Here is a 144179-nt window from a genome sequence, read left to right on the forward strand (position 1 = left end):
GACCTCCTTGCGCAGGCCAGGCCAGACAAACTTAGACGACACCAGCCTCACCGACGCCCGGACTCCCGGATGAGAGAGCGAGTGAACCAAATCGAAAACCCGACGGCGCCAAGCAACCGGCACGACCGGGCGGGGGCGGCCGGTGGAGACGTCACAAAGGAGGGCGGGACCACCTTCCTGCACCACCGCCTCTTCTAACTCGAGACCGGTACCAGCGGACCGAAGTGCAAGAATATCCGGGTCACCAGGCTGATCGGCAGCCATCGCAGAAAAATCGACCCCGAGATGCACAGGACACACCAGCACACGCGACAGGCAATCCGCAACCGGGTTCGCCTTACCCGCCACATGCTGAATGTCCGTCGTGAACTCGGAGATGGCCGCCAGGTGGCGCTGCTGGCGAGCAGACCACGGCTCTGTCACCTTCGCCATTGCAAACGTCAACGGTTTGTGGTCGACATAGGCTGTGAAAGAGCGGCCCTCCAACAGGAAACGGAAATGGCGCGTAGCGAGGTACAACGCAAGCAACTCCCGGTCAAAAACGCTGTACTTGCGCTCGTTGTCCCGTAAACTACGGCTAAAGAACGCGAGGGGCTGCCACGCACCCCCCACACGCTGCTCGACCACCGCCCCCACGGCCACGTCCGACGCATCGGTCGTGAGAGCAATGGACGCCCGAGACACGGGATGCGCCAGGAGCGCCGCGTTGGCTAGGGCAGACTTAGCCCCGTCAAAAGCCCGGATTCGTTCGGCGGTCCAGTCGACCTGGTCGTTGGCCTTCTTCAGTCTCAGGGCCCCGTATAGTGGCTGCAGGAGGTGGGCCGCACGAAACAGGAAACGGTTATAGAAGTTCACCATGCCCAAAAACTCCTGCAGGGACTTGACCGAGACCGGACGAGGAAAGTTCGCCACCGCCTGCACCTTAGACGGCAAAGGAACCGCGCCCTGCGACGAAATGCGATGGCCTAAGAAATCGATCACTGACAGCCCAAACTGACACTTCGCAGTGTTGACAATCAAGCCGTGCTCGTCGAGGCGCCGGAAAACCTGTCTAAGGTGAGACAGGTGCTCACCAGCCGACGGGCTGGCCACCAAAATGTCGTCCAAATAGACAAAGACAAACGCGAGGTCACGTAGCACCGAGTCCATCAGCCGCTGAAATGTCTGTGCCGCGCCCTTCTGGCCGAACGGCATACGCAAGAACTCAAAAAGCCCGAATGGCGTGATCACCGCGGTCTTGGCCACATCGTCTGCGCGCACGGGAACCTGATGATAACCACGCACCAGATCCACCTTAGAGAAAACCGCCATACCAGCAAGGCGAACCGAAAAATCCTGAATGTGCGGAATTGGATAACGGTCATGCGTGGTAATATTATTCAGACGGCGAAAGTCACCGCACGGCCGCCAAGACCCGTCCGACTTGGGCACCATATGCAGCGGCGAGGCCCACGGGCTGTTTGAACGCCTCACGATCCCCAAACGTTCCATGGTAGCGAACTCCTCCTTAGCTGTAGCTAACTTAACCGTGTCGAGGCGCCGCGCGCGTGCAAAAACAGGCGGACCCACGGTAGGAATGAAGTGTTCCACGCCATGCTTGGTAACCGCGGTAGAAAACGCAGGCGTCGTCAGCGACGGGAAATCTGCCAGTAAACGCTGAAACACATCCCCCGACGCTGAGAAGTTAGCATGAGTTAACGGCCCAGAACCCCCCGTCTGACATGGGTAAGTAGCAAAAGACACAGCATCAATCAAACGACGGTTAGCAACATCCACCAGCAAACCATTAGCACACAGAAAATCTGCCCCGATAATGGGGACTGTAATGGAGGCTATCACAAAGTCACATTCAAAACTGCGTCTATTGAAACAAACATTCACAGACCTGGTACCAAATGTCTCGATAGAGGAGCCGTTGGCCGCACTCAACCGTGGGCCACCGCCACGGGCCGACAGGTCTGCCTCAGCCGGAGGGAGGAGGCTCTTCTGTGAGCCGGAGTCCACCAGAAACCGTCTACCTGACAGCGAGTCCTTAACAAACAGCAGCTCCTCTCGTTCGCCAGCGCCCACAGCTGCTACTGAGCGCTGGCACCGCCGTTTCCCGGAGCCTCGAAAGCACACGGAGGGACGCAGCGCCGAGCCTTGCCCCCGAAGCGCTGGTGGAAGAAACACAGGTCCCCCCGCCGTCTTCGGGTGGAGACTCCAGCCGTCAACGCCGAAGCCGCGCACTCCGCCGTCGGCAGCAGGGAATCCGACGCCACACTCTGCACGGAGACACGTCTGGAAGTCAGCAGGACGCGGTCCGCCTCCTCAGCCAAACCGCGGAAATCGCCAGCAGCCAGGCACGGAGAATTTGCCAGGGACGTGCGCACCGGCAGCGGGAGCTGTCGCAGGAAAATATGCGGGAAAAGGAAACCGCCGTCCTCCGAGCCCAGCAAGGACAACATGGCATCCATCAGGTCCACCGCCGAACCATCGCCCAAACCGGGAAGCGAAAGGAGTTTGTCCGCTCTCTCCGCGGTGGACAGGCTGTAGCGCCGGAGAAGAAACTGCTTGAGCGCGGCGTACTTTCCGTGCCGCGGTGGGGCACGCAGGAACTGCATCACACGGCGAGTGGACTGCTGGTCCAGTGCTGCGACCACCAAATAATACCTGGAGTCGTCTGCAGTTATCCCTCGCAGGTGGAAAAGTGCCTCGATGTGCTCAAACCACGGAGCGGGATCGCTCACCCAAAACTCTGGAAGCTTCACCGGCCCCGTGAAGCCGGCCGGTTGCGGGAGTTGGGGCATGGCTGTAAAGGAGGCACGTCCACCAGCTGTCGAAGAGGAGACACTTTCCTCTACTTCTTCGAACATGTTCAAAACGGGGTCACCAATGTGGCAAGACGAGGAATGAAGAGACGCAGGTGAGTTTAACCAGGTTTATTGCCAGAACTGAAAACAGCACATGTACCTGGAAAACAGGGATAACACTTCCTGACCCACAACCCACTGGGTGAGAAGACACACCCCTCAGTGCCCGCCACAATATCTTAATAATATAGTAATAATTACTATATTATTTAATAACTTGCGGTTATTTCTTCACAACATAATCTCAAACTCGGTGATAAATCACTCTTGGACAAAATGTCTGGACATGATTCTTCAAGCATTGCCCACATTTTCCCTTTCACACACGACCAGAGATTATGTGTTCTCGGTAGAGGTGAGAGGTTGCACCTGGGTAGAGCGTAAAGATAAAAATAATCTATCCGGCTACTCACTACCAGGGATTCGGTTTGCCTAAATGAGTGACACACACTCATCCTTTCTTTTCCTTTTTGTTTCCTGCCACCCTCTCCCAACACTGATGTAGTGTGGGTCATCATTTCGCAGAAAACTGCCTTTGTATTACGCAATATCCATTCTAATACCCATCCAATGAGGCCGGTGGCTTAAGAGTTATGTGCAGTGATGTAAATAAAACCCTTGTTTTGTCCCATAACTTAATCCTTCGATTTAATTGTGCCGTTTCCAGTTTAGAGAATGTTTTATACCCCCACCTTAATAATCACCCTTCCTCTCCAGCCCACTTTATTCCTTTCATCCACTGCGTTTATGCTCTCTCTCTCCCTCTCACTTCATTTTCCTTCCGTTTAGTAGCGCAATATACTGTGGCCCCGATCACAAATAATACCTGAATTGAAAGCTAATTAATGCAGACAGATTATGGTCCCTGTGAATAGCCACAGTGGGCTTCTATTCTGTGCCTACATATACTACAAAGAAGCAAACACAAGGGGAACAAACATTGACCCCCTGCAGGAGTATGAAAGACCACAGGAGAGCTTTTGTGCCAACATTTAAACACATGCCCTTGATCGAAAATCATGGCCCCCCTCTCCTCTTGTGTGCTTTCCTTGCTACTGTATTGTGGATCTCAATGCTTATGCTTTCAATGGAGGCAATACTAGGGAAAGGGAAAACAGGAGGTAAACCAACCGTGATTACTCTGAGAGAACATGGCAGGAGGTCAAAGTGAAATGTGTGGCAGAAGGTAAGATGGAGCTAATTGGCTTGCTGAGCAGTGAAACCAGCCCCCATCCATTCCCCTGGCTTTATTTAGACGTGCCCTTCATTAGGGTGAGTACAAAGGGGACACAGCAATGATCACATCTATCCCAGGGAGGTACGTGTGTGTATGAACATGAGCTGATGAGCAGAGCGCCGCGAACGAGAGACGAGGGGGGTGAGACGAATGTGCTTTTGTCTGTTTGTGTGCAGACTTTGTCAAGATCTCAGTGGCACACTGCGTGTGCGCGCAGGCAAACACTCGTAAGTGTTTGCCTGCTGTTTGCGTTCAAACGTCGCTGGCAGTGCACGGCGTAGACGTGATGGATGCACGTACATTCTGATGCACTTTTGTATGCAAAACACTTTCGCACAAAAAGGCAGTAAGCAAAGGCGCCATAATAGCAATATCGATGCATTGACTTCACCATCCGGAGACAGACATTCGTGTAATTGCTGTCAAATATACACACACCAGCTTATAATACAAAAAGAAAAGACAAATAAAAAAGGTCCAAACAGAAGAAACAGCAGAATTGAGTTATTATTTTTCCATCAAAGAAACTGCTGCTGTATGTGGAAATGACAAAAAGAGTGACTAAAAGGCTCATTCAAGTACATTAAAAGCCTTCTAACAAGGTCATTAAGTTCGACTCTTTCTGCAACACTCCACAGTGAACAAGTGTTGATAGTTAATGGCCTCTCCTTCAAGCTTCCTCTGTTATCAAAGGCTCCTCCTATTGACCTTCACTAATCATCTTCACTAAGTGGCAATTTAGAAAATTATCGGCCCCAAATTTCTCTCTTAAAGCGGTGGCTCTCTTAAATAAAGTCGTGGTTTTTCCAGATCAGTGTGCTCACACTCTCCACGGGCAGATTTTCAAAGGTCCAGTCAGAAACTTTGTCTGACCGTAGTCGTTGCTCAGTTGATGGTAATAGTTCAAACGAGGGCATTAGCAGAAGAGCTGACGCGTCAAAGTCAGTGGCAGAAGTCAACAAGTTGTGTGGTGTGTGCGCTTGTGTATACAATGCAGTCTCTTTCTGCAATCTCGCCGAGGTCACTGCACCGTGCTGGGATTAGAGATCGTGTTTGGCAGCGGGCGAGTCCTGTGGGGGTGTGTACCCGGGGGTGGAGGGTTGAGTCCGTCGGCCCTGGGAGAGGGAACGACGGGGATGCTGAGCTTTGGAGCTTTGGTTGGGGGGATTCCGACTAGCGGATTAGGGGAAGCACACCTCTAGGTGCGGACTCAGCCCAGACTAGAGCTGGGAAAGAGAGCTCTTAGGGTGAATTCCAATTCCTTGCTTAACCCTCAATCTCAAAAATGCGCGCTCCCTCTAGTGCAAGAGCTGTCCCGATTCTCAGAAAAAATTAAGTTGAGGGGCAAGTTTAAGGGCTGTATCGCCCTCAATATTGAGATTTTCAAGGGTAGCAAGGGTTACCCAGAATGCATTGCGTGTTTTGACATAACAAAGATGGCACCGAAAGCAGCGAAACGAGTACGCCACAAATTAAGTATTTTCTTTGTAAATAGAGATATAAAAATGATGAAAACCATTGTATTATCGTAGTTTAGGCCCATATTATGGATAACTGACGTCATTGTTGCGTAACATTTATTTTTATTTTACGATTTTTTGTCAATAGCCCGCCGGTGCGGACGAGCGATCGTTTGCTATGGTTTACTTTTCAATAAGCCGTGGTGTGTGGTAACTGTCAGCTGAATATGTCCTTGGTTGTGGTATTTGTATGAGTATCATCTTATAACTAACTGACAACCTAATAACTTGACTGACAAACGGATCGTAATAAATAATGGTGACGTAAATGTGTTCTTCTTCTTCTTTTTTGGAGTTGACAGACTGGACGCAGCTTTCGCGTTATTCTGCCCCCTACAGTCTGAAGACGTATCTCCGCATTTAAGGGGTGTCCCATTTCTAAGTGACAAAATAACCCGCAACACTTGGTTTTGAGGGTCAGTTAAGATTAAGGGTTGAGCTTGAGGGTTAAGATAGGAATTGGTCCTTAATCACATTCTGTTCTGTTAAAATTACCTAAAAATTCAAGGTATTAGCCTATGTTTTGTTGTATTTAAATGTCTTTGAGAAGGCATGTTTGTTCTTTTCTATACATATTGACTGTCATAAAAACGACGTGACTTTATTGACAGATAAGTCGATCCAAGAATACATGAATGCCCGAGTTGAAAACACTGCATATGTCACACAGGTCATCTTTAGTAGTTAGCTGCAGGCAACTGGACTTACTGGAGTTTGAAGATGTTTAAAACTCTCATTGAACTAGTGAAGTTGCATCAAGGGGCACGTCTTTGTGGACTAGTATATGGATGAGTAAATGCTATTGTTGGATGGCGGACAGTGTCCTTTTTGAAGTCGCACTGTTTTAGGATTATTTACTCGGTAAACCTGCTGCCTGAATAAAGAAGTGGTGTCAAGATGAAACACTCAGAGACTTGTAAATCCACAGTATCCCATCTGCAGCCATGGATGCTGTCCTCTGAGACATTTCCTGTCGTGTAACGAGTTTTTGATGGAACTGATCTCAGCTATAGGCTGATGAAACCATGTTCAGGGTAGAAAAGGGTTATATTGAAACGATTAATGAACATTTAAAAAAAAAAAAAAAAAGCAGATCATTTTATTATCATTATCTGTATTGGGTATTAGCATTGGATAATGATGCTTATAAATACTGAGTAATCAAAAGTGCCTCTGTAGTGGCTGATTTAACCGAGACATCATTTTCAACATTACTCAAGTCTTAAAAACACACTACGATGATTGCTTCAGTCTTGTGAACCAGTCCATGTTGTTGGCAAAAACTAAAATATGTTTCATCCATCTGTACTTTAATTACTCTTCCATTTTTCCAACTTTTGTGTGAAGACTGCAAACAATTGCATGATTACAGTCTCTGCAGCGCACAGTAAACATATACCCTTAGCAGTGAGCCAGTGCCCACTCCTGTTCTGCGAGTGGTGCTGCTGAATGCACCTCTACACTTTGGTTAAGTTCCATCCTCCTGAGGGAATATGCTAATTGGCAATTCTCCAAAAAAGAAATCCAGTAATATTTGCAGTTTTATAGAGTTTTATATCAGTGCTGGGCACTGATAATGCTGTGATCAGATGCTGATAATAAATCCACGCCGTGTGATGTTGGCTGGTTGTCATATAATGAACGCTGTGTGTTATGTTATGAATGACACGAGAAGCACTTTAATCTGCAAACATGACTTGATAAGCAGGAGTGCATGTGTGAGCGTGGTCAGCTCTTAAACACACAGTATGCGATTTCTGTCACTATGAGTCTCTCAATCAAACATAAGCAAACCTTTTAACAAAATGTGTAACAATATTTTCTTTTAGTTTTTAACCTATTGTAATGAAGTCACATACAGTATAGTATTTATGTATTTTTTGTATTCCGCAAGATATGAAAAACTACTGTAGGGCTGAATGATTTTGAATATGTAATTGTGATTATTTTGACAGGAATTGCAATTGCAGTCATTTTTTATGTCATTTTCATTTTCATAAAAAAACAAACAAAAACAAATTAAAATGATTACTGTGTGATATTTGTGAGAAACAAAGATGTTTCCTTCAGTCTGTAGAGTAAGATGTGTTTAGATTTACAAATAGAGCACCACAGAAGTAACCGTAGTACAGTAGCAATTGCAGTAATTTCCTCTATCGCCTTAGCATAAAACACATCAGAGAGCACAAAGATTGTATGCAGTTATGTTAAAAGACAAACACACAATTGCACTGCTCCACCACTCACTCAGCTGTGCCTCTTTCTCTCTCTCTCTCTGGAGCACTTACTCATGCTCAAAAAACACTGTGAAACTGTTGAAATTATGAAAGATACTCTGAAAATACCGTGTCATACTGCCCAGTAGTAAGGTCACTTAACAGTTTTGCATTAAAATTTGATAGTACAACACCTGCGTGTGTGCTTGGATGCATGTCCATCTTTTCACCCATTATAGTCTATGAAGGGAAGTAAGTCATTCGGAGAGAACGCTCCTCTTTTCTCTTCCTGTCTGTGATTCCCCTGCTGTAACCCACCATACATTATTGAGCACTGGAGAACATTGTTCCGCAGCCTTAATTTTTCAGCAGCTAGGCCAGGGGGCGGGAGTCCAGGACACAACCCATCCCAAAGCCGCGGGTTAGTCGGGGGCCCTGATGCATAACTGTGTAGTGCAGTGTGCGTGTGTTTGGTCATTTATTACTTCTGACTGCACTTATTTCCTCACAGAGTGCTCATGCTACATCTGAGCAAAACTTTTTTTTTTTTTCATAACTTCGCACGGTATCACATTCTTCACACACGATTTTTAAAATGACCCAATAAGTCTTCACTTGATGTTCGAGAAAAAAGGTCTTCCGACAGAGATTTAAATACACAGCATCGCATTCGCGGTGAAGGTTATCTGCAGGGACGTTTCATGCAGGGTTTTTTTTTTTTTCGCCATATGATACTGACACACGAGAAGCTCCTCTGCTTTATTATGTCCCATAATACAGGAATTGATTTGCCTCCATAAACATAACGGCATAATATGCTCAGTGTGTTGTGCTCGACTCTTGGCCACGAAGGAGATTTTTCTTTCAGGATCTTGAGGGAAATTAAAGCGGTTCGTATCTGAGCAAGCAAACACGCGCGCACACACACCTAAAGACGTACCGTTTGCGTATGTAAAGGAAACAGGCAATTACACAACAGTAACAAGAAGGAAGAAGCGTGTTCTGGCATACATTACATCATATTTTCTTTCATTTTTGTAAAACATAATCTTCCCAGCACCTGGGTGCTGAAGGTTTTTCCTCCGTGTTCAGCTCTGTTTCAATGCATTAGCTGCTTAGTGTAGCTTTGCAAGTCATTACTGGAGGATCGCTGTGGGGTAAGTGATAAAAGTAAGCGTGCAAGCTCGTAGATTTACGACGGCCGTCCCTCTTTGCCCAGGTTGTGTAAAGACGATGACACTTTTAATGTCTGGGCAGCTCTGATTGTGCCCAGACACCTATACCTTATCCATACAGAGCAGATGAGAGATTTCTATACATTCAGATATCGAATCATACAGCAAACCGTTTTTTTTGCTGTTCAAATTTACTTATATAAAACTGATTCACCAGTGGTTCCCAATCTCTGTTAAACGGTCAACAGTTAAAACGAAGGTCAGGAGCCATTATCCTAGAGGGAAAAGAATGAATAAACAAAATTACGATCATCGTATGTCTGCTCTATGTGCATTCTGGACACTGGGAGTGCCATCATTTGTGCCGTGAAAACCAATCAACAAAAAAGATGATGAATGAATCAGTGAGAGTCACTTATGAACCTGTGTCCTTGGCTGGGTCTGTCAGTGTGCCTGGGCTGTTGGAGCTGCAGTGCTGGAACACTGCCAGCTGAAGTAATGTTGTGAAGAGAGAGCAGAACAGGCCAGCAAGAGCGGAGATTAGTGGCCGGCAGCATGGTCTCATGGGAAATGCAGTGCTACAGATGCAGGGAGGGAGGGAGGGAGGGAGGGGGAAGGGAGGGAGGGATTTCTGAGGCATGAATGGAAGAAGAAAAAGGGCCAACAGGAATTATGCCGCACACGTGCCAGGAAAAAGAAAAAGAAGAATATCTGGTTGTCCACATGTACTGTTTGTATGCCTGTGCATGTGTGTCTATGGATGGTGAAAATCAGCAGCTGGCCTTGGTTTGAGTCTCTCTTAGGGATGAGGAAAACATCATTCATCACACGCGCACGCACACACACACACACACCCGCACGTGCACAAACAAACTGCCAAACAGCTCATCCTTAGCACATACTATATACGTATACATGCACACAAAATGTGTTCAGGTCTGTGCTGACATTCGTACACTGGCACAATTTGAAGCTCCACTATTCTCACACACACACACGCAGCAAGCAGGCCACACAAGTGTGCTAAATAAAGACAGACAGTTGAACAGATTTTCACACCCAGCGGGGCCATTAGCTGCTCAGTTAGACCACCAGCAAACTTCCATCCTCATCAGCATCACAAACACACACATCCAGACACCTGCCATCAAGGAAGGACACACATACACACAGACACAAATTATGTAGACATAAACATATCACCCGCTTCCACACATATATATATCTTTACACACAACGCTCATTTCCACCCACACGCTTTCATTACACATCAGTAATTAATGGTCAGTTGACTTTGTGTCAACACCAGGTGTGCGTGTGTGTGTGTGTGTGTGTTTGTGTATCCCTCAGGCTGTAGCTGAAATATGTATGCTGTGCTGAGGATATACAGTAGGTAGGAGTGAGGTTGCTACTCTTGGCTGCAACCGCAGCACCTCAGCCTTCTGGGAGCGGAAAAAAAACAAACCCACCCCCCCCCCCGGTGTGCATCGGCATACAGAGTTTCTCTGTGAAAATCTCAACGATATGTTCCGCATTAGATACGGCCAAAGGCCTCCAAAAGGTGGCATCTCTGCGGCTCTCGAGTGTTCACGGATACTCGGAAGGAAACACGGGAAATGAATATGCATGTGATTGAATTAGCAGGGTTAATTCAACACGTCCAAAGGCCCTGGTGTTACTATTGCAAACCATGCAAACGTTTTTTTGTTTTTGTTTTTTTTGGAATCGCGGTCAAAGACCGCGTTCGGTGCGCATGGACAGCACATGCGCAAACTGAATTGCCACCCCACTGGCAGGTGGAGTGTTAAGCACCGCTCACCAGGCAGAAAATACATTTTGTAGCAGTCGCCAAGGATGGTCATCGGAGCCTCGACCCTGACAGGCCTCTCAGCTGTGAGCTGCTCGGAACTAGATGTGTCAGACTGAGCTGTAGCATTGCTCTCTTCATCTTTGGTAGGAATGCGTCGTATTCCCCGCATCCAGACTTGTACCGCCACCCGATGGTGATACGACGACCCTGGCGCATGACTAAAGGGACACTGCGTAGTATTTATGGGTTTATATGACCCCAAATCCACTTTCCTTTACATATTATGTGCTCCTGCATTGTCTATTCGCTGTGTAATAGTGTTGTTTCATTTTCGTAGTGTTTCAAAAAGTCATGTAAAATAACATGGTCACAGGCCGCTGTTGCATTGTCACTGTTAGCAGCGAGACCTCATGTTTCTACTGGAGCCTGTATAGACAAACGCGAGAGAACAAATCAAGCGTCGCTTTACTTGTAGCGGAAGTCCCGCCTCCTCTCTCTCCGCTTCGTCTGCTACGGCCGCAGTAGCTCGCCCTCTCCCTCGCCACGAAGAGCTGTCCGTCGTCCTCGTCATCGCCCTCTCCCCCTCCCTCTCTTCGTCCGGATAAATACTAGAACCTCATCAGCTGACACGGAGAAAGGACGACATTTGACCGGCTGAGGATACCGTTGCGCTCAGGGAAGGGAGGGGGTGAGCAGAGGAGCAGTTTGTTGTTGTAAATTTCAGCCTCTCCTCTAGATGTCACTATAAACTACTTACTTCACCGTTAAAATTACATGTATAATTGATCGGTGTCTCCTGTAGTTGTACTACATGTGATACGTCCATCCGTGCTAATGCTTGTGTAACATACACACAGACATGAAGGTCGGTGATTTGCGAGCACTAATTTTCTGACTTTTTATAACAGAGTATATGATTAATTGGTTAATGGAAAAATAATTGACTAATGAATCGTTGTTGAAATCATTCAGGCGTTGCAGCCCAAAGCCCTTATGTCAGCAGATGTCCCCACAGTGTTTGTCTCCCACTGCATGCACTGATTCCTCACTAAGATATCACTGATGAGCTCTCATGGACTTTCTAATGAGAGGCACTGGTGGAGATACTCATCAGTAATCATTGTGTTTCTGGCCTCACACCTTCCTGTGGGTGAACGAGTATCCGTGTGTGGGTGACTCCACCATATGCATGCTTTTTTAAAGGTATACCTTTCTCCTTCTCTCTCCTCCGTCAGTTGCTGCCTTTCTTCTCTCTTCGCACGTCTTTTTCATTTTCCGCTTCCCACCTCGTTCTCTTTTATCTCCCCATCGCATATAAAAGCAAAGCGCACATCGCCAGGGAACAATTAGTCTCAGGCATCACAAATCACTATTGAACATCTCAATCTGCCTCATTTTTTATGCCCATCTCCCTCTGTTCCACACAAAGCCTTAACCTACACTGTTTTGGTAGATGTCCAGAGGCTGTAACTCTAAAGGCAGTCCGGTGTCTATTTTATATTTTTATCCCCTAATCGTTTGGTTCATTGTGCATTTGTTTACCTTGGTGACTTTTTGTTTCGGTGTCTTAACAGGAATAATAAAATAGTAGGAAATAATGTGAGTTGAATCGGTCAGCTCAATAACACATGCTGTCTGTGCAGCTTCACTGAGTCTCCTTTGTCTTCTTCATTTTTCACTTTTTAATATTTATTCATGACAACTGGCCCATGAGCTGCCACTGTGCTCAGGTTAACTAAAGTCAAAAGTCAGACGGGCTCATAAATATGCATTGGAGAGGTGCTGGAATTTATGAATATTATCCTGGAGTTATTGAGTGACGCCATTCGCTTTTGAACCACCATAGCGTATTCTTAATATGCTCATAATTCCTCACGATTGTCCTCATGTTGTGTGAAACTACCTTAGATTTGTTTGACTTTTGTGAAAGGAAAAAATAAATAGTGTATATATTTGGACTATATATTTTTACATTTAAAGTGAATGATCCATGGGGTACACTCTTAGAAATAAAAGTGCTCAGTAGAACCATATTAGGTTCTTCAGCTTGTCCTCATAGGAGAACCCTTTTTGGCTCCAGGTAGAACCTTTTTATAAAGGTCATCTGCCTCATCTGATGCAGACAAACGGCCCTTTTATTTCTGCGCACTCTTCTTCTCTCTCTCCTGTGCTCTGCACTTCTGCGTCTCTAAGCGGTCTCTTCCAAGCAGACTGGATAATTTCTCTACGTGTTTTATCCCCACATAAAAATAATGATCTTTATGATGAGGATGGAGTGCAGTCACGATGAAGTGCAGGTGATCCGAGTAGATCTGAGTAAAACGTGGTGACAGACTCTGAAGAGCAGAGCGCACTTTTCATCGTTTTTACTCTGTGGTCTCAATATTTATGTAGAAGACTCTTTAGCGCTGTAATTGAGGGAATAACAGATGCATCAGATGAGCTGATGTCTTTAGTTAACTGCTCAAAGAGAGAGAATGTTCTCTGCTGTGAAGCGAATATCGCAGGTATTCATAAAGTTTCGCTTTAGCGCAGAGTCTTTCCAGCGTTTAATAGTTGCTGTTCCACTTTTTCCCTTTCTTTGGGAAAGGGTTTTTCAGAAGCAAATGGTTCCAACCTCAGCCCTTTGTTCGATGGAACCTTATTATTAAGAGTGTACATCCACTGCTGGTTGGACTAATGTAAATAGTATGTTTTCACTATTAATCCTGCCTTCAATGAATCATTCTTGAATCAGGTCCATAACAGACATATTTTGACAGCTGCTAAGCAGTATATGTAAATGTGAGTCTATTTTTTCCACTCGCTTTACATCACAGACAAAAACATTTTTAAACGACACATTAAAGAAGTAGACATTAAGGATGTTTTATCGTGATAAGATCCTATACCTCATGCTACACTTGTACACGTGCTTGAAGGCTTGTTAATCATCTTTGGTCCCTCTCCCTTTTACGTTCATCTCCTATTTTCCTCATCATTTCTCCACGCTTATCAGTCTGCCGCCAGTGGATTTGTTGAGCCGGAGTAGAAGAACTAAATATCAGCTCTATAGATCATTTTGACAGTTTAATTCCAATGCCTGATTATCAGTCAATTTGATAATTATATTGTCCAACCATCCAATTAATGTGTTCTATATTTACAATGATCATCAAGTAAGCGCTCTCTCTTTGCATCGTTTGTCAAGGGTGAAATATTAGAGCCGCAAGGGACCTTGACAGTTTGTGTTTGAGGCACCTTGATTGAGATATAAAAATTGAAGTGTGTGTGTGTGTGTGTGTGTGTGTGTGTGTGTGTGTGTGTGTGTGTGTGTGTGTGTGTGAGTCACCATGTGTGCATTACCCTGTGGAGAAGTCATCGCTGGTCCTCTACAATTCATTCCTTCACACTCAACAGCGCGTGTTCAAGTAACACAGATAGAGCGAAAGACAGAGCGAAGCCGAGTGGAGGCAAAACGAATGATGAAAAGATTTCATGCTTCCTCCTCCTTGCCTTTACTGCCCTCCTGTCGGCTCTGTCTGGCCGCGAGGAGAGCGGTTACGCTGTGCCAGTGAGTTACTGACACATAAATACACAGAGCAGGACCAATCCTTCGCGACTTGATGCCTCTGCTCCGTCGTTCCTATAAGTGGGCATCTCCACAGCGCTCTCCCGAGCAGGTCAAGATCACCTGCACCAGTGAGATTAGTTTGCTCCAAATTGGGCACGCTCAAATGGGGGTTTTCCATCTGGAGCATGGCAGCGCCGCGTTTTCCTCTGCCAGCAGTGATCAAATACACCAGCGTTAGCTTTGTCTTAGATAAGATCTGCTACAGTCAGTTAAACGTGAGCATTAGGTGCAGTTCACTCACTGTTCATCCCCATCTTTAACATGGTTCCCAGTCGCCTGACAGCTCAACTCTTGCTCATCTTCACCTACTTTCCGAGACAAAAGTGAAGTTATCCTTAAAGCGGGGTCTTTTATTTGTTGCTGTGCACTTCTTCTTTGCCTCCGGGGTAAGGATGTGTGTGGGATTCAGGAGTAGGTGTGTGCTTTTGAGGTATTTTCTGTTTGCTTGGTTCAGTGAAGGGGAAATAAAAAAAAAAAGAACACTTCAATTGTTAAGTATTTTCCTCTCTTCTTCACAGATGACGTGCCTCCGTATTTCAAGACGGAGCCCGTGCGCAGTCAGCTCCACCTGGAACGCAACAGGCTGGTGCTAACCTGCATGGCTGAGGGGAGCTGGCCTCTGGAGTTCAAATGGATCCACAACAGCACGGAGCTAACGCGCTTCTCACTGGAGTACAGGTGAGAGAGTTTAGAGAGCTGCCATATTTGCCCTTGCAGCCTGTACTGCCATTCAAAGTCATTACACAGTGCACATATTATACTGTATGTATTTATATTGTGGAGAAAATGCAGTCTGCTTTGCTTTAACTAGAGAAAGAAAATAGTCAGAGATTGGATTTTTGCATCAATTTCACAATTTTCCAACGTAAAGAAAAATTATTATTTTTCTAGATTTCCCATTATAAGTTTGGTACCACATCAATGATGCAGATGAAATGCCACAAAAAGAAATGTTAGCCCAACTTAGTGGTGTAGCAGTCACTGCCTCTCAAGTATCTGTCTCCAGTGTTTTTTTTTATAGGCATTATTAAAAAAGACATTAAGCGTCATTAAACAGTCATTATACCATATTTATGAATTATGGATTAATTTACTTTACTAGCATGTCGTTATCTTTTAAATTAACAACAAAATTAAAAGGTCATATTTTATTTGTGCATGTGTATTTAATTTTTCTCCGTTCTTCTGTCTCCACATGGGTGACAGTTGTCCATGAATTCCTTCCCATTATGAATGTGATATGTCATCCCTGCCCTGAGGGAATGTCTCCAAATTCGGCACACGCGGATGAACTTATATAACGAAACGCTTTTTCCATAACTCAAGGATTATTGCGTTGATAATGACAAATGAAAAAAGGGTTAAAGGTGTTTAATATCAATTACAAACCACAGTGTCAGCCCCTGAAACGTCTGATTGTTTTTTCCACCATTGTGATTTCTGTGTGGCCTCACCTATTAAGTAAAGAAAAACACTATATTCCACTGTTAGGCTTCTTCCTTTTTTTCCCAACCACTGCCTTCCTTGTGTCCTCTTGTGTTTCTGTGACCTCCATCATTCTCTCTGGAGAGGCAGGGAACAGGCGAAAGGCGTGAACGAGGGTTAGGACAAGAGATAAACTGTCTTTAATAGTAACTGGAAGATCCTAATCGGGTGGAAAATGTTATCTCAGAGAGCAGTGTCTCTGCACCAAGTGTACGTGCATGCATGCATGTATGTGTGTGTGTGTGTGTGCGAAGAGAGTGGTGTATGCATGAAGCTGTAGAGGTTTGCGAGAATGTTCGCTGACACACATTTTGCTCAACTCAACTGTCTGGCCATATTATGTGAAAAAGGGTTTATGTGAAAACAACACAGGGTGAAAATACAAGCAGTATCCTTAGCCTTATTCATGGAGAGCGTGCCTTTCTTCTGACAATCTCTGGAGACGGATAAGATCAGAGTGGAACCAGTGGTAGGAAGAGCAACAGTGACATGTGGATGCTAGAACAATTGATCAGAACGGACTGTACTTGAAAAAAAAAACAGTTGTAGCCTCTGGGCTCCTTTGACTTGATAGAATGAGTGATTAAACAACAGGCACAGACAGGGCTACATAGGAGCCTCTCTCCATGTGTAAGCATAACTCAAGACAGTAATTATCTGGGGGAAAAAAGCTATATTAATGCAGAAATGTGAAAATAAATGAAATTCTTCCATCCATCTTCTACCGGGGAACACCCTGGACAGGTTGCTGGTCCATCACAGGATCACATAGAGACAAACAACCATTCCCTCTCACATTCACAGCTACGGTCAATTTATGTGCGCGTTTTTGAATGAATTTGATGAAATTGGCGAACCCATGCAGAAAGTCCCTTTTTCCGACCGGGTGGCATACCCAGGTCTCTGTGCTACATAGGTAAACTGCATGCATTCAGGCATGCAGTCGTGGTCAAGACAATTTATTCAAGTTCAAACCAAATGCCGGGAAGAAAGTTGACTTAACTGGTCTGCGTAGGTCTGAGAGAATAGTCCAAAAAAGAGAAAATCTCTTTCTCTGGGCAAAAATGCCTTGTTGATCAGAGAGAGACTGGTTTAAAATGATAGAAAAGGCGACAGTAACTAAAGGCTACAACCAAGGTATGCATAAGAAACTTCTCCAAAATCACGCAGTGTAACCTGCCTTTTTTTCCCAACTGTCACTCACCCGCCAACATTTTAACTGCTGGAAATAAGTGAGCGCACAGAATAATCAGTTGTGATATGGAGCACCTCCTGCAGAGAGAGATCTAATCCAAAAACTGTAACAAACAAGACGACATCCTGTGGACCAAATCAGTCTTTGAGTGTATATATGTGCATATATATTTATATATATATATATATATACATATATATATATATATATATATGCATGCATACTTGTCCTCCTTAACGTTCGAGTCAGCCTTTCTCTGTGCCAGGAGAGGAATTTGCACAGACTCGGCCCTCATATTAATGAGGTTATGGTAGAGGTCCCCAGTGCTGAGAGCTGTTTTAAATATTGACACCATGTGACTTGACCTTGTGTCCTCTGGCAACCGATCAATACTGCAAGGTATGTGCGTGCACAGGCATTACTATTCAACATGTCTGTCTCTCACTCTGTGAGTGTACGAGAGGAAAAGAGACAGAATTTGAGAGAGAGAGAGAGAGAGGTGTAGCGCAGTTTCAGTCATGCGTCTGTGAGGATCGCCATTCTTGGATGCAGCAGAACAGGCTCGGCATCTACGACTTGTCTCGGATAACGGCGACATCATTCGGGTGCACCACAAGGCCTCACAGGCATGTGTTCACGCCCTTTGGCGAATTCGGGCTGTTTTTCTTTGTTCCCAAATAATCATTTAAGCATCTTATCTTCACGCAGATTCGACTTAATTAAAATGAAAGATTAAGTCAAAGACAAGGAAGATTTCTAGAGCCATCAGCCACATAATTATTTTCGCACACTATGATTTAGGAGACAAGTTGGTTTATAAATACACAGCATAGCATCACATCTTCCTGTAACATTGCCAACTAAAAAAAAAAAAGAAAGAAAATCAGGGGCAATAAACCTGGCACACCTCCAGTCTGTCTGCCTCACACAATTCTTGTTAATTATTAATCAAACTCAAGAGTCGTATTTGTCTGTCAAGTGGTTCTTGGCTGGTGTGGTGAAGTATGCCCTGGGTTGCCTGTTGGAAGACTTTCCTCCCAAAAGTCGAATAAGGACTTTACAAAGACATAAAAAAAGTGGATGTAATATCATCGGTAGTCACTCCCAGAACCAAAAAAAAAAAAAGAAAAGAAATGGCATTAGTGAGAAGTTCACTCGGAGTGACATATCATCTCTGGCCCTTGTTGTTTGTCAGCTTTGAGGAGTAAACATTTGTTACCCTGACAATGCAATCACAAGTGAAAATGAAATATACATCTTGACAGCTGGCACAATAGGGTGGCACATGTGTTCTCTTCGGTAATGACCACTCTTCTGTGCAAGGTGACAGTGTTTTTAGGAAAAAAGTCAGTAATGTTTTTTTTTGTTGTGTCCGAAAACATGAACTAGGCTGTGTACTATGAAGGGTTAGATTATGCAGCAATTCTCTATTTCCTAAAAAACAGACACAAAACTTGGTAGAAACGTGTCCCAGCACAAGAAGAACAAAACAATAGTCTATTGGTACCATGGGCTCAACTCAACAAGAAGTGGACCATTTTAAATTTGGCGTCCATCTTAGCGATTTGCACGTTCTGTAAATTAACTCATCTGAGCACAATAATCGTACCCAACATAAAAAAAAGCAGTTATCAAAATGTTCTGTAGATTCAAAAGGGCGTGGCCACGGCAACCATCGGTATTTTGGCAAATTTGGACCATTCACCACGAAACAGGAAGTTTCCCCGTAACTTCGCCATAAACAACATTGACCAATTGGCTCGAAACGTCATACCTGACACGAGACACGGAACCTGAACACGTTTAAAAAACATGAACTTCACCCATCAGGAAGTCAGCTATTTTGAATGTAGCTGCCGTTTTTGCCACAAAACAGGAAGTGACCTGTAATTTTGTCGCACATTGAACTGAGTCAAGGTCATAGTGCCGCCTGCTGGCAGCACAGCGGCTCAACCTGCGCAAAAGTGCTCTTGCAGCTTTAATTATTATTTTTAAGATATAATAACAGATATAATTTCATAGTGGCTCCGAATAAATTACCACAAGTTCAATGCAGTGTTACTCCGTGTCTGGAGGGTAAGAGACGACGATGAGCTCATCTTGCTAACAAGATGTGATGAAAGAATAATGGGGTAAAATTAGCAGTTGAGTATGTGCTCATGAGTGCACATGGCTGTTCTTCTGTCTTCGCGATGACTACTTGGACCAGAAGATCCATATCTAGATATAATTAGTCTCCCCGTGTGCGCCTGGGTTTTCTCCGGGTTCTCCAGTTTCCTCCCGCAGTCCAAAAACATGCTATTTGGGCGATTACGTAAATTGGAAACTCTAAATTGACTGTGCGAGAGTGAATGGTTGTTTGTCTCTATGTGGCCTGTGATGGACTGGTAACCTGTCCAGGGTGTACCCCGCCTTTTGCCCTATGTCAGCTGAGATCGGCACAGCACCCCCGAGACCCTCATGTGGACTATAAAGTGTTAAGGATGGATGAATGAATAATGATTAGGACCAAACAGAAAATAATCAACATATTAATTCATTAGGTACATAGTCGTTAGTTGCAGCCCAATATTTGATATTAAGAGGTGGATAAAATATAAATAAAGTGGTGGGCTGCATATGGAATACATTGTGCCAATGACTGTCCTCACTAAGATAAAAGAACATGTGTGTGTTTGTGACGTATGTGTTGTACAAAACTGTTATTTGGATTATGCAATACACCATAAATACATGTTAGTTCTGAATTTAATTTGAACCAGGAGTGGATATTGTTCTGGTAATTGTTTCCTTTTGTTGACTTCATTTTTGTTTGTTTGTTCCATCTCCCGCCACATAATCTCATGAAGAATAGGAGGCAAATTATGCTGAAAACTAAATCCTTCTTTTTCATCCAATTTGGCTGCCAAGAACAGTAATCAGTCATCAACAGTCCCAAACAATAAACAACAAAAAGCACTGTTACAATATCTTCTTACCATAATTATTTTTCTTCTCTTCTTTTTTTATCACTCTATAAAGATCTTAAACATACCGTCAAACCAGTTTATGATACATCCATGGAAAGAAAACTGCAATTGGATTGGAAATTGGATTGCATCATTCGGTTCGACTCGCGTCGCTCACCTCCACAGCCTCACCACCATGTTAAGTTAAATTAAAATCTATTATCCTGTCGAGCCAGTTTGTGACATCTCCTCTCTAATTGAGCTATGCTGCACATTATTCCCTCCACATCTGCTACATTTTCAACGCCCTGCAGTTATTAGAGGAAAAATGTCATAAAATATAGAACATGTACTGTAGGCCCATTACACTGAATGGAATGACAATGTCCTTGAGTATAATAAACTTAGTTTTAATTAAAAAAAACCTTTATGTTTACTAACAACTGTAAGATAACAGACATTCTAATATGTAAGCACAACACACAATTTTTTTCACCATCACTCCTTGTTTTCTATGGTGGAGTTCTTTCTATTTAATTATTTATTAACCTTATTAACCCCAGGTAAATCCCATTGGGATTAAAAAAAAAAAAATAAACATTTTCCAAGGCAGCAAGATAGGCAGCATGAATGACAAATAGATAAACAAGATGGATTACCAAAAAACAAGCATGTGTAATGGAATATGCCTCAAATACTCAACATACTTCATTTGGATTCAAAAGCACTCAACAAAATCAATACTTGTCTTTTTCCAATCATATTGCTGCATGTTCCATGTAAATGGTGCAGAATGGACAAAATGCATTTTACCTATTTCAGTGCATTGATTACCCAATTACCCACATCATGTGCACAGTGAGCGTTGGGTGGACCAGTGGCGAAGCTGGACCAGTTATACCCTATTCTGTATAACTCATAGTGATGGGTCAAAGGTCAAATGTCATATGAAGACATTGAGCAGGGGGGCATCCATGTACAGAAGATCACCTTATTTTTCAAAAAATAAAAGCCCAATGTCAGTTTCATCTTTTTCACAAGACACTCAACATGTGGTTTAAAAGTGAGAGAGTGATCACATACAATACCCATATACGTTAACCACTTCTATATCATTACCCTGTGTACCTTACTAGTAAAAGAAAGAGTGCAATAGAAAGAGTGTGAGGGGGAAAAAAAACACACACTTTCAATAACCACAATTATGAAAAAAACACTTACAGCTTAAGCGCAAGGTCATTTGATTACTGAGAATTAAGCTGTTAAAGTCCTCGTGCTTCGGTGTGTTTCCTTGAACTAAACTAAATCAAACTCCTGAATGTTTAAACACAGCACACTGTGATCTTGTGCACCGTTGATTCTGTAGTTTGATATTGAATGACAGAGTCGTAGTGGCGGCGAGGTCCCCGAACGTTTATTGCTGACTTGCATTACCGTGGTGCAGTCAGTGGTGTTGTCATTCCATATTACACCCACCTAATACTGCAACAAAAATCTGAAAGCCTGCCACCCCTGCGCCGTACAACGATTACGCTACACCACCTAGTAGAGCTCAAAGATTAGGTCATTCACATTCAAATCCAAGTGATTATCACCTTATTTAATTACACACCCACTCATACAGCAGTGGTGGTGATTACATGTCTTGGTTTCAACCATCAAACTGCTTTTTACTGCTGCCACTTGCTCACTATAGGGGCAAATTCAATACCTGCAGCCATTCCTCCCCTAGAAATGACTTAATTATTGATATTAGTAATGTGTGACAGTCAGTGTAATGTTGGCCCCAATCAAATATTGTGTGAACAACAAAAGGGAAATGTATTAAGCAACATAAATTGTCTGCATCAGACAAAGATATGTGGAGGTCGTCGTCCCTCGGCCTGCAGACGAATTACTCAGTATTGATTTCCTGTAGCTTAAGCCAGAAGTCCCCCGTTAGCCGTCATGTGTTGTACGTGACGGGATATCAAGACGAGAGAACAAGATCAGAATGAGGACTCTCGTCCTGTAGGGTTCAGGAGACATCACGTGTGATTCAATACACTCTCAAATGACTCGTATTGTCAAATCATATATATATATATATATATATATATATATATATATATATATATATATATATATATATATATATATATGTGGTATTGACTTTCTCCGGATGATGCGGAGCAGCTTTCACAGACATCACACCTGTAGCTCACTGGAGAACTGCGTTAGCTCAGTTTTCCTTCTTTTCTTTTTTTTGTCCGTATTTCACTTGACTTGTTGCTTTCTAATCTGCGGTGGATATTGAAAGTGGTGATGTGACACACATCGTTCTATTTCAGTATTACCCATATCAACCCTGTGATTGGTTTTGCTCAAGAGAATTAATGAATTACACATATTTACCACAATTAGTGTTGTCATTAACTCAAGTAAGATACTTTACGCCATGACACTGTGGTGGGTGTAACCCTTTAACATCTAAGCCTCAAAATATCGGTCTGGACTTTTTTTTGGCATTATTTTAAAGGGGACATATTATGCAAAATCAACTTTTTAATCATTTAAATCATTATATTTGGGACTCTGGAGGTCCTAACACTCACCAAGGTGTGGAAAAAAGATGACTCACTCATGTTTTTGTGGTCCTCCTCTGTCTAAATACAGGAGTTAAAACATGCGATGTTGACTTCCGCGCTCACTGGGACGTCACAAGACGCTAAATTCCTGGAATTGTTGTCTCCCGGAGCTCCGCTTTGTCCGTAAAACACGCAAGAGTATTGGCGAGGGCAACGGCATCCTGACAACCAGAAGTCGGCGAGAAGTTCTATTCTTGGCTCCACAGTGCAGCACAGAGTCCTACACAAACTTCCAGCCTCAGAGGATTTATCTGTCCAGTGGATACATGTCATATATCACGGCAATGTGCCTGCTAGAGCCTGCAAATGCTAACTGCTGTTAGCTCCCAGGAGCATCTGTGACTTTTAAAATAACATTTGTTTGAATTTTTCCAACTCTTTCCTCTCCGATGACAAAGACTCCAATTCGCCGTCGCGTAATTACGGTAATGCAAAGTGTGCTCGTGCAAATCTGTGACACGCTCGGTGTTAAAGGGGTTAAAAACCACTGTTGTCTGACAATGTAGTGCACAAGACACACACGATTTCTATCAGGTTTGAAATGAACACCGTATTTAGCTGAGCGATAACAGCGACGACCCACAAAGTGATAAAAGTGTTGTTCTCAGATATCAGATTTATGACACATTTTAACGTGTTATGATTCACTTGCATGCAGTTAGGGGGAAAATGATCATTTTTATTGTATAACCAGCAATTTAAGGCAAAATGTTATTGGTGCTGACCTGACCTTGGGGACTTGCGTGTTATAATAGAAACACTCGCCGTTAAGTGCACTACTACAGCCATGTTCAATCAAGGATTATAGTTGTTCCAATCATCCCCTCCCATTGTCCCCTCCCCTTTTGTGTCCGTTGTTCCGTCTTTCTGTTCCTCCATTAAGTCCGCAGTCTCTGCCTTGATCTCTTTCCAACCCACTTCATGCCCAGTTCCTCTTTGTCACATCCCCTCTATCCATCTCCCTGCCACTCCTCCATCTAATCATTTCTCGTGAGTGGGGCTAATTAAAGGGAATCTGACGGAGTGCGCTGACCACGGGAACATCAATCAATCTCAGTCCAACACAGTGAGGCCCCCACTGACTCCCCCCAACCTGCTGCCAACGTGCAGCTCTGCAAAGGTTAATTGTATTCATTATATAAGGGACAGAGCGGGAAAAAAAAGAGGGGAGAGACGGTGTGAGGGAGGATACTGTCTAAAGTCACCGTGAAGATTCTTGGCTTGGCGTTGAATCCTCTGTCCACCTCAGCAGGGTTAATCTTGGAGCACCAACACCACCTGGCAGCTACTTCTCCTTTTAACAGTTGACACAAAAGCACAAAATGTTTTCGGCGTTACAGCGTTCCCTCACACACGCCATCATTTATTCACCCCGTGTTCTTTTCATCTAACACACATACAGTACGTAATCTTATTAATTGAGTAGATGGAACATTTGAAAGGAGACGCAACATCATTAATAGAGCCTCCTGATTAGTTGATTAAGCCTTAAGAGACTTTGCGCTCAAACTCATTTGGTGTTTTGAGTCCAACTGACACTGCTGTTAATGAGATTTAATACTGCATTTTGTGTGTGTGTGTGTGTGTGTGTGCTATAGATATGACGAATGCTCCAACACACCTAATCATTTATTAATATGATACTATTTCTATTTCTCAGCAGCTGCTTCCAAAACAAAGAAGACTTTTATTAACTATATCAAAATAATACAACTAAAAATTGACTTTACTGACTGATACGTTCGCTATCTTAATTTCCCTCAATGGGACAGGAGGTCGGTCAGAATAGTAATACATCTAGCCCTGCCAATATAATTTTACGCTGACATGGAAGCTGATGGACGCAATCATCTTTCCACGGTGAGGGTAACAAACATGCCCGTTAACTGCCGACAATCTGTAAATCTGTGTCGATTTCGGTGGCCGTTTTCTGACATTATCCATTGATTTAACCAGGTAGCCGTGTGGTTATTATGCTCACATTCCTATAATTTATCCATCAGCTTGTTGAGTAGTTTTCTTCCCCTTGGATGAAGAAGAAATATTCCTATAATATCTGCTTTGTGTATCGGTATCGCTCAGTATCGGTATCGCTCCGATATTGGTCAAAATCAATGGATCGGATATCGGACAAATAAAAATGTAAAAATCCTTGCTTGCTTCACTATGCACTGTAAACATTTTATATAAAAATCAGATAAAAGCTTTTTAGCTGAGTCATGTTTGGGCTGTTTTTTCCTTCTTTTTGGGGAGCACAATAATTGTTACACAGTTGTAGAATTATGTCTTTGAAATGACTCGGCACAAATATGTTTGGTACATTCACACATGGTCTAAAAAGACAGCATTGGACTAATCAGTAGATACTCAAGTTTGTGATATTGGTATTAGACACAAAAAAATCAGGACATCCCTAAGGAAAATGAAATGTTCATGTCTTATTTTATGTTGATGCAGCGTTGACTCCTGCAGTGACTCATATACAGTATGCATTTTCAGCAATTTAGCACCTGCAAAGTATATCTGTGATGCAACAGGTGGCTGCTATGAGAGAGTGAGTAAACTTCCACTTTGAAATAAGGCTGCGGGATTATATTTATTCCTTTCTTTCCCCCGAGCCACATCAATGTTAACGACTAATTAAACACAAAACCTGAACTGAGTTGATAAAGGAAACAGATCGATGTGAACGTTTTGGCGGGTTACATTTATCAAAATCAGTTCAAAATCATAAGGACTTCAACAGATTGAGAGGTGTGTTCATTTTTAAATGGCCCCTGTTGTTCGGCGACTGCCTCGCTTTTAGTTATGTCTTTTTCAACTGTACAAACTTTCCTGCAAACACTTTGTTGAAAACTCTTCTGTGTCCTTAATTGCTTTGTACGTGTCTTCCATCCCCATGCACTTGCACACGCCGCGGTAACTGTAGAAACCCATTACAGTAGGTTACCACGGAGACGTTCTGCCGTGACCGTGTGGCCACCTATAGCACATGTCATGGACTGATGTGACTTCAATAGCTATGGCTGCTCTATGTGCAGAATTTCCTACCCCAGCATGTATCCATTCTTAAACACACTAGGTGACACAAAATCCACTATTGAACCAGCCCACGTTCACACCAGTTTAAGAGGAACCAAAGAGGTAACTCTATATGTGTCCTTTAAGGCTGAAACAATTACTCGATTATAATTCGATTACTAAATAAATAGTCAACTTTTTGTTAATCAATTGATCGGTTTTTATTGTTTTTACTCAGCTTCTTAAAATGTGAATATTTTCTGGTTTCTTTGCTCCATATGACAAAGGAAATCATTGAAGGTGCATTATGTAATAAATCTAAAGCAACTGGCCATAAAATCCTCCTAATATGTCACAGAGACTCAGGAATAATGTTCATATAACAAACTGAACTCACCAACAACAACAGTATAGCCAAAATATTTGCATTAAAAAAAAGTATTTTGCAGACTGCAATACATGTTTATGTTTGGAAATCATGTTTCCGCATGTGGCGCCACCTACCGCCGTCTACCAATCACTGCAGTTAGTAGAGTCTCAGCTGCCGAGCAACCACGGGTTGCCAGTTACATCAGCAAAACGAAACCTAAAAGACCTCAGTATTTTGAATTTGAATGTAGTAACCGTTTTTGGCCACATTCTTACATATGACACCTTTAAAACTAAATAATTGTTGGTTTTTGGACAAAACAAGACATTTGAGGACATCGTCGTTTCCAGGTTTGAGAAACAGCGATCAACATTTTCTGACATTTTACAGACCAAAACATTACTCCACGATCAATCGAGAAAATACTCGACGGATTCATCGATTATGAAAACGATCGTTTGTTGCAGGCCGAGCGTCCTCGTGTGACTGCAGACATCTACATTTATCGTAAAAAAAAACATAAATCAGTTCAAAAGAATATACAAAATACGAAGTAAATGAAATAAGGACACGGTAATGGAAATGGTCGTGTTTAAAGCCAGACGTATTCTTGTGTTGTACCGACAACATTAAGAACATTGTGTTAAATGGGGTAGGTTCATATAAGTTTATATTTTCTGCCAACTCCTTTTCAAATGTGACGAGATGGAAACGTGCCGTCTTTGTAAATGCTCCGTCTCTCTACAATGAGCATTTGTATGACTTAATCCTGTTACACCATCACACAAAAGACCTTTAAGGGATTCACTATTCTTGAAAGAAACAACTCATTTATTTGGCCTTGTCCTGTTTGAAACCACTCTCCTGTAGCCACTAACTATGCTTTACTCAACGACGTCTGCATTTCTTTGTGTCGAGAATCGCAAATTAGTCGCACGAATCGGGGGTTTGCGGCAAACTGTTTGTGAACGGGGGCCTCGTGAAAGGCATTTATACCTTCGTACTCTCGGTTATAATAAACGTATTTCTTCTATTCAGACACATTAAATGTGTCTTTTATGATGCAACCTGTCATAGAAGTGGAAAGAAATTGTCAAAGTGTAACTTTGTAGCAGGTTTTACTAAAATATATATATTTTTTCCAACTACACAACTTTATTTTTTTTATAAATATACATTTTGTAATAATATCATCATTGGAGCATAATAAATGGGAGACACTCGTTGCATTCTCACTGGCCTGTCTCACACACAAAGCACTGGTTTCAGTCCGACTTGACACACAGCAGCTGTATAAAAGTGTATGTTATGCTGCCTCCAAATGGCAGGGAGGTGGTACTGCGCCACAGCTGGCCACTAAAATCAAGGTCATAGGGGGAGAGTGTCAACTGATGGAGACGCACACAGCTTCTACCTTCGTCCCGGGGGAGATTTTGTTAATGTGTGCTCGTGTGAGTGTTTATCTTTGCATAGAGGACATTTTAGGCATGTTTGTTGTCTGTTCCCATCTACATCACCGTGTGTGTGTGTGTGTGTGTGTGTGTGTGTGTGTGTGTGTGTGTGTGTGTGTGTGTGTGTGTGTGTGTGTGTGTGTGTGTGTGTGTGTGTGTGTGGCTTGGGGGAGAGCTTTGCAGTGGCAGCTCTGTTAGCCTCTTGAGCATCATTATCACTGGAATAAACAACAGCTAAGCTCCAATGTCCTCTGCGCCCTTGCGCCTTTATTAGATGGTCTTAAGTTTGCGCGTGTGCACCGATGACAAAGTGTCTTTTAAGCTCACGTATATTTGTGTGCAAATTCCCTTTTAATTCAAACTTTTTTTGGTTTTAATTAGTTAACCAGTTTGTTGTCAATGAAGACGATTCCCCGTCTGTATCTAACATGTTTGTGTTTATCAAAGGTACCTAATCCCGTCCCTGGACCGCTCCCACGCCGGCTTCTACCGCTGCATCGTCAGGAATCGTGTCGGGGCTCTTCTACAGAGGCGCACGGAAGTGCAGGTGGCCTGTAAGTATCCACAAGGGACGCAGCTAAAGACCAACCAAATGGATGAATAAATGGATAGGTAATAGATGGGCAGCAGCAGCAGCGAGAGAGAGAGAGAGATTAAGAGAGAAAGAGTGTCTGCGGAGTACACAGCATGCCCACACTCTTTGGTCGCCTTTGTATCAAGGACTGACGAGGGAGGGGACAGATGCTGGCTGGGTGAGAGATATACCTGCGTCTCAGTTGTGGCGTTATCAACGCGGACAGCTGTTCCACTCGGCGTTCTCATTAGATTGATATTGTTGGTTGTTTTTAACTTTGCTTCGTTTTAATAGGACCACGGCTCGTCTCGTTTTTCTCCCTTTTGTCAACAACATCTGTTGTTCCTTGGCGAAAGTGAAACTCGGATGCGGCCGTGTTTCCGAACGTTTTCCGCGGCCAGTTTTCAGGCTGTTCAACCACCACCCCTCCAATCTTGTTAACAAGCGATATCAGAACACTCAGTTGAGGCGTCTGGAGTGTTTGTCACGTTGAATCCACCTCCACACACCCCCAAAGCCAACCTTTACCACGGAGACGTTCTTCCCTTTACTTTCCTCTTTCTCACTTTACTTGTTCTGTCGTCTGGCTACCACTGTTTTCTATTTGTTTCTTGGCTTTCACCCCACTGCTATTCTGTTTTTCTTGATTCCCAGCTCTTACCATCTCCGTACTCCCCCCCCCCCCCCCCCCCCCCCACATCAGTTACTCACAGAGGGGTACCGACACAGGCAAAGTAAACATGAGAATTAAGGACACCTGCAGAAGAAATGAATGAAGTAGAGAGTGTAGAGAGAGAGAGAGAGAGAGGAAGGAAGAGATAGGGAGATGTCTTTTGGAAGCTATGCCATTGACGCACCACAATTAGGATTACGGAAGACACACCTCGGAGAAAGAGAAACATGCTGAGGCATTAGAGATTAGGGAAGGGGAGGAGGACATCACATCGTCAAAAAACTGCAGATCAAAGTCAGGGGATTTGCACACTTCCCAAATTTTCATTTAAGCTAAGCACCAGAGCTGCACTGCAAAGCCAGATTACCTTTTTGTATTCATACATAGTCCATAGTCCAAAAAAAGCCCCTCGATCTGTTTCCAAAGATCTTATTTCTAAACTGTGTTAGAACCTAATTGTGTGTTTGATGAAATATTGAAATGATTTCAACAGTTTTCTGTATTGTTTCGGCTGAATTTATGAGACAAATACTCACCTCGCCTCTCAAAGAGCTTTAAAGAGAGAGAGAGGGGGGGGGGAAGGCATTTAAGTTCCACTTCTTCAAAAGCCAGCCTGCACTTTTTCTTTCCGACAGCACTGGAGGAAGAAAGGACAACACCTACTTGTTACGGCTGTCTTAAAATGGTTCCCATTCAGCAGCAGACAGAACGACTGAATCAGAGAAGTGTGCAGCTCAGATCGAAAGCATCACTTGAAGTTGGGGTCAACTGGTGTAAAGTGCAGCAAGAAAAAAAAAAAAAAAAAAAAAAGCCTTAACTTAGATTTCACTTCAGAACAAAGAGTGAGTGCATTAGCGCTTTTGTCTGAGCTTAGCTTTTAATGTATAACGAGGCAGCAGAGGAGCTGCAGCACTGGCCATCTACTATGCAGAGAAATGCACACATTTAGAGTCTGATCAAGACTGACTGCCCTCCGCGCATCCACACAGGAGGATTCAGCATATAAAAATGAATCAATTCGGTGTCCTGTCTGTGTCCCTGTGTGAGTCATTACATCGTGGTTCCTTCTAGCCTTATTTGATGTACCATGGAAACCATGGCAACAACAAGGCACTGTCCATCAAAGCAGTTGTGTGTAAAATTCCAGAAAAGAAAGAAGTCAAGGGAAGTTTTGCCTGTGACTTTGTTTACCCTCTCCTTTTGTTGGTTTTCTGTTCATGTGTGGAACTGTTTCTTTGTTTTTTTTTTTGTAGTTATGGGCAGTTTCGAGGAAGGTGAACGCACCCAGGCGGTCTCTCAGGGGGAGGGCGCTGTCGTCCCAGCGCCGCGAATTCGCAGCTTCCCACAGCCGCAAGTCACCTGGTTCAGAGACGGGCGCAAGATTCCGCCCAGCAGCCGCATGTAAGTCCCGTTTGAATAGCGTTTCCTTCCCTTGTAGTCTTTGTTTTTGCTTTACTTTGCTTTGTGTCTTGTGTTCTGTGAATATCCTCGGCGGTTTGTTTGATCTTGGAGGGGTTTGAATGCTTAAATTTGAGTGTCTCCTCCTCCTTGTCGTTCGCCATTCATTCGGCTACATTTTGTGGTGAAAGGGACTTTGAATCTCCTCAGCAAATAAGGGGCCAACACCAAAGCAGCTTTGGCACGGTGCAAAATGGAATCCTGCCCTTTGTTCCTCATTTGTATTTCTCGAGAAGACCTAAATCAAACACTTTCATCTCGGCTCATCTTTGTCGCTGTCTCTTTCTTGTTTTCTTCCTCGATGCCGCTCTTCATTTTGGTCTCAAAATTAGAAACGATGGGAGCTGAATGGCTAGGCACAGACCACATGGGAACACTTGCCCTGAGCAGTTTTCAGTTCCTGGCTCTCTTATTCCCAGTCCGACTCCTGACTGGCTGGGCAATTTACTGCGTGTACTGCCTTCAACTGTTTCTTTAAAGTAGAGGCACAATATGACCCAAAAAAAAATCAGATACTTTGTTTTCTGAGCAATTGCTATCCGTATTTTCCAACCAGTGGCAGTGATGTTGGTCCAGCACCGTCAGTGCCCGATAGGGGTATTTGAGCCATGGAGCTGCTGACATGCTCAAGTGGGATTGTTTTTTTTCTTTGCGAATCTGTTCACTTATAAATGGAAGGGTCTAAAAGGAGCAGTGGCCTCGTAAAAGTAGAGTTCTCGCTCTAAATTCCACTCTAAACTAGCAGTGGCTAGTTTCGGTGCTATGGTTGAATGGGTTTTGATCCTGTGTGTGTCCAGCTTTAGAAACACAAAACAAGAGCATGCACTTAATTGACATCTTTGATTTTATACAGTTTATCGACATCTTTGATTTTATACAGTTTATCGAACCTCCGCCAAGGAGGTATATGTTTTTCGCAGGAGTTTGTTTGTATGTATGTCAGACATAAAACTATCCCAGTTCATGCCACAGAAACATTCACTGTCTGAACATGATTGTCATTATTTTATTTTGTTTTACGAAGCAGCTCAGCCATCAACAGCCCGTGTGGAAATGTCATTGTGCTCACCTAGCCTTCAGCCAATTATCTTTTTCTTTTTTTTTTTTTTTTTTATAAAACGGTATTAATATTTCAGCAACTAGGCTACACTGCATCAATAGTCAAGGTAGAGCATTTTCTTTTAAAATAACTGGCTTTTTCTTAAACTGAGCACATGTGCTTCTTCACTCTCTGCATCCGCTGCGTGTACTTTGCTTCTTTCCGTCCTCCCTTCCGTCACTCGAGCTCTAAGAATGCTAATTCTACGCTCACCACCAAGGTCACATCGTGCAAATGAGCACCTTTGAAAACTTATTTTTTTCTTTTTTTTTTCGTAAATTGAAAATAATTGAATTGAATTTGGTTTGTGCCAGTAGCATTGAGTCTCACCAGTGGGGAACACTGAGGAAGTGCCAAAGAGACAGATCCGCACTGAACACAACAAATGTTACTTTGATGAAGGCTTTTTTTCCAAGGACTAGTGCTCTCCAGAGTCAGCTCCAGCTGTGTAGTCTCTCTAAACATCATCACCTAGGCTGTTATGCATAGTGGTTATAGTCACTGTAAGACTGCTAATCAGTGCTGCATGGGCTATGTTGGAATTTAGAATCGCTGTGACAGGAGGGAGAAGAATGAAGTGGGGGAAAAAAACGGTTGGAGACCATTTTCTTTTTCATTTAAATTATCTCTCTGACTTTCATCTGCTTTTTACTTCATTTTTTTCCCCTGTCTCTACACCTTGTCCTCTGCTCCTGCTACATCCCTCCTCAGGTGTCATTACTTTAATTTGCTAGCTCTCCAGGGGTTCGTCGTGCTGCTTCTCTCTGTGTGCGACTTAATCACACCTTGGTAAATTGGGAGGGTAGGTGCATGTGCAGGGTGTGAGCCAGATCAAGAATAACAGTGGTAATCACCTCCAACAAAACTATCGGCTAATTAAATCCACACTTCCTCTGTATGAAGTTCAATTTGTCGGCTGCTGCGTGTCAAAGTGTTTTGGAATAGCTATTTCGTTATCCATGTTGCATCAAAGGAGATGTTCTTGTCTTGATATGCTCTTGTCTGATATCCCATTTAATCTGATCACAATAAGACACTTGTGAGCTGACAAATTATGGGTAAATTCAGATTCAAACATAATGTGGGGAAAAAAGACGATTGATAGAAGTCATTCAAATATCAGATCTATTTATCAAATACAAATTATTTGAATATATTGTTAAAGGTTTATGGAGCAAAAATAAACACTCTGTCCAGATTTCTGATCAGCCACTTCAGTTCCTTGGCAGTTGAAAATAACATTTTTGTCCCTGTTTGCCTGAGCTTTTTTTTTTTTTTTTTCATCTGTTTGCTGGAAAATCAAGAAAACAAACATGAACACTTTGTTATTTCCTGAAGTCGCATTCTCCACGTTTTCAGCTAACGGTTACACCAATTCAAACACCACATTTCCTGTTTTAGGACACCTGCACGTGCAGAAACCTGGGTAATCTTTTGTTTTTTCGTGTCACAGCTCGTGTCTGAAAGAAAAATGGGATAAATATAAGACTTGGATGATTAATTTGTGTGTAACTAGTACAGTCATGCACATTCTAATTGCATTTTTGAATAGATTGTCATGAACTTTTCATGAGGATGATGCCTGCTTATTTTGGTGACACCGACAACATTAGGTTGACATTTGTCATTTTGAGTGAAATGTCTATTATAAGCTAATTTTAATGAAATGTGCAAATATGGACTTTTCCCTCAACTGTAATATGATGGAAAATCTAATGGCATTAGCACACAGTAGTTTGTTTTAGTACAAATGTTCATATTCTATTTACAGTGTAAACTAAGATGGTCATTATGGACGACATCATCATTTTGTAAATTGGCATTATCGCTGAGCCTGTGCAGGCAAAAGCCTTTAAATCAAAGCTTGATAGAGACTCTTGTGAAAATCTTGTTAATTATCCATTACAATAACAAAAAGGCTTTTAGCAGTAATATGGAGGAAAAAAAAAAACGAAGGCCTCAGTTTTGCCAATATGAATACACACTTTGCTCGTTCAAGCAAAGAAAAATAATTGTATGATTTGATTTGAGAGATAGACAGTCATTAAAAAAAAAGAAAGAAAAATAAATTCCATTAATTCGCAGAGGCATCCAGAGCTGAACAGGACTTGTATTGTCAAGTTTTTAAGTGCAAGAACTTTTCCCTCAGGGTCTGAGATGTGTCAAGTCATACACAGAAAAGAGTTAGAACACAACACTCCGTCCACACCCTGAATTTGCCAAGGAAACCCACAGAACACTGTAATGGTTTTGCTTCCCTGCTGCCTCGCTCCTTTCTGGCAAGGCAGCGTCTCACTGTGGGAATCTGAATCTGACTGCGCTCTCTTTGCTGTGTGGCCTGTACGCAGCTGTCATTCTTTGTTTAGGGCAAAGACTCTCATGCTCTCGCTTACCCGTGAAGCTGTGGATTCACTTATTGTTGTGTTTCTCTTTGCTTCATTGTCTGAGTTTAAGAAAATTGTGACTCGGGCTTAAAAATGCGCAGCTCGGCATTGAATGGTAGCAACTCTGTGAATGAATCTGGTTCCATCCATGGTGACTTTGTTGTGTTGTGATGTAGAGCTGACTACAGACAGAAAAAGAACTTATTTAGCGCTAATAGTCGTTATTTGTCCCTTATTGAATGGAAATGCTTTTGGCAGGATCGCTCCCATTTGGCAAGTGTGATTTGTTGTGTTATTTTCGGAGACTTAATGTGGTGTATAATCAGAGGCGCAGCAGTAAATACATTTGCCAGGATTTGTAGGTATATCCTCTCACTATTTCACTCGTGAAACCCAACTTACCACCCACCACCTTCTTTTTCTCTCTCTCCGAAACTTTTCCATTGACACTCTGACATGGATTTATCCGCTTTTCGCTGAAAACAACCTTGTAGAGGTGTCTGTTAAGACAGAACATGGAGGAGCCTGACCTGGAGGAGTTGGTGGGAGGACATCCCTGACACACACCCATTGTAATTGCCTTGAGTAATCTGCAGTAGCTACTGATCAATTAATGGCCCCGGCCTGTGATGCGAGGGTTCTGTCAGTCTGCTATGGATTCCCCATTAGTCACAAGGGCCAGTGACGAGCCAAGCTCTTCCTCGGCATTTCCCTACATCAAACTGCCCACCATTAGTCATGTGCCTAACAATGTGCAGGTAAAACGGGAAGGGGGTGTCAAAGAGAAGCAGCCATGACAGCACAGAATGAAGTCTTTAATTAAGAATTGCTTCTATTTAAGGCTTGCAATTTCAGAACTGAGCATGTAGTTAAGTTATGGTGTTCACATTTGAGCGTTTTGCTTGATAAACCACTCTCAGGAAAATGTGTTTTGTTCAATTGACATTTCCAGCTGTTGTGTTTCATACTGTAGACCCACACGTTGTTTGTATATGCATGTGATTGCTTTAAAGCGGACCTAGAACGGAAGTTCCAATTAACGCTGTTTTTTAAGTGTGTATCTGCGTCATTACCTTGTTTAAGAAGCCCTGAAGGTTCTAAACAAACAGTTCAGCCACTGCTGAGAACGCTGTGTTTTATTGTAATCTCGGGCTCAGCGAGATCTCCGAAAAAAAAACTGGTCCGGTTACGTAAACAGCGGTACTCCGGAACAGCAGATCGTCCTGCTCCAGGCACTAGTTCGGGCACATCCGGTTGCGTACATTGAACCGCAGAAGCAGAAGAACGTCCGTTAGTGGAGGTGTTTCACGAGCGACAGTGTCTTCTGACTCTGGGTCTGACTCCGGGTCAAAGTCATAAAAGGGACTGCGGCGGGGAGTCGTGACGAAGCTATTTTTAAACATTGTTAAAACAATGTTTTGATAATGAATAGCAGTGCATCCACCGTTCCAGAGGGGGGAGCTGCGCTTCTGAGAGCGGGGGTGTGCTGAAAATGTCACTTCCGGGTACTGGCCAATCACATGACTCTGTCTTCTGGGTGTGAGAGTTGAGTCTCAAATCTCGCGGCTGGGAAACACCGTCAGAAAAGAGGATTTCTATCGGCTCGTTTACAGCAACTAGGAGGTTTTTGACCATAAAAACAAGTTAATGTGTGTAAGTAGACCTCCACAACTCACATATATGTGCAACAGGACCACTCTATGTGAGCTTTAAAATGTTTTTTTGGGAGTATTTCACATCATAAACATTTTATGGTAAGGGACACATTCAACCAACCAAGAGCAACAGAGAAGCAGAAAACAGAATAGTGAGCCACAAATCTCTCGCTCATCCCCCTGGTGAGAAAACAAGTGGCTGTTTTCATGAGCGACACTCCCTCACCTCTTCTCATCTCTCTCTCACTTCTCCAGCTCTGCGTCCCCCAGGAGCTGTGGCTTTTTCATCACAGGTCTGTTGAGCAATAGGGCATGCAGCCCCGCTGCTCGCTCTCCCTCTTCTTTCCCCCCCCCCTCCGACTTACTTTCACCATCATCTGTCTCCTGGCTGCGATTTGACTCATTTCTTAGCCAGCCATGTGAGCAGCTTGATGTCTCAGACCTCTCTCCCTCCGTCCTGGGGGAGACCATCAGTCGACCATGGCCATTTGTCTACATGTAATGGAGGTCTGAGGCTGTGGAGCGAGGTTAGTTCCCCTCATGGCCCCGACAGAGAGGGGCAGCGACTACAGATGCCCAAATACCTCTGTGTGTGTATGTGAGCGAGCGAGGTGGATTTACGTGATGAGCAAACAGACTCACAAAGTCAGTAGAATTTGACTCGTGCAGATTTTTTCTAACGATCGGTGCCAATACCGATCGTTAGGAATCATTGTGGTCGAAACATGACGCCAATATTTTGTATGATTTTCACAAAATGTTACACCAAAGTGCTTAATTTAAACATGGTCAGTTTCTCCAAGCTGCATTGTGTATACTCAACTAACTAAATATTACATACATGGAACAGGTCGTCAAAAATTAAACTTTGTCAAAGATTTGGAAAATACACAAAACTAAAACAGTTTTAGTACATTTTTAGAAATATCCAATGGAAATTATTTTAAAAAAGAAAAAAAATCCTTGAGTAATGGCCTCACCCATTAATCTGTCTTCCTTTCGTTACGACATAATTTTTCTTGACTGAGACAGCATGGAGTCCAGGGACGACGAGCGCATAATTAAAGGCGTCAACTCTGAATCATTTTATGTCTAATTTTACTAATGTAAATCATTAGTAATAATTAAAAATGTAAGTCGCAAAACATCTTCCATCTTTTTGTTTCAGTTAATCATAAATCTACAGCAACAACGTTGATTAAAGTGATACTGAATCACGATGAGGCTGACAGACGTTTGAAACTCGCTGTAGATGTTAAATATATAAATGAATTAACCCGAAAGAAAGTAATCGCAAGAGAGACTAAGGGCCAATTCCAATTCCTATCTTAACCCTCAATCTTAACCCTTAATCTTAACTGGCCCTCAAAACCAAGTGTTGAGGGTTATATTGTCACTCAGAAATGGGACACCCCTTAAATGCAGATACGTCTTCAGACTGTGGGGGGCAGAATAACGCGAAAGCTGCGTCCAGTCTGTCAACTCCAAAAAAGAAGAAGAAGAAGAACACATTTACATCACGATTATTTATTACGATCTGTTTGTCAGTCAAGTTATTAGGTTGTCAGTTAGTTATAAGATGATACTCATAGAAATACCACAACCACAGACATATTCAGCTGACAGTTACCACACACCACGACTTATTGAAAAGTAAACCATAGCAAACGATCGCTTGTCCGCACCGGCCGGCTATTGACAAAAGATTGTAAAATAAAAATAAATGTTACGCAACAATGACGTTAGTAATCCATAATATGGGCCTAAACTAAGATAATACAATGGTTTTCATAATTTTTATTATGCATTTATTATAATAATCTCTATTAACAAAGAAAATACCTAATTTGTGGCGTACTTGTTTCGCTGCTTTCGGCGCCATCTTTGTTATATCAAAGCACGCAAAGCATTCTGGGTAGCCCTTGCTCCCAATAGTGGTCTTGGAAAATCTCAATATTGAGGGCGATACAGCCCTTAAACTTGCCCCTCAACTTAATTTTTCTGAGAATCGGGACAGCACTTGCACTAGAGGGAGCGCGCATTTTTGAGATTGAGGGTTAAGCAAGGAATTGGAATTCACCCTAACACTGATCTTTGCTGTGAGGAAAAAGTGGGGTTGGAAAAGAAAGCTGCACAGTTGGCCGAATGTGCCTGAGCAGCTGTCCATCCTTTCTAGAGAATAATAATGGAAAAGGAAATTGGGTTGGAATACTCAAAGAGAAAGTGTTTGAAAAAAAAAGAAAAAAAGAGAGAGACAGGAATAAACATAAAACCCAGACAGAGGCATGTTCATACATAACTGATTTGTCCAAATTTCTCACTTTTGTGTCTTGATAAATTCCGGCGCCGCGTGCGCGCCGCATATGTGGCAAGCCAATGTTACAAGTAATCATCAGACAGCTGCTCGAGACGCCACAAAGACGCCGGGGAGATGATTTACCAAAAACGCACACCGACAGAACGAGGTGAGATAAGAATAAGCAACACTCTAAAACATAGAAATTGCTTCAGGAAGCTACATTGAACAAGTTCATTACCTTTTTTTTTTTTTTTCAAACCAAACTCTCGCCTCCCTGCTGCTCCCTATACATGTAAAGCAATTCTAGATAATTGGCTTACTTTTAATTTCTTCCTCCGTCGTGTGGTCTTTGATCCCTGAAGCCTGGGGAGTATGGGAAAGTGTTAAATCTGCCAAACACATTGTGTAACAAAGTTTGTGTGTGTGTGTGTGTGTGTGTAACCCTCACGGTAGCAACCCTGATTGCAAGCTGAGTGGACAGAACACTCAGTGGGGGGGGGGGGGGGGGGCGGGAATCCTCCTACTCTGACTAACACTGATGAAATCAGTAACTGTTGTGAATGATGGTATGATAACCGTCAAGATTGACGATTGGACTCCCTGGACAGAGTTCCGATGTGAGGTTACAGTAGGAAGAAGGAATAAGGGAAAAAAAAATAGCTTGTATGTTCACCAGTTGCAGTCCTTGTTATTATCACAGACATAATATTCTGCTTCCCCTGGGTCATTGTGAAGTTCTGCCTCTTATAAATTACAAGCCCAGCGCGCTTGCATATTCAATCGTCAAGAGTTTCTTAAACAGCAGGTAAAGTCGTTAAGCCTCACATTGTGTCTCCTTTTATGAGAGGTCCTGGGACAACACCTGGGATTCATCTGGCACGTTGGACACTTCTGTTATGCCCACGTCCCCCCAAAGAAATCCATAATTCATAGCCGTGTGCGTCCCGGATGTCACCACTCCAGCGAGCCGGCATTAAATATTTACCGCAGATCATAAGCCGCAGCCGTTGACGCCTGCCAATCCCTTTAGGAAGACTGTTTTCAGTCCCAGGCATCCACGGGGGAATTCTAAATGAGGCTGGTGACTGGGAGCCGCTTTGAATCATTCCGGTGAAGGATCTCACAAGTCATACATGGGAATGCAAAATGCACAGGTAGCATTATACAGGCCGTACAAAGCACATCGCTCTCTGTGATGTGTCAGTCTCTGGAGCTGCATTAGAGCCGGGAAGGTTTATTTTAATGTGTGTGCTTATCCGTGTATATTTCAAGTGCTTTTTTTTTTTTTTTCCTTTTCCCTATTTCAGTCTCTTTTTCCTCACTTTCTCAGCAGTGCAACTGCTCCCTTACCTCCCACTGACCCGATGGAGGTCAGGGTGGAGGAATTGGTTAATGTTAATGGACAAATGGAGTGGATTAAATTGCTGTTATTATGGATGTATCGCTGCAAATGTCTCTGGGAGTGAAAGCAAAAAAAAAAAATCAAACAGGAACATCACAGAGAACAGAGTAGGTGCCAGCCACAGACGTTTGAACCATTAGTAGTAGTTTTCTGAAAGAGCAAGAGCAACTGTGTATATTTTTTGCTTTATTAGCTCCGCCAAAGAGCAAATTTTTGTAGGCTATGGGCCCAAAAACACCCCAAGTTGTGTTGGCGATAGCCCAAGAACCATTTCTTTTTAGTGGTATTCCACAAAAAAGCAAAGTAGATTGTAGAGCTTTCAACAGTGTTGTCAATAACTGCAAAAATTGCTGTAAATAATCATGCAATTGTACTTCATGTACCTGACATACTGTAGCTCTATGTTGCCGTGTGGATTGGTACTTGACATTGCTTCATAGTTGACGCACGAGTTCATTCTAAAAATGTGTACGACACAAACCTACCGTATGTCACATCGGCTATGCAGCCGGGGATCCGCTGCGGTTTGAGTTTCCATTTGTAAGCCGTGTGTCTGTCAAGGCAGAAGAGCAAATATCTTTGCAGCACTCTGAGCAGCATAGTAGGGAGTAGATGGGGGCAGGAGGGTGGAAGTGGAGGGGGAGGTGGGTGGGTGATGTTGGCGTGGATGGACAGATAAGGCCAGCGGGAAAGATATATGTGGAGGAAGGCAACCAGGCAGAACGCACTATGTACATCCAGATTGTTGAACAGACACAGATAATAACAAAATATTGATTTTGAACATTGTCTTGGGGCCGTAACATCGGGTGGGAAGAAAGAGGATTTCTGTCTCAGTGGTTCGCTACATAAACGAGAGAAAAGTCCAAACAACGGCGTGATGGAGACAACAACGCAGCAGGTATTACCCCCCTATAGGACACCTGTGCTGAGAAATTGATCTGTGTTTATTTGCCAAGACATTGCTTCAGCAGCTGACAAGGAAGACACTAGTGTTGGCTGACAGAATGACGGCCACAGGATTCAAGGTGTAGCCAGTCAAAAGCTCTTAGTTATAATGCAAGACTTTCCCGTTATGGTTAGGGTTAGGGTTTGAACACTTGTCACGGGATTCAAGTCGTAGCCAGTCAAAAGCTCTTAGTTAAATGCGAGGCTTTCACGTTTCAGAGCAGAGCGTCAGTACAAGTATGAACCACGGTGTTACGTCAATATTTCAGCCTTGCTCAGTATGCGCCAACAAATTGTTTACACGCTGTAAATCGATGTACCTAATGCTGCTTGAACAGTGTAATTAAAATGTTAAATGTCCTTCTCAGCCATTGGATCAAGTGTGACGCAACTTAGATTTAACAATAATTCCGGGCAATCCACTGCTTCAGTCGAAGGTTGTAAATGTATTTATTAGTTTTCCTACAAAAGCTTTGTTTTGTACCTCTTGATCTTGGCGCAAGGAACAAGGACGTATCTTGGACACGACTTGACCTCAACTTTGTCTTTAACACCCGCACCCCCCACTCTGTGTCCCTCTATAGTGCCATCACTCTGGACAACACACTGGTCATCCTGTCTACGGTGGCGCCGGATGCCGGCCGCTACTACGTCCAAGCCGTGAACGACAAGAACGGAGAGAACAAGACCAGCCAGCCCATCACCTTGACCGTAGAGAGTGAGTAACCGAATACTTAACCCCAAAACACACAGCATATGATTCTCATAGTTAAAGTAAATGCACCAGTAATGAAAGGAAAAGTAAAATTGTTAATTTTTTTCTTGCTCCTTAACTAAAAGTATTAGTTTAAAAAAAAAAAAAAAGGCCTTTCTGTGTCACACTACTGTGTTCGATTGTACTACTTATTTCAAAGACACAAGACACACACATCAAAACCAATTCAACTGGCTTCAGCTCAGCAGAGTGAAATATAAGAGGAAAGCTGACAGACAGCATCTTATGACACGGTAGACTGGATTTTGCTATAGAAGTGAATACGGAGGGTGAGGGTATGATATTACAGCTGACAACACAAGGGAGCAGAAATAGCCTGTGGCATGTATGGAGAAGAGTGGCAGAGTTGATTATGCTAGTGTTAGAACAGCCACAGCCACACACACACACACACACACATACATGCACGCGTGCAGACAGGTGCACATTTGATAGAAAGCCTAGTGGGAGGTCTAACCCCAGTGGGTCTTATGAAATCACGCCATTGCATTTACATGAACATTCCACACACGGTCTACATATTCACACATAAACACACACACACACACACTCATGTTAATGTTCAGGTTGCTTGGAGACCCAGTCCTGAGGTGCGTGTGTGTGTGTGTGTGTGTGTGTTTGAGCGAGTGCTTGCTTTTTATTGTATCCACATGTGTATCTGCCAGTATCTGAAACAGCAGCTGTTCCCGCAGTGACGCCTCGCATTTCCCATGAGCCCCATGGCTCCGACGGTTACCTGCCTAAGACTTGGCAAGAGCGGAGGACAATGGGAAGTCTAATGAGACCAGTGTTGCTCTTTTTTTTTTTTGTTACAGTTTCCCCACTTGGGGGGGGGGGGGGGGGTGAATTTTCAAATACTTGTTTGCTCTGTTTGATTTGCACTAGAACAAAACTAAACATTTGACTGTTCTGTCAATTGCATCGGTGGAGCTATGAAATGGGTGCTACTTGAAGGAGTTTGACATTTAAGGGAGAGTGACATTTTTTTTCTCTCTTCTATAGTGTCACAGGAATATCATTACTGTGTGCATTTAGCGTCAAACCATAGGCGTCCTTTGTACACTTTGCATCCTGAAGTGTCGACTCAGGGTCATTCAGTATTAATGATATGCGCTGACTGCAGATTAATACGCTTAGACATTAGATTGACGTCAGTGTTCTTGCTGCGTGACACTTTTTTTCCCCTTCAACTGCATACCACCTCTTTCAAGTGCTTTACTGTGGTAGATTTATTGTCATGACAAAGCAGTCAAACCATGCGTTTGGCGTGGGTGTGTACGTTTGTGTGGCGTATGACACCCCCGTGTAGATAATGTGCATCCGACACGTGCAGCCGACAGCACACACCTAGGGCGTGATGGGATTGAAGGATCCCGTAAGAGTTCATCACAGACGTGACACATTTCTGACACATTTCCCCGTTTGTGATCTTCCTGTAGACGTCCTATTATACACAGTCAGTGCACTGCCTCATCCTATTCGGTCCATCTCTCTGTCAGAAGTCAGACGCTGTGTGCACTGGTCAGTTTCAATATTTCACATTGATGAGCGCCCACGCAGCGCACTGGGTGGAAACGGAATATATGGTGACGCCGCAGTCGAGAAACTCGTCACATTTTTGTCTCTCTGAAATCGCTTCTGATTATCTATCAAGGTCATCGTGCTCTGCTTAACTCTCCCTTCATGTGTGATGATCTGTCTAGATGTGGGTGGTCCAGCGGACCCCATCGCTCCCACCATCATCATCCCTCCCAGGAACACAAGCGTGGTCACGGGCACCTCGGAGGTCACGATGGAGTGCGTGGCCAACGCCAGGTAAATGTCCAGAAACGTCCCTCTTATGACCTCAAGATAATGAGATCATTTATCTGGCAGTTATTCAGCCATTTAGGAATTACAGTCCTGGGAAGCCGGCGACTCTTGCGGTGTGATTGGACAGTCGTTCCGCAGAAGTCCCGAGGGCTACAGTAATGACAAGTATACGGGCGCAAAGCTCCGTTTCTCTGCGTTCAGATATCACATCTGTCCGTCTTCTAACGCTTGATGCTCCACATGAGTTTCGCCCGAGGGTGCTGTGCCAATCTCTGCTGACATCTGGTGAAAGGCGGCGGTCACACCCTGGACAGATAGCCAGTCCATAGTTTTTGAATTTTTCTAGAAATCACAAACGGTCTCGGAGTCACCGTAATGAGAAATACGCACGCCAAATCCTGATAATACAATCGGGTTGTGTTGCACAATATGTTTCCAATGAAGAATTGTGGTTCCTTATCAATTCCCCCCCCCCTCCCCCCCACCAGGTGAGGATATAGTATGCAGAGACAGCTGAATGATTCCCTACGACAAAGTTATCGAACACATTTTCTACACTGTATAGTACAAAAATGTAATTCTGCGACGTTTGACTGGCAAATAACAAACAGTTTGGTTGTGTGTCGCGTCTCTAAAGCCACAGATGTCGCCGCGTGCAGAACTGCTGATACGTACGTCGTTCTCGGGGGAATCTGGTGCCTCAGATAGTCTGAGGTAGAGAAATGTCAGCGGGCTTAGTGGGAACCCAAGGTTTGCTGCCAAATGGAGATTAACACAGATATGATGTAGACTGTGTGATATACAAAAGAAGCATATCACACAGGATGATATGAAGTATACGAGGGGCTGCCATCCTTTAACCCACTGAGATTATCTTGAAATTATTTCCTTTTTGCACAAGTTGTAGCACCTTAACCGTTTGTCGAAAATATGAACCGTGACTGATTTTAATGTATTCTGTCTAATTGCAAGGTTTTTGTTGACATCTCAGTACATGCGCTATTAAAGCGATAATGACATCCCTTGATTCATAAAATAGTCAGTTTGAAGTGAAAACAGCTGGCATCCTCTCAGCCCATAGACAATTATGTTGTTGTTGTTTTATTTTACTATTATTTCTATACCTGATTCTCGAGCAGATGAAACAAATTGGAGATTTTTAACACATTGTGTGAGAAATCCAATTTGAGCCAGCGTCGCAGAACAAGAGTATTTTCACCGTGAAGCTTAAAGAAAAGCAAAATTCTTGGAAGACGAGAAGACATTTGACACCTCTACTTTTCCCTCCGTAGACCCCTTATCAAGCTGAGTATCTCTTGGCGTAAGAACGGTGTGTTGGTGATGAGCGGCTTGAGCGATTTCAACCGCAGACTGACCATCCTCAGTCCTGTGGTCGGCGACTCCGGCTACTACGAGTGCGAGGCCATTCTCCGCAGCAGCAGCGTGCCTTCAGTCAGTGCTGGAGCTTATCTGCAAATTCAAGGTAGGAAACATAAGACCACGGCTGACACGTCTTTGCCACAAACATACATATAGACCAGGGCTGTCAAACTCATTTTCACTGAGGGCCACATCAGCATAATGGTGACCCTCAAAGGGCCAGATGTAACTGTCATAGAGAATAAATGTAACTAAAGATAATGTAAAATAAAGGTAACTACTCTAACTAACTTTCTGTATTTATTACTTATTCAATTTCACTCGTCGCATGATGCACATACAATGATACACTGCGATCTAGTGGCGGCGCTGTCACTTTGCGGGTAACACAATCGCTATGCATTGTGGGAAATGTAGTTTATGGTTAACGCATGCCTTAAAGCAGCATAGAACTATTTTAACACAGATTTTTAAGACCAATTAATCACTCGCGGGCCACATCTGGCCCCCGGGCCTTGGGTTTGACACCCCTGATATAGACCTACAGTATTCTTGCAGGTGACATGAAACACGCACATGCACGGACACATTGAAAAAAAAAACAAAAAAAAACACACACAATCTAAGATTTAACAAGTTTTCATTCTTTGAATTGTAGAAGCCAAACATTCAACAAACTGTAATCTGAGCTGGCAAAAATGTAATTATTATAAAAACTAAATGAGAAATAAACAATGAATATATCCTGCTGAATTAACCAGAAATGCATTATGCCAAGTCTGACTACTTTAAATCAGGACTACTTTGCATGCTTATCTCTTGAGTTGAATAAAAAATAGGGAATAAGTATGAAAACACAGAGCACGGTACAAATGTCACGATTCTCAATTTATGTCAGTGTGCGTCGGTGTTTCATTGAAGACGGCGTCTTAGGGCTGTTTTGAATCAGCAGGCGGCGATTCCCGTGTCCGGCGTGCCTGCTAGATTTCCGCAAAAAAATCCCTTATGACCGTTTCACGAGCGGTTTGGAATTTCAACCCTCCATACCCACTCAGAGCTGTCATCAGTGGCACCGCATCGTCCGATTCGACAAATTCGTCCGTCTACATCGGTCACGTGACCACATATGACGCGAGAAAATAAATAATACATTTTTAAAGAGATTTTATATTTTATTTATCATTATATATTTATTTATTATTATATTTTCCCTTGTTGACATGTCTCATAGGTATCGGAAAATATTTAAAACTTATAATAACACTTAATAATACTTATTTTGTTTACACCAGACCTTAGGCATCATCAATTCAAACCTCTTTTTCTTGAGAAGAAAGGCATAAAGTGTGGTGATTATTACTTATTATTATTATCGACTGTCTATACATTACAGCAGTGTGAGTAGTGCTTTTATTCACCCAGCGTCTACTCACACACATCAAGCACATGTATGAGAGTAAATGTAGTGTTTAGGCTTTATTAGAAAGTTCAAATAAGGGAGGTATGGCATGACATTGATATAAATGTCACGTGTCTCACTATATCAATCTGCCAGAGGTCTGTGCGGTGGTAAGGCAGTTAGCGGAAAGTCTAAATGATTTAAAAGGGAGAGAGCTCAGGGCCCTCCAGAAACGGTTTAATAGCATTGCTTGAGTCACTTTCATTTCATCTCGCTGAAACACTTTGATGTTTTTCAAGGTTGTGATGTGATTGAAAGCACAAGGTGTGGGTGAACTTTTTTTTCCCGGGCTGCCGAAGCCGGGTGTTTTCCTCCCATCAAAGCTACGTTTAAAAACCCGTGACACCGCACTAATTACTTATATTGAATCAAACCAACTATATCATCTCATTTTTCACTGTCAAATATAATAACTTGGTCCCCCCCTCAAATCAATACGTATTCAAAACAAAAAAACACCCTGACTTCATTTGCTTTGTATTACCGTGTCTTTATTTATTGGTGGTTTCGTCTTAAACCGCACATCATCATCATCTTTTAATGTAATTAGTTCGGTGATTACATCAATATATCCTCCTGTCTTTGTTTGTTCACGCTGTCCCTCAGAGCCACCGCAGTTTATAAAGGAACCCGACAAACACATTACAGCCGAGATGGAGAAGGTGGTGGATATTCCCTGTCAGGCTCGGGGTGAGCGCCGCATTTGAATATGTTTGCATTTAATAGCGTATTAAGTTTCTTCCCTGTCAGATAATCACGCATGCGATTATACAATTACTGCAGCTAATTTCACTCGGAGTGATGTGTTGTTATGCCGAAAAAAATGCTGCGGTAAATCACTGTCGGTAAATATGGCCTATACGTCTACAGGAGTTCCCCAGCCCGACATCGTGTGGTACAAGGACGCTCTGCCAATCGACCCGGTGAAGACGCCCAGGTACAGGGTGCTGGTGGGAGGCAGCCTGCAGGTCAACGGCCTCCTGCCCGACGACACCGGGATGTTTCAGTGCTTCGCCAGAAACGCAGCAGGAGAGGTTCAGACCAACACGTACCTGGCTGTCACCAGTAAGTCACCCAGGAGCTCGTCATTAAATTACGTTTGACAACGGCACGAAAAGGTTTTTGTCATTCTCAGACTCGCGGTGCGATTGCTTTGAGCAAAAGCGAAAGAACTTTACTTTACATCGAGTACAAAGCAGATTTAGAAGCCCAAAGGTCAAAGTTATTGTATCGCAATTCTTTTATCTTTTTTTTTGCCTCTTGAATAATGCAGGTGACTTTTTCACACTCTCAGACTCTGGTAGTTGGTTGGTGAAAGGTCAAGGTCACTGTGACTTCCACAAAACCCCATAGTCGTAACTCATGAAATAGTTTGGTAATTATGATTAAAAATCCAAACAGAAATGCAGCAAACATGTTCTTAAAATAGACTTTCATGTTTCAGCACCAAACCGTGGGGAAAGATAGTATAATAATATAATACGGATTAGCATTCTATTAGTCACTATGAAGTGTGATTTAATACTTTTAATAGATAAGCAGTTCATCGGGTTTGCATTGATTAAGTTTCTATCACCACAGAAAGGAACTGAATAATTACACGGCGTTTGCTGCTTAACTCCGTCCACTGTGATTTCCGATGCGTTCCGTGTGCACGTGTACGTGACGTGCCTGCGGCAGCGTTGGAAATGACTGGTGATTTTACTCGAGCTGTGCATCTGTTTGAATAGTCTCTGACATACAATTTCCTTCACTTTGTCTCAGCGCCTGCTGCCTTCACTCCACACTGCACCCACGTTATCAGAATTCATGATATCCCCCTCACCAACTCAACCACTTCCATTCCCACCCCACTCTCTTTTCACCAACACCGTCTCCTCTTCTCCTCCTTTGAGATTTAATCTTATCATCTCCCTTTTCCTGAAAACATTAATGTCCCCACTTCTCCTTCTGTCCTACTCCCTCTGTCCTGAGATTAACACTACTCCTATGACAAACTCCCTCCTCCTCCACCTCCTCCGCGTCTCCTCTGGGGAGTGATACAGTTTTCTGTCATCCTATAAAAGCTTTGATTTATTGCATATCAAAGATAGGGATTTTAGTTATCTGCATATTGCCTTTTCTTTCTGGCTTCCTCAGTCATTTTCCTTCCTCCTCTCCTTGTATCCTCTGCCTCTGTGAGTGCAAAAATAGAAGGGGAGAAAAAAAACCAGCCAGTAGCAGACAGTTATTGGCACCGAAGTGAAGCCTGTGTCAATCCAGAAAGAATTAGTGGGACAAAGCATCGACTAAACACTGGGACGCAGCAGACTGTCGCTTACAAGAAATGCACTTGAACTGGGGTTTTTGCCAGACACAATTATTCTCTCATCTAAATAACCCGCTTACCTTTTCTTGTTACTGTGCTGAGCTCTCTTTTGTGTGTGTGTGTGCGCGTTTGTCTTCCCTCAGGCATCGCTCCGAATATCACGGCTGGACCCACCGACAGCACGGTGATTGACGGCATGTCAGTCATCCTGCACTGCGAGACCTCTGGTGCTCCTAGGCCGGCTATCACCTGGCAGAAAGGTCTCCGCTGCACTCACACACCTCGTGGATTTACGATCTCTGTTATCTATCACACGGGACGGTAGTTTGTCGCGGCTTAAACGAATAAAGCCTGATTGGATTTCTTTCCCAGTAGTAACTGGGAATGTTTGCATCCCAATAGCAGATCAAGAAAACACTGTCTTTGTTTTTTACCTTAGCCTGAGCCTCAAAATATCCGCCTGGCCCATTTCGCTTATTGGAGCCATAAAAGGGCCAGTGACAGAGTGCTTTTGCCCATTTTTCCCAGAACACTTTGAACCTTCGATATGTGGCCGTTATTTACAATTTACTGTATGTAAAAAAAAGTGTATTAACAGTTTAAAGTCAGAAAAAAAAACACTGTAGTTGCACATGAATAAGATATTTTTTGCATTTTAATTTTGAAATAGTATAATTGTCCGTCGTTGATCTCAAACGCATCACGAATCCTGGTGGTTTTATCACCCGAAAGGACCGTCTGCACACAAAGGCGCTGATTTGCCGCCTTCCTGCATCGGCGCCAGTGAAAATAACCGTAATCGTAAACCACACACTGGCTTTGAAGTCCAACTTCTTAGCTTTTAGAAACTGTTTGAAATTTTTCCCATAGCACAAACTGTCGCGTAATTACGGTAACGGACAAGCTCTGTTTTACAGCGTTTTTAATAATTCCCCTTTCCCACTGTTTTCTGTCCCCGAATGCAATTTTTGTCCCTCTTCCCTCCACTCTGTCCGCCATCAACTCTATTTTTCCTTTTCTGTTTTTCTTAGGTGAGCGAGTGTTGGCCAGTGGTTCAGTGCAGCTGCCCAGGTTCACCCTGCTCGAGTCCGGCAGTCTACTCATCTCCCCCTCACACATCTCAGATGCTGGGACCTACACCTGCATGGCGAGCAACTCCAGGGGCATCGATGAAGCATCCGCTGACCTCGGGGTCTGGGGTGAGTGTGCAGGACAAGGCCTTTGATATTCTTCTCAAAGCACACACACACACACACACACACACACACACACACACACACACACACACACACACACACACACACACACACACACACCCACACACCCACACACCCACACACACACACACACACACACACACACACACACACACACACACATCAGATGTTATGTGCTGCAAATTCCCAAACACAACCCTTCACAGTTGTTGAAGTTTTATTGAGAGGCAACGTCTGTTTGTCAGAGGTTGGGGAGCGAGATTCTCCCCGTATAATAATGTAGCTGGACTCGATTCCTTAAGATACAGCGGCACTCTTGTGTGCAACTTCAGAGCCTTCATTGGGGGTGTTTCTCTGCAAGAAGCCGTAAAAGGAGCAAAATAAAAGACAGCAGCATGTCATTTCAACTGAAATGAGTTTTCTAAAATACATTTGTCAGTTTGTTTCACTGCATTGTTCTTCTCAGGAAGAGCATTTTTTGGAAGTTGCCTTTCCCTTCAGTCTCTGTCCTCGTCTCTCTCACGTGTCTTTGTCCTCGTCTGCAGCACGCACCCGGATTACCACCCCGCCACAGGACCAGAGCGTCATCAAAGGAACTAAAGCCGTGTTGACTTGCGGAGTCACGCATGACCCCAGCGTAACCGTCAGGTAACGACACGTTCGCAAACAAACCCCAGTTATTAAGTGAATCATTTGTATTTACACTGGCATACTGTATATGCTATATTATGAATATATATATATATATACTATAACCACGACTAACATAAAGTCTAGACATGATGTAAACAAGACACAAAGGAAGGTCTGAATCTCCGAGGAGCTATTCAGATGTCTCATAGAGATTTTTTTTTTTTCTTATTGTCACCAAATGAAAGGATCAAAACTGACGGCATCAATCCAACCCTCAGTGGCATACCACTTTTCACAAACTAATTCATCTTCTTCTTCTTCTTTATCTTTAGTATTTTTGTGTAAACAGTACATTTATTTAGCGACTATTGACTATTTAGGACAGCGCGACAGAATACGAGACCATTCACTGTGTGTAAATGATGGGTTTTGGGTAACAATGAAGCTCTGTGGCACAGGGGAATAAGCCATTCCAGGCATTGGCTACACAGACAAAATGTTTTACTAGGATACATTGGATACATCTATTCATGTGATTTGTATTCTTTTAATAATAATAATAATAATAATAATAATAATAATAATAATAAAAAAAACCTACTTCACTGCCAGACTTATACTTTAAAGGTACCCACAGTGTCCCCAGATCAGAAAGACTTCCAGAGAGTAGGAGCCACATTAGTAGAATCAGTTGAGTGTCAGCCAAGCTTTGATCAGACCACTTGAGGTCACAGAGGCATTTGCTAATGTATATGGGTCCCTGGCCATGCGGGCAAACCCCAGGCTGGTTTTCGTAAGCTGGGAGGAAATCAATGTCTCGCAGATAAAATGATTCTCTAGAAAGGAAAGGTTACTATTGTTCCACAAACAAGACTGATCCATGGTTTGTTTGCACACATTTGCCTGCATTTTGGCACATGGGTTGGCACGTTATTTTTCTTCTGCGGTTCAATGTACGCAGCCGGATGTGCCCGGACTAGTGCCCGGAGCAGGAGGATCTACTGTTCAGGAGAAACGCTGTTTACGTAACCGAAAGGGAGATTACAATAAAACACAGCGTTCTCAGCAATGGCTGAACTGTTTTTTTTCGAAACTTCAGGGCTTCCTAAACGAGGTAATGACGCAGATACACTAAAAAAACAGCGTTAATTGGAACTTCCGGTCTAGGTCCGCTTTAACCCTCTGCGTGCTCGACAATACTGCTGCTTTTTCCTTCACGTGAAAGCTAACGGTATACACATAAACACATGCAAGTACATAAATAATACAAACTGAAAGGTGCGTCTGCACCTTGTACGAAGGCAACCGAGCAATGATTAGGTTGATTGGTGACTTACAAAAAGGTTTGCCTCACACCTCCAGGTCACAACTGAAGTTGCACCACCATCGCAACAGACAAATTGCTGAATTTGCCGGTCGCCAACGTCAGCGGTGATCAATGGACCATTCTGTCCCTTCCTGCTCAAAGGAGAAGGCTACATCTGAAGCTACGTCAGAGCTGTGAGGTTTTGATGAGTGTGAATCCGCTGTTTGATGTGCAGCCGTCAGTTGCTACGATATGCACGCGGAGGCAGCTCTGGTGGCGAGTTTGAAGAGACGGAGAGGAGGGAGATGAAATGCCTCATTAATGACATTCCTCTCAGATTGCGGCGGAACAAAAGATGATGGAAACCCCCGGTTTATTCAGCCTCCATTGTCAAAAATAGGTAGCCTAATGTATCTGAAGCTGAAAGTGTTCGTCATAGTTCATGTTCCAGCTGTCAGGCGGTGACTTTGTTGTGAGCCAGGTTTGGAAATGAATGAATAAGGATTCAGCATGTGTTTTGATACACATTTGTCACATTTTGTATTGCTTGCATGGCGACTGACACAATATACCTCGGCACTTGAATGTGAATATCCTTTACTTTTTAATTGTGCTTTTCTATTTTTCCCCGTGTTTTAATTTGCAAGCACAATTTGAATCTCTATATTATGTACGTCACTGTGTAAAATGCCATCATTAAACTCTGGACTGGAACTGGAAACCTTTTTGTAGCTGCTGCCCTGGCTTTTTCTTACATCATTGGGGGTAATTTACCGATACTTCCTGCCCAAAAGGTCGGAAGAAAAAGCAGACAACCGACGGTCAAAAGCGCCCCGGGGGGGGGTTGAAAATTTAAGTACTTGTGTCAAAACACAGCATGAGCCCGTCTCTATTCGGTTACCGAATGTTCAGACAGAACCGTTTTGTGGACGTCTTGTGGTTTTCTCTCACTTTTAGTGCAAATGAGACTAAATATTTCCGTCTGCACGTGCTGCGGTGTCAGAAAATTAGGTGTCAGAAGACACGGTTCACATGAAGCAACTGTGTCACGGTGATGAATGAGACACTGTTCAAGTGTACTGTGAAGATGAAGTAAAACATTTTTTTTTTTTTTTTTAAATCCTGCAGTAATCTGGTTAATGAGCCATGACTTCATCATTTACATGCAACATATTAATTAATTATTATTTGTTGGATTGGATTTTAGTCACATGTTCCTATTATGGCTACTATTACCATATCCACTATGCACATTTGGAAAAGGGAGGCAAGAATAACATTGGTGGTTATTAAAATACTATATTATTTGTATTTTACGAAGCGATACAGCAAGTAATCACAAGTAAAATGGGTGATAAGTCTCCAATCATCAACTAATAATAATACTAATAGCTATAAATCTCCTGTTTTCCATTTAAAAGTGACACCTTTTGATGACTTTTTCTGTTGCAGGCATGTTTGGGATAAAGATGGCACTGTTATCAATGTCCAGTCCATTCCCCGGATGCGGATGGACGCAGATGGCACCCTCCACATCTCCCAAACCTGGTCCGGTGACATCGGCACATACAACTGCAGAGTGACGTCAGTCGGCGGCAACGATTCCCGGAGTGCACACCTCCGCGTTAGGTAAACCGTGCCTTCCTTTCACCAGGTGCCTGGTGTTTTTTTTCCCCCTTCCCCGTCTTATTTCATATTTCCTCACAATCTCTTCTCCAATATTCCCCCTGTGTAAAGACACAAGGAGAAACATGTTCTCTGAAGCTTGACAGTGTGTACACACAGCACACACACAGACACACACACAGACACACACAATCAAAAGACAGTCAGAAATGTGCTACGGTCCTTTCACAGCCTTTTCTGTTTTTTTCTTATTGACATTTCGGTCTCATTTCCACTTAAATGATGCCTCTCCTTTTTCCCACCGTCTCTGTGGTCTTTTCTCACACAACACACATTAAGCCCCCCTCAAGGGACGCCACCATCCTTCTCTAGTGTGATACTACACACACACAGACATGTATTTATTGTTTTTGTCATCTCAAATCTGCTTTCTTTTCTTCTTTGTACTGTTTTTTGCTCACAGTGAGTCACTGTGGTAAAGGGTCAATATAAAATGAGTGGGATTAAGTTTCTGTTTGACAAACTGTTTTCGCTGTTTTGTCTTTAGTTGCTGGCCGTCTTAGTAGCTGGTTGCCTTTTGACTGATTTACAGTGCGTGTTTGTTCATTGCTGTAAGGTTTATCTATCAATCTGTCAGCACTTATCTGAATTTACGACCCGATGAATTAACGATCCCCAGCTTTGGCCTCGCTCGTTCACGTCCTTGTGCATTTCCTTCCTATCTGTCTCCTTCTGCCTCTCAATCCATTTCCTTCCCCTCCGGTGATATCTATCTTGTTATGTTTGCCCCCGTGTGTCCGTCTTGACAAGGAAGCCATCTTTGTCGCCTTGTCTCGCCGCATTTCATCGCCTATCTAACTGATCTCTCCTCGTTATGAAAGATTCATCTTTACCTCCCCGATTCACACAAAGCGAGACGTCGGGAGAACGACGACGCGCTCTGCAGCGCTCTGGCCCTTGCAGGGGGATTTTGTTGTGATAGAAGGGATTCTTTTATTTATCGAAAGTTGTCACGCTGTTCCCTGCAGGCAGCTGCCCCATGCCCCAGAGAACCCCACAGCTCTGTTGAGCACGTCGGAGAAAAGAGCTATTGACCTGGCCTGGGCCAAGCCTTTCGACGGCAACAGTCCACTCATACGCTACATCCTGGAGGTTTCGGAAAATAGTAAGTCATATCATGCGTCCATCAACTGCACCACCTGACCCATTATTATGTCAGGGTGTTTAAACCCTTTTGAGATCTATTTGCTATTTTTATTAATAGGGAAACAGGGAACTTGGGATCAATGCTGCAGCAATGAGCGTAAAACGCATTTAATGTTGTTTGTTCAGTTTGTTTTCCCCATGTGGCTTAAAAAAAAAAGAATGTAATGGCATAATCAATAGGACTAATTAAAATTGTCCATCACTGCTTTTAATCTGAAGTTAGAAGCGTAAGCCGGCACTATAATTTGTGCCTCCACAGCGCCTCGTGTAACAGGTAAGATGCTCCGAAGAACAGGGCTGGGCTCACTGTGTGCAGCATACTGTGTTCTTACATTCTGTTTTTCCTTGCGTCTCTTTTTTTCTCAGCACGACTTCATGTTTTTTTAATGAATTTTGATCAAACGTGTGACCTGCCATGACAAAGTGGTTGTATTAAAAGCAATAGAGAGAGAGAGAGAGAACCTGTTTTGTATGGCAGTAAAAACAAAACTGCTCACTTACAAATGTTACATTTTAAAGGGTAGTTAAGGGGAATAGTTAGCATGTTAATGAGAATTTTTGTGTGCACATGTGGAACAGGGTGTACATTTTTTTTTAATTTCTTTGTTCTAGATGCTCCCTGGGCCATCCTGCTGGCTAATATTGAGCCGGAGTCTTCGGCAGTGACGGTCAACGGCCTGATTCCGGCACGCTCCTATCAGTTTCGCCTCTGTGCCGTTAATGATGTGGGGAAGGGGCAGTTTAGCAAGGAAACGGAGCGGTAAGCTAAAGACATATATCACACACTCGGTACATTTCCATGCACAGTTAAGTCAAAGCCACAGTTGTGACTCAACGGCACCATCCGATTGGAATGCTGCCCTCGTCCCAGTTTACAAAACACCCACGCTATGCTAAGTGGGCGATACGCTTCCGTTAGTTCTCACTGACAACTTCAAAATGATTAAATTATTTATGCTGACGGTGCATAAATTCTGTCTCGTCGTCAGCCCAACAACTGCACCGGCCTGGATTTTGGCACTTTTTTTGTCTGGTACATTTACATGTTTCTGGGTCAAAGTCCGGGGAGGAAATGTTGGTGCATGCGCAGAACGCCAAGTCCACCTCCAGTCCTACTAACCGTATACATGCAGGAATAATCGGACTATGAATCACATTATCCAGGTATCTTAGTCCGACTAAGACTAGCTCGATTATAGTCGGACTAACATGTTTGCATGATATGAAGAAAACCAAATTATTGTCTTAGTCAGACTAAAAACTGACAACATGCATGGAAACATGTTGACTGGAAACACCCATTCTTCTATGTACTGACTTCCTCCTGTTATTTCTGTAAAAACCGGGGGTGGGAAGTGCGGCGCATGTGCAGAGCCCCCAGGCCAGCACTAGTCCCACTCCGGTCCGACTGAACCCATACATACATACATGTATAGCTTGACTCCCACTCATATTATCCGAGTGTAATAGTACATCAAAGACTTTTGATTTAGTACCAGACTACACCATCCACATTCACTTCATTCATTCCTTTGGTTTCAGAGTCAACCAAAACATCAACACATGTTTTTTTTTTTTTTTTTATGAAATTGGGCATTGCGGTCATGAAAATCTGTTTCCTAGACAGCCAGTTTGACTGATCTCTTCAGTCAAGAGCCAGTGAAGTGGGATGTGCCTGTGCAGCCTTTTAGAGCGTATACATTCCCAAACATGAACATCACGGGAGGGATTTAGGTTTTGAAGTGAGATCAACCTCACACACCTCCCATCACCACCCCGCTTCCACCCTCACCCTCCGCCAGTCATCGGTTACAACACCTCAATGCTGTCAGCTCCTAAGTCACCGGAAAGCCATGGCACCCACAGCGTAAATAATGTTTTTTTATTTTTTATTTTTTTTTAAACAAACAAAAAAAAAAAACATTATCTACGCTTTACTTGTGTACACTGACACAAACAAGCCCCTGTGTGGGATTTTACATGGTGTGATGACATTTTATAATTTGTGGCATTAACATCATGTGATATGCAATAAAAAAAAGTGACTCTACAGCGAAGCCTAGTAAAGACACAACATTTCTAGCTTGACCAGACTGTGTACAAGTGGCTTCTGTGTGTGTTGCAGGGGGTTGGCTACCACAGATCTCACTCCCATCTTTCATACGACCCCTTCTCTTGAGGCACTTGTGTACTCAACATGAAAAGCAGCAACCCCGTTTTTTTATGTTGTGGTTGATTGGTGAATAGTGATAGGCTGGGTCTGCACTCGGGCCCTCATGTTAAGAAATTCGAGCCGCCATACTGCCCGTGTGAGCCCCGTGGCTGTAAAAGCTTGCATCTCACAGCGAAAAATGGACGGCAAAAAATTATATTTCACTCCCATTTCAATGTCTTTATGGGTCACGTGTCACAAACACAACACGCGCTGCTCCTGTTTCAGTTCCCTGAACCCATTGTTTTCAACAAAACAAAAAAAAAATATTTACAGGAGCGACTGCAAATACAGGCATTTAATTTAATACAGGGGAGTATTTCAGTGTTTAAAATATATGAAAAAGCTGATGTGAAACAGCAGACATGCTCACTGTGTCAACAACAGAGTGTGGGTGAGACGCGGCACATCAGCGCGGCTGTCACACTTTGCACTCGCATCGTTTGTGGTTGTATAACCAAGGTGTCTGAGGATTTTTCTCCAATGTGGTATCGGGGTTTTCTGTGTTAAAAAAAAGATTTGTCAAAAGTCCTTTAGCTGAAATAATGGCCATAAAATTTATGAAACTTGAAACGCATACGCCCTCACTTGAGCCGGGTTCTCATCGCTCCTCTTTCTTTTTCAGCGTCACTCTCCCAGAGGAGCCGCCCAGTGCTCCTCCGCAGAACGTCATCGCGAGCGGCCGAACGAACCAGTCCATCATGATCCAGTGGCAGCCTCCACCAGAAAGCCACCAGAACGGCATCCTTAGAGGCTACATTGTCCGGTAAGGTTTTCCCTCCCTGAGCAACTCCTCCTCCTTTTGAAATATGTTGTTTTCTTACATCTTACATTCAAATTTTCATCATCAGATCCCAAAAAAAGCCATACATGAGAAAAAAATGTGTGTCCTTGAAATGTTGAAACTCTCCCTAATAATATAATATGCCCATGCGGCGCATCTACACAACAGTTCATCACTCCAAACACACGCACACACACACACGCCTCTCCACAACCTTTTACACCCATCCATTATCTTATTACAGTGGGCTAACAGATTAAAATCAAACACAGTATTTTTTCACTTAAGAGCCCTCGCAGTGTCACCTCGCACCACCGCAATTAAAAATAATTTTGTTTGACAGCAAACTAAAATGAAACGACTGGTTTGACTTGGGGAAAAAAAAAAAAGTAAACTATTCACTCCAACAGAGTGAGTTGGAAATATGCCACACCGCAGGTAAATCGTGTAAACATGTAATTAGTCTGGTTTTGTGTTACTTTATTTATTTCAGCCCAATTAAACAGCAGGTGTTATCAAGACAACAGTCAGTGCCATCAGGCTTGTAATCACACGTTTGTTTGTTTTTTTTGCCGGTGCTTTGTCTCCCCTAGCAGGAGATGGAGCGTACTGCAAGTCTTCAAAGGAGGATGGGGTGGGGTGGACGGGGGGTGACATCTAAACCTGTTAAACAGAGGGGGTACAAACAAGGGAGGAATCACATTAACCCTCATCCACAACACATGTCTATTTGTTCTTGAAGTCTGTCTGTGCCCCTCAGGTACCGTCTCACCGGGTTGCCCGTGGACTACCAAATCAAGAACATTACCAGCCCAGAAGTGACCAACCTGCTGCTGGAGGATCTCATTATCTGGACCAACTATGAGATTGAGGTGGCTGCCTTCAACGGGGCAGGTTTGGGCACTTTCAGCCACAAGGTCACCGAGTGGACGCTGCAGGGAGGTGAGCTCTCGTATCAGTGTTTGGAATCAGTTGAATGCAAGATAAGCTCTGGGATGTAATATGATATTCTGTATGTGCACTGATTTCATGCATATTTGATCAGTGCTATTCTATTGTCCACCTTTAAAGGTGCATTATGTAATAAATCTAAAGCAACTGGCCATAAAATCCTCCTAATATGTCACAGAGACTCGGGAATAATGTTCATATAACAAACTGAACTCACCAACAACAACAACAGTACAGCCAAAATATCTGCATTAAAAAAAATATTTTGCAGACTGCAAATCATGTTTTGGCATGTGGCGCCACCTACCCCCGTCTACCAATCATTGCAGTCAGTAGAGTCTCAGCTGCCGAGCAACCACGGGTTGCCAGTTACGTAAGAAAACGAAACCTAAAAGAGCTCGGTATTTTGAATTTGAATGTAGTAACCGTTTTTGGCAACATTCTTACATATGGCACCTTTAACACTTCTTTGTAAAAAGGTGGACAATCTGTAAGCAGCTCACACCATCACAAAGATACTGTCACAGAGCCGAGGTATTAGGTGTGTCGTCAAAAAAAAGCGATGGCAGCATCTGCCCAGACCTGTGCCGCAGCAATCAATACTGACATCAGAATAGGTGCTGGCAGACGTCCATCACCTGAAAGACTGTTGTTTTTTTTCACATTCCACTCTCCTTTTTCCTTTTTTCTGCGATTTTGTCTTATTCCTTCCCCTCTCTCCCTGTCCATCCCAGTGCCCACCATCGCCCCCGGCAACGTGCAAGCCGAGTCAGTCAACTCGACAACTATCCGCTTTACATGGACAGCCCCTAACCCTCAGTTCATCAACGGCATCAACCAGGGCTACAAGGTCAGTAGTTGCCGCGCGGCCATCACTGCCAGCCATCACTTCCATTGACAGAACTGTCAGAGGAGAATTTGTAGGATCACATATCCTGTGTAGCAAGAGGGGGAGACGAGAGCCATAGGGCAAAAGATATTTGTTGCCATTTTTGAACGATGGACTCAGTTCTCCCATTTGTCAGTCGGAGGTCATTCTCTTTATCTTTGCAACCATTTTTCACATGTTTTATTGTGAAGCCGTGCGTGCACGTAATTGATGAATGTCTTCATTATTTTGTCTTGGGCTCTTGAATGTAGTCCATCTCCCCGTCTCTGTATACTTTACTGAAAACAATGTCGTCCACAGGGAATCGCGGAGCCACGTTCGTTAGGATAGTTCTATTTTTTTCCCCCCGAACTCTACTGAGACTTAATTATGTCAATGAGGTTTTTCCTTTTCTTTCATTCTCCTCTCTTTTTTTTTGTCTATACGTTCAATGGCGCTCCACAGGCCTTACTCAGCAGGGTGGTGGGGTTCCGTACTGTACGAACCTAATCTGAATTTTAAATACTGCCTTTTTTCCTCCGGGGAGAGCATTAAGCAGCAGTGAGGAAAAGGTGAAGAGAAAGGTGGATCACAACTAAGGCAAGGGAAGAAATATATGGGGTAATGGAGAGAAGAGAGAGAAAGCGAGAGGGAGGCAGTCAAATTTATGTCTGACGTCCTCTTCCCTCGAAGTTCCCTGACTACACTAGGAACTTGAAATGAACCCAATAGATGTGCCACTGGGACTCATTAGCTAAGCTCCTAATTGGTGAACCTAGGTCTTATTTGTATATGCTATATGGTCTTCAATCAGCATGCATAATGGGATGCAATCATGCCTCTCTTGAGCGTTAACGCTCCTCCTTTCCTGGCCCGTCTTAGCGCAACTATTCCACCATTCGCTCCCGGTCGAAAACCTCTTTGCAGCATCTTTTTAAATTTATCTGGGAGTGCTGTGATGCACGAGTAACTCCTCAGAGCAGGCACAGGAAATACCAGAGGGAGACACGAGTGTTAGTTTTGTGAGAATAAATGTGAGATTTTTTCATTATTGGAAAATGATTAGCTGCTCTATTTCTGACTGTGTGTAATTTTCTTCGCACCTTCTCTTTTCCCCCCCGTTTTCTCCCCTTCCCTCGCTTTAGTTGCTGGCATGGGAGCCTGGTAAAGATGAGCAAGTTGCTATGGTAACGGTGAGACCGAACTTTCAGGACAGCGTACATGTGGGATATGTGACAGGTCTGAAGAAGTTCACTCAGTATCACACTTCTGTGCTGTGTTTCACTACACCCGGAGACGGCCCCCGCAGCCCGCCCAAAGCTTTGAGGACACTCGAGGACAGTATGTGACTTTTTTCTTCCTCGGTTTTTCTCTCTCCCGTGGTGGCAAAGTGACACGAGCGTCTCCCAGTAACACATCCTTCGGGCAGGATCTATAATTCATGCAGAACAAAATTGTAGAGCGCTGCTAATGAATGAGTATATTTTGCAACCAAGCAAGATCATTGTAATTAAGCCCCGTAGACTTTATTAGTCAGGTTTTTAAAAACTCCTAATTTTCCTCAACTTGTCAGACTTCCAAGCCAACTCATTTAAAATGCAAATGCAAGTCAGTTAGCTCGTAGCCACATCTAATAAACCGTCAGCGATGAGCCCACGCTCTGTGCAAAGAGAGTCGTTTGAGCCCTTTGAACTTGCTCATTATTCTTCTCCGTCCCCCCCCGTCCAGCTCCCGGCGCCGTGGGTCACCTGAGTTTCACCGACATCCTGGACACTTCGCTCAAAGTCAGCTGGAGCGAGCCGAACGAGAAGAACGGGGTTCTCACAGGTACGTGTCGCGCAATTCCCCCAAAATATTGTATAACCGTAATGAGGCAGAATGGTACATGGCACTCTAATGAAACACAGCAATCACGCAAAAGGCAGCGCTTAGGTGGAACTGAGACGGGAGGAATTTGCTGTAATTAGCTTCTTAAGCAGCTGCTTGACCTTGTTTGGTGATCCCAGCACATTAGCTCTGCAGTCGGGTTCACTTAGAACATGTACTTGATTATTTGTTGTTTATTTGGGTCATTTAGCCGCGGTAAAACAGACTTCACGAGCTTATAAAACGCCAAATATACACGATCGCTGTGTGCGGTTCTATAACAACTGTGTCCTTTTTTACACAAACTCTGCACAATAAATACACCATAAACGAGGCTGCTGCTGCTTAAAAGAAGTTACATAACGAGCAGTCATCTCCAGAGACGCAATTAAACAAGTTTCTACTGATAACACAACTGTACCTGAACAAAAAAAGAAATCTTAAACTTTAAATACAGTATGTCTCTTACGACAAGTATTATAGTTTGTGTCCACTATTATTTTTTAACCAGTCAATTAGTAAAAATGAAATACATAGGTATAATGTCTGTCAGTCTTAGTGTGTACATGCAAATTGATCTCATTAATGATCTCTTCAATGAACTAATGTCTGTTCTACTTTAACCCTCTTAATAAGGTACAAACAACAAAAAAACAAGCCAGCTCGTGACATTAATATTCAAATCGTTTACATACGCCGAGTTTCAGCGGGCGCGTCGTGAGGTTTCTCCACCAAACATTGTAATGTGCTGCGTATTCCTCGGAGACAAATACTGGCATGCCATGTGAAATTATTGATTTTACAAGATATTCCGCCTAATGCCTTATGCAACCGCATGAAAAGAGCTGCTGGCCCGAGGACGAAATTGCATTAACTTTGAGAGGGTGAGGACATGTATGTGTGTGGATGGGAAATGGGCGGAGGTTGCGTGCGTGTGTGTGTGTGTGCATATGGAGGCATAATCACAGCCTAATTTAATTTGCTATATCGAATTGTTGATGACATTTATTTGATATTTCTCTTAGCTTGCCAGACAGCATGCGAGCGGAGAGTTCACTAGTGTTTTTGCGAAACTCGCTTCCAATCGTTCCTCGAGAGGATTTCCTATCTCGTGTGTCATCGTGTGCCGCTTATCGCAGGTTATCGCATTTCGTGGGAGGAGTACAACCGAACGAACACCAGAGTTACCCACTACCTGCCGAACGTCACCTTGGAGTACAGGGTCACCGGACTCACCGCTCTCACCACCTACACCATCGAAGTGGCAGGGATGACCTCCAAGGGTCAGGGCCTGCTGTCGTCGTCCACCATCTCATCCGGTGTTCCACCAGGTCAGTAACCAAACAAATCTGGTTATTTTAGCCACACAGTTCCTTTCAAATGTATCTCCCTCACTTGTGAGAGTCTGGTTTAAAGGTCCCATATTATGCAAAATCAACTTTTTAATCATTTTAATTTGGGACTCTGGAGGCCCTACCCGAGTACAGGAGATAAAATACGCGATGTTGACTTCCGCGCTCACTGGGACGTACCAAGACGCTAAATTCATGGAATTGTTGTCTCACGGGGCTCCGCTTTGTCCTTAAAACACACGAGAGTGCTGGCGAGGGCAACGGCATCAGAAAACCGGAAGTCTGCAAAGTCCGCGAAAAGTTCTATTTTTGGGTCCACATTGCAGCACAGAGTTCTACACAAACTTCCAGCCTCTGAGGATTTATCTGTCCAGTGGATACATGTTATATATGACGGCAATGTGCCTGCTCGAGGCCTGCAAATGATCACTTTTTTCAAATGCTAACTGCTGTTAGCTCCCAGTAGCCTCTGTGGCTGATGTCATTTCCTGTCCCTTAAGTTTTCGTTTTTACTTGAACTTCAACACGTACTGTTTTTTTGTCGCGATGACATCGTACTGTGGTCACCATAGAGGGAACAGGGGGAAAAAAAAGTCAAAGTCGCTGATATAGATATACCAAACCCCATCAAATAAGAGCTCCTAAGAGAGGATTAAAGACAATTAAAGTGTTTAATGATTTCATTAAACGCTTTATTAAAAACAAAAAGCAGCGTAATAGAAATACAATGCCCATGTCAATTATCAGAACAGCATTCGGAGGCCGGACCGCTGCGAAAAACAGGGGGAAATGATGGGCTGTTAATCTGAGAGCAGGCTACTGGAGCAGCAGTTACTGTCCCCACAATGGTAATTAATCCCACCGTGTACATGTGTTAAGTAAACGCTGATGAACCTGCGTCTGTCCTGCAATGATCCAACCGAAAAGATTAAAAAAGAATTAACCACAATGTGCATGATGTGTTTTACATTTCCTTTGAATACACATGCATTTAGGCAGTCTTTGAAAAACTTGCTTAGTATGCCCAACAGGAGGGAATATATCTCTGTCCACACTCCTATAGGTAATGGTTTGATGTTAATATCTTCAATGAGGATTTATTTGAATTATATTGCACATTCAAACGGGGGGGATATGTGATAGTCAGTGCATTGTTTATCTCCAGGAAGGTATTATGGGAAAAAAAAAGACGAAGAGTTAATTGTTTTATGCAGTGGCACTTTCCAAATTTTATTTCTACCTAGACACGCAGAAACATCCCATCGTACACGCACACACACTCATGCAATCAAACTATGATTGTCATACGCGTGAAATTGCTCTCCTGCTGTTTTTCAAATTCACCATTTTTCAGATTGTTTTCTCCTCCAGGATTTCCCAGGAACAATGCATTTTTTATTGTTTACTCAGCTTAAGTGTAAACACTCGGTTATCAGATTGAATCGTATCTCCAGATAACTGCAGCGTAATTGACATTCATGACACTGTCTCCGCCCGTGTTCTGCGTGCAGGCTTCTTCTTTTTTTTTTTTTTTTTTTTTTTTCCCCTCCCAAATCTAATCTGCTTTTGCTGGCTTAGCTGAAGTTGGGAGCACAAGGGAGGAAATGAAGTGAGATCAGTGAGAAGTTGATCTGTTTGCAGTATCTGTGCAGCCACAAGAGGGAGCCATGGTTGATGGATTCGCCACAGTAAAGCCCACATACCAGAAGCAGCAAGAGAGTCATTCTTCTTCTTCTTCTTTCTTTTTTTCTTCCCTGCTTCTTCACAGAGCTTCCTGGGCCTCCAACCAACATGGCAATTTCCAACATCGGCCCACGCTCTGTCACACTGCAGTTCAAACCTGGCTATGATGGAAAGACCTCCATTTCCCGTTGGCAGGTGGAAGCTCAGGTGAGGCAGATTTTAGTTCATTCATTCATTCATTGTTGCTTTATCCTCCTCATGAGAATCCCAGCTGACACAGGGGGGCGAAAGACCACATCTACGGTCACTTTTGAGAGTCCAGTTAACCTTTGCACTGTGGGAGGGAACAGGAGAACCCAGAGAAAACCCCAAGGAGAATGACACTGTTTTTCTGTTCGTCTCAGGTGGGTCTGGTGGGAGAAAATGAAGACTGGGTGATGGTCCATCAGGTTTCCAATGAACCTGAGGCTCGCTCCTTAGAGGTGCCGGGACTGAACCCATACACCTTCTACAGGTACACTACCGGCAATAGCACACTCTCACAAATACATGTAAAATGCATTGACTACACTATCCACCCGGATTTTATGCCTCTAAAGACCCCTAGAGACTTTGGAAAAACCCAGAGCTTTATTATGTAGTCGCCGATATTTGCTTCTTAATGATGTCTTATCTCTCACGACTCAATGCAACATGGATAACAAAGTATTTGTTTTCCCTCATTAATCTTTAAATGTGCCCAAAACAAATCTTAGGCTCAAATGCATTTCCCTTATACCACAGGAGCTTACGTTGTCGTTGTTTTCTGGATCTTTTGCTTTTCTTTGCTCGTGCTCGCACATAATGTTTACGTTAGCGCCGTCTTGTTTTTCCATGATTACATTCAATGCATCAAATTAACATTGCACAGAGCCTATCCCCACAGACTCACAACAGCTATAGTTGTCATCACTCCAGCATCAGTGCTGCGTCTTTACATTACAGGCGGAGGTAAACGTTCGCATTCTGGTTCATCGTCGCACATCTACACACACACCGTCTCTCCGCTCAGCATATTCAGTGCTCTGATGTCAGTTCATGTGCAACAAGACGATGCACACTGCGACTGCAACAAGTGGTTCATCGAGTGATGTTATCATAATGTTTCACACAGGTTCCGAATGCGTCAGGTAAACATAGTGGGAACCAGCCTTCCCAGCCAGCCTTCTCGAAGGATCCAGACTCTCCCGGCTCCTCCTGACATGGCACCCGCCAACGTCACCCTGCGCACCGCAAGCGAGACCAGCCTCTGGCTGCGATGGATGGTAAATAGAAATCTGTCACCTCTGAGTCACCCCATGACATTTTATAACCATTATCCCCGCAACGTTTTTATCCGTGTTCCCTCTCTTTGCCCAGCCTCTGCCTGAATGGGAGTACAACGGCAATGCCGAGCAGGTGGGCTACAGGGTTCAGTATTCCCGCGTAGGCTCACAGGGCCGGCCACTGATCCACGTAATCGCCGACCGTCTTGAGAGAGAGTTTACGATCGAGGACTTGGAGGAGTGGACGGAGTACGAGGTCAGGGTGCAGGCTATCAACGGTATTGGAACCGGACCGTGGAGCCAGCCGGTCAGAGGCAGGACCAGGGAGTCTGGTGAGTTATTAATATAGATTTATACTGCAGCACACACTGCAGTATTTTTACATGTATTTTACAGTGTTTTTTTTGCAAATTATGAGATACCTAATTATTATTCACAGCAGAGGATTACAAACGCAGTTTTATTCTACACTTGCAGACTGTTACCAAATCGGATATCCCGCTTTCAGCAGCTCACTTCTATTTCAGACAGCTCTTTTTCCCTCCTTAACAGACTTTGGGTATTGAGGAATGAAAGGGGTGAAGGAAGGAGTCTGAGGAAATTGAGAACACATGGACTTGAATGTGGAATTCCTGTGCTCGTTTTTTTTTTCCACTTACTCCAGCAAATTCTTAGGAATCAGCGCATTATGTCCAGGGATGAGTGCCAAGGAAGAGAAAAGGCCTATTCTTGCAGAGTCTCTCTTTTTTTTTCTTTAGCAGCAGCAGCAGCAGCAGCCTTCGAGGGTATACCAGGATATCAAAGGCTGTGCGCAAACAAAAACACAAATGATATCACCACAGCAGATCCCTCAATCTGCCATTCTGCTAGACAATTACATCCACACAATGAATACACACACACACAGAGGCAGAGTGTGGCAAATTAATTATTTTTTCAGCATATATGCAGCGTTCAGACACGTTTCTCTGCGATTGCGTCTGTTTTGCAGTTCCCTCCTGTGGACCCACCAATGTCTCTGCTTTCGCGACGACCTCGAGCTGCATCCTGGTGCGCTGGTTTGAAGTCCCCGAGCCCGACAGAAATGGTCTGATTCTGGGCTACAAGGTCTGTTTTTGTTTGTTTCATCTTCCGAGCAGTCAAACGCACCTAATTAGTATTTAGCTAAATATCAGCTATTTTAAGCAGCACACAAAACAACAGGATGACGGTACACACGAGTTAATGTCCGCGCTCATTAATTTCCCCCCCGTCGTCTTTCATCTCGCCGATGTCCTTGCCGGATCAGGTGGTGTACAAAGAGAAGGACTCTGACAGTGCGGTCCACTTCTGGATGGTGGACGGTAACGCCACCCACAGCGTGCAGCTAACTGGTCTCGGGAAATACGTGCTCTACGAGATCCAGGTTCTGGCTTTCACTCGGATCGGAGACGGTCGGCCCAGTTCTCCGCCCATACTGGAGAGGACTCTGGATGATGGTAGGGCCCCAACAATGAGGAATATAAAGGGTATGGCAGCAAGTATAAAAACTTAAGTCACTTCTGAGTTGTGTATCTTTTTACTTTCTTGCAGTGCCAGGACCTCCGGTGGGTATCTTGTTTCCCGAAGTGCGCACCACATCAGTCCGACTAATTTGGCAGTCGCCCTCACAGCCCAACGGCATCATACTCGGTTAGTAAAGTACAAGATCATCTCCGTGTATTAGTCGGGTTTAATCGCTGAAGATGTACTCTTTAATTGTATTAAACGGACCCTCAGGTCCAGTGGTGTCATCCCTGATGACTCTTTTTTTTCCATTCATCGTTTCGGGCGGTGAATCAAATTTGTTAATTTCCAGTATTGCTGTAAAGGGAGTTGGATTCTCTTGTTAGCTAATAGGGGGGATTTCTGCATGAGCGTTTGATTCATTAGACATCTGTCGGATAATTTATCGTAGATTGTGAAATATGACAGACCCACACGGCAGCAGATGCTGAAGGAATAATGTCTGACGGGGACAAAGCTTCATCTTGTTGTCAGGGAAAAAAAACAATACAAACGAGGAATTATTCAAATGCCCGATAATACATTTTTCAGCCTAAATTGAATTTGCCACGACACGCCTCGATTGTTTGCTGCATCTCTCTCTCTCTCTCTCTCTCTCCAGCCTACCAGATCACGTACCACCTCAACTCCACCAACAGCAACACGGCCACGGTGGACGTGCTGAGCCCGAGCGCTCGCCAGTACACGGTGACCAACCTCAAGCCCGAGTCCGTCTACGTGTTCCGCATCACGGCGCAGACGAGGAAAGGCTGGGGCGAGGCCGCGGAGGCGCTGGTGGTCACCACGGAGAAAAGAGGTAAAACCGCAAATGTCGCGTTTAAAAGATTAATAAAAAGCAGAGGGCTCGACGATGTGGTTTGAGATTATACAACATTTTTGAAACAAAACAATCTGATTGTGTTTTGGAAAGTAAAGTGATATTTTGAAACTGTGCAGTGAGCAGACGCAGGTGTGTGATCTCCGTAATGACACGTCTTGTAAGGAGCCGTGCTTAAGCCTTCGCCGCACTCGCTTCGTTTTCGGTTAACAGTCCAATAAGCAGATGTGTTCTCTGAGAGTGTTTGTGCCCTTTGGGTGTTTATCAGAAGCACTCTGATGCATTTTGTGAGAGCGAAATCAGTCCATCTGCTTCCCTCAAGGCGTGCTGGCGATTGTTTACTCTGCAACTATCATTTCTCAGCCACTCCTCAGTCATCACAGTTGCACTTTCTTTTTTCTTTTTTTTTTCTTTTTCACCTCGTCTGCGCATCGTAACGAAGGCAAATACGTGAAAGTGTATTTGATCCCATTGCCATTTATGGAAGCAACCACGTTTTTTTCCATTCCTGTACCTCTTTGTCAATGTTTCTTTTCCTGTGTTTTCACACGCCTCTGTCTGTGTGTCCGTCCCTCCAGTTCGTCCCCAGCCCACCAGCCGACCAGTGGTTCCGCAGAAAGACGTCCAGGCCCGCCACGTGTTGTTGTCGTGGGAGCCCGGCAGCGACGGCCTTTCCCCTGTGCGTTACTACACGGTTCAGCTCAGAGAGCTTCCTGTCAACAACTGGACAGTGCACTCCGCCTCTGTCAACCATGAAGCCTCCTCCTACGTGGTATCCAGGTAGAGATGAACGCGACCAGTAGCTTTTACTTTCACCTCCATTTCCATACTGTGCCACAACAGATGTATAATGTATAGCGTATAAACATTGTATAATGCGTAAAAACAACGATCCATTCTCCCACAGTCCCAACCGCCGCATTCGCTAAAACACTCTATTCCCCCCAGCTGTAGAATAACTGGCAACAACATCCTTATATTACAGAAATATCCTGTGTATTTTTGACTGGTTTAGGACATTTAGGATGTTAGGGCTGAATCTCAGCAAATGCAGCAGCCGGGGTTTTTTTGAGTTTCGATTTGCCAGGTTCGCTCGCATGGAAATATTGTCGCTGTCACGGGCGCGACTACAATTCTCTTTTGATGTCTGCGGCTTTTAAAAGGTGTAGGTTCCTCTGCGGCGGTTCATCATCAAGATTAATGTGCTTTGTGCCTGTGCCTTTTATCCCTAAGGCTGAAGCCCTTTACGTCGTACCAGTTCAGAGTAAAAGCCACCAATGACATAGGGGACAGTGAGTACAGCGAGGAGAGCGAGGCCATCACGACTCTACAGGATGGTAAGAACACAACTGTCTGCTAATAAACATGTAATTACTTCATAATACAAACGGACTTGGGCAGTGACGGTCGCCTCTGAAGCTCTCCGAAAGCGTGTGATTTTGTTAATCTGCTGAAATGTAAAAATGGCACGGTTTCAGCTTTTATGGGATGTTATGTGTATGTAAATGGCCCAATTTCTCGGTCGCTGTATGTATTTCCTGCAGTTCGCTTTACTGAAGTGAGATTATCACTTATTTTCCCCAAAAATGTCAAACAATGCCTTTAAATTCAAAGACTGTGTATTCTAGTGTCAATATACAGTACACTCTCTGCATAGATATGGATGTATTTAAAGATCCAGCGTCAACACCAATGTAAAAAGAAGACAGAGTGTTCTGCGTCGTGTTGGAAAGCGTTAAAGTCTGCATGAATTAGCCTATTGTCGTGGTGGTAAAGTAGACACACCATTGGCAGAGTCAGCAGGTGATGTAATGCACGCCGTTACCGTGAGATAAAAGGGCAGCTTTTAAAACCCCCCCGGCAACGGTTTTCTTCGGTGTTAACTTTAACTTTGCTCCACTGATCCTTTCAGCTGCTATTTTTGTCAGCGACTGCTCCGCCGCTGTAGCCCGCCCGTGTTTTTTTTTTGTTTTTTTATGCCCCGTGAATGCCACTGCACATGAACAGATGAGGCATCTTGAATTGTGCACATTTTCAGGTCAATTGAGCTCCTTTTACCTCACTTTTATCTTCATCAGCGCCCGACCAAGCGCCCACGATCCTCTCCGTCACGCCGCACACGACGACGTCAGTGATGCTCCGCTGGCAGGTAAGACGAGACGGCGCGGCTTCTCTTTTTGGTTTTATTGTTTCATTGTTTTGTTGTTGAGAAAAAATGTCCTCTAATGAGAGGCCACGGTTAGACTTGGTGCTTACAGCCTGGATGCTACGCACTTTTACACATACCCTCGACTCTCACTAATAAAAAACACCCTCTCCCACACTCTCACCTGAATTAATAGCTCATAAAGAGGAAAAACAGAAGGCACCAAGCCACAGTTTTTACTTTTATGGAGAACACTTGTAGAGTTTATAAGGCTATAGTGCTTCTTATTTTCCCTCTGTGCTCACTCTCTCTGCCTGCTGGGCCTGCTCTCTCATGTTTGGGGGCGGGGGGGATTTCTCTCTGTTACTCACCGGTGGATGAGCTCAGTATCAGTTTTCTTTTGTCTGTGTTTCAATAACCGTAAATCTGTACAGTATTAGTGAGTTAGAGGCAAAGGCGAAACATGCCTGTTGAGGTGAAATGATTATATATAAAGGAGATTTCCGTTCCTAAATCTTTCCCTTATAGCCCCCCTCTGAGGAGAAGGTCAACGGAATCTTACTGGGCTTTCGGATTCGATATCGCGAGCTGCTGTACGACCGTCTGCGTAGCTACTCCGCTCATACCATCAACAGCATGTCCACCTGGGCCGATCTCACTGGTGAGGAATAAGCACTGTTCTCCCTCTCTCTCTCGATGTCGGTGTGTCACACAGAAGGAAACGTTGCAGTTTAATTCCCCGCTGCTCTTGATTCTTCACAGTGTGTGATCAGAACTGCAGGCTATTATTAGGGGTTCACTCAGGAGAACTCTCTGTTTGTACGGTTCTGTGAAACTTGGCCCATATGTTATTGAGCACTTAACACACCCGTGCCATTCTCGACAATTAAAATGCTCTTCTCATTGTGTCTTATTTATTGTAAAAAATATATATTTAACTTTTTTTGTCTCCACCACAGCACCCTACAGTATCCGTAATCTGAGTGACTCAACTCTGGCCCAGTATGAGTTGGACAGTAAGTCTCGCAAAAGCACACAATTCAATAATTACATTCCCAAAAGGTAATTCTTTGTGTCTCACCACATGTCTCGAGCTCTCTGCTGCCTTAGATAGTGATACAAGATAATAGGAATACGGAGCACCACGTTCGGCCAATTTGATGCGCATTCACAGAGGGACAAACACTTTTACCGTGTCCAATGGAAGTACGGTTTCTAAAGAAATCTTTGGACACCGAGTACAGAAGCCTGCGTAGCCTATTTTGCACGTTTGCTTGTTTGGATAATAACTTCCAATGCAGAACTCATTCAAAAACCCACATACTTGCAGTGTCCCTGAATGAATTCCCAAAAAAATCATTTGTAAATGATGTAGAAGTTCACCGCCGATTGTTTGGGTGTACATGGAGGAAGCTGACTGACTTCATTCGCTCGTATTCAAGTAGTCATTGCTTCAAAGTGGCTGAACTAAACTCAACTGAAAAGTGTAATTCACATTTTTGGAGTCGAATGTAATCTCTAACTGCACCTTTTTCTTCACTTCTGCCGCAGAGCTGAGTAAACACAAGCGCTACGAGATACGCATGAGCGTGTACAACGCTGTGGGCGAGGGGCCCAACAGCCCACCACAGGAGGTGTTTGTGGGAGAAGCAGGTATGTTGTGCACACTTCGCTGCATGTCAATCAACAACGGTGTCAAGAGCTGTAATGTTTGAGAGGCTGAAATGACTCGCCTTGGCACAGCACTATTATTTTTTCCTTTTTCACTAGCGATAGCACCTGGTACTTTTTTTCCGTACCTGCTCAGGCATCGTTCCGAGCGAGCTGAGGCGATACTATGCGCGATCACAGCAAGGGGCATGAGCAAGAAGTCTTGCACAAAAAAATTTGAACTGTAGATCAGTTAAAAATTATTTAGCGACAGCGCTGCTATCACAAACCCTGCTGCTGTATTTCAGTCCAGTGTCTGCGTCAGACGGTCACGCAGGAAGTACTGAACTCTAATCTTTTTAACGTACTTATTTTCATTAGAATCAGTTCATCGTGTCGCGTATAAAACAAAGTCATGGGTGGTTTCATGCAGCCGTGCCGTGATGACTCCGCCCACCAGAGGTGGAAAGTAACGAAAATACATTTACTCAAGTTACTGTATTGAATACTTTTTTTTGTGTATTTTGTATTTTTTAAGTACAATTTTAAATCAGAATTTTGTATTTTACTCGAGTACGTATTGACTCAAGTATTGTACATAGTTTTTTTTCAAACAAATATTTATTGGATTTTCTTTTTTTTTGTACTGCAAAAATATACATAGCAAGTAGAAACAAACAAACAAAAAAAAAACAGACAGCATGCACAAACACCGTACCCAAACAGAAAAATCGTACAAAACGCATCCACCCCCCACCCTTACTCCCCACAACAAAGGAAACATACCCGTTATGTTAAATTGACATGAAACCGAGAAAGAAATAATATAAGTATGACATAGTCTGCATACGTGTACACCAATGGTACATTGGAATACCTAAAGTATAAGTATTGTACATAGTTACTTTATAAATCCTATCCGTTACTGAGTAAAAATAAAAATTCAGCACAATGAAGACCTACAGGAGGAAAATATACACCAGAACCAGTCAAAAGTGATGTGTCGTGCCGGGCGCGAGCTCCAAAATAATTTTGGATTTCTGACCCCTTGTCATATTTCTACTACCCTCACACCCCACGCAAAGTAACTAGGTAACTTTTACTTAAAGTACATTTCAAATGAACTACTTTACTTCTACTTGAGTACATTTTCAGATGACTACTTTTACTTGAGTAATATTTCATCAAAGTATTGGTACTTTTACTTGAGTACAATATTTTAGTACTTTTTCCACCTCTGCCACCCACGTACCATTTTGTAATGGAAAACCAACCAAGGCGGCACTATATAGTGGCAAAGCACCAATAGATTCCAGATGCAATTTTCTCTCCATCTGATACCAAGCTGAAATTAGACGTAGGTGTTCTGCTTTTATGTGAGCCGTCTGCCCAATGAGTGACAACACATGCACGCAAAAGTAAATATTTGCCTACTTGTCTCGTGGTATGTTTGTGTCACAACAGTGCCTACAGCACCGCCCCAGAATGTGGCCATCCAGACTGCAACGGCCACCCAGCTGGACGTGACGTGGGACCCTCCACCCGTGGACGCACAGAATGGAGACATTCAGGGCTACAAGGTTGAATTAATATATATATACATACTGTATATTTTTAAGTCTGCCAAATAAGATCCAAGGAAAAAAAACCATATAGGCTCATTCTCAACAAAGCAAAAGAACTGGAGGCTTCTTTTTTTTTAATCATTTTATTTAAATGCTTTTGTGGTTCACAAGAGACGGCATGTTTTAGATCTTAATCACCGTTTAAATGTATGTTTTTGTCGTTTTAACAAACACCACTTTCCACAGGGGGCCTTCAATGAAATCTTGAGTCTGCTGCTCGAGACAACATTTACAGGGAATAAAAATTAAATTGTATTCATCCCTTGAGGGAGTTGAGTAGGAAATAGGGCTGGGGCTTTTATAAAAAGCTGAAGTAGTCGTAATCCCCGAGCAGCATCTGTAGACATACATTAATATGTATTTATGCCTCTCCTTCTGTGTAGGTTTACTTCTGGGAGTTTCAGCGTAAGAATGAGACGGAGCGGCTGCGGACTCTGTTCATGCCCGAAGGAGGGGTGAAGCTGAAGAACTTGACTGGTTACACCACCTATATGATCAGCGTGGCGCCGTTCAACGCTGCAGGGGACGGACCTCGCAGCCCGCCCACCAGGGGGCGCACTCAACAAGCAGGTAAATCGAACGGCCAGATTGCCAATTCGTGCTCCATGGTTCTCTACAGAGGCGCAGTTTGTGAACAGGCAAGGCAGGTGACTGCTTTGGGGCACCCGAGCTGATAGGGGGCCCCTGACACTCGAAGCCTGAGGGCTGTTTTTACTGAAATGTGCAGTGACCATCCGCCTTCCCGTCACCCTTAAAAAATAATGGGCGATTTGCAATGACATCTCAGTAGGAAACCTCCCTAAAGGGACCCCACCTCACGTTAACCTGTGTGAGGTTATCGTTCTGCAAGTTGGAAAATGAAGAGGATTATTTGCAGTGTAATGCATATCTTTTTTTACTCAGTTTATATATGTTTTTTTCAGTTATTTGCAGTATTTTATTGTTCTATATATTTATATTGTTTTATAATGTGGGTTCTTTACAGTGTAATGCATTTTTTTTTTAACTAAGTTTATATAGTTTTTTTTAAAAAGCTATTTACAGTATTTTATTGTTCTTTACATTTATAGTTTAATTACAAGGTTTTTCCATGTTATTTCATTCATTTCGAAAAAAAAAAAAAAGATTTTGAACTAATATACATTTTTATGTTGGTGTCATATTATTTATATCATAATGGTGATGAACACTGGTTGGAAGGGCCCCCTGGGAATTTTTACTTAGGGCCCCTAGAGACTCTAGAATCGCCTCTGGTTCTCGACCAGTGTCTGAAGTATGTTTGAAGAACAGGAAGATGATGAGAGAGATAATTATCTCAACTGAAAGGTTTACGCCACTTTTAGAAAACGCGAAAAAACAGCATTACTTCAACGACGCAAACATTTCCTTTAGGTGGTACTCGGTATACAAAAGTTTGAGAACTCTGAACGAGTGCCGTGGCCGAGCAGTCAAGCGGCGTCGTAAAACTAATAGTTCTCCTGCGTGATAAATGAACACATGATGGAGAGGTACTGAGAAAAACAAGACAAGTCTAAAACAAATGTGGTAACAGGATGATACGACTAAACGCTGATAAATGTCAGCGCGCGGAGCCATGTTCACTCATTTGTCATATTTATGTGCTGCTGCTGCCGATGCTGATGCTGCTGATGTTGAGATCCCTGGGAGTTTGTTTCCCCCCCCCCCCTTTTCCTCAAAGTGAACGAGTCAACCATGAGGAAAGAATTTGATGTGAGGATGATGCTAATCGTTGCTGTCACCATGCCAAAGGATGTTAGCAGTACGTTCCTAATCAGCACAGCTCCTCTGAACTGAATCTCCCGTTCTGTCTGAGAAGTAGATGGGTATGAGCTATTCTTTGAGCAAATTTATGCTTCGAGACATGTCATGTCTACTCAAACCTTTTTTTTCTCTTTTCCACCCTTCATTTTTTGGAGCACTTTGAGTAAATAGCAAGAAAAGGAAAGTGTTCACAACTTCTTGGTTTTTCCTCTGTGGGTCAGTGTCACGAGAGGAGGAAGCAGATGAAGAGCTTGACGAGGGAGGCAGGAAGAACAAAATGCCAGCTCTTTAGAAGACAAAGACACATTGTCTATTGCAAGCGTCTCAACTCCTGCTTGGCAAGTTTGAACACAACAGGACAAAGTGTGTTTTCAGCACAACGGTGTCACAAGCGCAGTGAGGTGTAACGGGCACCGGGGGGGGCCTGAGAATGGTCATTGTGATTGGGAATTAGTGTGGCCAAGGTCAGATGGTACTTTTATGTGCTTTTTAGCCCTTTTAACCCGCACACGGTACAGACAAAAATGTGATGTTGACCTAATCAACGCAGTTCAACCGCTAAACAAGGACACTCACGACAAAGCATCAGAACCAATCTCAGGCCCGTTCAGTTAGAAAAGCTGCAGCACCGACGATTTCAGAACCACAGCTGTGGAAAGTAACAGTAGCAGCACTTTAGAAACTGCGGATATACTTTGCTAAAATAAAAAAAAAATAATTACTTTTTTTCCAGTGTGCCAAACGAAAGGAAAGAGCAGCTGACAAAAAAAAAAATCCCATAGGGGGCGCATTAGTACCTCAATTCCACGGTTATAATTGTGTCTATTTGTGGGCAGGTAACTTGTTTACAGTTCACATTTAAACTGCACTGGTATGCTGTTGTCAGGATTACTGCAGGTAATAAAGCTGTAACATCTCTGTGTAAATAATATATAATTCATGTTCTACAGGTTTTACACTGCAACTTTACAGACATAAGTTTGTGACTGCTACCCATTGCTCCGAGCGTGCACTCACAATTAACTCTCGCTCTTAGGTACCACATTGGTTTAGTGGGTCAGTAGTGCTGAGGTAATTGTGTTGGTGCCATGAAGTTCACAGATTATCTTCAGTCAACTTAAATTGACATCCTAAATAATTGTGTACTTCAGATCAAAACATTCACAAATATTTTTATAGATTCATTTACAACTACAAGTCAGTGAACCTAACCCGCTGTGGCACATTTTTGATAATAGCCCCCCCCCCCTCCTCTCTCTCCCAAAAACCGTGGGAAAATTCTCTGATGCGTACCTAGTTTGACCTTTGACCTCTGTATGTTCCAGCTCCCAGCATTCCCAGGTTCATTCACTTCAGTGAGCTGACCACCACCTCGGTAAATGTGTCCTGGGGCGAGCCGACGTTCCCTAATGGCATCATTGAGGGCTACCGTCTCATCTACGAGCCGTACACACCGGTAGAAGGTAAGCGTCCTTTCTTACCCGGTAACACTTTTCTCTGCTTAAAATTGCTGCTTGCTTCTGTTAAAAAAAAAAAAATAAATAAATAATTGCATGCACACGACAAGATGTATCTGGATTATAAATTAAAATAAACAGAGAATTTGACTTTTATTTAGATTAAGTTAACGGAAAACATGGTCAGACTCTTGTGGTGTGCATTTTTCCTGTGCTATGAGCTAACCATCACCGAGTATTAAACTGTACATATGTCATTGTAACCCAACACATGCTCTACTATCTTCATAAATAATGTGTGAATAAAAATGCAAAAACACACAACTAATTCCATTCCTGTGTCTGTGAGTGTGTCCCCCCCGCATTGCTTGGCCCCGTGTAAGACCCGCTCTAAATGTGGTGTCGTCTGTCTAGACTCTTCAGTGGCCTGTGCCGACTGTCTTCACTCCCCCTCCCCCCCAGGCGTCAGTAAGACAGTGACGGTGGATGTGAAGGGAACTGGACCTTTGTGGCTGAAGCTCAGAGACCTGGCGGATGGCATCACGTACAACTTTCGCATCCGAGCAAAGACTTTCATCTACGGGCCTGAAGTGGAAGCCAATATCACCACTGGCCCCGGAGAAGGTAGAGGCGGTGACATTTTCATATATGATGTTTTTCGGCACAGAAAGATAAAGAGGATTTGTGTGAAATATGTGACCTTTAACATTTAAACTGTTACTACAATCTAATTTCAAAACATTGTAGTTTTTTTATGATTTTACTTATCTTATATCCCAGTATTACACAGTGTTCATGCACATACCCACAGACATACATAACTGCCCCACCGCCTGTTTTATTTTCATAAACACTGAACCTGTTAGATAATTTTCAGGGTCGGGCGGAGATTAAAAGTGAATGTGTGTCGGATGCAAGCAGCAGCAGCAACATCAGTGGACACATAATGAGAGGAGAAGATGAAAAAGTAAAAGGCTGTAAAGCTATCGTACATGTTGAATATTCACTGACAGCATGTGGCGAAAGAAAGAAAGAAAGAAAGAGCGTAAGCCGACCTTGACTCAAACTTTCCGTTTCGCTTCAGCGGTCTATATTTTAATAAATCTCCACTGCAGACTCTAATTTAGCTTTTACTCAGGTTGAGACATTTTTGAGGGGGGTAGTGAGGCTTTTTAGGTTTGGTGGTGTTCAGCGTTTCCGACCCCCAGCTGTAGATTGCCGCGTTTGGGAATCAAACTGCAATGAGCTGCGTTACACGAGCACATAAACAGAGTTTGCAGCCTGCAAATGAAAATTGAAACTATAGAAATGGCTGAATAAAAACATTTCTTACAAAAGGCTCCTTTAATTATTCCTCCTCAGGAGCCCCTGGGCCGCCTGGAGAGCCTTTCATCACGCGCCACGGTTCAGGCCTGACCATCCACTGGACCGGCGGAGACCCAGGACGTGCTCCCATCTCGCGCTACGTCATCGAAGCCAGACCTTCAGGTACGAGCCTCGTTTGCACGAGCCAGTCAATCAACACTTTAGTCATTAATTTGTAGGCTTTTCTTTATTGCCACTTAAATGGTTTGATTAAGATAAGTGGTGTAAAATGTCAACATCTGCTGCCCCAGTGTCTGCGTCCCTGGCATTTTAATGGGTTATTGATTGAGCTGCTGCAGTCGAGACAATTGGTATCCGGTTTCAGTTGTGATTGACACCACTTGGGGAGGGTTAAGCGGGTGATGGATGGAAGGTAACTCACAGGGGAGGATGTGTTTCATGATTTATAAGTGCAAATTGAAGGGGGGTGCTTAATTGTAGGATTTTAAAAAGCGTTATCCAGAACTGTATAGCTAAGAGTCAGCATCCAGGGAACAATTAAGATTAAGCCCTCACCCATTCCCCTTATGTTATTATGCCAAGTGTCACGACTCCCTGCAGACTCGTAAAAAAACTTGACGACTTGTTTTTGTCACGAAATCAAATTTCCGCAGCTTCTCTACCTTTTGCCAGAAATCAACAGCAAGACTGATGAAGTCAGGTTGTTTATGTTTGTGTAGCCCATAAAAAAAAAAAAAAAAAAAAAAAAAAGTCAAACTTACATGGCTGTTTACAAGAAGCAGTGTGTAATAAATGACTTCCAGAGCAAGCAGGAAGCCATCTAGCACGGCTTGGTTTTGAAAAATGGCTGTGCCGCTATTTATGATGTAGATTTGGTCGCTGTAAATTTTAAGGGAGCCGTGAAATTGATGGATTGAGTAATATTTGTGGGAATTATGAATTACCCGGGGAGCTGCCAAACAGACTGGGGCCCTATATCAAACAAACAACCGACCTGCTAATAAAGTAATACGACATAAAATGTAACTGTTTTGCGACTTTCATAGTCTCCTCTAACCCTCTGTTGTGACTTGCAGATGAGGGATTGTGGGACATCTTAATTAAAGACATCCCCAAGGAAGCAACGCTGCACACCTTCAACATGGACACGCTAAAGCAAGGGGTCAGCTATGATTTCCGAGTAATTGGAGTGAACGACTATGGCTATGGCTCTCCAAGTCTTCCCTCCCCGTCTATATCTGGTGAGCTTCAGAGAATAAGAAAATAGTGGGATTGATTTCACGGAAAAAGTGGCAAATCCTAATTTTCTGTTTTTCCTTCAGCCCAAAAAGTGGCACCTTTCTACGAGGAGTGGTGGTTCCTGGTTGTGGTGGCGCTGGTGGGGCTCATCTTCATCCTGCTGCTGGTTTTCATCCTCATTATCAGGGGACAGAGCAAAAAGTACGCCAAGAAGTCTGAATCAGGTTAGTGTGCACACATCTGAAAATGAAATGGATCACTGAAGAGACTACAGGGGCCTTCAACCTTTGTGTTTTTTAAGCCAGTGGCACAGAGTTTATGTTTTTGGTTTTAAACCAAGATTTTTTATGAGAAAACGGCTACAGGGTGAAGCGGGAGAACGGGGGGGGGGCATATTTGTCCATTCAGTGCAGCTCTTAAAAAATCTGTGGGTATTTCCTTCAGCTCAGCACTTATGCAGTGGCTGTTAAGCTGCCAGGCAGGGGAAGAGAGGGGGGGGGGTCCCTGCGGGTCACTGCCGATCTCTCTGACTGACTGACAAAACAAGAGGTTCCTTCTCTCTGCAACACAAAGACACTCTCAAAGCTTCCATATCCCCCCCCCCCCCTCTAGGCATCTGGCCCAGACCACTGGACCTACGCTGAAGATTTGATTTTTTTTGGGGTGTTTGCATAACCAATCATTGACCCCAAGTAGCCCGAGAGCAGCCACACGGAGGTCTTGAACACCCATATAACTCTTGGGATTACTTAAAGTGGTTTTAACCTGTAACATGGCACACGCCAGCCTCTCCAGTCATTAATCTACTGTAGAGCAGCGTGGAAAATTGTTAATTTGGGGGCAATTTAACGTTTGGACAAAAATCATTTATCAGTTGTTCTGTGTGTAGTTCACATACAGTAAAGGATTTTTTTGTGCACGTGTCATTCTCTGTCAACAGATAATGTCGTTTGTCTTTAGATACTGAACGAAACACCCCTTATTTAATGTAAAATACGTAAATTGCGGTCAATAATCCAAAATGCCCCAGACTCATGCCATGTACTGTGTTTTTGCCAGTCTGTTTTTATATGTACATGCGGTATTAATGCTTCAGAGTTGGTACCATAGTTAACATACCCCCCCCCCCCCACCTCCATGAAATTGTCAGTCAGTGACCATGACTACACGTTCCATCCATCCGTCCTCCCTCACGCTAACCTCTCTGTCCGTCTGGCCCTGTGGTCACACAGTGACTTTGTATGTTTGTCCAGGTAACAACTCCAACTGTAACGCTCTGACCCACGGAGACATGGTCAGCCTGGACGAGGGACGATTCCCCGCTCTGGAACTCAACAACCGGCGGCTGTCTGTGAAAAACTCTTTCTGCCGAAAGAACGGAGTCTACACCAGGTCAGTTAACCTCAGACTGTACACTTTTGCATTACCAGTACCCGTTTAGCTAAGAAGGCGATTTTAGGGACAGCTGCACTCAAGTTGAGGACAGTTGAAAGGTTTGCAGCCATTTGTCAGCAGTGACTATATTTCATATAGATATCGTATCGTTCTGACTGGAAGCCACAGGTGCACTCTGTCGCCTCCTCTCCGTGTGCATTTCGCGCACACGTCCTGAAACTTACATTGTGTATAAGAATGCGATCAATTCTTTTGGGTTCGTGCATGCGATTGTGACCTTGAGGACATCAAAGCAGACCCGGGTCTTTGAGGAGCTTCCAAGTAGCTTCCTCGTACGTCCACAGCTTGAAGGGCGGTGGGAGTGAAAGAATGTACAGATGTACTCTCAGAATTGCAGCTCTTTCAAGTCAGCCCCATGGCAAAGAAGCTCAAATCCTAACACCTGAGCCTCCCGATTAAAGATTAATGCCACGTCTCGATCTTTGATCGCGGAATACCAATGACGGGATGAAATCCTCTGCCTGATATCCGGATCAGATATCAAACGCACTCTTAATTCCACGGTAGTCGTTGTAATTCTGCGCTTTGTTGGACACGGCTAATGCCATTTACGGTTGATTGTGGGATGAGATTTTCTCGGCGCGGAGATCGTTTGTTCAGCATTTAACTCCGGGGTCGATGGCAGTGAATCACTGCAGTTCACTTTTGGTAAGTGACAATTTATTGGTCCGCTACTTAAACTGTCAATATGCCACTTTATAAGTGTTAGAAGGCTTAGCGTGTGCATAACAGAATCCTTAAGATTTTACTACGCGGAACCCCAAATTCACTCTGATATCGCGTACGCTCGCAGGAATGTGAATGTCGTTTGGGGGCCAAGGTTCATCCACAAGGTCAATGTTTTCGCCGCCTGTTACAGTAACGAGGGGAGGATTATCTGCATCGTCCCTGTGTGCCTTTTGTGTCGTGTTTCTTTTTCAACAGTCTGAAATCTGGCTTCGACACGCTCGTTTGCAGTTTTAAGGAGGTCTCGGTGAAGTAATTCAGTGTCGCTTAACGCGGTTTTAAACACCCTTGAGTGACAAAGCTCTTGAACACTTAAGACATGTTAATGAGTCCCTATAGGCAAACGGTAGCAAGAGCCTGATAATGAGTAAAGACTGGGGGGCAGATTTGATTTCACCCCGTGGTTCTCATTCGGTAGCCGACATGCTGCTGACTGAGTTCTGCAGCGAGTGGATTAAGTGGACCCTTCTCGATGCAAGAGAGAGCTGATAAATGATTTTCGGCTCACTCGACAGCGACAGCGTTCGAGGGTCAAGAAGATGCTGCTCAAAGTGGGCCGGGCTTCCTAAACAGGCAGTTTATAACAACTTCCCCCGTAGACGCACAATAGATTTTCTCTTGTGGTCGACCCTTTGTTTGATTGTGTCATGATGAGGGGAAGGAACTGCTGATGAATTCAAGATGCAAAAGGATACGGCTTCTTGGGAATAAGCTCAGAGGGAAGAGATTTTTTTATTTTTTTCTGCATCAGATAGACATCTTGCATTTCTTAACCAAACAATGACACACTGATGCCCTTAGTAAGTCACATGCCAAGGCTTGTCGAGGCCAATTAACAGACTTGACTGACGTTCCTTACATTTATACATAGATGTAACAAGTTGCAGAGAGAAATTGTGGAAGCAAGCGCTGCCTAGTATGGCTATTTAATGCTGTTAATTACTTGTCTTTATCTTGCTATAATGAATAATTAATTACTGAAGGGAAACGACAGACAATCACTATATATATATATATATATATATAAAAAAGAAAAAGCAACTCACGTATGATTTGTTGTCATGGATTTACTTAATTATGATGTCTGTACAGATTGTATTTTAGGATTCAAAAAAATAACAACATCAGAGGAAGTTAATTAGGTTTGAAGTCCAATTACTGCAGCGAGTATGCGCACCGTACACGAGTGCATTAGAGGAAAAAGCTCACCTGTATCTAACTGCAACTGCTCAGCCTCAAAAGTGAAGTTTCACACTATACCCAGAGAGCTTTGTTCACAGTGAGAACTGCCTCTCTCTCATCATCATCATCGTCTTCCGTTTTACCAGATCTATGTCTCCACATTTCTGCAAAGTCAGATAACGTTATACCCGGACACTTGAGAAATTACAAAAATCAGTAAAAACTTCGGTGCATGTGGCACACGGGCAGCTCTGTGTTGCACACGTCCCACTCCTCCACTCACGTTTAACGAATTAACTCTAATCTAGTTTGTTATTACTCATCAGGGTTATTAAATACCAGTTTGCAGTGTGATTTCCCCGTGGAGTTTTGCATTTTGTCCGCACTGAAATACCAACCCTTGTGGGAAAAAAAAAAAAAAAAGGCTAGAATGTACCCACAGCATTTTTGAAATGTTATGAAAATATGTTTATTCGGAAAATAACTTAAGCAAATGCAGTCTCCATGTGTAAAGCGACTGTGTGCGCCGCGGCAGCAGCTCCCCCGGCACCGACTGGCGGTTGACGGTGTGGCCTGGGAAGTCAACAGGAGTCGGCATGTCCCGCTGCTCTCTGCCAAACCAGCACCAATCAGCAGAAACAGATGCATGTTTGTTTAGCAGAAGCGGGGGACACTGGGAATTACGAAGCAGTTTTTTTTTTTTCTCTCCCACTCTCATATTTACTTTAAGATCCATCTCACAAGAGCGCACCATTTTAGGAATTGTTTTTCCCCAGTAATTCGTCTTTACCCTACCCTCATTTTTCCCCTCATTCCTTTCTTTCTTTCAGCTTTCGGTTTCACTCAACACCTCTTCTCGAAGCTCACTCTCGCTGCACACTCCCTTTGGTGTTCCTCTCTTTGCTCGGTCCCATCACTTACACTCTGCAAACTTACTACCCCCAACTACATATTTGATCATCGCAGCATGCCACTGAAAGTTTAATCCACGCCATCGCTCACGTTAGGCTCTGATAACATTTGCCGGGGGGGGGGGGGGGGACGGAGGCTGCCATTTGTGTAATGACCCCTCGAGTGTCACAAGAGTTCAATTTATGATTTAGTCGCAAGGGCCCAGCGGTTTGACATTCCACAGACCACAATGAGGAGCGAATCAGGGGAAACATTCATTCCAGGAGAGACTGAGTGCAGGCAGCGAGCCGTCTCATGAGTTTTCCTGTGATTCTCATCGAGCGGCTTCTCTTACTCACAAAGATAGCGATGCCTGTATTTGAGAGGGAATCACTCGGTGTTACGTCTCGCACATTGGTGAGAATGAAGGAGTCGGAGTCAAATAAAGCAGAGTAGTCATGACATAACTTCAGTCAGTCTAACTAACGTTGTGAGAGACACAGAGGAAGTCGAATGTAGCAGTTGATCACATGGATAAATGACAGTAGAGATGGTCACAAAAGAATTGGACGGCGTAAAGGTAAAAAAACGGTGAATGAGATAACATGCAACCCGTCCGCACAGTCAATCAGATCGAGGATGTAATGTTCTGGAACGCTAGGCCACAGGGACACAAGCTGCGACAGTTCAGCCAGATTATTAAAGCACTTTATTTGAAGATCCCTAGAAATGTCCCCTTGCAGCTTTGGTACAGTTCTCCTGACCTGGACAAGTGAGAGTCTTTACAGACATTGTTTGCATTTGTTTTCCTGATAATCACATTGTTCATACAGACCAGAACAGTATGTGCCAATTCGCGAGACGGCAGCCATTCTGCTTTCCAATACCCATCCCATTATCTATGACGCTGATACTTTAAGGGTCAAAGAGGGAGCTGGAGTCAGTCGCAGATGACGCTGGGTGAGGTTTAAGGTACACCTTGGACACGGGGTATTAGGGTTTGGAAAACTCACGCAAACAATGGGAGAAAAATGCAACCTCCACACAGGCCCCGGTCAAATCAATAGCAACTTAAAGCGACCAATTTCATACTAATTGTCGTCCCATCTGGCTTTTTTTTGTTCCCAGCTGTGTCCCAGACATCTGCAATTAGTTCCAAATAGAGTGATGGCTAAAATGTACGAAGACAATAGTTGAATTAGTTGTAACAAACAAATAGAGGTGAACACATGTATTTTTTTAAGGACAAGCAACTGAATTATTCTGATATTCTCCGTCTATCCTTGGCCACAGGTCTCCCCCCAGGCCCAGTCCAGGCAGTCTTCACTATTCTGATGAAGATGTCAGCACAAAGTACAACGACCTGATCCCTGCAGAGAGCAGCAGCCTCACCGAGAAACCCTCCGAGATATCGGACTCACAGGTAACGTAGCGACGCTTGTCTTTCGCACACTATTTCGTATATGGCATTTGTAGGCGAAATGTCCATCAACTGTCTGCATCAAGTGTATATTTGTTGTACTCGTCTGCGTGCGCACTCAGTCATCTCCTCGAATTCTTCGGGAATTCGGCTTTTGCATCGTCAGTCGTGCGGTCTCACGTGTCAGTTCACACCGTCTCTGTGGTGTCCGTTGTCATTCACCTAAATGTGTTCGACCTGCAGAGGTCGGGCGATGCAGTTACAGTGATGCATGCGTTGAAATGGGAGGGGGGGGGGGGGGATCGATGTCTCTGCTCACAGGAAGCGAAGCACTTTTTATTCCAGGCAGTGACCTGTGGAGGATGTTGCTCCTCAAACATCCACCTGAGATCCAGGCCACTGCACTCGTCCACGGCTCTCGTTATGTAAGATGGCGAGAGCCGATGGACTGTGCAGGATTTCTTCTTTTTTTTTAAGGCTCGTTTTTGTATTGCTGCTCCGTCCAGGCAGCCTATCCGACTTTCCAACTGGATTGTCAAGTTCAGCAAGTAAGTTTAGATTGGGGGTAGAGTTGGGGGAAAAAAACAATCTTGGTTTAAATCTCTATTTTTCCATCGATCTGTCTGTGTGCTCTCTACCATGATGTCTGTGGGGGGTTTCAGTACGGGACTTTCCTTTACTCCTTCTTGTGCTTTGATCTGCATTTTTACTTCTCCATGTGCACCTCTGTCATGATTTTGTTTATGTCACCCCTGACTGCAGCTTTCTGTAGTTTGGGTGCACCATCTTGCAGCCAAAAAAACTCCATCAGTCTCCACTTGAAGGCCTTAATCCCGCTTTCTGATTAAAGACAATGAATTGCTACGGACAGGACCTTTCGCAGAATGATAACAAGCCCCTTGAAATGGCAAAGGATTTGGACATTTCACCACCTGGCTGACATATCTACCATTCGCACTTGCATATTGTCAAACATGGCACTAATGCAGTAACTACCCCCCCCCCCCCCCCCCCATGACAATGCGTGTCCGCTGCCACGCTGCACATCCAATGAGCTCACGTTACCCTTTGATGGGATGAAATGCACAGAGCCCTGTCTATTACAGCAGAACTCCAGTGCCATTCCCCCTGACAGGACACCATATCAGCACCCAACAGTGCTGTGGAGATATCTTGGAATGTCCTTTGAAGTTTTATTGAGCGGATAACTCTGACCTATCAGTATGACATTGTGCCGTCTGTCCTCTTTAATCCCGGGGGCTTCCACCAGCAGGTATAAGTTGACTATTGTACTCCTCAAGAGGGGATTTGGAAGAGACTAACATTGACTTGGCAACTCAACAAGGCCACCGTTACTGCTTCGTTGACGTTCGCCGTTTTTCTCTTTTCGAAAACATAGGCTTTCTTGTTTTCTCAGGTTGTCTCTGTGGCGATGACTTTGTTTCATTTAAGGCCCCAACCGGTGGAAGACAGATGATCGCATATTTGAGTCAGAGATGGATTGCAGAGACTGTTCAGTGAGAGAGAAATAGAAAGTACAGTTTTTTTGTTTTCTTTCGCTTTCTTCCCTCTGTATTTGTCTGGGCTACTGTACTCCTTTTTATTTTTTGGCAGAAGCCCAACTGAGAGTACTGTTTGGCCACTTTGTTTGGATGTCATCATCCAGAAAAAAAAAAAAAATAAAGTGACCCAAAATAAATGAAATGAAAAAAGAAAGACGTAGAAAATCAGACCCAAATTGCACTCTACTCTAACAGCACTAATGGCAACCAAAATCTCTTGGATTGTAATTGTTTGGAGGAGATACTACCACTGGAGTGCTTAAGGAGGCCTAGACGGTGTCAAATTTATATCCCCCCATTCCTGTTCAAAAATACCTAAAAACAAGCATATAATATGAACGTCTCCAGACTTTTTTTTGTTATTGTCTTTCTCCCTCACGACCCCTTATTGTGTTCACTTCATCAATGAGAGTGACAAAGTCAGCCCCCCCCCCCCCTTCTCCTCTTTGAAAGAAATCCATAACTATGGGACAAAGGACTGACCCACTCTTGGTATTGTGTTATGTGTCAACGTTTGGGGGGGATGGGAGTCCTGCTATTGAAAGAGTTTGTTGTTTTGGTAGTATTATATAAACCCTAGGAAAGTCAAATTCACCAAAGTTATTTCCAGAGCATTTTTTTAATGGTTGAATTACAACGTGCTCAATTAAGTCCTAATTGCAAATAACCGAAATAGTTTAAACACGATCCGAGATGACAACATATGCCGAGGTCAAGGATCAAAGTTCTTTCAGATAAATTGCCTGAACATCTGCCTCTCTTTTCTGGTAATGAACAACTCAGCTCCAGTAAACAGTCAATTTGCTGCATATCTGATACGCCTCTGCTGCTGCGATTCTCTCCTTCTGTCCCTCTCGCGTTGCTCCTCAACCCACGGTGTTTCGCAGCTGTAAATGAGAACGCGCGGCGACTCCATTACGCAGATGATCAAATAAAGTACTGCGAGGTTTTTGCCAGATAATTAGATGTATTTCTTAATCTGTTACTCTGCCTAATTTAACATCATAATGATGAAAAAATGTTTAATAATTGACACTGGCAGGCTGGCGTACGTCTGCCTTACACACAACCTGCATAAATAAGACGGAGGCTCCCTTGAGGCGAGAGTGCAGGGCTGCATTTCATGCTTAAAGCCTGTTTCTGTCACAGAATGCAACTCTAGTAATTAGGTCGTAATGAGTTTAAGTAAGGAGCCGTTTCACCTGCCATGCCTCCCGAGAGTCAAATTTCGAAGCGTCCCCACTGGAGACTGCTCAGTTGGAATCTTGAGTTATCTCTATTAAAAGCGACGATGGAACGAGAGCAAATTGGGGCGGATTGGAGTGGCGTATACTTGCTTGCGTAGACTCTGAAGAACATCTGTTGCGCACTCTATTCGCCATGCAGCAAAAGGCAGGAGTAGGACGCAGTTCACCAAGTCAACACTTTGGTCTGCACACACTCATCCGTACATGCGGCGTTAATTCTTTTAGAGTGAGGTAACGCCACTTGAAGCGGCACCGGTGTGTTTTGTCGGTCCGTTGTGAATGGATTTTGTTATGTTGTGTTGTTGTGTTGCCTAACACACCGGCATGATTGGAATGCTTTTCAACACCGGTCGGTTGGCCTGGTGTTTACAATAGGCGAAGCAATATTACAAACAGTCACTGATGTTGCTCAAACTGTGGCTCTCCTTATTCAGTGGAGTGACAATAAAAAGGAAACAGAAAATCAAAAAGTGATGTTTGTAATTGTTTTCAGATTGTTAAGAGAAATCATTGAAGTGCACAATATCTGCCTTTGATTAATTTGAGGATGTAGGGGTCTCTTTCCTATGTTTTTCATCAAATGAGATCCAAAAAAAGCAGGACTGTTTATCTTATAATTGAACCCAAGCATTTTCAGTTTGGACATCTGTAAACTGTGCTGAAGAAGGGGGGGAAAAAAAGCCTCTGCATGGGGTTTAGTGTAGGGGGACGTGAGGGAAATGTGAGACTACCCGCCACATTCATCACATATGTGCTGTGCAGTATCCAGCAAAGGATCTGAGCTGTGGCATGCGGCCTTTGTGCCAGCAAAGTTTCTTTGTGGGAAGATGGAAAGTGATAATATGACGAGGGAGCGAGCAATTGTTGGCGTCATCTATACGGCGCACGTTTTCACGGAGGCTCATAACTTGTTTCTGCTACATTATTTTGTGAGAGTATTGGCCAATTGGCCGCCTGCTTATTTTGCATTTAGTTAGTCATGGACAAAACAGCCAGAGCGTTTTTTTTGTCTGGCAAATGGAATGTTACTGGACAGGAATGTAATGGTGTTACTAACCCAGCCTGCAGCAAGGTGGAGGGTCATTGACGGTAACGTGTAGAGATTAATTTCTTTACAGATGGCTTAAGTGGAAATCAAACGACCTTCCGTGTGAAATAATTTGTCTTCCTTCTCAGGGAGCTCGTAAAAGTCAATTGTGTTTCCCATGCTCAATGTGCAATATGTTTTTTTCTGCGTAATTTTATTAGTAGCTTTTCACACGATTCACATGGAATGACACAAAGGCCCCCTTTACACCTGGCGTTGGAATGCGTTTTTCTGTGATCAGATAGCGATTGGATATTGCTTGGCCACGTGCATTTTCACCTGGTATTTAACACGCGTCTGTGGTGTCCACAGCACACCCTACGTCACCTCCCCCTCTGCGTGCTGTCAAATCGTGAAAACCGACGGTAGCCACACGTGAAGTTGCGCTATTGCGTGGACTCGTCTTAGCTTTTGGAAGCAGGAGGAAAAAAAGTAACAGTTGAAATGCGGGAAAGTGACGAAGGCAAAGGAGACTGTAGTTTTGCTGTCAGCTGTGCTTGGAGCCACTAAGGAGCTCCACTCGCACAGCGGGAGACACGTCATGTTTACACCTCTGTTCCATCCTCAGTTGTTTTTACGCTTGTACTTACGAGGGGTCAGGTTCTATCCGATTTTCAATCCGACCACAGAAAGCGCATCCTAATGCCAGGTGTAAAGGGGGCCTCTGAAGGTCCGCACATGTATGTATTTATGGTTTTAACGTCATCATAACTGGGCCATTTGAATCATTCTGTTATGGTGATATACTGTAAAAACCCATTGTTCTGTTCACCCATAGGAGGCGCTGGTGTTTTCATATGGGACAGGTGGCCTACATACACTTCCACTGCATTTGGTGAGGTTCCTGTGGCTGCCTGCTTTGAATGTTTGTAGCCTGATAGATGAGTGGTTCCTGTAGGTAGTCCCTGTTCAACCTTGTTCCTCAGATTGTCATGAGGTTTTAATGTGGTACACTGTGTAACCCAACGTTCGGTGAGCATACAGGGATTTCACATCCCGACGATGCAGTCGGTCCAGAGACTGGCTGGGTAACACGGTGAAGATAAATAGACGTGTGCCATTTTGTGTCAACGGTTTGTTGTCAATGCACGCTCCAGTAACAAGTCATCCTTCCGTACTCACGCTTTTGACATTTTTGACGTCCATGTGTACTTGTGCTGTGTTGTAAATGTGTGTGCGTGCGTGCGCGCATGTGTGTGTTATTTAGTCAGGGATGACGCGAGAGGACGAGTATGGCCACAATAATGAAATAACATCATGTTCATTGACATTTATAGCCCCAGCATCTCTAACTGCTCTCCATGGAAACACTGCAAGATGTTCCAAGTCGTACTCATGAAATGTTTTCTCCTCGTCCCGTCTCTCACAGGGCAGCGACAGCGAGTACGAGGTGGACCCCAACCGACAGAAGACCCACTCGTTTGTGAACCACTACATAAGCGATCCCACGTACTACAACTCTTGGCGGCGCCAACAGAAAGGCATATCCCGAGCGCAGGCGTACAGCTACACGGAGTCTGAGTCCGGTGACCCGGATCACTGCGCCCCACCGCCGCTGCCTCCTCTACCTCCGCTTCCACCTCAACTGAGTTCACCTAGTCCTCAACCTCAGCAGGCCCAGGGACAGCCGCAGGTCCCGGCTCAGATCCCGGCCCAGATCCCACCCCAGATCCCGGCCCAGATCCCACCCCAGGTCCACCCCCAGGGCCAAGGCAGCCTGTTTAGGCCCAAAGGTAGCCGGACTCCCACCCCCTCCCAGCAGAGCTCCAATCCTCCGAGTCAGCACAGCACCCTGTACAGGCCACCAAGCAGCCTAGCTCCAGGATCACGGGCCCCCATTGCTGGCTTCTCATCGTTTGTGTAAAAAGAAAAAAAAGAAGAAGGAGAGAAAGCTGAGAAAGAGGTCAAAATTGGTGGAAATATCTACCCATCTTATGTTGAAGAACATAGCATTGCATAACTGGCAGTCAGCCCAATCCAGTCAATCCCCATGCCTTTGTTTGTTGTCACGTTCTTTTCTTATTGAGCTTGGATACAATGCGGAACAACACTATTATACGCAGAGTTGTAGGAGCACTTTTTTGTGTAATGAGTGTGCCAGTGTGAACCTAAATTCTTTGACCAGTTGAGAAAACACTCTGTGGCACATGTGCTTTGTTCACTTTTGTAAGCATTGGCATGAGTTTTTAACATTTATTTCCTCCTTTTTTGTAGTTTTTGTTGTAATACGCTCAAATGGTAATGTATTTGATTCTGTACAAAGTGACAGGCTTTTGTGAAAACACACGTAAATATACATAAATATATATAGATATATATAGTAGATGTACCTACGAGACAAACTCACGTCAATGCGGAATGTGCATTGAGACTAACACGATGGAGCCATGTTGTGGAGGGGAGGGGAAAGTGTTGGACGACGGGGTGGTCAAAAAGATGACAGAAGAAACGAAGAGCGGACGTGGATGTGGATTTAATGCCAAAATGAAACAAGTTTTATTGTGTCGGCTGGAAGAGTTTGAAGCGTACTGTGGAGATGCTGTCACGTTTCCATGGAAACAGGTCCCTGGCCTTTAGCACACAAAGACAGAGTTGGACAAGATTTGCCCGCGGCTGGTCAAAAGTGACCTTGGTGTGGATAAAGGGTCCATGCGGATATATGAAATGAGTGTATATCTGTTGAAGTGAAGTACTCTTTGAAATTGTCTTTTTTTGAGTGTATAACAGTGAATCGAAGATGCCTTGATAGAGAAGTACTTATTTATATGTGGCACCAATGAATGCGGAAGTGGTGACGGTGCTTTTGACTGTGGCATCGAACTGCTGGCGTGGCTCTGCGGGAGGCACCTTTTAATCCGTACAGATGTGGGCTGTGAATTAATTTGCATACAAAAGCTGTACTTTGTTTCATGCTCTGCTGGCTCACACATCAGTGTCATAATGCACACGTCGAGTGAAAATGCTTTGAGAAGTTGAAACGGAACATCACCGTAGCAGTCTGGGACTGGTACGCGCCGTTGCTTTAGCGCACCCCGCACCAGAAGCGAGCGGTACAATGGCGACGAGAAGCTAAGTGGATTTGAGTCCGTTTTCTTTACTGCTCGTGTAAGTCGTCTGTCACCGACGGCTATCGCGGGGTAGTGCTCGACCTGCGCCAAGGGACGATGTCACGAAGTAGCGTCAGGTCTTTCCCTTTTGTGTAATGAACTGCTGTGTACTATTCAGGTGTGACTGTGCTGTCCCAAACGCTAACGTACGTGTGCCGACACGTGTTGAGCGAAAGCTTTACAGATCATTCACTGTGTGTGGTTGTAAAGCTTTTGTCCTGCATCAACTGTAAATGTGCCCGTGTAACGTCAGAGGGTGGGCACTGGCCAAGCACCTGGCAGGTGCATTGATACGGCTATAGTGAAGACTGAAGTGGTGTGTTCCTAGTTGGCATAGTGAAAAGAAGGGGCGGGAAAAAAAGGTGTCATCGGCTTCATGTTTTATTTTGTCTGTGGGGTAATTTCATTGTACGCAACAAACGCTTATCATGCTGAATCTGAATGAATATATGATCCCAGTACATTTGAGAAAATAAATTATTTTTCAATGTTACATGTTTGGGTGCGTAATTGCACTGTGCGGGGGATGAAAGGGTGCTTAAGTGCCAGTGTTGGGGAAACGGCACTTGTGTTGTGACTGTAGTGGGAAGATGTGAATGTTGCGTAATGTAGTGCAACATGAACGCATATATAGTATAGTATAGCGTCCCACAGCAGATGATGTGGCCATTGTAGGCAATGTGTCACAGCGGTGGGACAAAGACACGGTTTGAGTTGTCTGTAGAGAGTGAAGGCCAAGCAAAAGGCATCTAGTGTTGTGATAGGATGACTTGTGAAGGGGCGGGGCTTGGCCACGCACACCTGAAACCCATGAGTGGGTGGGTGGAGTGGGCCAGGTGGGAGCAATCAGCGAGCCCTCTCCCATTGGCCGGCGGGCAGCACAAGAGCCGCTTTCCCCCTGGAGCGTCAGCGGAAGCGTCAGTCGGAGTGTACAGCCGGTGTGTGCATCCTTCCTTGTGTGAAGACTGAATTGGGTAAAGACAAGCATGTCGACCTGCGCACGTCCACCGAGCAGCGGAGACCGGGCAGCGGCGGGGTATCGCAGGTCGCTAGGCCCGCTGGGTGGGCCACCAGATTCCACCTCAGGTGAGCATCCTCACAGTGCTTGCACCGTTCAGGCCTTGCCTTGCTCCAACACATGTGCTCAAAATGTTTGCTGACAAGCTAGCATTTGCATCAGGTGTGTTGGGCCAGGGCAGGCCCAGCATTGAAACCATTGCTCTACACTCTTCTTTGACTAACTTCTGTTCTCTATCCACGTGGCATGCAGGCCACAGTGGCATGACAGTGTGTGTGTGTGAAGGACTCTTGGTCAAGCCTGGACAAGACGACTCTAAGTAAGAGGCCTGAACATCCCAGTTGACTTCCTCTAACCACCAGGTAAACATTTGGTACTTGGTTTGTATGACATGTTGCTGAAAGAGGGACTTTCATTCATGTTGTGCTCACTTTTTCTCCCCAGGCCTGGTCACAACAGCCCACTACCAACCCCGCCACTGAGAGGCCATGCAAGCACATGGCAAAGACAGGAGGCCCCAGCACCAAGCCTTACAGCTGTAGCTCCCTACCCTGGTCCTCAGACAACACTTCCCTGTATGTTTTACATGTTGCCCCGCTCCAACACACTGGATTCACATAGTCGGCTCATCACCAGGTTTCGCTGAAACCTCACAACGAGCTGCTCATTTCAGTCAGGTGTGTTGGAGTGGGGAAACATGCAGGCCAATGTTCTCTGAGGACCTGGGTTGGGAAGCACTGCCTTAGAGCACTCCTGTGCCTTAGAGCACTCCTGTGCCAAGGCTGTGTGTGGTGCACTTGGAACCAACCTCCTTCCTCGTGCCCACTGGACCCCAACCAACCTCCTGCAAACTACAGCTCCAACAGTCACAGCAGCAATCACATGTGACCAATGCACCACTGACATCAGCTACATTTCCTGCTACACCCACACATACCTATGTTACACCACTACTCAATAAACATTCCCTCTTACACTCAATCATCAAATCTCTCTCCTCCCATTACTCTCTAAGACCTTTACAAAAGGATGACGTTCATCTTCAACTTATTTATTTGTCACATAGGCTACACGTAGATGACACATACATGATACATACAACACAGATGAACTACACTACATATATAAACAATACACACTCTTCAGTTAAAACAAGTACAACTAGGATATAAAATACACAATCAAGCCACCGGTAATGTCCATTCATGTTGAGGTAGCACACAACAGTGCCAATGAGCAGGGGAAAGTGCAACGTACAGTCCCAGAGATCACTGTCTATGTCAGGGCACATGATGCTGAGGGGGAGCCAGGGAAGTGTGCAGGCTCGGGACAGATGGGCCAACAACAAGGGGGTTGGAACAGGCAGGGACTTGAGCCTCCACATTGTTAAAACTGTCCTTAATCCTGCTAGTTCTCACCCAGACACTCTGCAGTCTCCTCATTGGTGGCAACAGGCTGAAGTGGTTGTTAGACAGATGGGTGAGGTCACCAGCAATCCCAACAGCTTTGCAGGTGAGGCATGTGGCGTACATGTCCATAAGGGCAGGGCCAGGGAGACACCAATAATCCACTCAGCTTCTCTCACAATACGCTGCAAAGTCTTGCAACAGGATACAGTGAGGCAGCTGGTCAGGATGCTCTCGATGGTGCCTCTGTAGAAAGCGTACATGATGATTCTGTTTGCAGAGGAAGTACTGCAGCGCTGTTGGGCTTTTGTTGTTACTCCAGGACAGGCCTTAACAGATGTGCGAATCCAGGAACTCAGTGCTGTGCCCTCTCCACTGCAGCACCATCAACAGTTACGTGCCAGGACCAAGGGGAGGAAACTAGTGACAACGCCACCTGGGGAAATTTCACCCCTACAAATTAAAAGTCAACATAACCAACGACAGACAACATACACGCATTGACAACACAGGTTTGTCGAAAAAGGACAGAGAGAGCGTTCTATGTTACTAAATGTTATTTATTGCATTTAGTTACATACACAATTATATACCTCCAACAAAACACCACCCGTGACACAACACACCAAACAACAGCACTCGTGAAAAGACGCCACCATCAGGGAGTCGGGGCTGCCTCACGTGTCGGCCCACAGCACCTGTTCTACAAAACACAAATATGAAACCAATTACTCAGGTATAACACTGGGCAACAACTCACACAAACAAACAAAACTCACATACACAAACATCACAACCCAACTAATACACCACATCCTCATTCACACCCTAATAACACAAGTTATTTTAGAATAACACATTTCTAACAAAATACAATAAACTATGATCAAGTGACCTAACAAAGACAACCCAGTTAACCAAGAAAATAAACACACAAAAACACTGTAACCAAGGATAACACTAGAAATTAATCAACCCATTAACTGGCAATGCGTTTTGGACCTACAAAAACACTACACATAGGCCAAGTCACTAGTGAAGGGAATTGGAGACGGCCGACTGACTACTTCTTCCTCAAACACTCAAGGCAAAGACAGTCCCTAAGCCAAACAGCAGTATCCGTTCCAGACATGGCAACCGATGACCACGAACACCCGCAGGAACAGCTGGCGACCACAAGCGCAACCTCTAACAGCAGGGGATAATTCGGCCAAGTCCACCGCTTTCCTGTGCAGAACAACAAAACATCTCACATAAAAATTATGTACAAACAACCCAAGGGCCAATTAACAATGACCAGCTTACCTCACGGAGACTTCACCGCCACCCAGACAATCCCCAACGCAGAACAATCTGCTCCCCAAGTTCACAGCCACACCAGTTGCGCTGCAGGACAGTGATCTAGTACTCACAATGTATGCCGTGCTGCACTGATGTTTACAGGCAAGGGAAGGGCGGGGGAACCTATTCAGCTGCATGCTGGTGTGCGCTCTCCTTCATCTTCTCCACGTTCAGGTTAGCGAACGTTGTCCTTGCACCGCACGGCCAGCCTGCTCACCTCACTCCTGTAGATTGCCTCGTCACCGGTGTTCAGGACACCTGCCACAGTCATCATAAGTGGTCATTTCACTGTCACCGTATCGTATTGTGCATACTCTCAAACATGGGCACCACAGGAAAAGCATACACTCCTGGTTCAAATCCTACCTCAACGAGCAATCGTTTAATGTGTCCTGGCTAGGTCACACATCTGCTCCACGCAGCCTTGTCACAGGGGTGCCCTAAGGCTCTGCACTGGGGCCTTTCCCCCCCATGTCATGTACACCACCTCGCTGGGCAACATCATCCGCTCACATGACTCATATCACTGCTACGCTGATGACACCCAGCTGTATCCATGTGACGACCACACGGTCTCAGCACAAATCTCTGCTTCTCTCTCTCTGACATATCTGCATGGATAAAAGCCCATCATCTTCAAATAAACCTCTACAAAACGCAACTGCTGGTCTTCCCAGCCAAGCCAACAATACATCACAACATTAATGTCAACTCCCTATCTCTGGCTCCTTCCTACATGGCAAGAAACTTGGGTGTCATGATTAATGACCGGTTGATATTCACAGATCATGTCACTCTTCAGTATTCTATATAAGACAAATCAGACCGCACCCAACTCAACAGGCTAACCGCTCAATGATCAATGGATTTATTGAGCACCCCCCCTTCACACACACACGCTTGTTAAATGGATTTAAAACATGGCCTAACACAGTCATCTACACAAAATACAAACATCGACGCAAACATAGGCATCTTATCAACACTGTACTTACAGACCATGCTTCTTAAAGTCATTCCAATAGAGGATGGATGTAGATGCCTTTACCAACCATGTGCTCTCTATCAAAGTGTCCGGGGAAACAACAACATGGCCGCCCACAGGAAACTGAAAGTAAACAATGAGGGCAATAACACACAAAAACAATGGGCACCACCTAGTGGCTGCAGAATGAACTTCAATCCCTTCTTTCCTCAGGCCAGAACAGACAATGTTTGTCGTCTGGCAGTGCCAGCACCACGCACAACACAATCCTGACTCTTTTTGTGTCGTTCCACACTGGTGGAATGACCTACCTAGCGCTACCAGAACAGGGGTGTCCCTGTCTATCTTCCAAGAGCATCTTCTATCCTAGCACTTGCCCTACCCCCTCCTTCTGCACTTGCATCCACCTCAGCACTGCTATATAGCTTATTCCTCTCTTGTAAGTCGCTTTGGATAAAAGCGTCCACTAAATGCTTAATTCCAAATTGGAACAAAAGCACACAACCACAGAAATGCCAGAAACAAGTATCAAAGCAGGGAAACGTAAAACATGGGGAAAGACAAATTAAAGCATATAAAGTCGGTGGGGTTCTGTGTGTGTGTAAATGTTTTGTATTAGCACAGAGGTGGGATCTGTTGATGCCTAATTAGCTGATGAAATTCCCACTAAACTAATGTGTTACTCAGGGCAGCAATAAATTGGATCAGAAGCTGTGAAATCCTGTTATCTGGCAACAAATCCCCCCCTCTTGACTTTTTCATTTTTCTCTTTGCTTTCAGATAACTGCAGTTCATTAGCTCAATAGTCCTTCTTCTGTTGGCTAAACTGCCTTTGCTGGTTTAGCCAACCAGCAAAGGCAGCCCGCTCCAACCACATTAAGTCACATATGTACTCGGGGCACAAGTAATATGTTGGAAATATTGTTCTTTTAAAACAGAGGTGAGCTAACAGACGTACGGCAGATGCTTGGCAGAAGCACGTGCACACTGTCAGCTGGTGTTAAATGGATAACAGTCAACGCCATCCAGGGCTAACCTACTAAACACATAGACGTGAGAAGAGATTACACTGTGGAGGATGGAGCAGGGAATTGGAACGAGCATGTCCACAGCGCTAATCCCTTTTTGGAAAACACATGGGAAATGTCTTTTAAACACAAAAGACGTACGTGGACAAGACATTTCCATTTGCTGAAATGTTTATTTCCCCCTGTCTTTCTGTCTGTCTCCCTCGGGAAAGTGAATGACAGAATGGAACGAGCTGGTGGTCCCTGTTAAAAAGGGACACAAAAGTACTAAATAGCCCTGAGCTTTGAGGAAACCCCAGTTGGAATATTAATAAAGGATTCAGACACAAGGTGGATTTCAAAGGGATTTGAACCCCTGGATTTAATTGCCTCATTTGTGAGCTTCATTGACGGTGGTTTGGGGATTTCAAGAGCAGGCAGTTGGAGAAAGGATAGTCATTTGAGAAAGGGGATGCTCCCCGAGTACCATTCACGAGTGCTGTTCTAATTTGCCGTTTGGTGGACGCTAAAATTGGTTTCTGACTTGATGTGCATTGTGGGAAGTAGTATGAAAATCACTATAGCCACTTTGGTAAGTAAATTTACCCAAGCCTCGCTTTCACTCTTTTCCACAGTGTGTGGTTCAAACAAAGTGATCTACTTGGAGAGACGAGGCAACTGAAAATTGGTGTAGGATTAAGTCAAATTTGGTCACAGTTGTGTTCACTTCTGCACTGGTTTGTTTCCTCCCCCCCCCCATAAAAGACTTTCCCCTTTTGTCCTCATTTCTTACTGTAGCCTTCCCAGGCTGCATGCATTATATAACGTTCGACACAAAGCCACACGAGGAAGCAATAATTGAATGAATAAGGGGCCCACTTCAGGGTAACATGCCATCAAAGTGTTCTGTTCCTGCACAACATCACTGGACTTCCCCATAAAACTCCACATCAATGACTGTTTCACTGTGTAATAATATAAAATGTGATATTTACAGGTGGCTCAAAGACACTTCAAAAGGACACATGGGCAGAGTCGGTGGCATAATAAGAGTTAAAGTTCACACCTGAGGACCAGATGGCTGTTCAAACAGCAAAGACACAAGCGCAGTTCTCCGTGACCTTGCTTTTCGTGACAGTTTTTAATGTTACGTGGAAATCATCAAAAGGTAATTGGAGTAACCGGCACAGAGTCTGTCCTAATTACTTACGTGAATTGAGTCGGTAATAACGTACACAGAATATGACGTGCACAGACAGCACATTTCTGGTCTTAAATAAAGCAGAATGCAGTGTGGACTGCACATTCACACTGTGTAAAATAATTCTGTCGAAGCAACATATAAACAGTAAAAAAAGGAGGTTAACACCGTTTGCTTGTTTTGACATTGGGATGTTGATGTCTGCTTCAGAGCTTGTAAAGTTCACTTTGAAAATAAAAGAATGTATTTATTATTTCTTTACATTTACATCTGTTTAGAAAGCAGGTCTAAAAGGGCAGGGAGAACTCACTTGACATTTTGAGAAAAGGCTTTTACACTCTCGTCCAAGACTTGGGAAAAGATTAATATCATAACTGTATGATGAACAGTGAGGAAACCAGCAAAGCTATCAATTCGTCAGTGAACTTTGAACACACTGTAACAGCAGCGTAGACTATATATATGTATATACAATATATATGTGTGTGTATAAATAAATGAATGTAGTATTCCGGTTGCTAAACAAACTCCCATTGTGAAGCTTCAAGATTCTGGACCCAAGATTCACAGACGTCACCTGTAGCCAGGCACTTACTGGACAATACCATCTGTCAATCACACTGGGGTCACGCTTTATCATTTATTTCCCTCTAAATGGGAATATAAAATTACAGAAATGCTATAAAAGAGCACTATAGAAACACATTCTACTGAAGAGGACCTGAAACTAGGAAAATGTTTTCTCAGTAAAATGTTTGCTGACATATCACTTTAAAGTTACCCCACCTTGAGGCTAACTGTTATTTCTATCCTACTTCCTGAGATTCACTTGTAAAACCACAAGACAATGTCCATTTCTTTTTAAATACAGTCAATGGTTTGAATAACTTCTTTTTTTTAGTTCTTCACTATAAGGCTTGGGTGAACTTCAGTTCATTGTGACACTGTTGTGTGTAAACCATAGACCAGTACATAAAAACAGACGATTTCTTGCGATTACAAAACAAACTCCCATTTTGAAGCCTCGACGGTCACAATTTCACTGCCACCAAGACACTTTTTTGCAATAGGAAATTCACAGATATCACCTGCAACAACACCAGCCACTTACTGAAATGTACTGGCTGTCAATCCCACTGTAGATGAGCGCTTTATTGCCTATTTTCCTCTCTATGGGAAATACTATTCTATTTCAGAAGTGCGACGGAGTATTAGGCCCAAACTAAAGTAATACTATGAGAATAAAGTCGTAATATTGTGAGAAAAGTCATAATATCATGAGAAAATAGTTGTAATACACGAGAATAAAGTCATTATTAATCAAGCGTAGATGATCAGCTGCAACCTGGTTATATTTTGGTTTGGGCTTCACAAATAAGGACATATTATTGGCACATCAGCACCACATTATCATTAGCATCATGACTTGAGTTTGTTTCGAAGAAGCAATCACACCGACTTGGAGGAAATCATCTCTTTTGTGGAGGAGGAAATGGCAAGTAGTGGTGGACTGCGAGGCTACTGCTGGTTAGATTGATGATTACATTTTTGGATCCAGAGGGAGTGGAACTACGGCGAGCACAATTATCAGTACAATAACAGAGGGCCCAACAGTTTATGGCACATGGATTCTTATGATTCGTAATATTACGACTTTATTCTTGGAATATTACTTGTTGTTTGGCCCGAATATTTCCATTGTAAGGAAGACCTGAAACCATGTTTACTGGTTTTTATAAATCAATTGTATTAACCTCATTTTCCCCATACACTTCCATTTAAAGATCCCATATTATACCCTATTTCTACAAGTTAAACTACTTCCCTGGTGTCCTAATGAACATGTCTGTGACATGCTTTGGTCAAAATACCATAAGAATGAAGCACCACAGCAGTTCAATCACCCTGCCAAAACAGCCCTGTTCAGAACGCTTGGTTTAGTAGTATCTCTTAAAAAAAGAAAAGAAAAACAAAAGTAAAACCAAACTTAAGGGACAGGAAATAACATCAGCCACAAAGGCTACTGGGAGCTAACAGCAGTTAGCATTTGGAAAAGTGATCATTTGCAGGCTCTAGCGGGCACATTGCCGTCATATATAACATGTATCCACTGGACATAAAAATCCTCAGAGGCTGGAAGTTTGTGTAGAACTCTGTGCTGCACTGTAAAGCCAAGAATAGAACTTTTCGCACACTTCCGGTTTTTGGATACCGTTGCCCTCGCCAGCGATCTTGTGTGTTTCACGGACAAAGCGGAGCTCCACGAGACAACAATTCCATTAATTTAGCGCATTGTGATGTCCCAGTGAGCGCGGAAGTCAACATAGCGTGTTTTATCTCCTGTACTTAGACTGAGGAGGACCACAAAAACATGAGTGAGTCTTCTTTGTTCACACTTTGGCGAATGATAGGGCCTCTAGAGTCCCAAGTATAAGAATTAAAATTATTACAAAAGTTGATTTTGCATAACACGGGACCTTTAAAACAACTTATTTGCAACCTTGGTGACTAACTACATCTTCATGGGCTTCACTTTTCAAACTGGAAGACTACGTGTACGTGTCCCCTATTGCGTTAGGAACTTTTTTTTAAGTAGTTTGAAGGTTTTTCGCTGCGCACTGAAAGGCTCGCTTTAACTCCAGCCCATTGTTGCGTTGTTGTGCGTAAACAGGACACTGTGCCTTTAAGCCGCAGCAGGGGGTGGTGCTCGCGGGCACGTGAGGAGAGGAGAGGGGGGTGGAGAGGTGAGGGCTGGGGGAAAAGGGGGAGGACCGACCGCTTTGTGCGCCACACTGGAGCGAAGTACACGGACGCTGCAGCTCACGCAGCGCGACTGTCCCCACTGAAGGAGAGAACTTTGTTCGTTTATTTATTATTTATTTATTTTTTTTAAACAACACGGACTGCGTTCACCGCGTGCTGCGTGGAATATAACCCGACACTTCCGCACCACATTGGACCATAAAGAAAAGGTAACAAATCACCACGTAGTGACTCGTTTCATACTTTGCGCCTGTTCTGTCCTATTACATTGCATCGAACTTGTTTCAAAGTGCGTGTGCTTTTGTGAGCCACGCTGCTCTGTGTTCCCGATGTCGTTTTAAAAGCACTATTCAGGGGTCAAACTAGGTTGAAATTAAAGCCAACTGTGTCAAGATCTGCATCTCATTTGAATGTCAAATCGACTTGAGAGCAATCAGCGCCGAGTAGTCTCATCCAGCTCCTGCCTGTCCCATATGGAGCAACAACAACAATAAGCCCCCTGGCGTCGTTACATTACAAAAGCCACCACTTCAATTTGACGGAAATCTATCAAAACTGCGCTTAGTTGTTTGTTTGTTTCCCCCAAAAGCTCTCAAGGCTATTGGCTGATTTCATCTGGATCTTTTTTTAGGTCTGTGTCACCAGAGAAACTGAATACCATTAGAAAGAGTTGTTTTGCTGACACCCATGATCTTAGACGTGTGCACAGCTTCTCATGTGTGAGTGCATTGGTGTTGACCTGATTAGATTTAGCAATAAACAACGTTTCATGTCATTAAAGGTGCATTATGTAATAAATCTAAAGCATTTGGCCATAAAATCCTCCTAATATGTCACAGAGACTGAGGAATAATGTTCATATAACAAACTGAACTCACCAACAACAACAGTACAGCCAAAATATTTCCATTAAAAAAATATATTTTGCAGACTGCAAATCATGTTTATGTTTTGAAATCATGTTTTGGCATGTGGCGCCATCTACCAATCATTGCAGTCAGTAGAGTCTCAGCTGCCGCACAAGCTCGGGTTGCCAGTTACAAAGTTAGAAAACGAAACCTAATAGACCTCGGTATTTTGAATTTGAATGTAGTAACTGTTTTCGGCCACATTCTTACATATGGCACCTTTAAAGTTACGAAATGTTTTCAAAGCACAGGCCAAAACTACAACAGGCTAACAAGAGGGGTCATCAACTGGGATAAGTAGCAGTGAAAGTAAACTATTCCAACTCTTGCATCAGATGGCCTTAAGGGTCCATCGACCTAGATTTAAACATTACAAATCAGTAATGTTATTTTGTGGATGGCGAGTCATGGGAACTAGGTTACAGAGCCTCATAACAAGTGTCCCAGATTACTATTTGCAAAATGTACTTTGAGGCAACGAAAATATCATTTATAATAGATAGAAAGGACTTCCACTGCACCGTCTTGCTCGATGAGTGGTTCCTGTTTGTGTTTACAGGCACTTGGCACTTGCCCCTCGTGGTCATTAATGCCTGATGAACTGGATCATTTACTCCAGAATTGCCACTGCGGTTGTATACCTGCCCAGACTCGTATATCATGCTATAACTGAAGGCCGTGTAATAGTGTTTGCTTGACTTTTAACTACACTGACCATAAAGCCTGCACGTCCCTTTGCAACATTTGGTTTCATAACTCCTCACTCGGCATTGATAATCCAAGCTTTATTCTTATTAAACGTTCGGTCTGGGATAAAATAGGACATATTAAGGAATGGGCTTTCACTTTGCTGGTGTTTTTATGCAACTGATGCCCTCTGACCTCCTCCTACACAAGCACATATTTACACACAACCACACCCTAACAACAGCTTTAAGGTCTGTCAGTGTTTGTCGGTTTGCTGCATGAATCATTTACCCAACAATGTTTTGGAAGGCCTGCGGTGAGGACATATCAGGGTGTTGGAAAAATGACGCTTTACTGTGAGCCACCATAAGTTCATAGGAGAGATTTAAGACGAGGTCAGTCTCCGCCTGATCTCCGCTTACACCAGCAACACTTTTCATGACATCATCGTGCCTTTTCTCCGTCTTTTCCCAATGACATAAGTAACGCAACACACTCGAGGCCTTTCAGCTGCTTCGTATAAGCCTCTCCAGAGCTGCCAGGCAGATATCTCACCATTAAGACCCATTGTGTACCCTGCCCAGACAGAGGGGAGAGGACTATGTATGCATGTGTCATCTCTGACTGTGCTTTTTTTACTGGCTATTTCAGTTAGCTCCTGAGGATACTCCTGCTGCGTAGTGAGGAAACTGGCTACCTGCCCAACTCCGAATGCACTGAGGTCATTACAGTTTTATTCTGGAAAGAGTGGGGGCTGGGAGCAGAGAGAGGCAGTTACAGTCATTTGCACTCATGGAAACACTAACTTCAGGCAGTTAGTTATGTTAGTGGAGTACAGTTGCCTGTCAGTATTTTATTAGCGTGTCTGTGTGCTATATTAAGGTTTAATGCTGTATAAATATTTCACCTTTGTTTATACGAGTCTAGGAATACAGGCTAGTCAAATAAGTTGTGGCAACTTACATTATATCGCATGCTTACGCTGCTTCCATCCCTCGGGAAATGCCCACATAAATGCCTCAGCAATCCACCCACCTTTATCGCAAACCTTTTAGGAGACCAACAGGGAATGGTGGGAAAATGGCTTGATATTTTACCCTCGGCGTGGTGTTGTTAAAATTTTAAGGATCTTGAAAAAAGGTCACAGTGATAGGGCAGGTTAAATTTTACTCTCTAAGAGACATTATTACACTATGTCAAGTGTTCTTACGCCATTGAAGAAAAATATTAATCACTTCAAACATAAAGGGCGTGTGTTTTCTTTTCCACTGATGACACTAAAATACTTTGAGGCCTATGTTGAACTTGCCAACTAGAGCTGTTTTGTCTCAGACAATTGCAGGAGTCACCCCGCCTGCAAAGAAAGCAGAGAGGTCTTTGAACTCATGAAGAGTGAATCATGCTGCGGGTGTTTGGGTTGATCTTTGAACAGACTTTTTCAATAATTGTCTACCACTTAATCCTCCACATGAGGGTCGCGAGGGCCACTGGAGCCAATCCCAGCTGACATAGGGTGAAAGGCGTAGGAGTAAACCCCTGGACATCTCGCCTGTCCATCGCAGGGCAAACATACAGAGATACCGTTCACTTGAGTACTTGTTCATTCCACAAATGCCATAAAATCAGTGTTTCCAAAACAGTCGATAGTTACTTAATCGTTCAAGCCCTACCGTACAACCAAAAGAAAAAGCTTTTGGTTGATGATTCAAAAATCATCAGTCTGTATCTATTTAACACAGCATATCTCTGTAAAACCATCTCATCTGAACAATCCTTAGAGGTAAATGACAAAAAGCTGAGAAAACCCTAATTTATGTGCCATACATTTTGATTATTGTGTTCATCTTATGATCATTCAGATTTGCCTTTTGATCCCTTATCGGATCCCAACCGAGACCCTATGCTCTGCCTGGTTCTGTAGAAGGTTTGTATGTCCAGATCAAACATTCACGACAATCTGTCCACAGGTTTCAGTGCTCAAACAGGAAGACAACAAACTAACGAACTGGCGTGGCTGTTCCTGGAAGCAGGGGCCACTTTCCCCCTTTCTTTTGTGCAACAACACACGTTCTTGACACTCAGCCACTCAGATAGTCACCTGTTTAGTTCGCCATATGTGTAGCGCGATCGACGTGAAAAGTCACCAGTTTCGACCCGTTAAGTCAGTTGAAACTGCTCGACTCGACTCCTAAATGTGAACTACAAATAAATTAAGATTTATTTCACCGAATATACTTCTTCACACTCTTACAACACAGTTGCTCGTTTCCTGAGCTGCATTGTTCAAAGCTGAATAACCAGTTTGGGTAATTATCATATCCGAGCGGTATTTTTCGGTGAAGCTGAACGTGGCCAGCTTGGTGGGACGTTCCCACACTGTGAAAGCAACAGAGCATCATCTGTGGTATCGCCTTTTTTTTTTAAAAGAACACTGCAGAACGTCATGATCTAGTACCGGGTGGCACACCTATCTTACATCTGCTGGTATCACTTTACAGTACATGATGTGATTGGGACCTTCTGATTAAGTGTAGTGGTATGCATAAAGGTGCAGTTGGCACTGATTTGACAGAACATTTGGGGAACTTTTTTTTCTCCATTTCTTTATCTCAGGCTCAAGGACAGAGAGTTGAGAGGAGTTCTTTGGAAAAGCTGTTGGAAAATTTGATTAAAGTTTTTTTTTTTTTTATAGTAGATTAAGTAACCTGGGTGTGCAAGTTAAACCTTTCTTTGTTGCACACTTCTATTAACATCCAAATGCGGCCACACCATAACCATTAATGCAATTAAATTTTATTTGTATAGTGTCAAAACATGACATTCATTATCTCAAGGCACTATACATAGACAGTATATACAGGACAGTTAGAGTCAGTGATGACATGTTTATCAAACTACAATGTCATTTACACAAGCAGCAGTAGAAATTGTTGATAACAATTATACTGATATCGACTTTTAATTATAGCATAATAATAATGGTGATGATATATATGATAGCCTCGAACCTGGATCTGGATCCTGCAACCTGCAAGATGAGGACACAGAGAGAGAGGGAGGGAAGGAAGGAAAGGCACAAACTAGGGAGCGAAAGAACAAGGTTAATGACAAAAAATAAATAATAATAAATAAACTCATATTCATACGCTGAGTGTGATGAAAACGTCTATGGTATATATAGTATATACAGGTTTAACTACTTATGATGGTATAACAGTTTCTGCTTCTTTTAACTTTAGTCACCAAGCCTATATTTCTTCCTACAGCAGGATTTTTTTTAACTCGACTATGACTAGGTAAACTTCTGAAAGCATGTGTGACTGGTGGTGTGCAGCTGGCTCCCAGATTAGGCCCGTTTACAGTCCAGCAAGCCTCATTATGCTGTGGTTCTGTATTGACACAGACGCAGGTGTTTTCTCTCTCAAGCATACCAGAAAAAGACAAAAGAGGACTGTTGGTGTAAACTGGTCACCTCTGTGTTCACAAGATGACAAACACACACTTGGTGGAAACTGGTTCAAGAGACGGTAACAAGTCACGTGAGCTATCGTGGGATCTCGATGACCCCCCGTGAGAAGTGTTGGTTTCCTCATGAAAAGACTCGCATCTTTCCTGTGTGAACCACTTAAGCACATTTCCAGCCCAGTGCTGTGAATTACAATGATGAAAGGGGCGATAATACCTTGATAGATAAGTATCTCGGGCCCTTGTCTGTGTGTTAAATGAATGTGAATGACTGTAAATAGCGGGTGTCATTCATGTGGCTCACCTTTGAGAGCCATCTTGTGTGCGTGTTTGATTGTGTGTACATGCATTTATCTATTTTACCTTACAAGCGCATGTGTGAGTGGTTTGGGTGTGCCAGAAGGGTTTGGTTTTCATCTTCTGCTGGCTCGCATTGTTTTGTTTTGTTTTTTGTCCATTGTGCTTTTTGTGACGTGAGAAACTTTGTACCATTTGGGAACTGACAGGGTGTGTGTGTGTGTGCGCTCCTGTTTTTCAGCTGTTTGTGACTAGAGACCAACTTTTTCCTGATGACTCTTCAACCTATTTGTGGCACTTAAACGGGGAGCCGTTGATGGACTTTAAACTTGTACACAAGCACATTGATATGCATAGTAGGCAATCTCTATGTGCTGACACTTCCAGGAAATCAGTGTCATTGCTTGACTGCCAAATCAAGTCATACGCCAAAATGTGAAAGCTGTCTTAAAGAAAGCCAAATCAAATACATATTGGAGAACATAATGATGAAACTTCAACAGAGCTTAGAGAGGCAGATCTCAGGGTTTCAGAAGAGCCTTGAATTATATTGTATTCATTAAGTCGTGGTTATTTTCTTTTCTGATCCAGGATTTTTCAGATCCAAAGGTGAAGTGCTTGTTGTGTCAAAGCGATCCAGTGATTATCACTGAAGCAGTTCCTCACACAAGCTGAAAACCAAGAATGTCTGACCTTTTTGGTGTAAATTGTTGATTTACAAATCATCCGTCCATCTATTATCTACCACTTCATCCTCCTCCAGTGGGTCGTGGGGGGGTGCTGTGCCTATCTCAGCTGACATGGGGCGATAGGCGGGGATTTACAAATCATGTCTGTGTTAATACCACAGGTTATTGGACATGATTGCAATACAGCAGCCACATAGATCAACTATATCTACCAAACCAGAGTAGATGCAGGTAAAGACAAGTAAAATAGGTCAAATATGCATCCAATCACCTGTCTGCATCTCCATCATACAGTTTCTACAGCTGGTCAGCTCGTTACGGTCCTGTTGAAGTGGTAGCGTTTGCATGCCTATATTCTCTTTTGTAAGCATTTTTTTCATCTGCTAATGATGGCATTAAAGCTTAAACTCACGCTGTATTAACTCATCTCGTCAGTCTCGTCCTGGTGCCCTTCGTAGCCGTTTTGTGGAGGGGATTTCAGCTGGGATGTCTGATAACAAAAAAAGGTCCACTAGCAGTTAAGAAGTTCATGAAGCGTAGTCACTTATCTTCAGTCCCAGAAAGCAGCTTAGTGATTTCTTGTGACATGATTGCATAGCTTTGAGTCTAGACTTTGTTACAATAGCAATCTTTTTTTGTTGATTTGGCATGTTTTGTTTCCTTAGGCCTCATCTGACCCTGTTTCTTCAAGAAAAACAGCAGCTCGTCTATCGAGTCAAAATGTGAACCTAAAAAACTCAGAGCAAGCTAACCATCCTTGCTCTAACCGGGCATTTTGTGTTCCCTCTGTCTTTTGTAATCCTGTTCCACAATAGAAATTCTGCTCTGTTTCATTGTCCAGCAGCAGCAGCAACAGTTAATTCAACCACTTGGCTCAGATCTGGCCCTGTGGTACCAGGCATGAATGCTGCCTATTTGTCAGAAACTGATGGGATGGGATTGCAGTGATTAATTAGACATGTATACATGTGTACGCACACACACACACGCCACTGTACAATCCCTCCACTGTAGGTGTAATGAGGGACACAGTGAAAGAACGTCTGTCACTGTCTTGGCATGACTGAGCGAATCCAATGTGGTGACACCCTCCACTGCCCCTTTGAGGGTGTGTTTCTCTTTAGTGCCTCCATCTGTGCCTCTTCTTTTACAACAGTCCTTGTGATATTGTTGCTCCACACAAGAAAGGCTGCGCCCCTTCACTTTTCTACTCTGCCTGTACAATTTTATCACTTTATGAATAACATCCAAAGGCTTATTTTTCATATTCGAGAGACGTCTTCATTAACTATCCGTTTGGTTTTTAGCCAATTTTCCTCTCTCATCCCCATCTGGCTGGGGCACAGCATGGCAGCCCACCCAGTATCTGACAAAACACTTTGTCCAACCATGCAGGAGCAGCAGCTTTATAAAAGATTGGAAACGGAGAAATCGTTCTGAAGCCTGCCCTCGACTTCTGGATGTTAGGTTTTTGAAAGAAAAACCAAAATCACTTAACCTAGTCGATTGGTGATTGGGTCAGAGTGTCCTGGGGTCATGATAGAATTTTGCAGTGCATCAACAGGAACAGGAAGAGGATTTTGGAGTTGATAGAGGAGGGCTGGCTAGTGGGGCAGCGGGAGGTTGGTTTGAATGTGTGTGTGCTGCCCTAAGCTCCTGACACACAGCACATGGGGCTGGCCCAGGCATGCTGGTTTTATTTGCCTGCAGTTGAACATGCTGCCCTTAATCCTCCTGTGGGTTTGTTTCCGTCTGTGCAGCACAGAGGCCCTGGAGGTTGATACACTGCGCTTTACAAACACACACACACACAGTGCCTGTAGTATTTGGTTAACAGTTTTGCTGATGAAGGTGTAATTCCTCTTCTCTGTCGTTTTAGTCTAAAGCCATTATACATGAAAATGTCAGTTCTCTGTTTCACAATCTTGAATCTTGATACTTGACATCCGACCACTTGTAGTGCTTCATCAGAGCCTATAAGATTTGCTTCTCAATGTGAACTAGTGTGCTGGTAATTCTTAAATGCTTTAGGGTGCAGCAAATAATTTAATAGTCCATGTGTGGCATGTGAGGACAAGCCCAGTGACAGAACATTTTGCTAATTAAGATTTAATACAGGCCCCGAGGACATTTCATTTGAAACACATAAGGTTTATTTACGTTCAACGTATTCTGCTAATAACAAAACAAGCTGAAAAAAAGCATTTTGTAACTCATGAAGCATCCAGTTAACCGCCGTTGCCTGTGCGTTTGGACTATAAGTCTCTTCTCAAGTGGAATGTAATAAAACTATATTAATAACTGAATAATAAAAATGTACTCCATTGAGGAAGGATGTGAGTTGTGGGAGGGAATGAAAACATCATGCTAATTTTTAAGGCCTGCCTCAGCTTGCTATCGTCGTCTTTACTCTGATTGTTTCAGTGCAATAGCGCTTGCAAAGACTAACTATGCTCCATTCGGTTACTTCTGGTCAGAGAACTCCCAGCAATTTCTTGTTAAAGGGGACATATTATGCAAAATCACCTTATCAATCATTTAAATCCTTATATTTGGGACTCTGGAGGTCCCATCATTCGCCAAAGTGTGAAAAAACATGACTCATTGATGTTTTTGTGGTCCTTCTCAGTCTAAGTACAGGAGATAAAACACGCGATTGTTCACCTCCGCGCTCACTGGGACGTCACAATGCGCAAAATTCCTGGAATTGTTGTCTCGCGGAGTTCCGCTTTGTCTATAAAACACGCTAGAGCGCTGGCTAGGGCAATGTTATTCGAAAACAGGAAGTCTGCGAAAAGTTCTATTCTTGGCTCCACAGTGCAGCACAGAGTTCTACACAAACTTCCAGCCTCAGAGGATTTATCTGTCCAGTGGAAACATGTTATTTATGATGGCAATGTGCCTGCTTGAGCCTGCAAATGATCACTTTTCCAAATGCTAACTGCTGTTAGCTCCCAGTAGCCTTTGTGGCTGATGTCATTTCCTGTCCCTTAAGTTTCGTTTGACTTTCTTCTTCTTTTTTTTTTTTTAAAAGAGATAATACTGAACAGGGCTGTTTTGGCAGGGTGATTGAACTGCTATGGTGCTTCATTAGGACACCAGGGAACTAGTTTAACTAGGAGAAATAGGGTATAATGACTCCTTTAAAACTGACTATTGTAGTTATGGCGACATATTAGGTAACCCCAGTGCTCGTTTTAAATATGATTTGAAAATGATTCAGCCATTTTTGTTTCCATATGGTTGTACAGTAACAGAAGCTACAGCCTATTGCCCAACCTGTGCTGTTAATACTGACAGTTTACTCTCAGGCTGTTGTGTTGAATAGTGCACTTCACTCCAGCTGCTTTTAAATGTGATAGATCATTTGGCCATAGGATACTCTAAAAACAACTGTTGGACGAAGCCTTAGAATGTATAATTCTGCAATAAATATCAGAACAAACAATGTATACAGTCGCAGAAACAGAAAGAACCAAGCCAGGGAAGTAAAAGAAAACAAAAGCACAGAACAGACCAAACAATCTCTAAACACAAGAGGATGACGACAAAGACGGCGTCAGCGAATGCCAGCGCAAGACAGAGGCGGGATTATGACGTTTATCCAAAGTAGTGTCTACACAAAACACAAGGGCGGCAACTTGAGATTGTTTCAGGGCTCCCAAAACACAGTTTCCCATGTGGATGAGTCAGAGTCTTCACTCAAATAAGGGTAGCTATGTTCCTTGACTCATGGGTGGTGGGGGAGGCAATGCTTTTTTTTTTTTTAACCATTCACATCCGCCTGTCTGTTTCCTTGAAGATATTTCTGCCGTTTGTCATCGATGTGTAGCCTCGGAGCTATGTGACTAGATATGAAGTCAAACGGGAAGAACTGGTTTCTTCTGACAGCAATAAGGTAGATCATTTAACTGTGTGCTCTTGTTCTTTGGTAACAGATTAGCGCACTATTATTTTAGATCATGACATTCGGCGTGTCACGCAGCTGCATCAGTCTCATTTTCAGACTTTTTATGTGTTCCGAGTAGCACGGCAGTATTTTTGTGCCACATAAACAGCAGCACATATCTTCATTTACCTATACTTAGCAGTAAACAGTAAGTTTCAATGCACAGTTAAGAGGAGTTACGTAGTTCAACTGAACTACTGTGCTCGTCTCAGTATACAAGCACTAGTGGGACAATGGATATATTGACTGTGTATGGCAGTATGCTACCTATCAGCATGTTGGTATTAAGCCCAATTTATACTTCTGCGTAAAGTGCTCTGCGTAGGTTACGCAGAGACTCTGCGTCGACGCAGAGCCTGTCGAAGAGCCTCTACGTAGTCTCCGACTGCACAAAATATTTTTTAAGTGTCCGTCATTCCGTCAAGGGACTATGGAGACGGCAAGAGCTGCGATTGGTCCTCAGGACAGGCCGAGCGAAGCTGCTCTGTGCCGGCTCACAGTGCGCACCCGACCGTCCACAGAGGCGGGGCTGATCCCCGCCGATAACGCCGCTGCCAAACTATAAATACGTCATATCTTAACACACACAACACATGTTTAGACTCTAAATGGCCAATTTCTCACCTCAAATTATCTTAAAACTGCGTTCCGGGACACAGAAAAGTGACAAACGGCTACTGTTTCAACAACAACAGTCTTTCTCTCTCTTTCTCTCTCGACGCCATTGCTCACTGTAGCCAGAAGCACAACAACCTTGCGCAGCGACCCCTACTGATCGGGCGGGAAATTGCAGCGCGTGTCCGTCACCACGACGCAGAAGTATAAAGGCTCGAGGCGTCTCCGTGGTGACGCAGACGGATAACGCATACGCAGTCGGAGAAGTATAATGTGGCCTTTAGGCAGTTTGCTGGTTCAGCTGGTGGCTCGTGTTAGCATGTCCAACACCATTCAGGGTCTTTTCATCCACGAACTTTGAAATATTGAATTATTTAAGCTGAACAGAAACGCAGTTGCCTCATCAGTCCAACAAATGTATGGGCCTGGATTTCTTCTGCTGTGTGCTGGCTTCTTCCTACCAGGTTTAATCTGCGGGGGTTGGAACTGTGGCACACGTGCAGAGCCGCCAGGTCAGCTTAGGTTTGATCCATTGACAAATTGGATTTAGTGCCATTTGAGTCAGACTAACATGTTTGCCTGCATTTCAAAAGTCAGATTTTAAACAAACACAATTAAGTTTTTTTTCTTATGCCATGTAACTGTACTTGGATTGAAGCCAACATTAAGGCATTTGAACTAGTGATGTGAGGTGTAATCATATTCATCGTTGGTTGAGGTTTCATGATTCCTTCTCTAAAAGCTCCGTTCGAGCATATTTGTCAGGATCATAACATCTGTGTGATTTCTAGTGATGGAAATCGCAATCACAGATGTCTCTGTTACTTTTCAGTGCACAAAAGCAGCCTCCTCTCGCACCGTGGGAATCAGACGTTTGGGCTTGAGGTTGTGGGTCCAACAGAGTAGGGGCAAATTAGGTTTGCTGACCTTATTGTGAGAGTTCAGAACTTTCCATTCTTATGCAGCCCAATTGATTAATTGATTAGCAACGTCACAGATCCTGCTGGGTAACTCGTATATGCATTTGAATATCAATGTCGCTGACAATAAGATTGAACAATGGGGGAGATTAAGGCTAGTTCAAGGTCAAACAAAGCAGGACTTTTCTTTTTGCTCACATAGCATAGAGTCTCTGTGTTTAACAGACAACTGGGGACTTAAATCAAGACTAAGCAAGAGTTTTATGTACACTTCTAAAATGATACAAAAAGATAAGAAGATTCAATATAAAGGTAAATTAATCTGTCAGCCTGAATTTCCATTCCCATAGCATTTTATTTTCACAGCGGCCACTACCTTTTCAGATTTTGAATCATAAAGACTTTCTGTTTCTATTTCACCACTTGCAATGTCGAAAGTGACGGTGTAACTCAACACCGGCCAAGCTGTGGATGGGTTTTCAAAGCCTCTTTGCTCTGTTCATTTAGTAGGAGACAAAGTGAAATGGGAGCACTGAGGACTGTATGGTGCCTGTGATCCAGAGGATTACAATAGTGAGACTGAACGCTGATGAGTATTGGTGGGTGTTATGTCATACTGTGTGCATCAGTCTTCCGACGACATCAGATGCTCTTAAGCGTTCGTTGCCCCGTCACCACTCGTCTCAGTTTGAGCTGAACTCATGTGGCATTACGAGTGCTCGGTTATATAAAGGCCTCATCACTGCCTTGCACACTGTGACCAAAAGCAAAAATCTCAACTAAAACAAACAAGATAATACTTTTGCTACTTCAAGCATTTTCGCTCCTCCAACACAAACATTCGGTGTATTTTTGTAGAGCTGCAGTAATGGTAGTGTGATCCGTTTGTCTCTCTGGTCCTGTGAGCATGTATAAAGAGTGCTGAGATGGAATCTCGCCTTGAGCTAAAGTGAGAGCGTGTGTATGGTAGCGCTGATTCAGGTTAGACTGGAAACCCTGAAATATGACACGTGTCTAGATTTTTGTGTGCGATAAGCCGTGCTATATTTTGTCCTCCATATCTTCATAAACATTCATTCATCAACGTCTCTGTAAAATATAATTGTCGATAATGAAATAAAGAAGCAAGTCAATGAAAATTAATTATGAGATTCACTAGACTGCTACAATGAACCAAGTATTTGAATTCTCTTAAGGACCATCAGTGGGCCCATCCTAGTATCTTGTTCATCACTGCCAATCAGAGCTTGAGCCAATAAAAAGCTGAGTTAATTTCAGTTCATTTAGATTCCATCCTTTCACACAAAACAAACGTCAGGTGTTAATGGTTTACTGTCCATTACAAAAAAATGGTTATTGTGGTGGTGAGAAAATACTTCACTGAATAAATACACATCAGCTTTCCCTTACAAGAGAGTAGATTTATTATATTGATAATATGTAATCATTTAAATCTTTTAACATTTAAAAATATACAAACTGAGATAACATCACTGCGTGAGTTGTATTAAAATATTGGATCAATTTTCCAAAATAGAAAAATTGGCTTTTTCCTTGTGAAAGAACATTTAACATTTTCTTTTTTTCTTTTTTTTTAATACAGAAGATTTGATGACAAATACAGATATGTGTGTTTTGAAACTACACAATGGACATGACACTGCCATTCTTCGTGATTTATATTTTAGAAAGTATTCAAAGGCTAGAACTGAATATGACAGGACTGCCTGCAGGTCATACATCTTTTGTCGACGAGGTCTTGATGATCCTGAGGGAAGCATTTGAAACTGTTCGTCAAACAACTGGGGCCCCACCAAGGACATAAAATGGGCCATTTCCTAGAATGACTTGAGGTGCGAGGTTCGCACCTTTTGATATTTGAGCACCCACTGACATCTTTTATACTAAGGTTGATTGTCTTTCAGTGACATCAAAAGCATTCCCCTTCAGCTATATAGCACAGTGTCAGTTGTCTTTTTTTTTTTTTGCCCTGTGTGTGACCACCAGGATGGGTTAATCCATCTGAATGAGCCGATCTCTCCATGTAGGGGATAAAATCTTTCTCCCTATGTGTCTCCATCAGGCTTAGGGACAGGAAGCTTGCATGGAAGTTAGCACTCTGCTCTGATGTTGCCATAGAGAAATACAAAACTGTGAGCGGCGGGGAGTAACAAATCAGTTGTCGAGTTGTCTCGAGTGTCCGCTGGCCGGTCACACATTCAGCAGCCTGTTGTGCTGCAGCGCTAACTGGCTATTGCACAAGGCATGAAGTAATAAAGTATGCTAATGATGGACCACAGTGACTGTACTGATCTGAGCGCTATGTGTCTGTTCTGAGGGACTTTGGTATTTGCTTCTCCTTTAAAATAAATAAAAGAAAATATTGGCAGTGAATGGGTTCTGGAATGAACAAAAGGCTGCAGTTGCTTTTTGCATCTATCAAACCACCCTCTGTTCCATCTAGTACTACATTTGCCTTTCCAAGTGAATGGGTTGTTGTTAGAGACGCATGTTTTCATGGGTGACATTGCTTTGGAATATTGGTGAGTGAGGCCTCCTATTCATTCTCGAGGGAGATGCATGTTCAGGCCTAGAGCGTAGGCTTAAGTTCCAGTTTGAAATGACTGAACGATGGGGCTGCTGTCTGGCTAAAACAATTGAAACCCTTGTAGACGGCAGTATCGCACAGAGCTAGACGACGGTAACGTACACAAATGGGTGTTTAAACCTCTTCTCCATTCTTTTCTGTTTCAAAGACTTGAGTCACTGACAACTTGATAACGGTTTGGTCTAAGTGGTGAAAAGAGCCTTATCAGGTGATTGAGTCACAGATGATCAAGGCAAGGAAAGGATCAAACTGGCCTGTGTTAAATTAAGATCACCCCTCTTTCTTTTCATTACAAAACGCTTAGATCATTTGGCTATTATCAAACCGGATTTCAGTAAGCATTTATTCAGCGCAAAAGTGAGATACAGAAATAAACTGAGGCAGCAATAGACGGAACAAAATATCCATTGTTGGTGCTCAGATGTCATCCTCGAGGCTAAACCGTGTGAGGGTAGAACAGCAAGTGAAAAAAAGGAAGGAGTGGATACACTTTATCTCTTGATGACAGGAGGTGTACAACAGAATGTAGCAGATCTGGACTGTCAGAGTTATGGTTTAAGACGATCTACGGTGGAGAAATGCTGTTCCTCTTCATTCTTTTATTCCTGCCAGCTAGAACTGCTTCTGCTCCCAGTATCCTGTGTCTCGACGGTTATATAACAGCAAGGGGCCAAAATGGGAACTAAAGCTCAGCACATGTATCAGGCACTGCAGCTCCTTGAAAAAGTAAATGCGACAGCTCAGACCATTACATTGAAGGAGTTTTAAGGAGAATTATCTGAAAAACTGTAGCAAAACATCCGAATGAGAGTTTATTTTGACATTAAAAACTCAACTGGGGGTAGTAATATTGGGTCAACTTTGTATCACTAAGCTTTTCTTCACCATTGCATGAAGTTACAGAGCTGCACATCTGAATGTACTTCTTTTGTTAGAATAGAACATCTACAAGCCCTGGCATGTAAAACCTCCACAGAGAGGAGAAAGTTATTTGATAGTGATGTGAAGCAAATAAACATTGCTCTCCAGAACACAAATTAAAATAGTGCCTGTTATTTAATTTTGCCATGTGGTAAGGTGAATTGGTGCTAATGTCTTCTATTCTTTTTCACAGGGCTATTCAACTCCAAGATGAAACCCAGGCTGGAAGACCAGCATGACTGCACGCATTAAACTCTTGGAATTCTACTTTGTTTGACATCTCGTACAATAACCCAAAACTCTGAAAGACGTTCTACTGAACGCCGTGATAACCTTGTTTCGCTTCTGCTGCTGGATTGTAATTAAGAGGCCGCCATCATGCCTATCCTCAAGCAGCTGGTTCACAATTCTAACCAATCAAAGAGACGGTCTCGAGTTGACCTGACCGCAGAGATGATCAGTGCTCCACTGGGGGATTTCCGCCATACCATGCATGTGGGCAGAGGCGGTGATGCCTTTGGGGACACTTCGTTTCTCAGCACCCGATCAGGGGAACCTCCCAGGGAGCCAAACGCAAAGCAGGTCTCGCCAGGTCCCAAACCAGGGTTGCTGTCCCGCACATTCCGGAGTAGCAAGCGCTCGCAGTCAGTAAACCGCGGGGACAAGTATGAATACAATACGATGGGACCTTCTAGTGGCTCATCCAACTTTGTCAAAAATGCCATATCCTTACCATATCTAAATGAAGAGGACACTAACAGAAGTAACCAGATGACAAAGAGTCTTTCTTCCAGCCCCATGCAGAAGCTAACAGAGATTGAAAGTAAGCCAAGTAATGGAGCAGCAGCGATGGCGACACTTGACGCAGAATTTGAGGAACGCAATTTCGGAGAAATCACAGATCTGCCGCCATCCATGCCTAAGGGGGGAGGAATGAAGCATGCAGAGTCCATGATGTCCTTCAACATCGACTTGGGACCCTCCATGCTTGGGGATATTTTGAGCGTGATGGAAAAGAAACCCTGGGAGGAGGATGACCTCGGCTATGAGGAAGGCAAAAGTATCGAGAGCGGTGCGTCGCCCTCGCTCATACCCCACATAGATGATGTGGAGGAGCAGGCTCCTGCAAGGCCTCCTCGCAGTATTTACCAGCAGAAACCCATGGTGGATCCCTACACCCCAGAGCTAAATGCCCGGAACAACCACCACAACCTGGATAGTTGCTCCGTGTCCAGCTCTGGCTCGGTCACTGAAGAGAAAGTTCAGTATCACCCCCAGGACGGCGACACGGACAGCGCAAAGTACAGTTCACCGCGCGGAGAGGAGGACCGAGATTTCACGTTCATGGATGACGATGATGATGAGATACGAGTGTAGACAAACCTGTTCCGGCCAAATAGTGTTTTTCAACAACACTAATTGTGAGGACCAGATGTTAGGAGGCCATCACAAGCTGAGAAAGGCGGGGGGAGAATTTAGAGGCATGGCCATATCCGTTTTAAGCATTTTTGTAGATGAGCACAATCCCCGCAAACTTTACAACATCATAAATGAAACCAATTAAGCCTTATTCACTCTGCTGTAGAAAGAAGACATGAGCTAAATGCCTGATGAGAACGCATACCGGCTCATAAATGTGTACTCTTTGCTGCAGTTTTGCAACACAAACTCTGAACTCGTGATTGGAAAAGTTGCGTTCAAACTTTGTTCCTCTCAAAAGTGCATTCATCAGTGAGCCATTGGTTATGAGCATGACATTCATTTTAAGTAAAGAGTAACCACAAGGTTAGAGAAGTGTACTCTCAGCTGTCAATCACATGAATATCACATTTGGCGAGTGATGTGTGAGGTGAGCAGAAGGATGTGCGGGGTCACAAACTGAATGTGGACGTGTGCTACTATTCTGAGGAAGAACGAGGGGAAATGACTAAGTCAAACTCAAATGCATGTGTGATGAAATTTTATTTGCCAACAGTAATATTTTGGCATATACACTAAGTCTTTAAAGTGGCAATTCCTTTTTTTTTTTTTTTATTTACTTATGACTTCAGCATTATTTTTACTATATTTTATGTACATGTATTTAGAAGTTGGTCTACAGTAGCTTGTTTGATTTTGATTTTAATTCAGACGGATGTGGTATTTATTCATTAATTCTCATAAGGGATGGATCATTTCTGATGTGCACTACTATGTCTTAAAAGTTGACTTTGTACCCTTTCTGACGAGAGTAATTTCATCATGGTACCACAGAGGGAGCCTGCTGGTTTATGTGGAAACCGGCAACATGGCACTTAATTACTGGACTAAACATTTAACGTCTTCAATCTGTCATAGCAAGACTGTGTTTGTTAATCATTTTACAGAACCATTCAATCCAAGTGTGAATTGTCAGAATGGATGCCCTCTCTAGTGCCATTTAACATGAAAAAGGTGGGGATTGTGGTAAAATACGATAATGTTTGTGTCATCACATCTCTTTCCACATCACTGAAGTTGGTAGTATTTGCAGGTCAGAAGAGAGATGTAAGAAAAGTTCTGCGCTGTAGAAAAACAGTTGTATTATGATTAATAGTCTTAGCTCTGTCTAAATCTCTTTTCTGTAGACATGAGCCCAGGTTTGTCTCCAAGGACATAGACAGGATGTAACTGCATGTACAAAGTGTTATTATAGTGCAGCTACTTGATAGGCGAGCGTCAGCTATGTCTCGAGGCAGCAAAAATGGGAGATACTTCCTGAACTAGTCCCCCCCACCAAGTGATGATAACATACACCTCCTTTAAACAACCCAAATCGCACAGTAGGAACAGATTATTAAATTAACAGATCATCTGGTCTTTCCCAGAGTCTACTCATTAAATGTGGGCGATTATTGGCCTCCAACCAGCTGGAACTGTCCCAAAAACAGCGGGATCAAGAACAGACAGGTGGGCTGTTTTTGTAGTTTTACTCCCGTTACTTCCACTTCTAAACTTTGCAGAAAGAGGCGTGCATTACTTTTTATCTTGGGTTTCCAAAAAATAAAAAATAAACAAATTGCCATATTTGAAAAAGCTTTTGAATTTCCTGTTGTGGCACTGAGGCAGGGGCATGTATGTCAAACCAGATTGCCAAGCTGAAGAACCACGTCTACTTTAACGGGTTGCAGGAAATCAACAGGTGAAAAGCAATCTGGAGGATATAGCCAAGTATGTGTTAGCATTATTGGATGATAGCAGAAAGATTAATTTCGTTTACATCGGTGTAGACGTGCAGTATCATCGAGTCAGTTCTCTTATGTTTTGATGGGCCAAACTTATGCTGTTTTACGTCCTTTGGTCAATTGTGAAATATGCGGTTTGTGGAGTATGTGGGCAGCTACAATCCTTCACCAGGAAATGGACACCTTAAACAGAATCACTCCTTATCCATCATCAATTTAATCATGTAAATATAATGTGTGCATAATTGATGATTAAAGGAAATTGTGCTTCTCAGCAGGGAGAGTGTGCTACTAATGTGGGAACTAGAAAAATGTCTGTGGCTCCAACACGAAACCACACATCTGTGACCAGACTGTTTTTTTGTAAGTGTTCAAATTGTTCACCTATCTGGGATGCCAGATTTGGGGAGTAAGAATTTGAAAGGGGTAAACTATATGGAAAAATACTAAATTCCTCTAAAATACTTTGTGATCGTCTTCACTTTCTTGCATTTGCCATGGTTCTTCAGTGGGGAAACTCATTAGTACAGAATGAACCACAAAGGAATTTGCAAATATTTCCTCCCCCCAAGGTCTGCCTGAAGGTTTTCCACACCCAACAGTGTCTGTTTCGTTAATGGCAAAACAGATAAAGGACTGTGATTAACAACTGACTAAAAGTTCAGCAGTAGAATGTTTTCTTCTTTCCTGTCTATTCAGTGGCTGTAGTGTTATGCCAAGTATGTACTTTTATCTTTCCACTCCATACTGGTTTCAGTATATTAATATTTGGTTTCCTCACTTTTCTTTCTTTGAAATAACCGTTATATTTTTCAATAAAACAGAAAACTGGTCATCTTTAACTTTTCCCAGCTTTTTTAAAGTTATATTTCTATAGGTATTCAAACAAACTTGGCCTTATTTCAGTTGTATGTGAAGCCAATTGCTTACACTTGAATCTGGCCCTGAAGTTGTATTTTGCAAGAAAGTTTACTGGGGCAGTCGTTTGAGTGACATTTCAGCACTCAAACTCAATTATTCAAAACAAATAAGGTTTAAATGTAAGATGACAATATGCATATTGTTTGCCAAGTCACCCAGTCTAGCTATTAGTTTAGAAAAGAAAACAATCCTTATTTATACATGCCACAAACCCTGTGAAAAAACAGTACAGGAATGAAAAGATATTTATATAATACATTGTCTGCAAGGAAGGGATGGATAAATAGATTAAATTATTCATTCATAATGAAGAGGTCTGCTATCAGCAGCTGAAAGCCATCTTAACTGCTGTTGCAGTGTTTTCTCCAAGGATCTGATATTAAAGCTACCTGGGTCTGAGCCAATATTGTGGAAGAATAACAGTACTATTTAACACTCCACCCAAATACAAGTTTGAACTGCTGTGCAACTCTCAACTTATGCCCGGACTCTACTTCTATTCCACTACATATTCAAAGGTTTGCGCTACACAACATTTGATGTCAATAATGGACGTCCTCCTGCATTTACTTCAATTAATTTTCACATTGAGCTGGCAATGGTTAACATAATATTAGAAATTAAAGAATTTTGTATTTTAAAAACGTGGCATTACCATTGATGGTGAAAGTTTGTCTATTAAAAAGGTCTACATTTTCTAACTGAACGGTATCACCAAATACACTTAATGTTTTCCAACATCAAAATAATTCATAACTGAACAGAATTTGCTTGACCTCATCAGTGTTAAACACATTTTGTTACACTCATATCTTAAGTCAAACTCTTTCCGTTTGGGGGTAATGAACACAATCATGTGTGTCACTACTGCCCTCTTCTGTTGGTTAGGAGTGAATGCAGTTCAAGCTCCTGGAGTACTCAAAAAAAAAAAAAAAGTGTGCTCCTTTGTTTTTAAACTTTAAAAACAGGCATCAGTTGCCAATACACATGAAAAATAACTCCATAATTCAAATTTTATCTAAAATCAAAATCAAGTTTATTTGTACAGTCTACTTTCAACAAAAAATGTATAAAAACAATGTCTGCATTAACACATTTGCCTAACAGATTCTATACATTTCCAAAACATCAATCTTAACAGTATGCATTTTACTTAAATTGTAATGGGGCACATCACAATAAGTCATCAAGGCACTGGCAATAATACAGAGACAGAACAGTTCACAGAAATAGACTGCACATGGTAATAGTGGCGAGAGGGAAAAACCCCCCTAAAAACCCTCCCTTTAATAGGACGAAATATTTAGCATTTAGCAAATATTAATATGCATCCTTCTGCCTTGGGCGGTTGTGGAGTGAGAAGAAAACTGAGGGGATAGAGTGTTGGGGGGTAATATGATGTCCTGTTGTGGTATAGTGTTGTACTGTGTCACTACTGTGTACTGTTGTCATGGCCTGCTAGAGTGCTGTAATTATGTTGCATATATGTGGAATGTGTCAGTGGACCAACAACAAAGTAAACAACTTGAAAAGCTCAATCCTAATTTCCCCAAATGCTTTACATTCATACAGTCGCATCAATTGTCTCCATGATGGGGACTGAGCTACCAATGGTATTACCTTACCAAATATGGGGGTCTAAAAAATTAAATTAAAGCTGAATTCCCTCAGCCGCCAATTAACTTGCAAATGGTACAAATAGGCTTTTAGTATGGGGTGGGAGCCTTCCCTGACAAATACTGGAGAAAACACTCAGGTACAATATGCCCATATGAGCACTTTCTGGACAGAAATACAACACTATTTTCTGCACTCCAGAAAACTGCACTCCAAAATAATTTTAACATTTATTCAAATCAAACTTCCATAAAGACTTGAGTTTCAGTTTATTCAAAACTAAGTCTTTGACTATCAAGACCTTTGAAATTCAGCCCACAGTAATGTTTCAAATTAAATTGAGCCAAAAGCAGGCAGCTAAAGATAGTAAAATATGGATTCAACCTGATACTGATTATCATCAATTACCTGACCACCAAAATATGGAAAAAAAAAGTTATCAAATCTGGGGGTCTTTCAAAATAAATAAAAATTGTCCGTCTGCCAAGTTTGCTTCCTCCAGGAAACCCAAACGCGCTTCTATCGTGTACCCCGCCCACCAAGCGACGACAGTACCGTGCTGTGAAACTGTCCAAATTGTTATTGCAGTGAGTATTTGACACGACCCTATTCGAGTGACGCACTGTTTTTGCAGGGGTGAGATAAATCCCCCTGCTGGGAGGCCTCCCAACATGACGCGCAAACAGACAATTCTTGAGTCTCCAGACAGAAATAAACTTGGCAGAGTTCGACAAAACGGCCTTAATCATTAATAGAATTGCTGGTGGAGTGCATCAAATGCAACAAAAATTCCTATTAAAATAATTTATGAATAAAAATTACAAGCTAAGGGCCTGCACATGCACCTCCACCATGTCACTGAACTATGCAAAATCTCAGATGTCAATATATTACACTTCATAATGCATTATCCATGGGCTGAATTACTACTGGAAGGCAAAATTGCCCAACAATCAAAAGCCCCAAGGGGATAGACTTTTCATTTATTTTATATTTGTGTCACATTTCCTGCATTACCTTTAATTGTAATATTTAAACTGTTGGATTTTGTCCAAACAGAGGGATTGTATTATATCCCCTCAACTAGCTTGTTCAAACATTTAAGCAAATTAGGATCAAATATTTCAAGCTGTATGCTTTTTGTCAGTCCAGTTGTGGTGCTATGTTTTGGTAGAGCATGATGTTGGGTGAGCATAATGTTGGGTGATAAGAGTGGTGTCTGCAGAATGAGTCTTGGGTTTGTGTTCAAGTCCATAGAACAGTTTATCGAGCCGTGTGGTTTGTTATGCAGCAGTCATTCAGAAGAGAGGTCTGCATGTAAAATAGTGTGCAGGGCTTGACAAGTTCAGGTCGCACAGCTTCCAAAGGGCTGAAATCTTAAAAAAATAAATAAAGGAAAAAACACTAAGTATAGAGCAAGTGAGGAATAAGCAGAGGTGTTAAACGTCTGAAACTACATACCTGAAGACATCCCGTGGCAAAGGGGTATCATCGAGACAGGAGTAGTACCGCTTGGCTATGATGCCGCCCTCTGTGGGTGGGTCCGCCCTCTGTGGGTGGGTGGGTCCGCCCTCTGTGGGTGGGTCCGCCCTCTGTGGGTGGGTTTTCCTGGTGGCAGAGGAAACTGAACCTTCCATAACCTTCCGTGGCCTCCATCACCATCAGGCTGTGTGCTCTGCACCAATTCAGCAAAGAGAACAATCAGACATTTCAATTATTCTTGGAATTAATCATGCCAGTGCACCAGTAGCTCACATGTGTATACGATGCAGGCTTTCTTACCATAGCAGCCTCGGGTTGAATCCAGCCTGGATGTCATCGCGCCCCTCCCTCTGCCATCCCTAAAGCTACACTGTTTCAATAAAAGCTGAATTTCCTATTTTTATTTTACATTTGATTAAGTATACTGTAAATATCAATTGGTAATTAAATTTGACTTCTGCACAAAAGTCAGTTAACTTTGGGGGGGCAAATACTGGAGAAAACACTCTGGTACAATAAGCCCATATGAGCACTTTCTGGCCAGAAATACGACAAATTGTTTTATCTACACTACAAACATGGGATGAGTATAACATTTTATCAAATCATACTTCCATAATGATCCAAGTAATTTTGCCTATTCAAAACTAAAACTATGTCTTTGACTATCAAGACCTTTGAAATTCAGCCCACAGTAATGTTTCAAATTGAATTGAGTCAAGCAGGCAACATTTGGATTAAACCTGATACTCTTGATCAATTACCTGACCACCAATAGATGGAAAAAAAGAGTTATCAAATCTGGGGGTCTTTCAAAATAAATAAAAATTGTCCGTCTGCCAAGTTTGCTTCCTCCAGGAAACCCAAACGCGCTTCTATCGTGTACCCCGCCCACCAAGTGATGACAGTACCGTGCTGTGAAACCGTCCAAATTGTCATTGCAGTGAGTATTTGACACGACCCTATTCGAGTGACGCACTGTTTTTGCAGGGGTGAGCTAAATCCCCCTGCTGGGAGGCCTCCCAACATGACGCGCAAACAGACAATTCTTGAGTCTCCAGACGGAAATAAACTTGGCAGAGTTCGACAACGGCCTTAATCATTAATAGAATTCATGGTGGAGTGCATCAAATGCAATAAAAAAATCCTACTAAAAATTATGTATGAATAAAAATTGCAGGCAAAGGGACAATTCACTTTGTCAAGCCTGCACATGCACCTCCACCACGTCACTGAATTATGCAGAATCTCAGATGTCAACATATTTTACACTTCATAATGCATTATCCGTGGGCTGAATAGCTACTGTAAAGCAAAATTACCCAACAATCAAAAGCCCCAAGGGGATGGATTTTTAATTTATTTTTTACATTTCCTGCATTACCTTTAATTTTAATATTTACTGTTATGTTTTTGCAGAAGGACAATCCTATGATCCTTAAATGTCAAGCTTCTGCCAAATCATATTACATTTGCTAAATTGGTTAAGGACTATGTTTCTTTGATCTCTTACTATCATAATAGTCAGTTGTAGTAGCAGTCAATAGTAGAAGTATCATTAGTCAGTCCAACTATGGCAACAGATTTTTCCAACTCGTCAATTAACGTTAAATTTGATGTCAGTCAATTGTGAAATTCAGTCACTCCAACAAACGTGCACACACACTCACAGCTTAAGCCTTTTAAGACTGTGACCAAGACAAAAGTACATTCAAGAACAGAAAAGGTACAGAGAAGGAAACAATAGAGCAGCAGAGAGAAAGTACAGTTAAGACACAGTAAACAAGAGACAGATGTGGAAAAGCTGAAGCCTTGTGGCATGGCCAAAACGAGGCTGTTCAGACCGATTAGAAAGCTGGGAGGGGCATGGCAGCCAGCAGAGTCAAGCCAAGGCACAGCGGCCTTGACAGAAGAAAAAAATGCATTTGTAGAAATTGTTTGACGCAACTAACGTGGTTCTCTTGGATGTGCTGAAATACATCAGCCACAGATAATGACTGGACTTAAATTAAGGTGTGTGATGAGTGCATGTATGCGTGTGCCTGTCAGAGAACAGGATAGGACTTGGTAACACCAAGGTTCTAAACTCTTTCCTTTTATTTTAGTTAACTCAAATTTTAATTGTGCAACTACTTTGGTAAATGAATAAAACTTGGGTCAAATATTTTGTGGGACCGAAAGCTACAATTGGACGGACAGGTGACCATGTTGGAGCCATAGCATGTGGTCTTAATGATAGAGACAGACGGCATGGCAGCCAGATCAGAGAGAATAGAGAGAAATCCATTTCTTGTTGCAGTGACGAAGACAACTTCAAAACACAACTATACAATTATCCAGCAACGTAACTGAGCCTACTCTGGCAATAAATCTCATCACCTGATTTGTCCTGGTCAACCAGACAACTAGATCAAACAAATACCAACTGGAACCAGAATCCAGTTTCTTTTGGGAAATTTTAAAAAAATAATAAATTCCTCCATGTCTAAATTTTAGGAATGCAGCACCAAGGCTGACAGTGAGAAAAAATGTCATGTATAGTGCACAAAATAAATTGTTTTTGCGCACTATACATTACAGCCCTCGCATATGCCAAGATTTTTAAAAGTAATCTATAAATGTTACAACATATTGTAAAATGTGATAATAATCTTATTACAAAGTACTGCAACATTTGTTATTATAAATTTTACAATTCACTGTAAAATATTAAATGCATTTTACAGTATATTGTAAAATTATTTTTTTATTTTATTATAGACCAATAAAATGGCATTGGATGAATAAACGCACCGACTGACGGAAAACGGAACGCATCGCTTGAAGATCCAGCAGGAAAAACGTAAATGAAATGCAAATGAAATGAAATTGATGAAGAAATGGCTCTTCTTGGCAGGATGAGCTGAAATGGAAGTGTGGTTATGGCAGAGGACAAGCACGACCCCACCCATAAAGAAAAAAAAGTTACTCACTGTTCAACCATGATGTACATTCTGCGATCCACCAGAAAGTGCAGGCGCATAGAGTCTTGTCGTGGAAGTCTTGTTGGTTGCAGAAATCGGCGACGAGGAACGGACATCAGCGAAGCTTTGTTTTGAATGTCAATGCCAATAACTAAGCTGATTATATTAACAGACTGAATTGGGAGGAAAACCATTTCATATGGTTGAGCTTTTATTTTGTCATTAGTTTACCAAAATTGTGCTTTGAAGCTTGAACCCATTTTTCCACCACTCATTTTCTATTTTGTATGTATTTTTTTGTGTGTATGTGTGTTTTTTTTTTTTTAAATAGCGAGAGATATATATAAAGAGATATAGATAAATAACCAGTAGAGAGATGGGATATTGAGGCTGACAAGGCAGCAATCCAAAAAGAATGAACATGATTCTTACCTTCTGCAAACCTACAAAAAGGAAGGGTTAGTACATAATCATAATATTCATGGTACAGTGACCATTTTCAGACTAAGCAACGCCACACAGGCAAACTAATCATCTACACTGCTGAGCTGAAAGGTTCAAGGCTTGATTGCTACTTCTTCCACTCACTCATTCATTGCAAAACACCCAATCTGTCACACAGCCCACACACGGTGGGCTTTACAGCGCCAACAGACAGCTCAGACCAGCACCACGGCAGTCCATCGCTAAAACAGACACATCACTAGCTCAGCAGTTCAAGACAAAACTAACTGACCAGGACCAGAATCAGTCGAACACCTCTACACCCAGGGGGGACTATCACAGCCAACAAAGCAAAAGGACAACAACTAATGCTCCACCGTCTTCCCCTTGGGCACAAAATGCACATCTCACCCCTCTGCTATGCTCCACCCCCCACCCAGCTCTTGGCTAGTGTTGTGTCGATAAGTCCTAACGGCTATTATGTATCAGAGAGAAGAGCTATGTGTCAAACATGGCCACCTGTTTGAACGAACGGCATGTTTGGGGGAAAAAGAAAAGAAAATTGGTATGGCAACCATAATACATATTGGCATGGCAGCCAAGAGCGTGAAACCATGGGAGCACAGCGACGTCCCATCATAAAAACGCCCCTTACTCTGAGAAGACTTCATGAAGATCCGTCTGGGGGAAACAAAAAAAAAAAAAGATAAAATAATTAGTCCAGTCTTATCCCCAATGACCATATCATAGTAAACTTGTGAGATATGCCAAGATGTGTAAATGTAAGTGTATGAGTTACTGGCGAAGAGTAAACATTTGGAGGGAAAGCACCAAGCACCATTAAATGATGACTTAAATGTGTACCGTAATTAAAAACATAAATGTGTCATTAATTAAACTAGCAATTAATGATATGTAAAACAATTATTTCACAATTTAATTATGTCATGGTCCCATGTTGCAGAGCATCATGAATTTATTAGTCAAACACACCCATCTAAGTCAGTGGGCGGGGCTAACGGTTCCCATACACACCTCAACTGCTGTAATACATCCATTTTCCACTTGGTACTATATATTTTCCTAAAAATAAATTAAGCTTGATATTTAAAATGTGAAAATATATGCATTTATTGAAAGTATTTTGTGTGTAAATTTATCCACACTCTGTAGATAGCAGTAATGAGGCTTAACAACATGGCACCACCAATCATTCAAACAGTAGAACAAGGAACCACGCTGCTCAAGAACATACTTCTTAGTGGTCTTAAATAAAGTTGTTTGATGGAGTATCTCAAACAACAAAGAGGTTAATAGCGCCACCCATTGTATAGAAATGTGTTCACTAGCTCTGCACCAAGCCATGATGTGGAATCGATTTGCCTTGACTTGATGTGCAGGGTAACCAATCTGGTGTTTAAAATCCACCCACTGACTTTGATGGGTGAGAAAATAAATTCATGATGCACAGCAACACAGGACCATGAAATAATTAAACAGTGAAATAATGTTTTTTTTATATTAAATGAATTTTAATTAAAGACACATTCAATAACACAATTAATTACACATTTAATTATTTAATGGTGTATTTATTATATTATTTATTTAATATTGGCACTTTCCATCCTCCATATAAATGAAGATGGCACGAAGGGAGAAGAAAGCAGACCATCTGAAAAAAAGCCATTTCAGGAGGAGTATCTCTTTAGAATGATGCAGCTGGAGCTTTAAACTTCAAGCAAATCAATGTACAACATGTGAACATCATCTCTGCAAAGTTGTGTATAGATTGTTTTGGGTATTGGGGAGTGTTACTCACCTATCCACAACAGGTGGCATGCGTTTGTGAAGACGGAGCTCGACCTGGTCTCGCAGCAGAAAACCTGAAAATACAAGAAAAGAAAAAAACAAAAAAAATAAACTTTTAACGTCTCAACCCATTCACATTAACTTAAGTAAAGAGTTCAACTGAACTAGTTATTCAAAAGACATGAACTTGCAATTAAACATGGACAGCCGACAGTAATGGCGTCACCACCTGCTAACACAAGACGATGCTAAAATGAGTCACTAACCTTTCTCGGTAAATCCTCAGTCTGGACCAGGTCGACCCACCGTCTCTGATATTTTTTATTAATTTAGGGCATATATTAAAATACATGCCCGCCGCTTCACACTACACAAAATGTTGAATAGTGTGACACTTTTTGCGCGTCTGACGTCACACGGCATGGCGCGTCAAGCGCGGTGGTTTTAAAAAAACCAAATCCTTCCTCCGAGAAACACGCCTCACCGAATGGAATGGAGTTTAACGGGCTCCAGAGGTTCTTGTTTGCGGCTTGTTCTTGTTCTTCGGCAGCTGTTTCAATTGAAGGGACGGCACCAAACACAGTACGTGCTGGTCGAGGAGGAAGATTGAGAGAAGTGACTGCAGGTGCCCACCTGATAAACATTTGCTAATCAGCTGATAGGCTCATCACTTCCGCGTTGAGGCCGAGTCTCCAACTTTATTAGCAATGGAACTTTTCGCACAGCGGCCATTTTGTCACGTTTTAGCAGGACATCATGACATACATCCATGGGAAAATCGCATAGTGTAATGTTGTGTTCATGTAATTCAAGACAGTGAAAATGAACCAACCCCGACACTAAAAAAGTCATAATTAATTCGCTTATTTACACTAGTGTTTTTCAACAGTGACCAGTCATAATGGCTGCTGTAAAGGTTGCAATTACAACATACAACGAGGACACAAGGTAATTTGAAGTTCATAATTCATATCATCCATCATGCTATCCTGTCTGTGTCTAAGTTATTAAAATAAAGAGGTGTATTTAGTTTTCAAAAACGATTTGGATGTTTTGGAAATACATTTTGACATGTTATTACATATTGTTGTAGCATGTTAGCATTGGTTGCAGTGGCTCAGTGGCTAAGACTAGTACACTCTGTGTGTAGAGATATAATGGTCATAAGTTCAATTCTACCCTTGGCAGGTTGGACTTAACTCCCTTGTAAGTTGTTTTGGATAATGGCATCTGCTAGATGACAGGTATGAAGCACATTGGTTTGTTCTTTTTTTTTTTTTTCGGCTGTTTTTGCTTGAAATCCTCTTAGTACAATGAGATAGCAATTTTTTTTTATTCAAACAAGAGATATTTTGAAAATAGTTTCATCTGAAACAGTTACAGAGCAGCTGAGAAACTGAAGTTTGATCCAAGACGATCTGTAAAATGTATTACATTACATTACATTACATTACATTACATTAAGCAGACACTTTTATCCAAAACTATGGGAATTGAGCACAACCTGCCAGTGGTGGAGTTGAACTCATGACGTCTCTGCACACAGGGTGCCAGTCTTAACCACTGAGCTACCCCAACCACATAGAATTCCAGTCAGATCTCAAAGCTAAATAATATTTGTCTGTAACTACATTTTAAATGTTTGCAGATGCAGACTTTTGCAACTTTTCCCCCCCCCGTCTACTTTCTGTATGTCCCACCTCAAAACTGCTCTGCTCTCATCTGTTTTTTGTCCAACTGGTGTGGCCATTTGGTTCGTTCGCTGTATCAGACAGTCCATCACTCCATGTGTGTCCATGCCGTTTGTCCCACTATTGGAGAAGAAGTGGCTTTAACGTCCAAGGACTTTGATATCTGACATTTCTAGTGTACTGTCAGTGCAGTAAGGCTATACCCATTATCTTACAACATCGGACATACATAACTGAAGGAAAACAACATTAAATTTACTGTCACAAATAAAAGTTTCAAATCAAATCAAATTTTATTTATATCGCGCACAATTACAAAACACAGTTTGTCTCACGACCAGGATGAGGAAAAAAAACTTATAACAGGGAAAAAGAAAGAGGTAGAAACCTTGGATAGAACCACAGGTGAGTCTTTATCATATTATGGGTGAAATCCTTTCAATTGATTTAATTATATGTGCAATGTCTATTTAAGATCACTAGATGGAGCTAAATTACCAGTGTGATGGTTAGGACACATCATTATGGATGAGTTAGTGACTTTCCACAGCTGTTCATTGCAGCAGAAATATGGTCAATGCATACAGTCTGAAACTCTTTGCGTTCTGTTGTTGTCCAAGGTCTTTATTGTTCACTTTCGACTTCCACAAAACATCATTGTTTTTTTTTTTCATGGTGTCGAGCCAACATGGCAGGATCATTTTTACTTCAGCTGAAATTATCACACTGTTCTCGTGACACTTGACATGACCTGAAAAGTCACTTTCCCACAATGAATTCACCATTTGTCATTGGTTTCTAGTTTTCTTGGCATTCTCAAAACTTTTTGTTGTTGCTTTTCTTGGAACAAACATTACGACAAGTTACCATGTCTGGATAAATCTCAGTCATTCATTCTCAACTAGTCATGTGAGATAAAAGATTCCTCTTTTATTACAGAAATTAAATGACCTCAATGGCTCTTGGTAGGAATAGCTATTGAAAATCAAACTCACAGGATTGTAGCCCAGACAGACAGTAATTTACCTTATGCATGTTGCATTACACTTTGGGGTCTGAATTGCAGTGTTTCTACACTGATTCTTCAGAAGAGCCTCGTATGTTGAGTCCTTAAATGCAACATCGCTTGAAAGCATCTCTGAAACAAGCAGTGAAAATCTTTCCCAGACTTTACCAACAATCATTTCTTGCTTTGTTTAGTCTAAGCAAGCGTGTATCCCTTGTAATCCACCATTTTATCCTGTAATAAGGCAGAATTGAATATACAAGCTACCAGAGGGAACTATGTAAAAAAAAAAATCTATAGAATAACAATCTTGATGGACTGGATGTGTTTCCCTGAGGTTTTCCTCTGCATGTGATTCATGGGACTTTTCTTCTTTCTTTTCTTTTAGATTTTCAACATGTGAACATGATGAGAAGTTGCCATGTCCAGGGTGTGATTGCTGCGTGGGCTGAGAAAAACAAACCAGGTTCAAGTATAGTCTATCACCGAAGGGTCTGAAGCCAACCACATGCACCTCAGAAACTTAAATATTTAGTTTAGTCGAGCTGAGCCAGTCTGAGGCGGCCAATTAATCTTTTCAAATGAGAGTGTGGTCAAACAAACCAAGATGGATACATAATGAAGTCAGCCCCTTAATATGTATAGGTCTGCACTGAGTTGTGATTGAGCTTCCTGCAAAGGTCACTCAAACACTGACTTACTCCACAAAAGGTGAGATGTTTTACAGAGGGGGAATGCAGCTACATTAGTTTCATCAAGAGTCTGAATCTTTGATTCTGGTGCTGTTGTGTTTATAGCCACCATCAACATATAGGCTGACTTTGAAAGTATCCGTCAAGTAAAGGTCTATGGTCTGGTGCTCATAAATTGTAATTAATCAGTTTGGCAGGTCATTGAATTCGTTTTCAGCTGAGCAGAGCAGAAGGGATAGCAGCCACACATTAAGGGCTTTCATTAGAGCACTCTGTAATAACACAAGTTCGGAAATGGACCCCTTATGCACTGTAGGCTTTAGTGCTTGGATGAAGTTTTTCTCACTAATGTTTTCAAGCAGGCTTCAAGATCTGGGAACCCTCAAACCAACAGGAAACAGAAGAATATTTTAACAAAGTTCTTCTTGTCTAGCCTTTATGAGTGAGGTGGACACAGTATATCAACTTTGAAGATAAATAGCTCAATCTTTAAACAGGGACCTATAACCTCTGGCTGGTCTTTGATTGTGTTTCACTCTTTGTCGTTTGAAGGCTGTTGATATCAGCAGCAAAAGGCTCAGGTCAGGGTCACTGCAAAAAAAGCGAGTATGTTATTCAACAAGATTCTTGTACTTACACTACTATTCCCAGTATTTACAGATAAAAGTTGAATTTGTCAATGAACCTACCAGATAAAGGCCAGGGAATGTCATTGTCTCGTGATCCATACCAGCCTGGCCTATGGATTTTATGGTGGAAGCAAGTGGTAATCTGTGAAAACAGGATTTAACACAACATTTTGATTAAACACAACAGTTTATTTTTTCATTCCTTAATCTGCCCATAGGCCTGTGCAATATCTATCTATCTATCTATCTATCTATCTATCTATCTATCTATCTATCTATCTATCTATCTATCTATCTATCTATCTATCTATCTATCTTTCTTTCTTTCTTCATGCGCCGCTCACTGGCATGGCAGCTCACTGCGCTGGGTTAGCATGTTCTCCACCTCACTGTGTGCTGTGTGTGTTCACTAACTCACTGCAGAATTGAATTTCCCCTTGCGGGACTTAAAGGGTTCTTAATCTAAAAATTAATCTAATCTATCTATCTATTATAGAATGTCTATTTATAGTCTCTGTACATAATCCTCCATAAACCTGTGCAATATACACATGCATCTTACATGTAAATAATACTTATCTAACCATACACTGTTACATAATTTTACAATCTTCACTGCGGTATGTATCGCTTCTCTTTGCACTACTGCTTAGATGTCAACTGCATTGCATTGGTTCTGTACTTGTACTCTGCTAAATGACAATAAAGTTGAATTTAATGTCATCTCAATTTCAACATTGGTGATTTCAAATTAGAGTCACACTGTTAGCCTGTGCTTCGATGCAAAGTTAATGTCTGCATCGATCAAGCTCTTACTCAAGAGAAGAGAAAGATGCCGATTGGAAAATACTTTGGTCATAAACTGATATAGAAACAAATATAATCTTTTAGCCAAGTGGAAAGAGGTACTAAATAATTGAACTCCTGTTCTGGAGATCGTTGATTTGACTGGCACCATGTTGAGGTTTTGTAACTGGAGGTTCAAAGATGTCACCCAAGACCAGGCTCCTGTTGAACAATACCAGAGGACAAGACCACTCTTAGAGTATGTGCTGTGTTTTATCATCTGCTTTTCATCATGTTTGATTGAGGAAGGCCTAAAACTAGCTATTGAGACCATTCATTCATTTAGTGGCATTATAATTTAAGTGAGTAGTATAGGCTCACTTTCCCATTGACTTCCATCCTTCTTTTTGCAACCAGTGGAGTCGCCCCCTTGTGGCAAGTCAATATATTGTTACTTCCAGCAAACCAGAAGACTGTGCCCACTGTTATTATACAGTTTATGCTTTTAGCTGATTGAGACATGCCATTAAAACCCAGAGATTGACATAATCACTGAACCATGGATGTTGTTATAAAGAAGAACATACATAAATGAAATATTCTATTGTAATACTTGTTGTTTATTAATGTCAGATAAATTAAGAGATTGTATTCACAAAGCTAGTGTAGTATATAACAGATGTTATGTCCCCTTATGCTGCCTTTAGGTTCATTAATCATGATAATAGATATGCAAGGAACCCTGACTGTCATTAAAACACGAGGAGAAATTCTATCACGCTGCTATTGTGAGACAAGATGAACGAGCTTAGAGAAAATGACTGAATTAAACGTCTGATGTCTGCCTTTCGATGTAGATGACAAAGCCGCGTTGGTAATGTTAGATGAAAACTGTTGACAATTCTTGAGCTGGACCGAATCCAGAGAATAGCAGGGTTCACGAGACAAGTAACACAGTGTACAGTGTGGCCTTGAAGAGCGGTCTGCTGTGGAATTCATGGAGTAGTGCTGGATGCGATTATAATAATGGCACTTGGTAATGTGGGGGAGGGCTGGTATGTTGGACATGAATGTTTCGGCTGTCATCCCTGTTTAAGTGAAATGAGATTGTGAAGCATTTTGTATTTAGCACATGAAATACTGCTTACTGGAGTTTTCTACGTGGGGGGGCGGGACTGTTGGACTTAAATGTCAGGGTAGATCTGCTCAAAGAAAAAAAAAGAAAAAATGGTTAAAGAACTCATATACCAAGTGGGTTTCTACAGAATGTAAGGTCAGAGAGCCCTGACATGCCATTGCTTCACTGACATTACACATCCGCTCTGTTACTACTAGAAAAACAGATACACAATTCCTTTCAGTTTCCTCCAAACGTTTCCTGCTGTCAGTCGAGGGGTCCGGGCCGACACCCTTTACTTCCCTTCTCTGGGATTTAACCTCTTACAGGGTGGAGAAGGCCAGCTTCCTTCCTCACGAGGAAGCTCGGATGGAGCGAGGGTGGAGGTGCGGAACGGAGGGGCCCACATTGGCTGGCTATGTCTTTCCCCTGCATGGTAGAAGGTGTGTGGAGAGGAGTCCAAATATATTTACAGAAAAGACAGGCGTGCCGCGCACATTCCCTCCCTCTGAATGAAAAAAGCTGGGGTGGGGTCGAGAGCGATTTCACAACAAAACGCAGAGTTAGGAAACGGAGTGGACGGATGCTGCGCTACTCCATCATCTGCTCCTCCCTTTCCCCTCTGGTGTTTATTTTTTACCACGTGCATATGTGTCTATGTGCGTGTGTCTGACCGTGCTCTAAGGAGGTTTTCCTGTGTTTTTTTGAGGGTGGGGGCAACGCATCTTGAGGCCTTGTGTGGATTTAGTCAAACTCAGAGGAGCTGATATCATCCATTTACGGCATAAATCCACCCAGTCCACATTCTACACTCCCTATTTTTAATTGATGTCGACTCATGCCCAATGAGACACACCTTAACTTTAAAGTCCTGTTAATATTTGTCTGTGCTGAGGAGTGGTTCAGTTATTGTATGGGTGTAACACTATGAAATCCAAAGCACACGTTAAACAGTAAAAAGTGAGGTACTTTCTGCTACAGGATAGAAGGAAATGTGGTAGGTGAAACGGTCTCTTGTCTGTTTAACTGGCACTGCAAAGGAAACACGAGACAGACTGTCGCCACAACAACGATTCGGGAGAAAGGTCATGTTCTAGGGACGCTAAATCAAATTGCTGAGATAATTGCTTAAAAGGCCCATAGCTCTATTCCACGTATGACATGAGACATGAAGGAAAGAGACAAGAGAATGAATCTCTGAATCTGCCTGGTCAAACTCGCACATAATTTGACCTCTGCATTGTAAAGTGCTGCCTGAGAATTTGGTCTTTGGGATTTCCTGTAGGATGCAGTGCTGAATCACTGGGTTTGCCCCAGATGTCACTCATTCCAAAGGAGGGCTGACTTTCTCGAAAGTAGTGACCTGTCTATTCTATATATGATAGTGGACAGTAACTAAAGACTGAATAAATATGACACCATACTATCATGAAATTACAACAGAAATGGAGGTAGAATATGCAGGAAGCAATGGATTCCTTCCAACATTGCCCTCTTTTTGTGTCTTTTACGAGTTTGCATCAGAGCCTTAAACATAAAAAAATGAGCTTTCTTACCATTTTTTACAAGTTTGCTTCATAATCCCTGACATTTACTTAGGTCCCATGTTGACTGACAGCCAGTGGTAAATTTAAGGGCCATTAAGCCAACCATTCACAACCCCCCGGCTCACCATCTCAGCCATGCATCACGAGAAGACTGCCGGCTCTATGGATGGTTTGCCATAGCAATGGAAAAAGTGCAGTCACTAAGTGCAAGGCGGCAGTTAAAACCCTCGAGACACTGGAAAGTTGGTATAGACAGGAAGCCTGTGTGGAAGAGCAAGGCCTTTGCTTAAGAAAAAAGTAGGTTCTGCCACTGCTGGAGTTATGAATGGTAATACTCGCGTGATTGAATTTCCAAAAATTATATTTTATAAATGAAATGTTCACGTAAATCTTTACATAAATTGATATTTGTCTGGGGGAAATACCACAGCACTATCTCAACAGTGTGTCTTGGCCAAATGCGAGACAGCGAGACTGTCATTGGCTAAAGATGAAATGTAGGTCACGCTTAATAATTTAACAACAACTTTGTGGTCAATGCTGGCACAGAGTTCACAACCCAGCTTGGCTGCCGTGAGTAATTACCCCCTCAAAGAAAAAAAAGGAAACTTTTGTATTTTGATAGAAAATGTGGATAAAGTCGAGGCTGCACTGTTGGTTTGGTTTGTTTTTATATAAATATATATATATATAAAAAGTCATTTTGACAAATTCTGACAGTGCTAATAAGCAGAGAAGCTTTGCTCAACCACAGAGGAATTGAGACTGTGAAGAGCAAACCTCAAACCCCATTATTTCCAGGAAGCTTTTTCAGGAGGACCTCACACGGTGGAATCCCACACCTCCACTTTTGGTGAAGGGTTTATTTACATGGCGGTCACACTGCATGTATCCTTCAAATAAAAATAAGAAAGCCCCAAAGAACAGCTGAAAGCAATTTCTCTCATGAAATGTATATCATATGTATGATTCCAGTTGTCTTTGGTGTGTAAGATGCTGGGATCTGTCCGCTCTACAGTCTCGACTCGGAACAGCGCACATGACAAATAATCAAGATGACACGTTTTCACGTTACCCCGCCTCCGAGATTGACATAGTTTGCCACATATAGAGACAAACAACCACCCACTCTCACACCTACAGTTAATTTAGAGTGTCCAATTTACCTAATCCCTATATTGCATGTTTTTGGACTGTGGCAGGAAACTGGTGAACCCGGGGGAAACCCACACACATAAGTGGAGAACATGCAAACTCCATGCAGAAAGGCCCTTTTTCCTTTCAAATAACTCACAGTGAATGCAAAGTAAGAGCACAAGCAAATCACACATCAGTGGCTATATGGTTAAAGGTGCATTATGTAATAAATCTAAAGCAACTGGCCATAAAATCCTCCTAATATGTCGCAGAGACTAATGTTCATATAACAAACTGCAAATCATGTTTATGTTTTGAAATCATGTTTTGGCATGTGGCGCCACCTACCGCCGTCAGTCAGTAGAATCTCAGCTGCCGCGCAACCACGGGTTGCCAGTTACGTCAGAAAACTAAACCTAAAAGACGTCGGTATTTTGAATTTGGATGTAGTAACTGTTTTTGGCCACATTCTTACATATGGCACCTTTAATTGATTTATAATCTATTTTTGGGTCAAACATTCAGATTTAGATTAGATTTAGATCAAATGAACGGGCATCACCACATTACACACTCTAGTTTAAGGATGATCATGTAAAGATATTAATAGTTTCCAAAATGCACACGTTCCAAATTGTGATTTTCATTTGAAGGCAATTATAGTTCAGCCCTAATCTGCAGGAGATTTTAGTTGATTGTGTTTTAGTTTGGTGAAATATAACCGAAATACAAAAATTGCAAAAACGTTGCTTTATTCATAGTTTTAAGATATTAAGATAAAGTATTTTTTAGACCAGAAATGACCCAGCTTTGCATCAGAGTCTACTTTAAACATTTTTTTGAATAATTTTTCCACATATAAAGCTGGGTTTGCATTTTATCCCCCATCATTCACACTATGTTACATTGTACATATAGTTACAGGAAGAACATCTTGAAATGCATGTCCAATGTAAGACACCGATTTGACTTATGACCTTTATAACCAAACTATACTGGAACTGTATAAATGCATGTTTGCATAAATCCATGATTGCATTTCACTGGCTGTAAATACAACACAACAACACAACTACAACGATATATCTACGATAGTGTCTTCTCTGACACCGTGTTGACTTGCTTGTCCTGACATATGCACAAGTACAAGTTCAAGCACATGAGAAAGCATCAACACACACATGAGCATCCCTCTTTGTATTATCTGAGTGATCTGGTGAAACCTTGCCACTGTAAAAGCCTCACGGTGAATTTCAGACATGTTCGGGGGGTGTATTTATAAATTGCGCGCCCACCCAGCCTGGCGTGCTCTACATGCTTGGGGCGTTACCAGAACTGACTCCAGCAGAATTCTTAAAGCTACCAACGTAAGATGCACTTAAAAACACCTTCTATCAACTCATCCCAAATGTCCACGTTAGGTTTTTTTTTATTTTTACTATCAGAGTCTGTTGTATTTAAATCAGTAGTTATGACACTGGAGCTTTGTGTGACGTGTTGACATTTACAGTGACTGGGTGTGTCTGCAGCGTCGACTGATGTGAGTATACATATACTGCATGTCACATCACAGAGGCAGCACCTTCCTCTTTTGCAAATAGCTCTCTCGCTCTCTCATTTCAAACATACACACACACCAGATAGATTTGCCCACAGCCCTCCCTCCCCCGATCAGACTTTCCATTCCTCTGTCCGCGGTTTCAAATAAAAACATCCACTCTACTTATTTTTAGTCTCATAACACTTAATGCACAACTGCAGCATGGTGCCTCATCATTTACATTTAAAAGTAAAGCAGTTGTAAATTTAAAAAAAAAAAAAAAAAAAAATGGTAGGACACAATGAATCTCTTTTACTTTAAACAGATCAGGTTTACAGATGTCTAAGCTCAACAGTTGCCTGCGTCATAATAAACGTCTGTTGTGCAGAATTAATAAGAGCCTGTGCTTTATCTGTGGATAGTTACACATTTTGTGTAGCAACTGCGGGTTTAGTTTCGGTGAGAAGATTGATTGCACTCTAGGGTTTTGCGCATTAACTACGTTATACAGCTGGAAACCGCTTGCTATTTGTAACGATATCCGTTTTTGGCAGCGTGCTCGCGCAGACATGTGTTATACCGAGGTCCCTTCTGTGTCGAGGCCAACGATCCATTACCAAACATTCAGACCTGATTTTTTTTTTAATAAGTGCAGTCACAAGTACAGTAACAGTGTCACAGATTGTGACCTCAATTTGAAGCCTGATGAAACAAAATAAAACATGTAAAGCATTAGAGTTGAGTGGGAGATGTACTGTACATACCCCCAGTCAAACGATGCTAACTTGTTAGCAATGGTAATGATGCCACTTCATAATGACATGCATGTGCTGTATTTCTTCATTATCTTGCTAATTATACAATATTGTATGATGGGGAATTATTTGTTGATCAATATAAGACTACTTCTCCAGATATCTTAGAAAATGTATAGTTTGCGCTGGAGTTTGTTTGTCTGTGTTTGTTAGCAACATAACTCGAAAAGTCATGGACAGATTTGGATAACATTTTCAGGAAATGTCCGCAATGGGACCAGGAACAAGTTAAAATAAAGCCAAAATCAAGATAAAACTTTGGTGGTGGGGAGGGGGAGGTTGTTGGGGGCTGAGCTGCCTTGGGTGGAGGTCTGCGCTCTCCGAGTGCTTTTCTCGTTTTATTCTATTTCGATATTTTGATGGAGCTTGACCTTTGCCCTATCACCTTAAAGAAGTGACTAATCCTGGAGAAAATCTGCCAAGTATTCCCACAGAGTTTGGTGACAATATTATGTGTCTGTTTTTCTCAGTTATTTTTGTACACACATAAACACATGCAGGGTAGAGTGAAGCTGAAGAGTGAGATATGCTTTATTAATTAATAATGTATATATATTTTTTTTATCCTTTAACAAAAAGTACTATTTGCAACAATGTTAAATGTAAATAATAATATGCCATGGAAACAGTTTTCAGAGTTCTCTATATCTTTGTGCTATGTTTTATGTACACAGCTGGGGAACTGCGAGACCAGGCTTTGGAGTCAGGAAATTAGATTTTGGTCATGCACGCAACAAACCCAATGAAATGAAATTTTATTCATGACACAGATAAATCTTAAGTACTTTTTTTTTTTCAGAGATTAGATTCTGCTCAGTTTGCTTCTTTTTTTTTTAAAACTTGTACACATACACACAAACCAGCCTGACTATAAATTAAAAAGAATATACTGCATGTTGCACTGCTGTTTATCTTCATCACAGCTTGAGATCAAGATGGTTTGTCTGGATTTCCCTGGTACTGATAAATCACCTTATTCGAAGACATTTTGATTGCCTACATCATAGTTTCTTGCTGTTTACTCAGGAATCTAACAAAAAAACATGAATGTTGATCTTTGTCAAAGTGTAGAGTTGTAAATTGCTGCTTTCATTACTGCGTTAATGATAGACCAGGTAGCTCAAGCACAGTGTTTTGCCATCTCCTCGATTATATCCAAACAATTCTATTAACTTTTTTCCATCCTCTTGCTCTCATGGGACTCCTGTTGTTTTTCCAAAGCATCCTCTGCTCTCTCTAATTGTCCTCCTTAAACTCCTCACATAGAGTGCCAACATTTTCAGACACAAAAAGCCTACATCACCTCCAGTGCGTGACTGAAATAGTCCAAAAGCTACAAGGAGGCAGCAGACAAAGGCCACAGTGTTCCACTCATCCCCACAAAGGAACTACAGGGAGCAGTAGGGAGCAACTAATGTGCACGGACAGGGAACTTGAGCCCTCTTACACAGAAATTGGTTCAAATAATTTGCATCCTCTCACAGTATTATCACCTGACTGACTTTCTCTTTTCAGACAGGCCATTCTTTATACTGTATGTCTGCATTTTCACCCCTGCTTTCCACTTTCCACTTCTGAATCAGCCAGACAGATGCCCTCTACTCGCCTCCCTCATCCCAAAGCTCCTCCAAAAGGCTCTTACAGCATAGGACGGCACGCCCCAAAGGATTCTCCTCTGCAGACGTGGGGACGGTGGGGGAGAAAGAGCAATTTTATAAGTCTGTATTACATCACAGCTGCTTCGCTGAATTCTGATGACCGCGCGCAGACGTTAAAGTGACTGTGCATCGAACTGCCTTTGCACCGACTCCGAGTCTCTGCAGACCGACACAATGACAGCAGTGCAGTGGGATCATGGTATGGTATCAATTTGCAAGGTGGGATGATGTAGGTCGGACTGTGCTCATCATTCTTTCAGCTCAGCACTGGCAAATAGAATCCCTGGAGTTGTGGTGGTTGGTGGTGGCGAGATCAGGCGAGACATATTAACTGTGGCACATACAGCAACTCTTTGTTTGCCTCAGCAGACAGGGGGTACTGGGGCTGCTTTTGCTGGCTCCTCTGTGTCCGCTGCACAACAGGAACCAGGATAGTCGTGTTTCAGGCTTGAAAAACATTACACCTAATAAACAGAGCAGCAGCAGCAGCAGCAGAGTTTTTCATACAGGCAAACACATAATCAACAGTTCGCCATCTGCATGACCTTCTAAGGACATAAAGAGACAATGTGATTTATTTCCTGCTGTTGCCGCTGCGATTACTATTAAGTTTTTGTATACAGACACAGTTCACACCAGGACTGCTGAGCTCTCCGGCTGCCCAGCTTCACTGTGGGGTTGTGGGTGCTCATATGTTATTTACTCACTGTTATTGTGAGTGTATCTACTGTATCTCTTGTTCTGGAACAGTTCAAGTGGTATTCTTGCCACTAAGAAAAAAAAGAGCTTCACGTTCCTTCTCCCAATTAAAAAAAGGGATCTTTGCGGTCTAGTGGTGGTTACTGGTTCACGCGTGTGATTGTGTGCTAATGCTGGGGCAGATGAATGACATTTGTTCTCTGCACATGTGGTTAGAAGTTTCTTTTGGCACATCCGTGGCCATACATCCAGTCAGAATGCATAGAATTGCCGAGCATTCACTTTTCTCACTTCACCTTACCGAGTCTTTTTTACGGCCACCGAATGAATGCAGACATCTTCTGCCTGGTTTTGTCTGTAGAAGTCCACGGGGACGTGAGCGAGGGTGAAATCCACTCCCGTGTGCAGCTGTGCCCCGATGTCCTCGGGCAGCCACCGTCAGCTATGCGGGCACGTGACGGGTAAAGCGAGAGGAAGAGTGAGGTAGTAACACGTCGAATGTCTTCTCGCTGCTCTCCGATTTGGGGGAGCGACGCTCAGAGTGTCCTCAGGGAGCTTGGGTGGTCGCCACAAAACGCCACATTGGAAATAAACTGTGTCGAACAACTGAAAGTTTACCACAGCTGTTAGTGTTACACACACATGCACACACACACACATGTTTTTACACACACATACACACACACACAGTCGGAGACTTGGCAGAGATCGTACAGAAGATCAAAAAGAGGAGAAACCAACAGTGTGACACTGCTTACACTGCTGAGTATTTCTTGGTGAGAGTCCCTTGCAATTAGTTCTACACAAGTTATTTGACATAAATATACATTTATAGTTCTTGGGCTGCCATTAAAAGTTAAAAGCATTAGAAAATCTTCACATTTTCTTAAACTTAAGTGTCAAAAATGTGTCACATGACTTGTGGGGGGCAGCTGGATTCACCTTTCCTCAGTGGGACTTCTAGGCACAGCGCAGCGGGTCTGATCTTTCCCTTTACCTCACTTTTGCTGACCTTGGCTCCTCCCACTGAGGTCAATGTGCATTCCCAGCTGCTGCAGCCGATCCTGTCCACACTAAATAAGAGGGCGTATAGCTGCCGCAGATCCAACAGAGCCATGCATGGGCCAACTCATGCCGCTCATGCCACCCCTCACGTACACCTGACATGCCGGCGCAGAACATGGACACACACACACACACACACTGACATCATCAGAGTCACAGTCAAAATAGGCAATAATGAGGGTCCTTATAGTGTGGGGAGTTGAGGATTTGACAGTGGAGAGTAATCGCTCAAGGAGTTGCCATTTGGAATTCCACTAAGACATTTTTACTGCTCAGCTCACTGTGTGGTGCCAAAATTGGGAACCATGGTGCCCATAATTGTCACATGCCTACTCCATTTATTATGATACCCTAGCAACTCCACTGAACGAATGCCACAGCAGTAGTTAGAGTCCGATAAAGACATCCAACATATTTCAGCCTTAAACATTTTCAACTGCATCCAATCGAGGAGACTGTCGCCGTCATCCTCCAGGAAAGACAAATAAATGTATCTCACGTCCACTACAGACGCTGACAATAGTCCTATTTTACTTCAGTCCAATTTTGAGAAAAGGAGAACAATTTGAAAGCTGTTGTGAGGAGCTGTCAACCAGATGCCTTTGGCATTTCGGAGCGAGAGGGAGGGCAGCGGGGTTAGAAAATGCTTCTGAACAAAAACGCCATGGTTTTAAACGCCATCCTCCGCCTTGTAGCGGTAAAAACCGAATCTTCCTTGGCCTTTTGTTGGGAGAGCGTGACCCGCTGGAGAATGCAGACATGGCATGTGTGTATGTGTGTGTACAAAAGACACTCAAGTGCATTCAATTACATTTTCTACAGAAATGTAGTTTCCTGGCTCCACGTTGGCATTTACACAGAAAAAAGGCAGGGCAATAATGATATAATGCACTCAATCTGAGGAAACCACGTTATTAAAACTGAATACCATGGCTCGCAAGTTACACAGAGGTCACTTTGAGGGGGAATCATTCCTTAGGTTTTCACGCATGTTGTGAAGCGCAATATCGTAGAAAACCCACACTGAATAATTTAAATGTTAACCATACATTCTCCGAGTCTACTTAGAAGTTGCTAAATAGCAGCAGGGTTGCATTGCAGCAGGGTGTGTCCCTCCGAAGGCCTGACATGAGAACATACCATTGAATCCATCTGATATCTCACTTGATGCACTCTGACCTTTGGCAGAATGCAAAAAGAATGCTGAAGTGTAGATTGCTGTGGCTGATGAGCTGTGTGTTTGGAAGAACTATATACATGTACTGTAACTTGTGTCACTTTTCAGTCCGTGCGATTGCCAAATCCTCGCCTGTGGAGCATCTTTCATTTGCAGACAGTTCAGTGTGGGTGTGTAGAGTTTTTAGGAGAGTACTTCAAGATACACTGTGTAACATTTAAGAGGGTTTCTTGGCAGTACTTCACCAGTGGGAATGGATTTACGACCAGGTCAAATAACTCCGCAATTCACATGGGTTTTAATTAGTGTCTGCTCCGATCAACGTTGGTTTGAATGAAAGGCGCGCTCATTTCGCACTTGGTTTGCTTAATTTTTTTAAA

At 43.0% G+C, this 144179-nt stretch overlaps 2 protein-coding genes across 3 annotated transcripts; both read left to right on the plus strand.

Annotated features, from left to right (window-relative positions):
• Positions 1–15006: 15006 nt before the first annotated feature.
• Positions 15007–89775, plus strand: sdk2b (sidekick cell adhesion molecule 2b; the record flags this gene model as incomplete). The annotated part of the gene is made up of 44 exons (XM_083903979.1): positions 15007–15101; positions 27968–28074; positions 30021–30168; positions 40597–40730; positions 42491–42602; positions 43892–44082; positions 46045–46128; positions 46309–46503; positions 47890–48006; positions 48778–48945; positions 49509–49611; positions 52355–52531; positions 53557–53693; positions 54347–54494; positions 56572–56712; positions 57491–57672; positions 58416–58531; positions 59695–59890; positions 60278–60376; positions 61555–61746; positions 63536–63657; positions 63855–63964; positions 64604–64754; positions 64849–65086; positions 65746–65861; positions 66043–66232; positions 66327–66425; positions 66901–67095; positions 67695–67896; positions 68350–68453; positions 69195–69265; positions 69791–69923; positions 70222–70278; positions 70814–70915; positions 72377–72492; positions 72921–73107; positions 75645–75782; positions 76239–76400; positions 77139–77264; positions 78179–78343; positions 78425–78565; positions 79595–79733; positions 83889–84018; positions 89281–89775. Exons 1-44 carry the CDS (start codon positions 15022–15024, stop codon positions 89773–89775), a joined length of 6516 nt encoding a protein of 2171 aa, XP_083760105.1. The 5' UTR covers positions 15007–15021.
• Positions 89776–100783: 11008 nt separating this feature from the next.
• cdc42ep4b (CDC42 effector protein (Rho GTPase binding) 4b) lies at positions 100784–119771 on the plus strand. Of its 2 annotated transcripts, XM_083904332.1 has the most exons (3): positions 100784–100948; positions 102207–102279; positions 115992–119771. In XM_083904332.1, exon 3 carries the CDS (start codon positions 116177–116179, stop codon positions 117173–117175), a length of 999 nt encoding a protein of 332 aa, XP_083760458.1. In that variant the 5' UTR covers positions 100784–100948; positions 102207–102279; positions 115992–116176; the 3' UTR covers positions 117176–119771. The 2 variants fall into 2 exon arrangements, with proteins under 2 accessions (XP_083760458.1, XP_083760457.1); XM_083904331.1 differs by lacking the exon at positions 102207–102279.
• The last annotated feature ends 24408 nt before the right edge of the window (positions 119772–144179 follow it).

The sequence above is a fragment of the Microchirus variegatus genome, assembly GCF_963457635.1.
Source record: "Microchirus variegatus genome assembly, chromosome: 17".
Classification (NCBI taxonomy): Eukaryota; Metazoa; Chordata; class Actinopteri; order Pleuronectiformes; family Soleidae; genus Microchirus; species Microchirus variegatus.

Bases quoted from the DNA above. Each gene is read 5' to 3' on its own strand.
- cdc42ep4b (XM_083904332.1), top strand. From the start codon at position 116,177: ATGCCTATCCTCAAGCAGCTGGTTCACAATTCTAACCAATCAAAGAGA.